Source organism: Pogoniulus pusillus, chromosome 6 (assembly GCF_015220805.1).
Source record: "Pogoniulus pusillus isolate bPogPus1 chromosome 6, bPogPus1.pri, whole genome shotgun sequence".
Taxonomy (NCBI): domain Eukaryota; kingdom Metazoa; phylum Chordata; class Aves; order Piciformes; family Lybiidae; genus Pogoniulus; species Pogoniulus pusillus.
In genome coordinates, this window is record NC_087269.1 from 9,805,638 (window position 1) to 9,949,816 (window position 144,179).

At 44.0% G+C, this 144,179-nt stretch overlaps 2 long non-coding RNA genes across 2 annotated transcripts; one reads left to right on the top strand and one right to left on the bottom strand.

Moving 5' to 3' along the window:
• The first annotated feature begins 17,390 nt into the window (after window positions 1–17,390).
• LOC135175929 (uncharacterized) lies at window positions 17,391–25,610 on the top strand. Its single transcript, XR_010302502.1, has 3 exons — window positions 17,391–17,539; window positions 18,778–18,872; window positions 25,581–25,610. It is a non-coding gene; the product is annotated as an uncharacterized LOC135175929 (long non-coding RNA).
• A 19,635-nt stretch (window positions 25,611–45,245) lies between these two features.
• Window positions 45,246–119,195, bottom strand: LOC135175932 (uncharacterized). The gene is made up of 5 exons (XR_010302505.1): window positions 118,703–119,195; window positions 118,068–118,143; window positions 110,798–110,931; window positions 109,698–109,869; window positions 45,246–45,448 (listed from the first exon to the last, which is right to left on the bottom strand). It is a non-coding gene; the product is annotated as an uncharacterized LOC135175932 (long non-coding RNA).
• Between the last annotated feature and the right edge of the window lie 24,984 nt (window positions 119,196–144,179).

A 144,179-nucleotide genomic window follows, 5' to 3' on the forward strand; every position in this document is an offset into this window, starting at 1 on the left:
TTCAGTTCTTATCATAGAAATTAGCATCAGAAGCTCCATCTTCTTTCTGATGAAAGTGTAGTTTCATGGAATCATACAATTGTCAGGGCTGGAAGGCACCTCAAGCTCCAAGCCCCTGCCATGGCCAGGGACATCTCACACTAGATCAAGCTGCTGAGAGCCACCCAGCCTGGCCTTAAAAAAATCCAGGAATGAGGCTTCCACCACCTCCCTGGGTAACTCTGGGTGTCTCATCACCCTCATGGTGAAAACCTTCTTCCTAACACACAATCTGAATCTACCCACTTCTAGTTTTTGCTCCATTGCCCCTAGTCCTGTCGCCACCTGACATCCTAAAAAGTCCCTCACCAGCTTTCCTATAGGCCCCCTTCAGATACTGGAAGGCCACAATAAGGTCTCCTCAGAGCCTTCTCTTCTCCAGACTGAATAGCCCCAACTCTGTCTGTCTGCACAGGAGAGGAACTCCAGCCCTCTGATCATCCTTATGGCCCTTCTCTGCTGATGTTCCAGCATGTCCATAGCCTTCTTGTAATAGGGGCTCCAGAGCTGGTTGTCTTTCTGATTCTGGGCTTTGTTCAGAGTTCCTTAGTAGGAATATATTCACCCAGCTCTTGAAGTTCACCAGCTTTCCTGTAGGTCCCCTTCAAATACTGGAAGGCCACAATAAGGTCTCCTTGGAGCCTTCTCTTCTCCAGACTCAACAGCCCCAACTCTCTCAGTCTGTCTTCACAGGAGAGAAAGCAATAAATACTCTGTAGAATATTCTATGGCCTGCCAAGTCATTTTCACTACAACACTTTCTATTTAAGAAAAAAAAAAAATGTGTTTACACATTTGAAATCCCAGAGCAAATCATCTCCAGTGCATATGGGAATCAGTCATAATGGACCAGCACAGGAATGAGGACCGGATTCTATCTTTCCTAACAAATGTTCTCTCCTTATTCCTGTCCCACTCCTCACCCAGTCCATTCACCACTCTGCTATTGACTGTGGCTCAGTCCAGAGGCTCTCATTTAGTGAAGCAAATGAGCCAGTAAATCTGACATGTCATAATCCCAAAGCCAAGCAAAAACCATGGGGCTGAATCTTCTGCCAGGCTCGATCTGCAGGGCCAGCATAAATCCTCTATTCAGTTCCAATTGATATCAACTGGAGACACAACCAAATTATTCTAGATTGCACCACCAAAGCTGTATTGTGGAATTTATATGGATTTTGTTGATGTGTGTTGACAGCTTAGAAGGGCTGGTTGTAGGGCACAATGAAACTGGGACCTCTTCACAATGACACACTCAAATAGGAGCCTCTGTGTGTCCTGTTGTCATGTTTTCTTCTCTGAGAGACACATCTTAGAATCAGTTTCAGTGCTGGGAGAATGAACCCACTGCTTTAGCCTTGTCCACAATTGAGTTAATTTGAATGAAAAGGGGTGTGGTTAGTAGATGAGAGAGGTTTTCCTTTGCCTCTACTCTGCCCTGATGAGATGCTTTTGGGGTACTAAGTCCAGTTCTGGGCTCCACAGTTCAAGAAGGACATAGAAATGCTTGAGAGAGTCCAGTGCAGAGTCACAAAGATGATTAAGGGAATGGGACATCACTCTTATGAGGAGAGACTGATGTGGGGAGGCCTGTGGATGTGGTCTATCTGGACTTCAGCAAGGCCTTTGACACTGTCCCCCACAGCAAACTGCTGGCTAAGCTGTCAGCCCGCGGCTTGGATGGTAACACTCTGTGCTGGGTTAGGAACTGGCTGGAGGGCCGGACCCAGAGAGTGGTGGTGAATGGTGCCACATCCAGCTGGCGGCTGTCACTAGTGGTGTCCCTCAGGGATCAGTGCTGGGCCCCATCCTCTTTAACATCTTCATAGATGATCTGGATGAGGGCATCGAGTCAGTCATCAGCAAGTTTGCAGATGACACTAAGCTGGGGGCAGATGTGACTGAGCTGGAGGGCAGAAGGGCTCTGCAGCGGGACCTTGACCGCCTGTACAGATGGGCAGAGGCCAATGGGATGGGGTTCAATAGCTCAAAGTGCAGGGTGCTGCACTTTGGCCACAACAACCCCATGCAGAGATACAGGCTGGGGTCGGAGTGGCTGGAGAGCAGCCAGACAGAGAGGGATCTGGGGGTACTGATTGATACCCACCTGAACATGAGCCAGCAGTGTGCCCAGGTGGCCAAGAGAGCCAGTGGCATCCTGGCCTGCATCAGGAGTGGTGTGGTCAGCAGGAGCAGGGAGGTCATTCTGCCCCTGTACTCTGCACTGGTCAGACCACACCTCGAGTACTGCGTTCAGTTCTGGGCCCCCCCAGTTTAGGAGGGACATTGAGATGCTTGAGCGTGTCCAGAGAAGGGCGACGAGGCTGGTGAGAGGCCTCGAGCACAGCCCTACGAGGAGAGGCTGAGGGAGCTGGGATTGGTTAGCCTGGAGAAGAGGAGGCTCAGGGGTGACCTTATTGCTGTCTACAACTACCTGAAGGGTGGTTGTGGCCAGGAGGAGGTTGCTCTCTTCTCTCAGGTGGCCAGCTCCAGAACAAGAGGACACAGCCTCAGGCTGCGCCAGGGGAAATTTCGGCTCGAGGTGAGGAGAAAGTTCTTCACTGAGAGAGTCATTGGGCACTGGAATGGGCTGCCTGGGGAGGTGGTGGAGTCGTCGTCCCTGGGGCAGTTCAAGGCAGGGTTGGATGTGGCACTTGGTGCCATGGTCTGGCCTTGGGCACTGTGGTAAAGGGTTGGAGTTGATGATCTGTGAGGTCTCTTCCAACCTTGGTGATACTGTGATACTGTGATACTGTAACTGGGACTCTGCAGCTTGGAAGGGACTGAGAGGTGACCTCATCAATGTGTATAAGTATGGAAAGGGTAAGTGCCAAGAGCACGGAGCCAGGCTCTTCTCTGTGATGCTCAATGACAGGACAAGGGGCAATGGGAGGAAGTTGAGGTGCAGGAAGTTCCATGGAAACATGAGGGAAAATTTCTTCGCTGTGAGGATGACAGAACGCTGGAACAGGCTGCTCAGGGGGTTGTGGAGTCTCCTTCTCTGCAGATAATCAAAACCTGCCTGGATGTGTTCCTGTATGAGCTGGTACAGGTGATCCTGCTCTGGGAGGGGGTTTGGACTGGATGAGCTTTTGAGGTCCCTTCCAGCCCCTAACATTCTGTGATTCTGTGTAACTGGAGGAGGAGGAAGAGTGGAATATCTGTCTTGAAAATTAACCTCCTTGTCTTGGGTAAGCAGGGAAGTTTTTTGGTTTTTTTTTGGATGAGGGTACCATATTCATTTCCAATGTCCTTGTCTCTGTCACTTGGACTTTGTTTCCCAAGACATTCCTTGCCCACTGACAGCTTCTTCACCTGAGAGCAGGAGAAATACAGCACCAGCCACTGCAGCTGGATGAGTGATTCCACAGACTTGTTCTGTCTACTCACAATCAAACTCTTTCCAAAGAATGTGAAAAAGACTGTAATAAATATCCAGCACAAGGTGGAAATACTATCTTCAAAAGACTTTTACCTCTGGTTAAGGTTGCAGAATCATGATCCTGTCCTCATTGCTATGATTTGGAAACTGCAAGTTCTTTGCATTCTGAAATGACATTGTCAGCACATCCAAATATACCAGTATTTTCTCTACAAGACTTTGCTGTAGTTGCTTCTCGCCTTCATGCCAGCTACTGTGTGCAATCAGGCTGCATTGAGGATGAAAGGTATTTCTAAAAAGGGACAACCTCAAAATCTATTGAAAATCTCTGCTAATCTCCTCCACACTTCTGTTACAGCTGTGCAATAATTTCCTGGACTCATTATTATGGAAGCATTTTGTGGCCATATTATGCAGTCCAGCAGTTACTAGTATTGAGTCTCATTGACTTGTAAATGATACATCTTCTCCATTTTCACATGCCTAAGAAAGTGATTCTATTAATACTGTTGCACTTCTGATGTTCCCTAACTAAGGCTGCCTGTCACAGCATCTGCACATCCCTGAAAGAAAAAATCACTGAGACTTGTTTTCCCCTTTTTTTCACTGATGTAATCTGCTTTAACTCCACTGACAGCGTTCAGGCTTCCAGGGGAGGTAATGTGGAGGAGAAGTCAGAAGATGAGTGCTGTAAAAGCACTTGTGCCTTCTTCAGACCAAGAGTAACTCTCATCAGCATCCTGCAGGTGTAGCTGGTAGCAGAAATCTAGGGAGGAAGCCAAAAGGACATCCATAGAGACATCTTTCCCCTGGTGCATTGTTTCAGTTTACAATGGAAACCTGGAGGTGTTATTCTGGAAGATCCATTTGGTTTATTGTGTTTGATAGCTTTTTCACTTGCTTTTTGTCTCTGTATCACAGCTAAAGGCTTGCTTTGTTCCTTGAGTACTAACTCTCAGTCATTAGTGCTGAATTTCAGCTTCCTTTCCAGACCATTTAGAAACATGGTGACCAGCAGCAAGACTCCCCTTGTGGCCTCTCCACTAGAAAGCAGGCAATTTATTCCTTCATTTGAGTTCTTATTTTTTCATAGTTAATTCAAATGAGGACATCCAGGCTCACTTCATGACAGCTTAGTTACAGTAAAAGCCTGGGAGACATGCATCATCAAAAAGTTTTGGTAACTGGAATTGGGCCAACATTAATGGGATGAGTTTCAACGAGGTCAAATGCCAGGTCCTGCACTTGGGTCACAACAACCTCAAGCAAAGCTACAGGCTTGGGGCAGTGTGGCTGGAGAGCTGCCTGGCAGAAGGGGATCTGGAGGCAGTAATAGATAGGAGTTGAATATGAGCCAGCAGTGTGCCCAGGTGGCCGAGAAGGCCAGTGGTATATTGGCTTGGATTAAAAATACTGTGGCCAGCAGGGGTAGGGAGCTGGTTGTTCCCTTGTACTCGGCTTTGGTGAGGCCAGACCTTGAGTGTTGTGTTCAGTTTTGGGACCTCATTACAAGAGAGATGTGGATGCGCTTGAGTGGGTCCAGAGGAGGGCAACAAAGCTGGTGAAGAGCCTTGAGAATAAATCTGATGAGGAGCAACTGAAGGAGCTTGGCATGGGTAGTTTCAAAAAGTGGAGTCTGAGGGGAGACCTCATTGCTGTCTACAGCTACCTGAAGAGACATTGTGGAGCTGCTGCTGGGCTCTTCTCACAGGTAACTGGAGACAGAACAAGGGGGAATGGCCTCAAGCTGAGACTGGAGAGGTTTAGGTTGGACATTAGGAAAATGTTTTTCACAGAGAGAGTGGCCAGGCACTGGCATGAGCTGCCAGGGAGTGGTGGAGTTGCTGAACCTGGGTATGTTTAAGGGTCATTTGGATGTGGCACTTAGGGATATGGTTTAAGGTGAATCTTGTAGAGTAGGGTTATAGGCTGGACTTGGTGATGCTGAGGGTCTTTTCCAACCTGGATGTTCTTTTGATTCTATGAAAAGGAGGCCTGTTTAGGGCCATCTTCATATTTAGGGCTTCCAAATGCCTATCCCATATTCTGTGAATGCTAATAACTGGGCCACTGCTATGTGTCTACTCATTGACTCCTGTCTGCAACTGATATCCCTCAGCAAAAAAAGCCTACTTTAGGTCATTCACATATACCTAAATTACCTATGCCTGTATAATTCCATTCCCTTTTTTTACAACTTCATCCAATTTCCTGCTACAAAGTGTGAATTACTTTTTCTAGCTTTCTACAACAGAAGCTCAGTCCTGTCTATTTTTTGTCAGTGACTTAAAATACTTCCTTTTTTAAAATTTATCTTGGGGTTTCTTTGTTGGTTTTTTTTTTTCCCCAAATTGTCTACCAAAAAAAAAAAAAGAAATTAAAAAGTAAAAAATATACATGTGAAGACATTTTTAATATAAAAAAAAATCATTGGATGATGGGAACGAAGTAGTACAGTCACAACACTTGATGAATGCACATAGGGTAAAATTAAATGTCTTTTTTGGGGCAGTTTTCTTTGTCCAGGAGGGAGTTTGGATTTCTGTATTATTTCTGATTTGTGTATAATTGTAAATACTTGTAAATATATTGTGTGTATATACTTATAAATTTAGCTTTGGAGCTGGGGTTGTTTAGCCTAGAGAAGAGGAGGCTCAGGGGTGATCTCATTGCTGTCTACAACTACTTGAAGGGACACTGTAGCCAGGTGGGGGTTGGTCTCTTCTGCCAGGCAACCAGCAACAGCACAAGGGGACACAGTCTCAAGTTGTGCTGGGGGAAGTCTAGGCTGGATGTTAGGAGGAAGTTCTTGCCAGAGAGAGTGATTGGCATTGGAATGGGCTGCCCAGGGAGGTGGTGGAGTCACCGTCCCTGGGGGTGTTCAAGAAAAGACTGGATGAGGCACTTAGTGCCATGGTCTAGTTGACTGGATAGGGCTGGGTGCTAGGTTGGACTGGATGATCTTGGAGGTCTCTTCCAACCTGGTTGATTCTATGATTCTGTGATCTCTTAGTACAAGTAACAGTGAGAAACTCATCTCTATGCCACTCAGTTTCATCAATATTTACTGCGGTGAAAGTCAGAGAAGGGAAATGAAATAAGAAAAAGGAAACATCAGCTCTGGTTTGGTTTGGTTTGTTGTTTTGGTTTTTTTTCCTTCTTAAAGGCTCCACTGCTAATCTATTTTCTGTCCCTGCATAAGAAATTCCCACAGTTTCAGAGAATGGGATGGCCACTGCAGAAATTGGAACAGCATGTTGTGATGTCCTTGAAATGTCAAATAAGCCAGACATTGGAAACTCTCTAGAAACTATCTTTAACAGCAAAATAAACAGAAACCTGAGACTTTGTGCTTAACTCCATGCTCTCAGCAAGTCAGCAAACTGAACAACAGCATCTCACAGGACTAGAGCAGAAGTCCCAAGCCACGATAACGCTAAGCTGTTGCATGATGCTACGTGCTAGGTCTTTCCACGTTGCAGCATCCATTGTCCCATGCTGTGCAAGCACTGGAGTTACATAGTGTTATGTCCTCTAGGCACCATCTGAGGCAACCACTTGGTTTTCATGATTCAGCTTGCAAAGTAGAGAGCAAAACTGGTTCAGGTGACAGCAAGGTGAACTTCAGTAGTGCTTTGCTTCAGGACTGTTTAGTTTCTTGCCTCTTTAAACTGTCTCTGAGGCCATTTTTTTCCCTCAGCCACAGCCTGAGTATCTCCTTCTGACTGTTTATTCCCTAAAGGTAAACTTCAAACCCTGCCCTCCTGTCCCTGTTCACCTCCCAGCCTTCCTGGCATTTGTTCTTTGGGGTTTTTTTTTGCTTAAATCTATACAAATATGAAACAATCCATTTATATATTCCTTTAGGTCTGGGTGCCCCTCAATTTCTCCATCTTTAAATGCTTCAAATGACTCCTCTTCTTTTCCTGGCTCTTTTTTGTTTTGCTGCTTCTAACCTCAAGGACTCTCTGGTCTTTTCTCCTTTCTTAACCCAGAGTCATAATTATATTTTTCCAGCCTGTCAATTATGCCAGTTTCAATGAATTGTTTGTTTGCTATACCAACAAACACCACCTGCTTTCTTCCCCGTGCCCTTTCTAAAACCTATAAAAACCACACAGACCTGACACTCAGCAGCCTCTGAAACCCCACAAACAGTGAAGTTTCAAATAGGCAATAATAGCTGGAGTTTCAAACATTATTCCTTATGATGATGTAGTCATGGGGGCTATGGGGTGACAAAAGCCAAACAGTTGGGAGTAAAGACAGAGACAGATTTACCAGGCTGTGAATGAGGTAATGAATGCCATATTTGACCTCCTTTCTCTACCAGTCATGCTGTCAGATCTGTATAACCTGTTTAATGCTGGACTGCACTCAGTTCACTCTTGCTTCCATGTTCCCAGGGGAGTTTTGGAGCGTCCTTCTCTGGAGACTTTCAAAACCCACCTGGATGCATTTCTGTTCAGACTACACTATGTGAAACTGCTTTTGGTGGGGGGTAGGGGTGTGTGGACTCAATGATCTCTGGAGGTCCCATCTAACATCTAACATTCTGTGATTCCCTGCAGCTCACACAGAATGCAGATCTTGGTGTGACACACACACAAACAAAGCTGGAGCTATCTGGAAATCATTTCCTGTGGCTCTAAGTTGTATCTGAAAATTTCTTATTGCAAGCATATGTCATTCAGGATGGATTGTGGTGACTGAAAACCCACAAAACTCTAATCTGTAAGATTGATTTTCGAATGGTCAAAAGTAGTGCAGAGAAGAGGGAAACAATCACTCGTGCAGTGGTTTTATCTACAATTACAAAACTGAGAAAGAAAGTCTGGATGGAGACTGGACCAAAGCTTTCATTGTCTGATGAGCTCTGGGGCAAGCTGTTAAATGACCATTGTGTTAACAGCTACTTTTCCTACAACCTGATTTATGATGAAGTTGAATTACTCTGATCCTCATCTAAGACTGCCCTCCATGCAGTCTCTAAAGACTTGGACCCCTAGAGACCTTAAATACAGGCAGCACAACTCCCCAGAGATCATCTCACAAAAAAACATTCTCTTAAATCTCCAAGGATTTTTTTTTCTTCCTTAGAGAAGGCAGCAGCGATAAAATCAACATTAATTCTGCATTGCTCTATTCCATTCTCAGGAGAGAAGTCCCAGTGAATTATAGTGTGAAGCCATTTCCATTTTATCATGTTTTAATATCTGTCAGAAAGTTGTAAAGGAAAAAAAAATTGCATTTCTTTCTCAGCTAGGAAAAAAGAGTTAATAATTTACCAGGATTTAAGGGTGACTGTTCTACCTGGCATATTAAATGAAAGGAGGAGAGGCATTCCAGCCATTTCAATATTATCCTAGCTTTAGTGCTCTCCAAGAGACTTAAACAATTTCTGGGAAGAGTGACACAGGACATTTCCTGAAACTGCTTTTTAAAATTTCAAACACTGCCATCCTGATCCCACAGTCAGAGACCTGTGTTGCCCCTCTTCTCCCTCTGGGCTCTGCAAAGAGACACTTGGTTGCACAGGTCAGACAGAGCAGTGCTGAAGCCATATAACTAATATATGGCAGCTCTGGTTGGATAGAAAGTCTTTTTTTTTCCCTGCCCCACAGCACTACTCAGCACAGAGAAGAGCATCTACCTCTATTCTCTCTGCTAGCCCCAAAAAATGCCCCCCAGAGCGGTGCAGCAGCTGTTCTGCACTTCTGCAGTGACTATTTTCACTGGGACTGACTCAGCAGGAAATTTTGTTATTGGGATTATTACAGCTAAGACTTAGCAAGCCTGGTAAATCCCTGGTAAAACAACACACAAAAGAGAGATGGTTCCTACTGTGCTGTGTCTTATTTATGTTTGGTGTCAAATGGAAATGGGTTGTTGGGCCCTTCCTCTGATTGGATGCCTAACTTGCACAGTCCATATCATGAACAGCTGTACTGACTATTTTCTCTTCCATAAACTGGCAATGGAGTTTTGAGGGATGCTGGACAGCCCCAAAGATGAGTATCATAGAATCAACCAGGCTGGAAGAGACCTCAAAGATCATCCAGTCCAACCTAGCACTCAGCCCTAGCCAGTCAACTAGACCATGGCACCAAGTGCCTCATCCAGTCTCAGAGTACAGAGCAGCCTGAAGGTTAAACAAGTTGCCCAATGTGATTTTTCAAAGACTGCTAGTTCTGTTTCCCTCCCACACCCTGCCACACCACAATGAAGTTGCTCCAAGACACTCCATGCCAAGAAAGAGACATTTAGCTGAAGAACAAAAAACATCTATAGTTGTCCTCCTGCAACACTCTGCCCAGTCTCAGGCACAGCTGCTAATAATAAACTCTGCAAAGCTAGTATCAGGGTTTGAAAGAGAAATTACAAGAAAGGGAATGAAAGGAATTGTGCCTTTGACAGTTATTTGCTCCCAGAGTGATTTGCATTTGTCTTCCGTGCTGGGAACAGGCAGTAAGATCCAGTAAAGTCACCAAATACATGGTAACCCCCATGTCGAGTTTCTGCAGAGAATATTAAGGTTCAGCTTTGTTTCTTCAGCCTCCTGGTGCTGGATGTTTACATCACTGCCTTCTCTTCATTGAGGCTGCAGTTTTTGGTTCTGATTCTCTAGATGACCTTTAATCGCTCACCAATTCCCCAAACAACAGCCATAATTATTGCAAAACACTGATTTCTCATCTGTCAGGTAGTACAAAACAAAGCTGAGTACATGGAGATCAGCACACTGACCAGCACACTGAATTCTGTTGAGGCTTCAATCTCAAAAACCTTAGTGAATAAACACTCACTATGTGACCCCACAGCTTTCAGAATCCTTGCAGCAAAAATCACAGCCTAGAGACAAAGAAACACAACATCTGTGGAGCAAAATGCACTTTCTTTCATACCTAAAACATGCTTGCAGCTGACCATTTTCCTTTAAAGGGATTTTGGAAGAGATGGAAATCTGAGTATTTTAGGATAAAAATCTAGTTAGGCTAGAAGAGAATAAAGACAATTTCCCCAGGGCAAGGTAGCACAGAGCAAAGAGGTACACAAATTCTCCAGCTCTTTCTGCTGGCCAGCTTGAAGACAGTCGAATAAGAAAGAAGCTGTCCCTTGTGTTCTCCTGGAATGACCTGCTGGCATATTCCATGTCACAAGGAACTTCCCTTAGGTGAAAGTGAGTCAGTTTTTAATCCCTTCCTATGTTTCAGTCTGTTGTGGCAGATTAAATGGAAAGCTTCAGCTTCTTCCTCTCAGCTCCCCGAAGGTGACTCCGGGGAGGCTCAGCCACGGGCTCTGCACGGCGCTCAAAAGGGGCTTTTCACGGTCCAAAGCCACCATTACTGTGTCTCACACTCAGAGCAATACCATTCAAGTTTTTAAGCCCAGAGGCTCCTAGCAGACAGAAGACTATATTGTGTGGGAAGGGCCCCAAACTGCAGCTAGGTATAGCCCAGTAGCTTCCACCTCAGTGGTGTCATGGCTCTTTGTGCTTGCCTGTGCCAGGTGCCAGAGAACGCCACCAACACATTAGAGATACTTGATACAGGCAGGCAAAACATGCTAAACAGGGGGAGAAAACCAAAATGGGAACCCTGCCACTCTGTCTCCTCTCCCTCTTACTCTTTTCTGGCCTGCTCATCTTTCAGGATGTTGCATTATAAAAGCAAATACCTAGAAGCTCAGCACAAAACATATCAACTTTCTGGTGTACATGATGGCTTGCACAGTCCCAGAGCTGGATGTTAAAACAGAACATTTCTCTGACAGGTCTCCTGTTTTATACTCCTTCTTTTGTTTTGTTTTGTTTCCAACAGAACAATAGCCCCATGCATTGGCTTTTAATTGTCCCCCATAAGAACACCACTGTTTCCTGCTATGGCCTTGGTCTTGCTGCTTTCAGGTTTTTAACTCCCTTAAGCTCCAAATGAGATCCACTGAGCACTGCAAAGTGTAACGGACTGCTGTTAGGCTTCATTCTAGAGATAAACAAAAAGGGAAACAAATGGGGAATATGCTAAAGGGAACGACCTTGAATTGTCTGAATTGACCACATTACCTAAAAGTAATTTTTAGGGAAGTCTGTCATTCAAGGTCTAGCAGAGTTCATGTACTGCAATTCACAGAACTTGTGTCATTAAATGAAAGAATTCCTGCTCTGCCTGCACTCAAGTGTGAGCTGGCAGATCGCCATCCTTGTGAGCTCCAAAGAGCAGGCTTCAAGCAACCACTTTGAGTGGTTTATTAGACTTTTACTTTAAAATAGAATAACCACGAACAAGAATTTACAGTTAAATTCACTGGGGATTTTTAATCACTGAAATGGATTCTCTGCTTTTGAGATTGGACATTAGGAAAACGTTTTTCTCAGAGAGAGTAGTCAGGTACTGGAATGAGCTGCCCAGGGAGGTGATAGAGTCACCAACCTTGGATGGGTCATTAGGATGTGGTGCTTAGGGATATGGTTTAAGATGGATCTTGTAGAGTAGGGTTATAGGTTGGACTTGATGATCCTGAGGGGCTTTTCCAACCTGGATGTTTCTGTGATTCTGTGATTCTATCTTGTACGTGATGAAATGCTGTTCCAAATCTTTTTGCAGTTCCTAACAGATGCTGACACTGGAGTTTAGTTTATTTAAAGAAAAAAAAAAGAGAAGACACTTCGGTATGTGACCCCTAGAAATACTACACAGAGATTTCTCTTCTAGCTTCTCTAGCTTCTCCAGCTTCTCTATGATTTTAAAATTCAGGGTGTTCATTTGTCACGCATAAATCTCTCCATGTGATTATTTTAGCTCCATCAAGCAAAACTGCAGTTTAGGAGGACACAGACAAAAGAAGTACAGAGAATTAATCCTAAAAAAATCCTTTTTTTCTCTCTATCAGAATACAGAGGGGGGGAAAAAATAGGAGAATAGTTTGATTTTTTTTCCCCCTTTTTTTATTTTTATTATAGCATTGAGTCATGATTTTGTAAAACTCCAATTCAGGAGAAAATTCAGGTTAGCTCTTCGAAGATGCGTGACGTGATTGAAAACAACTGCTCACTGAAGCTCAGTTTGCTGCCAAAGTGCTGCTGTATGACAAATGCAGCATCTTCTAAAACCATTAATCTGGCTTATATAAAAATATTCTATAACACTTCTTTACAGGCTCAAAAAGTAACTTCAGTGTTTTTTTGCAGGGAGAACATTTTGGAACTGCAAGGAAGCCATAAAATAAGGCAATCAAGACTCAGCTTCTTAAAGTTAGAAAAATGACAAAATTGTTTGCAAGACTTGAAAGCTTCTGAGGTAATGGAAGAAGTGCTGCAAAAAAATGCTCACAAAGCCAAAAGATGGACTAGAGAATAGAAGTTCCTTTGGCAAGCCTTTATTCACCCTCCTCAGTGTCCTGAAGGGGTGAGAACTGGATGGAGCCAAAAGGCAGGTCTGAATCAGTCAGTTCCTGCTGCAGAGAGGTGGCTGACAGTGGGGTGTCCTAGAAAAATCCAGTTTATGGTTCTTGCTGCTTCTGGGGAGAGGGGAGACCACTTTGTGTAGCCACAGAGCCAAAGAAACACCTCAGCCAAAGCAGATACAACCCATGCAAAGAGGGCACAGAGAATAGCTTGTCACCTCCTCCAGCTTCTCCCAGATTTTGTCAGTATGGGAATGTGCACACTCAAGTACTGCTACTTAACTTGCTCTACCCAAGCAACCTCCTCCTTCCCATTCCGACTCCATGTTCAGGTAGCAGCAAGTCTCTGCCAAATATCCCCTTTCCCAAAAGAGATGTTAGCTCTCATTTGCACTGTTGCAATGCAAGGAGGAGATGGTCTTACTCAGCCTACATTCTTTTCCTAAAAAAAGCTTTTAAGGAAATTCTAGTGAAGGTTTTATCTCCCTCCTATATCTTCAGGAGTGACACATCCTCCTTTGCTCTCAGAAGTTATTTATGGTGAAAGCAAAGACTCATACTTTCTTGAGTTCCCTCACCTCCCTCAGGAGGTGATTTGGCAGTCATTGTGACTCCCTAGCAGGCCACTGGAAAATTCCTGCAGGCAACTCTGTGGCTTTCAACGTAGAGGCCTCTCAGTTTAACATAATTACTGCCCAACACCTAAGTCATAATAATCATTTCACCATCCTAGGACATACAAGTTGGAAAATTACCATAAAATTTCCAGGAAATATTCTGCAGGTGCCTTTGTGGGATCCAGTATCAAGATTCCTCAGTTTAATAAGCCCAACGCTCGAGCCATAATAATGAACCATATTCCCTTTAAGGAGATAAGTAAGGAGTTAATAAGGGTATCAAGGCATGAAGCCTAAACCAATATATTTTACTTCCTATTTGCTGCTGAATTTTTCTACCACAGAATAGTAAGGTTGGAAGGGACCTCTGGAGATCATCTAATCCAACTCCTGTGCAAGAGCAGATTCACCTAGAGCAGGCTGCATGGGACAGCAACCAGGCAAGCTTTGAATTACTGCAGAGAATCTGGGAAGCCCCAGTGCTCCACTACCCTAAAAGTAAAAACATTCCTCTTCGTACTTAGATGAAACTTCCTATATTCAGTTTGTGCCCATTACCTATTGTCCTGTCACTGGGTACCACTGAAAAAAGACTGGCTCCATCCTCCTGATGCCCACCCTCTAAGTACTGTGCCCAGTTCTGGGCCCCACAGTTCAAGAGGGACATAGAACTGTCTGAGAGAGTCCAGCACAGAGCCACAAAGATGATTAAGGGAATGGAACATCTGTCTTATGAGGGAGCTGCGGCTGTACAGCTTGAAGAGGAGGAGACTGAGAGGTGACCTCTTCAATATTTGTCGATATGTGCAGGGTGAGTGCCAGGAGGCTGGTGCCAGGCTCTGCTTGGTGATACTCTATGACAGGACAAGGGGCAATGGGTGGAAGCTGAGGCAAAGGAAGTTTCATTTAAACATGAGGAGGATTTTTTTGCCTGTGAGGTTGGCAAAACACAAGAACAGGCTGCCCAGGGGGGTTGTGTAGTCTCCCTCTGGAATTATTCAAAACCCACCTGGACCCATTCCTGTGTAATCTGGTATAGGTGATCCTGCTTTGGCAGGGGGATTGGACTGGATGATCTTTCGAGGTCCCTTCCAGCCCCTGACATTCTGTGATTTGTAAGCATACCCCCTTCAGTCTTCTCCAGGACAAAAAGTCCCAAGTCCCTCAGCCTTTCTTTGTAAGATCTGCTAAAGGCAGTAACTGATTAAACCACAACCTGAGTCATGTATTTGAAGCATGGTGTGATTTGATCTTCTCAGTCCATAAGAGGATGTTAAATGGTGCCCACTGGAAAACTCATCATCCACAACCAGTAATCAGTCCACAGCATCTTCCTGTTCATGCATGGAAGCAATCCCTCCCATCCAGCACAGACTTTCAGGCATAGCTGATGTACAGCATATGGTTACCATGCTAGCAGTCCTGTCCCTGAAAGTAAACCGCCATGGAACAGGTGCCCCAAAGACATAGCAAGAAGAAGGTGGCCCTACGCTTCGCTCTGCTCTGTCTTGGTAAACGGCAAAGCTAGAGCAGATCAGATCTCACCTTGCAGACATACAAACAGCCCAGTGAGCTGCTTTGCAAATGACTTGGCTAGCTTGAGCAAGCCTGTTCCTAATGTCAAGAGGAAACCAATCACACACTCACTCATGCTACAGCTCGAGGCACGTGACTTCATGAACTGCATCTGCCAGATAAAACATTAGTGTTTGCTCTGAATCAGACACTCTCTGTGCATCAGTGCCAATAGTGGATTGCTCGTTTCATCTACCTCTGATTTCCCCACTACAGATAGCAACAGATCCCAGAAAATTAGGTGTGATTTAGCCAGTCAGCCAGACTTAGAAACTGTGGTTCTTCAACCATTTCAGCAACCAAGGCTTTTGGAACAGCTCGAGGTGTAATTAAGTGTTCAACACTCTTGCATTTTTTATGATATGTTAATACAGGAGTTTTTTTCATGTCCTTGTTACTTTGCCAATGAAACATGGCACTTAGAATTCATGTATTGTGCTGGGGACAAACTGTTTAGCAGACAGGAAACTATAGATTCAAATGTTTCCCAGACAAAAAAAAAACAGACATGAGAATTTCATGCAAAATGATCCTATAAGCTGTTGTCCTGAAGGGTACTTGTGAGAAAATAGGCTTGAATTTAACTGTGCCAAATCAGTTAAAGGGAAACAGTTTATTACTGCCTAATCTAGTGATTAAGGGCAATTTGCATATTTGAAAAGGGAACTTGACTCCCTATAAGCTCTGACTGTTGGAGTGGACCTCCAGCAACGGAACAGCAAATTGGTCGTTTCTTCTTGTACACAACCATCTGTCAGTACAAGTGGGTTTATTAAGACAAGCTTTTGTGCATTTCATCCTTTGTCTGCTCTTCAGGACAGTGCACCTCCAGTATAAGAACTTCAAGGCACTGCATAAAAGCTGCCTCATTTGCAGTACCCGTGGAGGGATCTAACAAGCATGTCAACAGCAGCTAAACATACCTAGGTCTGTGTCTGCCTGGTTGGTGTTTATATTTCCCCCTGGTTGTGAACGTCATCCAACGGTTCATCTTCTGTTTTATTTCCCAGGACAAAACCTGATTCTTGCTGCATGAACACTTAGTCAATGAGATGGTATTTTGGGGGAAGAAAGTATACTTGTACACGTAACAACCCCCCCCCCTGTTTGCAGCGATATTTCCCCAGTGCAGTACAATATGACTCACTATTCAATCAGCTGCCATTGGTTCTCCTTGGATATTTCCCAGAAACTTCTTCCCAGGCCTCAAACAGGCTCAGGGCTGAAGTTAATATTCTCCCACTTGTTTGACAAAGAGCAGTCACAAGTCATTGAACAAATCTTCTAGAACAGTTGGCTGAACTGAGGGAACCGAAAACAACCCATCCCTCATCCCCAGAGTTAAGTGGTTTTCCCAAGAGGATTTTCATTTTGGCCTTGAAAATGTAACAACAGGGTTTGGGCTTTCTTTTTCTTTTTCAGGAGGAAGATTTTTAATCCATCAAAAATAGATAAGGATCTAAAAAACAGTTAAGATCCTTAACAATCACATGAAGATATATGGCAAACTCGGCTCTTGATTAATGCCAAGTGAAACTCCCAGGCCAATAGCTAAGATCTCTGGGCAAAAGCAGAAAGTAGTCTGGAGTTGTTGCCAGCCTCGTTGCAAACACTAGGGGGAAAAGTGCCATTTTTCTGGATGAGGCTGCAGTATGTTTGCTGCTTGTGGAAGTGCTTGCAGATCATAGATGTTTATTTACATTGCCCTGTGACTAACTGCATTGTACTCACCTTGCAAGGACCAGACAGCAGCCCCACAACCAATCATCTCCAGAAAATCATACTGATCAAACCTGAAATGGCCTTTACTTTCTGTTTCTTTCTTTAAATTAAGTTTTTTGAAGTAAGAACAAAATACCAAGGGAGAGAAATGAAAAAGTAATGGTCTTGAGCCATGCACTTAGCCAGTTTACAGCAGCACAGAGTTGTAGCACACAGAGGAGAAAATACCATTTTGCATAGGCAAAATCATCTCGTTCTCCAAGGTTCACACAATTCAAGTGTTCCAGATCCACCAAAAGTCTAAAGGCTTTTGGCTGAAAATCCTCATGCAAAGACAAAAGTTCAAGATGGCCATTTCAGACTTTCTCAGTGCCCCTCTTGCCTTCTGCAAGGAGTTGGCAGCCGGATGCCTTTACAAAATGCTCCAACTTTGAGAAAGATTCAGAAAGAAAATGAGGGAAAAGAAAGTAGCTTTTTATTTATTTTATCAGGCTATTATTTACTTAGTCATTTTCAGCCCTATGACAGGGTCTTCTGATTTTGCTGGGACAGAATGGTCTGCAGGCCATTAAGACTTCTGAGTCACCAAGGGCAGCTGACTTGAGTTTGCCACAGGTGTATCCCACACCATAAACAGCACACTCATTATAAAGAGAGAGGTTTACTAAGGCTGAGGAATTCTCCGCTTGTGTTTCTCCTGACCTTGCTCCTTCTCCTGAGAACTGTTCTCCTGTTTATTGTGATGGCTGTGTGCTCACTGTGCTGTGTATAACTTCACACAGGATCACATGGAGTTGACCAGGTATGCATACTTTATACTGGTACTAGTTTACCTATTATCTTAAACGTGTTTTCATCTCAACATTGCTCCTTTTTCCAGTTCTCATTCTCTGCTGGGGAGGGGTCATCTCATGATAGATCAGCTGCTTTAGTTTAGCCCTGGATAGAGGTTAAATGTAGACACAGAGTTGTGGGAACATACAGGGGTCTGTGTGTGAATTACTTATTTGGGCTTTGTCCTAGAAGCCTTTTCCTTTTTGGACACAGGGTAATGAACCTCTTCCTGTTTTGCATTGCTTAGTAAGCCCCATCTGTCTTTAGAGCCCTGTTTTTGTCAACTCTTGTGGCAGGACTGTCACAAACTAGGGTCGTCTCACTCTCCAAGCACAATGAGAAGGCAGGCAGGTGACAAAGGGGCTTGCTGTACTTGCCACCACTCCTTGGAGCCAGGCAGACCCCAAGTGGGTTCCTGAGCCTGCTTTCCTCAAGCAAAACTAGTGCAGCACAATTCACAGAGCTGCCAGTAGCAAAAGCACCTAGCTCTTTCAGTTGATTCACAGCCTGGTGCCTCTGACCCCGGCTTGCAGACAGCATGGATGCTCTAGATAAGACATGAAACATTTTGTCAGAGTACTGGGAGAGATTGATGTGCTATTTCTTATGCTGAAAACCAGTAGCTAGCTCTGGCACAAATTAAAACTGGCTGTGTTCTGCTCGTGAGCTCTCTCGCAGATGTCCCAGCCCTTTTTTTCTGTGTTTGTGGTCTTTTTCCTCTTTCCCCTCCTGGGTAAAAAGGACACTGTTTCTTTGCACTAAACATTAATGATTCATGTCTCTAAGGGCTGAACTGGAAAATTTCCTAGATTATACACCTGCCTCCTCTAGGAGGACTAAATGTACCAGCAGTGGGTGGACTTACTCAGGCTCCTATTAAGCAACATCTGTGGGTGTTTTTTTTCAGTCCAGCTGTTCACATGTGACTTATTCTACAGTTTGATCAACTGTGTCAATGGAAACAGTAGGCTTCAAGCCTGCTACTGACTGGAACGATTATAATAACTGTTGTTACCATAAAATACCTTGCAAATGCCAGTGGATAGGCTCAGAATCCCACATGCCAGCTGAATAAATGAGATCTTGCTACTTGCAGGATGTGAGGTCAAACACAGTGAAGTGGCTTGGGCTAATTGTACATGGGCAGGAAATGCCTACCAAGATATTGGCCACGATCACACCAGCTACTTTCTGATTCTTCTGCAGACTGACACCTCTCTGAAGGAGCCACAAGTTGTGCATGTCACACAAGGAACCAGGAAAGTCACACTGCAGGTCTGGCAGCTGGCCTCTCCCATAAGGTACCTAATCTCTTTCCATTTTATCAGGCAAGTAGAATGCACAGATTAAGGAGTCCAGAGTTAATTTGTCACTGACAAAGCAGGTTGAGGGGATCTAAGGCAGTACTGAACTCCCTGACAAAAAGCAACGTGTTGGCAGCCCAGCCTTCTCACTGCTGAGCTTCTGGGTTTGATCTAAAAGGGAAAAGCAGATGAGCATGGTAACCTCTTACACTTCTGCATCTGGAATGCACAAAGTACATCTGAGAGAGCTGCAATATCAAGTGAAACTAAATATACTCTATCATCTCTAAAGGGGAATAAGAATAAACTGGCTAAATATGGTCACAAATTAGTTGAGGCTGAAATTCTAGAAGATCTGCAGTTAACTTGCAAAAGAAAGAAAAAGAAAAGAGCTGACAGCAAACTCACCAACCAGACTTAAAATTTGGTTGTACTTTAATCAATAGATGTTACTTATAATTCATCAATTAATCTAACTACAGAAGTTCTGTTTTATATAATCAGTTATCAATTAATTAATCTTTCATTATCTTACTTTTACTTCCTTCCTCTTTAATTCATTTGTACTTTGTTTGCCTCAGTAGTGTACTCCATGACCCAGGAGATCCTTTCTTATCTCCCTCCCGCCAGCCTCATCTTTCCTGCTCTGTTTTCCATTGACGTGACATTAAACTTGACATCTTTCCCTCCCCATCACCAGCTCCTCTTTCGTGCACATGGTAGACAGGGACACCATACTACCAGCACTGAGAGAACCCTCCTGTGACCCCAGGAATGTGCAAGGTGCATCAAAGGCAGGGAGCTAATTCATCAGCCCAAGCAGAAGGCTGAGGGGTTTTCCATACTCTCCACCAGCACAGAGCAGGCACAAGATGACTGTCAGAGGCTGGGGTTGTCTCTAGGGATGGGATCTCCATCTCCTCCCCTCTGACCCCATCTCAATTCCAGCTGTCCCAAACATGAGAGGGTAATCCCCTTGGCTGTTGTTGCAGCAAAAGGCTCTCTTAGGGAGTGACAAAACCACTGACAAAGGGCTCACACAAAAAAAAAAATAAAAAACCAGAAGCAGCACTTTTTGGGGTATGTGATGTACAAGGAGAATAGGAGAACAAGGAGGCAGCAGCGGAAGGATCCCATTTATCATAGAATCAACCAGGTTGGAAGAGACCTCCAAGATCATCCAGTCCAACCTAGCACCCAGCCCTATCCAGTCAACTAGACCATGGCACTAAGTGCCTCAGTCAGGCTTTTCTTGACTCCACCACCTCCCTGGGCAGCCCATTCCAATGGCAAATCACTCTCTCTGTGAAGAACTTCCTCCTAACATCCAGTGTATTTTACCTGCAAGATAGGAAGACACTGGGTGGTGATAATCCAGCAGTCTGGATTAGTTTACAGATAGCTAGACAGGCAATACTATGCGGAAGGCTACTCAGAAATGCTCTCAGACCTCTTACACATGCAGTCTAGAAGACCAACACTTGCACAGTCTAAGCAGCCCCTGTAAAAGCTCTTCTTGCCTCTGCTTTCTTTTAGCTTCTCCAGTTAAAAGCCCCCTGGCTCCCACCTGCTCGGAGCTGATGGCATGCTGCTTTCCTTCTGCTCATCAGCTAAAGTACTTAACTGCCGCTCAGGAGGCAGGTTCGGCTTTGAGAGAAGTTCTTTGTTATGCTCCTTTTTTTGCCTTTTCAAACCAAAGCATTGCACTTGACTATGAAGTCTGTGCTCTAATCGGGATGTTTCCTTCACTTCCCAGACTCCTGCCTAGTATGTGTAGGCTCACAGAGGGTAAGAGACACTAGAAATTTGATGAAGGTAGTAAGGATGCTCACGGTTTCTTCATTTCTGATGCTTTCTTAACAGCCATCTCAGTAAATGTAATGACACCCGCCCTGTGAACACACAAGTGCACTCTTGAGAGCCTTCCATTAATCATTTATGCTGTCAGGACTGCCATTGTAATCCTTTCTGCCCCTACAGAGCTGCCAGATTTACAAATCCCTTAATTTTTAAATTCTTTTTTAACACCACAGTTTAAATGCCTACTTAAAGCTAAAGGAAGGGTGATGGGTATAAACAAGTCATTTAGTGAAAAGAGCAGCACAAAAAGTCAACAAGAAGAAAAAGGAATTGGAAAGATTAATTTGCAAGGATGCAGTTCTGGGGATAAGTCCTTGAGATGTGGCATCTTGTTTTCAAGGATGCCTCAAGAAGTGCTGTGGCTCTAGGAATATTAAGTATTATTCCAACTGTACAGGAAAGAGCTTAGTGCTTAAAACAGGACCATAACATTCTGAAAGTCTCTTGTATAATGTGTTGGGGTTTTATTTACCTATCAGTGCACTCAGTTGAGAACATTCCAGTGTAGGGACAGTGGGGAACACCAAGCTGAATAAATATTTGTCAATGAAGTTGTTGAATTGTAATAATACCCTGAGCGGATACTCTTATTTAGAAGTAGAGTATTTGGATTTCTTTTCTAGTTCATGTAAAATGTTTTTTTATTGGTCAGAAAGTATCAAAAGGAAACTTTCCAGAGGAAATGCTCACTTCTCATTGCTAAAATTATTATTTTTTTTAATCTATGGAAAAAGTCATACAATCATAGAATTGTCAGGGCTGGAAGAGATCTCAAGGATTATCTAGTTCCAGCCCCCTGCCATGGGCAGGGACACCTCACACTAGATCAGGTTGCTCAGAACCTCACCCAGCCTGGCCTTAAAAAAAATCCAGGAATGAGGCTTCCACCACCTCCCTGGGTAACCCTGGGTGTCTCATCACCCACACGGTGAAAAACTTCTTCCTAACACATAATCTGAATCTACCCACTTCTAGTTTTGCTCCATTGCCCCTATTACCACCTGACATCTTAAAAAGTCCCTCACCAGCTTTCCTATAGGCCCCCTTCAGATACTGGAAGGCCACAATAAGGTCTCCTCAGAGCCTTCTCCTCTCCAGACTGAATAGCCCCAACTCTCTCTGTCTGCACAGGAGAGGAGCTCCAGCCCTCTGATCATCCTTATGGCCCTTCTCTTCTGATGTTCCAGCATGTCCATAGCCTTCTTGTAATAGGGGCTCCAGAGCTGGTTGTCCTTCTGATTCTGGGCTTTGTTCAGAGTTCATTAGTAGGAATATATTCATACAGCTCTTGAAGTTCACCTGCATGCTGATGATACTCAACACCATCCTTTGAACAAATTTTGTTACTCCATTTCAGACACTCCTCCACTGCATAGATTCTAGTTTGGTTTGGATTGAGAAATTCCTGATGGAAATTAAATGTGTGACAATACAGCCTTGTCATAGTTACTTTCTGATAACAATTATTCCTTCCAGAAGCACTAAGGAAAATTAAGTACTGCAGCAAATGAATGATGCAAAACTACTTTGCGACCACCAGGGATGCTATAAAGCATTTAGAACTATTTAAAATGATTTCTTGTGTGGCTATGATGACAAATGGGGCAGTTGCTCCATTCTGAAAACACCATTGTGGCTGTATTATTTATTGTTATTTAAAGATCTGAGGAGCATCTCTTGCTACAGTTTTTAGTTGCTTGTTTGTTCATTACAACTGATAAACAGCACACATTCAGAAATACCTAAGCACAGTGCAATTATAAACACTGTCGTTTCATCAAGTTGGATAGAAAGCCACAGCAAAACAACTAGTCAAAACCTAAACCCCAGCAACCTACCTACATGTTTACATCTTGATAGACTCAAACAGTGGCAGAGAACTTCAGAGTTCACGCTTGGGTGGCAGCTGTACTCAGCCTTACATGCTGACTCGGATGGCAGCCTTAGAGCCAATCGAACAGGGTCTGCATTGTGTCCCAAACAACATGAATGGGTTCAGCCAAAGAGACTTCTTTTTCTCACACTACAACCTGGTAGTAAATTCCACAGGCCCAGACCCCAACTGGTCTTAGTTTTACACAGAAAACCAGGTATCCTTCCATCTGAAGCTCACTGCAGAATGCAGTCTTTGTGCTGTAGAAGCTGGGTCATCCCATAGGACACCCTTAAATTCTGCTGTCTACAGCCCCAAAGGCCTTGGCAAGGGTACTGTAACCCTTCTGAGAACACCTTGAACTGTTTTAATCTCCAAAAATGTAAACTTGAGATACTAGATCAAACATAAAAGCCCTGAGGTTTATCTACGAGGCAAGTGAAGACTCTTTGAGAACCTCATAAAGATTAAGCTATATTCAAAGCTTTTGTGTATGGAAAACCAACTAAGCACCCCCATGATCAATATAGAATTGCCACGCAGCCAGGCAAGTCATGAATTTGGCCTCAAGCCACATAACCACTCTGGCAGGCAAGCTGTGCAGAGATGTTATCTCCTCTTCTCCTTTTGCACTTGTTCCACTAGGAAGGAATGCTCTTAAAGCTTCCTTAAGCTATACAGTGAGGAGAAGAGACAGGCTAGTGGCTAGAAAACACCTGGGAGTGAAAAATTCTGAGTAGCACATCGTGCTTTAAGGTCCTCAGAAGGTAAAGTGTTTTACAGAAGTCCTTAAACAACTCTGTCCAAGGCTACCTAGGGTCTATAGGTCTGCAAAAATAATCTGTTAATGTAAAACCTGTCAAAACATGATGATGAAAATGCACATTAAAGAATTCAACATGCATATTTTCCTGCTAATTAAAGATCATAATCAAAAGTGGTGATGATTTTTGCAGTCATGAATGTCTTGTTCTAAATCACCTGGAGGTGTTCAAATTCACCCCTGGGGAGGGGTCAAGACCACCTAGGGTCAGGTTCAAGGTAACTCTCCCTGGAGGGTTAACCCTGTCCATTGAGTTAAGTGCATGGAGGGGAAAAGAACCTGTAAAGAGTTTTTATTAGTTCTGTGGTGCAGAAATGAGGCTGAAAGAAATAGAATATAAACAAGTGTAAATTAGTCAGGTATGATGATAGCTCAGTATGTATGATTTCATCAGATTCCAGGCATTCCCTGTGCAAGACCTCCTTCATACAAAGGGTTCCCCCAGTAAATGTTGCCTCACTTGATGGTGTATAAGGATCTGATCATAAATGAAGATGTTCAAGGCAAATTATTTTTCCCCACAGCAATCCAGTTTATGAAGATAAATAAAAGATTGATTTGATTGTCTGAAGTTGGTATCTAGCCACAAAAGCTACATTACCCTACAAAGCAGCCTTGTAAAGGAAGGGTAAGGTCGCTGGAAGCCTGAAAAGAGAAGATAAGTCTCTCCTTATCTTTGGCAGGTTTTCTTCAGGGTAACTGTTCAGCACTGTGACCATGAAGAATACACAAGGGTAGTTAATAATCTCGGTCGCTCAGCCCTTGAATTCCTCCTAAGTTATAACATGGCAACATCTTGAGGAAATGTCTGTCAGTATCAGGAGTACCTGGCCAAACTATCTGTTCTGTGGAAGGAGGTAGACAATTCTCTCTTCCGTGGCTCTGTAAAGTAACCGGTCGTGACAGGCGCACTGCGGTTCACTGGAGAACATGTCAGGTGGATCTTGGTGCTCTTTATGGGTTATGATACTCTAGGCTTTAAAAATATGACTGGAAAGAGGTTTATCTATACATACCTCCACACTGCATGCAAGATGCTCATGAAGGAGAAAGAGAATGTTAGCACATATTTACAGGGGCAAACTAGAAGTCACCCAAGAAATTCAAATGCTTCTCTCTTCATGATTCCTTAATATACTCCTGTCTCATCTTGTCCTGAGGAGTTGTCCTTACTCCTTATCCATATAAATACTAACCACTGAGGCAACTGAGTTATCCAAAGCTCTTGTACCTGCAGGTGAGGTAGAACATAATCATCCAACTCAACCTTGGAGCTAACTCCAAACAAGTGATTTCAGCCACCTATGCTTCCTAACATCTTGTGCCTTCAGACCTGAGGGCATTAACTCCCTGTGTCCCTATACAATTCACCAGCCTTAGTAGTCAACAACAGAGTTCCATGGGCACACACAGAGATCCAAAGCCCTCAGTTAAGCTATTCCTGGGAAATCCATTCACATTACCTAATTCCACTCTGTATCAGTATCACCAAGGTTGGAAGAGACCTCACAGATCATCAAGTCCAACCCTTTACCACAGAGCCCAAGGCTAGACAATGGCACCAAGTGCCACGTCCAATCCTGCCTTGAACAGCCCCAGGGACGGCGACTCCACCACCTCCCCGGGCAGCCCATTCCAGTGTCCAATGACTCTCTCAGTGAAGAACTTTCTCCTCACCTCCAGCCTAAATCTCCCCTGGTGCAGCCTGAGGCTGTGTCCTCTCGTTCTGGTGTTGGCCACCTGAGAGAAGAGAGCAACCTCCTCCTGGCCACAACCACCCTTCAGGTAGTTGTAGACAGCAATAAGGTCACCCCTGAGCCTCCTCTTCTCCAGGCTAACCAATCCCAGCTCCCTCAGCCTCTCCTCGTAGGGCTGTGCTCGAGGCCTCTCCCCAGCCTCGTCGCCCTTCTCTGGACACGCTCAAGCATCTCAGTGTCCCTCCTAAACTGGGGGGCCCAGAACTGAACACAGTACTCAAGGTGTGGTCTAACCAGTGCAGAGTATAGGGGCAGAATGACCTCCCTGCTCCTGCTGACCACACCACTCCTGATGCAGGCCAGGATGCCACTGGCTCTCTTGGCCACCTGGGCACACTGCTGGCTCACGTTCATCTGACAGTTTGTCTTTGTGTCACTGATTCTATTTACAGAAACACTTTCTTATGAATTTGAAAAACTCTGGGGTCATGCCACTTACTCAGACATGACGGGATTATGACTTGATTCTAAATGAAGGTCCAAGATGGCAATATAAGACCCTGCAAACACAGAAGAAAAGTGCCACATAGAGGAGAAAAGCTGGTTGCCTTGTTCTGACTCACTGCTACTGTTTGTTACTGTTCTGTACACTAATTTTTTCCAACTTCTCACAAGAAGACACATTTTAAAGACTGCTTAAGGTCAGTGTGTAAGTGATTAACAAGTTATCAGACTGTATACAAATCCTTCATATTTTTCTTTTTTAATGTAAAATCTTCCAAAGAGCAAACCCAAAAATTCACCTTCTCAGAGAGGATATGGGTGAAAGAACAACAAAGATCTCCTCTTCCATTTTTTGCTAGGCTTGTGTTTCCTTAAGCTAAAAGAGTAAAAACTGTTTTACACTGAGGCAACGATGATTTATTCCTCTGCAAATGTATTTCCTCCTTAGTCATCCAAGATGAACTGCAATTGAAATGCTAAGAAAGGTGGAAAAAGAAAGAATTTGAATGGCCAGAACGAAAATAACATTGAGCTATAGGAAGAATGTTTTAGTGTCTGTTATAAGCTTACTCATCCATTTTTTAGAACCAAATATGAGGTTTTCCCACTAAGAATCTGCAAAGTAGGATGCATGATGTCAAAGTCAGATATTTTTCAGGTGCTTGGATATGTTGATCCCTAGAAGCTAAAAATTATCTGATTGCAATAGAGACTGACTTTGTTGATGCAAGAAGATGGTTTCTTTAATCACTTTATTGACAATGTGGAAGAGGGAGTTGAGTGCACCTTCAGTAAGTTCGCAGGTGACACTAAACATGGTGGGAATGTTGATCTGCTGGAGGGTAGGAAGGCTCTGCAAAGGGATCGGGACAGGTTGGATCAATGGGAAGAGGCCAGTTTATGAGGTTTAACAAGGTTGAGTGCCAGGTCCTCCCCTTGGGTCACAACAACCCCAGGCAGTGCTAGAGGCTTGGCTGGAAAGGTATCCATCAGAAAAGGACCTGGGAATGCTGGTTGGCAGCCAACTGACATAAGCCAGCAGTGTGCTAAGGCAACCAAGAAGGCCAACAGCACCCTGGGCTGTAACAGGAATAATGTGGCCAGTAGGAGTAGGGAACTGATTGTGTGGCACTGGTGATACTGCACCTTGATTGCTGTATTCAGATTTTGTCCCCTCACTACAAAAAAGACTCTGAGTTGCTGGATTATGCCCAGAGAAGGACAAGGAAGCTAATGGAGGGTCTAGAGAATAAGTCTGACAAGGAGTGGCTGAGGGAACTGGGATTGTTTAGTCTGGAGAAGAGGAAGATGCATTGAGGTGGGGGTTGGTCTCTTCTCTTTAGTATTAGGTGACAGAATGAGGGGAAATGGTCTGGAATTGTGCTGGGGAGATTTAGTTTGAGTATTAGGAAGTATTTCTTTATGGGAAGATTTCCTTATGGTCAGGTATCAGAATGGTTTGGCCAGGGAAGTGGCAGAGTCACCTCATCTGGAGGTGTTCAAGAAACATAAAGACATGGCTCTTCGAGAGAAGGTTAAATGGCCATGGTGGTCTTATGTGGATGGTTGGACTCAATAACCTTGGAGGTCATTTCCAACCAAAACAATACTGTGATTCTATGACTGTAATTTGCAATCAGGGAAAGGAATGAATGCAGTAAAATCTTACCACTTCCAGGATCTTTCCACGTGTTTAAATCTTAAGTGTCCTCAAGCATCTGGGACAACTAGGCTGTGATAGGATCTTCAGAAAGGTGTTTTGTTCCCCTATCTGGAAGTGGGCAGCTGTAGTGACATGCAGAAAGATGTGGAGCTGGCTTTCATGGCTTGAAAAGAGTTTATCTGAAATTATTTTTACTCTAATGAATAATGTTTTACTTAAGGTAGTTGTCCACTCCTTAATTACCTCTTTCATTACTTCCTAGGGAACTAACTGCAAGCCAAATCACATTCATTGAATTTAAATTGCTTGGATCTGAGAGGCTTTTTCTCTGGGCTATTTTGGAGGTTTGGTAGTTACTGTGGAAGTTAACCTTCTAAGAACAAAATGAGCATGCTTCTGAGGAACAGAACCTTCTGATTACAGCAGCTCCTTTCCATTTGATCATTAGACAAAGACAGCAGAAAGTAGATTTCTGCTTGACACTTGCTGGGTGTAAGCAAGATCTTCACCACTCAGTCTAGCCCACTGCATTTAAAGGGACATTGTCTTGAACTTTTGCATTCTTTTCTCAACTATAGTATTCATCTCAAATCACATAATGTGAGTATTTTCTTCTGAAGGGCGAGTGCCAAACATCAGTTTATGGATCGCAAGTTCAAATTCAACTGACTCCAAAAAGCAGAGAAAGATTTAGAGTCTCACCCTGTGTTCAAATCTGAGGACAGAATTTTGGAAGCAGCTCAGTCTCATGCTGTTGAAGTGCTGAAACCTCAAGGGTCTAGAAATCCATCATCCTTTCAACCCTTCTACAACCCCAGGTGTTTACATGTCACACTTGAAGTATGGCCACCTTCTTTTGTTTGGCTGAACATAACAGTTCAATCTAACCCCAGAGTTGAAGCTAATTAGCAGAAAACTCTACAATCACAGCTAGAAATATGTGTTTTCTCAGAAGCAGGTATTACTGCCCACTGCTATAGGCAATGCTTAACCAGCCAAAAATCCCAGGGAGGAGATGATTTAGGAGAATTACAGAATGCCAAGGGCTGAAAGGGAACTCAAAAGTTCACCCAGTCCAAACCCCCTGCAAAGCCAGATCCCCAAACCAGATTACACAGGAATGAGTCCAGCTGGGTTTTGAATATCTCCAGAGAGGGAGACTCTACAAGCCCCCTGGGCAGACTGTTCCAGTGCTCTGTCACCCTCACAGGGAAAAAATTCTTCTTCATGTCTACATGAAATTTCCTATGCTTCAGCTTCCACCCATTGCCCCTTGTCCTGCCGTTGGGTTACACTCCTTTGCACAGGAATAATTCCCCAGTAGCCAGACATTTATGTTGGCCATAAACATGCACACGCACAAAGAGCAGACAGATTTAACTCTTTACCTGCACAGATAGTGAAAATTATGTCTGGAAGGGATGGCTTGTGCTACCCTGATGTGACAGCAATGCAGGCCAAAGGAAGCAGCAGGAGGTGTCAGCTCCTCTTCGTAGAAGAAAGCGAAGCTGTGACTCTCAGAATCAGTGAGAAGACTCTTGATGATCTTACAACAGAAGCAGGTGAAGAATAAATAAGTAAAAGTGCTGGTATCTTGAAAGGCTCTCAGACAGCAGCTCCTGCTGCTTAGCCTCATGCTATGCCATTAATATGGAAAGCTTGCAACCCACCCTGTGGCACTCCACTAGCAGAAGGCAGCTTCTCAACAGCGGGCCTCGTGCAGCCGAGGAGCAGCTCTGTGATTTTGGTGAGCTATCAAACATCGCAGCCCAGCAGGAGATCCTTTTTGAAGGGAGGGAGAGCAGCAGGGGCTCCAGGCTGCAGCCAGGCTAATGTCAGAAGGCACATGCCACCAGCTGCTGGTATGTGATGTGTCTGTCAATGGGCCAAGATGTGAACGGTGTGGATTTCTGTACCGCACAGCCAGGGAAGCCAGTGGGGTTTAGAGCAGACCTGAGCTTCCTTTCATGAGGCATGCAGGTCACCTTTGGTTTGACTGAATTTTTTGAGGTATCCTATTTGCAAGCAAAATTTGAGTCTCAAATCCAGTTTGACTCCCAGCCACATGCAGTTCTTGCAGATTTTGAGCTGGTATTTCTGAGTTGAGGGGGGGAAAAAAAGCCTTGGGTTATGGAACAGTAACACAGTCCCCATTCAAGAGACTTGGCATGACCCTGCTTCACCAGCTCTGAAATGGGGCACTAGACATCTCTGTAAGCTGCTCCCTTCAATTAACCACAAAATGTGAGATCGTGGAGGCTAAAGTTAGCAATAGCTCCTGAAGGCGTCCTACAAGAAAGCTGGAGAGAGACTGTTTATAAAGCAATGGGACCAGGGACAGTGGCTTCACACTACAGAAGAGCAGATGTAGATTGGATGTTAGGAACAAGTTCTTTACAACGAGGGTGGTGGAACACTGGAACAGGTTGCCCAGATAGGTTGTTGGGGCCCCATCCCTATAGATATTCAAAGTGAGGCTCAACAGGGGTCTGGGCAACCTGATCTAGTTGAGGATGTCCCTGCTGACTGTAGAGGGATTTGGACTAGATGACCTTCATCGGTCCCTTCCAATCCAGATCATTCTCTGAATAGACTAAATCTTTCTTAGGTGTATAGGCTCAGATACACAAATATGCACTTATATTCCAGAGATTTCACTGGATCCAAGTGCTGCAGACCTGTAGGGTCACATTAGCATGTTTGTCGTGGATTCTTACATTGTTCCATGTGCAAACTGAAAAGCCATGATAGGGCAACAAAATGGCTAAAATATTAGCAAAGGAAAAGAAATTGGGTGACAGGCAATTGCCTTTCCAAATGATGACTGATTTGAAGCAGTATTTTGATGAAGAAGAGCTCCCTGTGTAGAAATCACAGGTCAGACCTTATTTAAATAAGCAAAATAGAGCTTGCTTTAAACTATGAGTCTAAAACACCTGTTTTTCCTGAAGCCTGAGAAAACACAACAAACTGACCTACAAACACTGGCCTAGTGCTTCCTTAAGCAAAGAGAGCTCTCAAAAGCTCAAGTTCTGTTGTCCAAAAGCATGGCATGGTTGTTCTACCTGAATGAAAGCCAAAAGAGACATTTAAATCACCGCTGAGAGCCTTTTCATGTTCTCAAGATACATGATGTGGAATGAAGAACAGAGCAGAAAACAAGCAGCACAGAAATTCCTATGTGCACAAAGCTACCAAAAGGAGAATGTTCAACTTCTGGACAGCATTCACTGTTCAACACCTGAGACAAAGGTGGAAGATACTATTTTACCTGTACAAAGTAGCAGAGGAAAGCTGTGGCATGAATCTGCCTCCCAGGTTAACTGCACACCTGCAAAACTGTAGGAGAGAAGAGTTGGTCTGTGTCTGATCAGAAGGTACAGATTGAGCATCACTTGGTTACTAGAGATAAGATGCAGGGCTTGTGAGTGTGTGTGGGTAGCAGGTGTGTAACAGATGGTGTGTAACAGATTCCAAAATAAAGGAGGACCTCCATTCTCCTTCGTTCAGCCTTCTGGGATGCCCTGGGCACCTGTCACAGGATTCTGAACCCTGTAGCTGGTTTGGAGCGGCACAAGTCTTACCACCATGATGGTGCGGTTCCCGGTGGGGACACCTACCTTAAGACGATACATGCCTGCCATCCTTGTGATCCACACATCTCAAGAGTTTTGCTGGTCAGTTGGATAGGGTGAGTATAACCTGCTCTTTGATCAGTAGAGTTACTCGGTACTCCTTGTCATATACCTTTCTCTCTGTGGTTTTAGTATTTGAGCTATAAGCATTGTAGTTTCCGGTCTACCTTTTTCTTCATGGGTGTAGTATTTGAGCTATAATAAAGTGTTGAAACTGTACCCAGAGGGGTACCCATGTGTGAGAGCCTTCTCTGGCCCCAGGGAACTCACTGGAACAAAAACCAACTTGGTAGGGCAGTTTCCAAACCGCTGAAACAACAAAGACTTATCCACAGAGGGCATCTATCTCTTTAATATTACATCCTTGGAGACTGCAAGGATTTTATTCTTTTATTTCTATCAATTCCTTTCAAGAGGAATATTGCCAAATCCTGTGCTTGCTGACATACTAAAGTTGTTGCTTTTTAGCCTCTTAAATATCAGAGAGACGGTTAAGAAAAAGGCCAATTTGTTTGTTTCCAGACATTTTTAACGTGATGGTGGACAGCAACCAGATTAAGTTCTTTCCTACCATGCTCAAAATTGGAATCAACTAGATATATCTCCAGGAAGGTAGGTAAGGTTTTCTAAAATTAGAACAGTATTCAATTCACAGAATATATCTGCTTGGAAGAGACCTTAAAGATCATTCCAGTGTTCGAGAACCCTTTCAGTTAAGAAGTATCTCCTGATATCTAGACTAAGCTTCCCCTGGTGCAGCTTGAAACCATTTCTTCTGGTTCTGTTGCTTGTCACCAAGGAAAAGAGGCTGGCCCCATCTGCTCTCCAGCCTCTCTTCAGGTAGCTGTATAGAGCAAGTAGGTCTCCCCTCAGCTTCCTCTTCTCTAGGCTGAGCACCCCCAGCTCCCTCAAATGATCCTTCTAGGTCCTTCATCAGACTTCTTGCCCTTCTCTGGACACACTCCAGCATCTCAATGTCCTCCTTTCAGTGAGGGGCCCAGAACTGGACATGGTACTTGAGGTGTGGCCTCATTAGTAATGAGTACAAGGGGGACAATCACCTCCCTGCTCCTGCTGGACATGGTGTTTCTAATGGAGACCAGTATGCCATTGGCTTTCTTGGCCACCTGGGCACACTGCTGACTCATGTCCAGTCAACTATCAACCCATTGGAATGGGCTGCCCAGGGACGTGGTGGAGTCACCATCCCTGGAGGTGTTCAAGAGAAGACTGGATGAGGCACTTAGTGCCATGGTCTAGTTGACTTGATGGGGCTGGGGGATAGGTTGGACTGAATGATCTTGGAGGTCTCTTCCAACCTGGTTGATTCTATGATTCAATACCCACAATTGCCACATCCAAGTCTACAGCTTGCCATAGAGTTATTGTGACCCAGGTGCAGGACCAGGCACTTGGCCTTGTTGAACTTCATACAATTAGCCTTGGCCAATATGTCTTACCTGTTCAGATCCCCCTTTAAATCTTCACTACCAGGACAGCATAGCCATCCAGCTTGGCGTCATCTGCAAACATACTGAGGCTGCCCTCAATCCTTTCATCCAGATCATTTCTGTATTGATTGTAATTTGTATGTAATTGTAAATATGTGCAAATATATTGTGCATATATATGCTTGTAAGTTTAGCTTTGCTGCAAATATAGCTTTATCCTACAGCAAGGAACCATTTCCCTGTGCTTTTGCAGTCTACACACACACAAAGACATGAATATGAATGCAAACATACTCTGCTATCTGTGTGCTCCTCATCTACATGCTGGAATCCAGCTTAGATAATTTAACTGGATAAACATTTCATCACCTACTCTGCTTAGGGGAGGGATGACCTGTCCTAGCTTCCAGAGAGGATAATGAAAGGTGACACTAATCTGAGCTATTCTATTCTCAAGAAGTTGGGGTGGAAGAAGAGCCTGGCAGATGGATTGAGAACCTCATTAACTTCTTCTTCAAAAAAGAAGATACTCCCTCTGAGCAACTTCCAGGGACAAAAACACCCTCAGAAGTTGCTTTTTAAGCCGCTTAAAAGACAAAGCTGCAAAGGAAAAGACTGAAAGTGCTGTATTATTCTGAAGGAATACTTGTTAGTTTTGGTTCATTAGTGCCTTTTATTTTGAAGAACTGCTAATCACTTCACAGGTTGAAGCACCGTCTGTGCACCAGGATCTTTTCCCCTGCCAACCAGATGCAGTAGCTTAATCACATTCATCTACTGCAAATGAGGCTTCAGGACTGAAAGCAGGGAAGAGTTGTAGGGCATGATGAAAACTGGAGAGATACAGGTTATACTGTCAGGGACAATTGTAGCCTTAGGAACTGAGTGGATCAATCAGTAGAGAAATCCTGCCAAGAGAAATCATATTAAATATTTGACAATTTTTTACATCCCTTAACTGACATAAACAGTGAAGCTCTGAAGGGCTGGGAACAGACAGGAATGCAGGTACATCTCCTGGATGCTGTTCTCTGTTGACTTCTGCTAAGCCTACACAGACTTCTCCACTAGATCAATGATGGCACTGACGGTGTCCTCTCTAACTTTTCCCCTATCATTTTCAAGGCTCACCACTTAATTTCTCACATTACAAAACTCAAGACTGATATAATAATTTCTATCCTTGATCTTGTCTTTTATTGGGAGCAAGAAGTCAGGAGGAGCCAGGAAGATCAGTTAGGTCAATGATTATCATGGATTATAGGACTTCTGGGAGCAGCTAGACATCTGCCTGTTTCAACTGTGCCAGTTTGAGGATAACTGGAATATTTTAATGAGAGAAATTAGATTATTTGCTGTGAAAAGAAAATATAGTGATGCCTATATTACCTATTTGTTCTGCTGAGCCATATGAAAACAAGGACATAAAGATGAATTCAGTCTTTGCCTGGCTGTCACCATGTTAACTCTTCTTCCTGAACCCTTCAGATTCCCAACTAATCATTCTGCTTCTAGCACCTCTTACTGACCGTTCCAGCTCACCCTGCATGTAAGAGAGATTCTGATATGAAGGAGGGGGTGGAAAGAAGGAGGAGGGTTTGGTTGGAAGTCCCTCTTAGGCAGTCTGGCTGCAAGGAGGGGTTTTGGTTTTCTGTATTACCTTTAACTTGTTTATTACTGTATGTAGTAGTAAATATCTCTTTTTCTGTATTACCTTTAACTTGTTTATTACTGTATATAGTTATAAATATCCATAATAGTTTGTATAAATATGCTTGTAAATTGTGCTAAGCTGTAAACATAAGGCTTCACTTCTTAACTTCCAGCTGGCTGAGTTAGTCTGGTTAATCTAGGGAGGTAGAACGTCAAAACCACTATGTCAGCTCTCTCTGGCAGGGCACATGATTTCCAAGCTGGAGTCCATGAACTTAGTCCTCGGTGTTGGTGACTTGTACAGCAAACCAAAGCCATGCAGGAGAAATAATTGTTCAGTGTCCCACTATTATAAAGGAACTGTAGGATCTTCCAGACAAAAAAAGAGTTGTAATTTGCTGAACCATAACAACTCAGTCTGTATAACTTGCATCCTGAATTCTTCTTGGAGACCTGCCAACATCTCTTTATATCACAGAGAAAAAAGATACTAGAGTATGATACACACAGTTCTTGCTTACACTACAATCTATGAATGTTTTGTAAGCAAGAGTGTTTCCTCATGACATTTGAATGTTTGAACTAAAAGAAGGAGCAGATGCAGTAGATATAAACATTATCTATTTTGGAGACAAAGACATCAGGAATTCACCCTGCCTCATACACTGCAGTCACTTTTCTTTTGCAACATCCTGTTCCAAGCCATGAGGAAGCTGGATGTTGATGTAGCAGTGACCAGCAGTTCAGTTCAGGTAGTAGATTGCTAGTTGCTTTGCAGATTGCACCATCCTTTCAAACAAAGTGGACCATGCAGTCCTTTCACTCTTCACCTGCACTATCCTTGTTGGCCTTAACCAGCAGCTCTTGAATTAGCTACCTCTAGGGAACTTTGAGCTATTCTTCTTATAGCAGGAGTCTGACATTGTTGTCATTCAACCTTCAGGGATAATATGTTTGTCCTGATACTTATAGTCATAGAATCATAGAATCAACCAGGTTGGAAGAGACCTCTGACATCATCCAGTCTAACCTAGCACCCAGCCCTATCCAGTCAACTAGACCATGGCACTAAGTGCCTCATCCAGGCTTTTCTTGAACACCTCCACGACAGTGCCTCCACCACCTCCCTGGGCAGCCCATTCCAACAGCAAATCACTCTCTCTGGGAAAAACTTCCTCCTAACACCCAGCCTATACTTCCCCCAGCACAACTTGAGACTCTGCCCCCTTGTTCTATTACTGGTTGTCTGGGAGAAGAGACCAACCCCCACTACATACATTTCACAGGTCTGGAAACAGCTGGGCATTCAAAACCCCTACCAAGTGCAAGAGGAATTCACAGCCCACACATCAGATTCCGTGAGAACTTAAATGAGAATGTTTATTCTAACAATCTGAGGGTTTAGATAACTTCATCACAGTGAGTACAGCTCATAGACAGGGACACAACAGACAGCCTTATAGTAATAATTGGCATAAACAGCAAGCATTCTCTCACAGTCTAAAAGATGGCTAGCCTTCCTCCACAAGGCCAAAACTGTTGAAAGGGGGCAGGTGTTAGAGCAGATGTTAGGAGGATGAGGAGTAAGTCCTCATTAATTGGGCATCAAAGCCTTTCTATTGCCTTGATTCACAGCTCACAAACTGTTCCTTGTTCTCCTTATCAGTGTCCCCTCCCAGTGCTGTCTCTAAAGAACAATGGCAGTGAAACTTTGTCTATATCAACTCCCACAACCAAGCACACTTGTCGATTTAGTTTATTTTCAAATGAAAGTGTAGCAAGAAAAGCAAAGTTATGGAAAGATACAAAATAAGGGCTCGCTGGATGCTTCTGCTTTCTCCCACCCACCACAATCAGGCAAGTTTTCTGTGTGGTGTTTTGCTAAGGACCAACTCAGGGATCACGTTGTCTTGTTGGTTACACCACGATTCACTGGCAATTCCACCTACACACAGAATGCAGAGCAACAGTCCCTGTCCTCAATTCCACATCCTCTGGGAGGACTTTTCAACCATAATTGTTGATGTCTATGGGAGCAGAGTGACCTTACCAAGTTTCCTATGCTCATCAGTCTCACCTCATCTAAAAGCCTCTTGTGAGCCTTTGCTCAAACTTTCCAAATAATTTTGCTTTCAAATGCAATCAATCCTAGGAAAAATTCTTTTCATAATGGGAAGTCTGGGAAAGCTGTATCTGTATGAGGGAAAAAAAATAACACCAAAACAAACCAACCAAACCAAAAAAAAAAAATCCCAACAAGGTGGTATAATGCAAGTGGCTATAAATCTTCACACTAGCATTTCTGTTAGCAACTGCATCAATGGTGAAAACCAAACCAGGGCACTCCTGGAAGGACGTGCCTGGAGAGACATCAGAAAGACATCACTTACACTTTTTTTTTGTGGCTTGCAATTTGAGCAGCAAGGAACATGTGTTTGTTAGACTACATGGGGAAACATTTTGACTGGGTGTGAGAAGCAGACATATGCACCTGCTCCTACTTGGCTGCCTGGGAACAGGAGGAAATGGAGTCAATGCCATGAGAGATTTTTGCCATTGCTGTGCATCTTGCTTGACTAGGCAGCTGTTAGCATGCCAGGGTACTTGCAATACTGTCAGTTAGAGGTGAGGTAAAATTAAGCCCCCACATTTGATCTCCATACACAAAGATGTTTAGGTTCTAGAGCTCACACTTTGTTGTCTCCAAGACTATTTATATTAGTCAGTCAGTGTTTCATCTCTACCTAGAGAAATATGATGGTTATTTGACAAGTCTTTTCTCATCTTATTTTGCTTTTCTTTAGGGAGAAGGACCTAATCCTGCTGCAGCATTCATTTAATGTAGCTCTTTTAAAGTGATTTCTTGCAGTTTTCAGGTTTGCTTGAGATTTTAAAATGGTAAAGAAAACACTAGAGAGGCTTCTGTTCTCTTTGTCAGCATGAGAAAATAGATTAAGAATTCTAAATGAGAAGGAGTATCAAGGACAAAACAGGCCACCAGTCTAAAGAAAAAATATGCTTACATTCTTGGAAGGACTGGGTGAAAAAAAAAAGGTAAAACTATTGCTCATACACAAATGTTTTAGGGAATTCTAGACAGATCTTTAAAAGTTTGGCTGAGTTGCATCCAGGCTTTCAAATTCCAACCTCAGCATTTCTTTGTTAATTACATTTAGAATCATAGAATCAGTCAGGGTTGGAAGGGGTCACAAGGATCATAGTTCCAACCCCTCTGTCGTGGGCAGGGGCACCCCACCCTAGATCAGGCTGCTCAGAGCCCCCTCCAGCCTGACTTTAAAGACCTCCAGGGATGGGACCTCAACCACATCCCTGGGCAACCTATTCCAGGTTCTCACCACTCTCAAGCTGAACTTCCTCCTCACATCCAGCCTGAATCTCCCCACCTCCAGCTTTGCTCCATTCCCCCCCTAGTCCTGTCACTACCTGATAGCCTAAAAAAATCTCTCCCCAGCTTTTTTTGCAGGCCCCCTTCAGATACTGGTAGGCTATAATAAGGTCACCTCGAAGCCTCCTCTTGTCCAGACTGAACAGCCCCAACTCTTTCAGTTTGTCCTCAGAGCAGAGCTGCTGCAGCCCTCTGATCATCCTCGTGGCCCTTCTCTGGACACGCTCCAGCATCTCCACATCCCTCTTGTAATAGGGGCTCCAGAACTGGTTGCAGTACTCCACGTGGGGTCTCAGCAGAGCAGAGTAGAGGGGGGCAATCACCTCCATCGACCTGCTGGCCACAGGATATAAAAGACAAAAAATCCTTACTTTCTTCTAAAGAAAAAAAAAAAAAAAACAAAACATTAGAAGTGTGCAATTGCAAATGCTTTTGACCCTGAAGGTCTTCAACATTTTAAAGAAAATCTGCCCAACACTCTTCTCCAAAAGTGATGCAATCCACCACTACAAGAATGTCAGGGCCTCCAGCAATAATGAAGTTTTGTAAATGGATTACTTTTTTGTATTACTCTTTTCTTACTAACTGACACTTTTCTTTCCACCAGGACCAAGGAGAGTGAAAGGAACTGAACTTTTATTCTGGCCTTGCAAGCTCTCTTTGCCTAGGTTCTCACAGATTCTAGAAGCAAACATGCACACTGACTGCAGACCACTGCAAATGCAAACAACCCTAGCAACCAGCTAGGATGCACTCTCAGCAGTCAGGATGGGATGTGGGTGATAAGCACAAACTTCTGCTCTCGCATTGCCAGTAAAAGCAGCATGACCCCACTTACAAGTTGTCAAGATAGGTCCTGAGTCATGCTCATCACAGGTGCCAACTTTTGCCTCTCAAAATAAGCAGCATAATACTTTGCCACGTTGCAGCAGTGTGTGGGAAGTCAATCATCCAAAGGTTAGAAACTGCCCGTTCAGCATCTCAACATTCCTGTGATGATTGCAATCTGCTCACAGCCTGCACACACCTTTCCAGAAGGAAAGGTTTAGGATGGGATTTCCTGGCCAGAGAAGCCACATCACCTGATTTTGATTGCCAACAGCTCTCTGTTGCTCCAGTCCTGTATCTCATCATAATGTCATAGTCAAAATGAAGTGCTCAGAGATGGGAAAAGGGAATGTGGTCTGAAGGAGATTTATTCTTTTTAATCTTAATCTGCTTGCAGCTTCTCATTGGCTATTCTTGATGGATGGACCTTGATTTGATTCAAAAGGAGAATTTATTTTAACACATGGCCTGCATCAGGAATGGTGTGGTCAGCAGGAGCAGGGAGGTCATTCTGCCCCTATACTCTGCACTGGTTAGACCACATCTTGAGTACTGTGTTCAGTTCTGGGCCCCCCAGTTTAGGAGGGACACTGAGATGCTTGAGCGTGTCCAGAGAAGGGCGACGAGGCTGGTGAGAGGCCTTGAGCACAGCCCTACGAAGAGAGGCTGAGGGAGCTGGGATTGGTTAGCCTGGAGAAGAGGAGGCTCAGAGGTGACCTTATTGCTGTCTACAACTACCTGAAGGGTGGTTGTGGCCAGGAGGAGGTTGCTCTCTTCTCTCAGGTGGCCAGCACCAGAACAAGAGGACACAGCCTCAGGCTGCGCCAGGGGAGATTTAGGCTGGAGGTGAGGAGAAAGTTCTTCACTGAGAGAGTCACTGGACACTGGAATGGGCTGCCCGGGGAGGTGGTGGAGTCGCTGTCCCTGGAGCTGTTCAAGGCAAGGTTGGACGTGGCACTTGGTGCCATGGTCTAGCCTTGAGCTCTGTGGTAAAGGGTTGGACTTGATGATCTGTGAGGTCTCTTCCAATCTTGTTGATATTGTGATAATCTGTCCCAAGTCCTACAGTGAACCTGTGGGAAACAGCTTGAACAATGCAAAGCCTTGACTGCTGTCTTGGTTTGTGCTGAGATAGAGTTAATTTTCTTCCTACTGGCTGGTACAGTGTTTTGGACTTAGCATGAGAACAATGTTGATAGCACAGTCATGTTGTAGTTGTTGCTAAGTAGCACTTATCCCAAGTTAAAGTTTATTTTTCAGTTTCCCATGCCCTACCAGTGAGTAGGTGCCCATGAAGCTGAGAGAGAACACAGCCAGAACAGCTGCCCCAAACAACCCAAAGGGTTATTCCATAACACAAAGTGTAAAGCTCTGTGTATAAACTGAGGGGACCTGGGCAGGAAGGGCAGATCACTGCTCGGGTATCAGTCAACAGGTGGTGAGCAAGTGCATTGTGCATCTCTTGCCTTTTCTGGAGTTTCAGTTCTCTCTCTTATTGTCATATTCCTTCTGATTACTACTATAATTATGGTTATTTGGTTTATTACTATTGTTATATTTTATTGTTATCATTATAGTTTAGTTATCATCTGTTCTTATCTCAGTTTTCCATTTTTCCCATTCTCCACACTATCTCATTGGGAGGGGGGAAGAGTGAATGAGAAGCTGCATACTGCTTAGTTGCTGGCTGGGGTTAAACCATGGCAAGCAGAAAACATACAAATTAAGCAGTATTGCTTCCAGTTTGCTGCAGAACTCAGAGGAGAGGCATTAACAGATGACTTTTCCCATGGAAGAAGCCAACTAATCCAAGGAATCATGGGACTCTATAGAGCACATTCCCAGAATGAACTGCAAACCAATTTGCCTTCTGGTTCAAACCCAGAAAGAACAGTGATTTTCATGGGGTTGTACCTGGATTCAATTAAAATATTTTCCCTGTTATCTGCATCTGAAATTGGCCCTTGCTTTGCCACATAGCAAGAGGCCCAATGAAATCCACTGGCCCTTAATTCCTTCTGGACCGTTTGCTCAGCTGGAGGCAAGGTTTAGCTGGAGAAATCCAAGGGAATAGATTTCATTACTTTTACTAGTATATTGCAAGCCCAGATGACCAAAAAAAAAATATATATATATATAAAATAAATAATTCTAGAGAAAAACCTCCTAACATTTGTTCTTTGATTTCAAAGGGATATCATTAGTTTTGAATTCTGATCATTATTGTTGTAGGACTTGGGATATTTGCTGAAATCTCAGAATACCATTGCTGACAGGCTTTTTACCACTCCCTTTGTAGCCTGTTTCTTAAAGCTTTAAAAAGTACTTTACCATTTGAAACGTCTTAAAACAAATTTCACCACCTTCTCCTACAAGACATACAAAAATGAAGCTTCCAGAGTTTAACAGTTACTTTACGTCATCCTTCTTGCATATTTGACTGTGTTGGTTTTATTTTGTAACACTAAAATAAAAAGTGGGTTTGTTAATGTAGAGGTATTTAGTTGCATGGCTGTAAAACTTAAAACCAACCAACCTGTTTGTTTGTTTGCCTGCTATTTTGTATGTGATAGTAACCAGCAGAAGATACTTGGTTAAAAGAAAATCAGACACTAGACATGCATAGTGATTCCCTTCGGCACCTCAATCCCAGAGTCTGGGTTGCAGCTCTCTGAGGGAATATTACACTAGAGACATGCCTGAATCTGTGCTTCATTCCTTTAGTGCCTGTTGGGAAAACTCTTCATTAATTAAATTCTCTGAAGGAATCAAAGAACCAAAGAGAAGGCAACATCCTTGGAGGGATTTTTCTCAGGTGCACAGCATAACTACATTATCATGCCAGGAGCCTGTATTTGGTAAGGTAATATCAGAAATGTCTTAGATATTAAACACAAGATACAGATACTATAAACAGTTTGTTCATAGAAAAACTACTCTCTCATGCTGTGTGTGTTTTTTAATAGGTCCAAGTTTTCTCCCTCTTGAGTGTCTCACATTAGGGAATATCCTTGTCCTGGAGTCCTGTACCCCTAAATTCCTCTCCTGCCCGGACTTCAGGGGGAAAGGGGAAAAGCCGCCTGGTTTCCCCCCCCCTCGCCTGCCCTGCAGCCGAGAAGGGGGCGGCGACTGCCCCGTGAGTTCCCGCGCTGGAGCCAGGCTGGGATTGGCCGTGCGCTTTCGCGCCTAAAGTGTGGTAACTCTGCCCTTTGTCTAGCAAGGTTATAAATATTGGGGATCTTCCCGCCTTTGGGGTTCCCGCTTTGGATTTTGCCTGTGCCTGGACGAGTTCGCTCACTCTCCTGTGCCTGGACTGCGGAGAGACCAAAGGACTTGCCTTGGTGTTAGGCACACCTTTGTCTGCCTAACGACCCTTAACGACCCTTAACGACTCCTGTAGCCGCTGGAGGAGGAAGACAGACCGCACGAGCCAGCCTGAGTGAGTTATTTGGCTTAGCTTAATTTAGTAAGAAAACCGCTATTAATTAATAGCTAAAGCCTTTTCCAAAAACTGACTTCCAAATATATATAGTCAGATTATTAATGGTATCCTCGTAGAATTCTCATGCAACTTAACCTGTTTATCAAACGAAATTAATCTTTGTATATATAGTTGTGGGGGCGGGTTTTGTAAAAATAAAAAATATCTATTTTTGATAAATTTTCGACTCGGCCACGAATTATTTCTGCCCTCCGCAACATTATGGCGCAGTGTATGCTGGGTAGTTCAATCATAGAATTTCTACAAGAAAAGGGATGCCTAATCACAGGGCTTGATTTAATTTGGGCTCAGAAAAATTGTAAAAATCCGGAGAAAATCCTGGAGAAATTAGCTGAGCGCTCAGACCCTGTGATTTCTGAGTCTCCAACGGAGCATTTCTCTGTTGTTCTGGGGTCAGTCGTGACCCAGACTCTGGCCGAATTTGAAAATTATGAAAAAAGAATTCAGGCCTTGGAAAAGGATTTATTAGCCGAAAAAGCTAAATGCCAAAGTATCTGGGAAAGCATGCTGGCGCAGACAAAGAGCCTGACCGCGGCACTGACTGCCCGGATGAAAGAAAGGCTTGTAACGCCTGCAGACACCACCTCTTCGGTCTCCGTGTCTGAATTTGAATGGAGTGATTCGCGGGAATCGGGGAGAAAGGCAGAGAATGCCCCGAGGGGCTCTTCGGGGGAGAGGAGTTCCCCGAAACCAGGCACAAAAGACTCTGCCAGAGACTCAGAGAATTCCTCTGCACATGCCTCTGCGCGGCAGAAAGCCTCAAAGCCGCGCAGAAAGCGCAGGTCCCGACCGGACTCTCCCGTAGCTAGCGATGAAGAGAGCTCCGGTGAGGAGGGCGCCGCGGTGCAGAGGCACGTGTTGCCTGTTATAAGGACTGAGTCCGTGAAGGGCAGAAAAGGCGGTGCAGGGACCACCGTGATCAAAAAACAGTTCACAGACGCACAGCTCAGTGACTTACAAGTCAAATATGCGAGAGATCCTGGGGACTCAGTCGCTGACTATGTGTATCGAGTGTCCCGAGCCGGTGGGGACCGGGTCCTTCTAGACTCGCAGGAAGCTGCTGGAGACTGGGGGGACGATGTGTTCCTGACACGGGAACCCGAGGGGACACACAGCCTCACCGCTCGGATAGCCTACTGGGCAAGCAGTGTCCGTCCAGCCTACCGGGGGGAGCCGACGGAACTAAAGGTCACCAGCTCCTCTGAGCTCATCACTGCTCTCCGCAGACTTGCCTGTGTCCAGGCTATCTATGATAAGGGACATTACGATTGCCCGTTTTATGCCCCTGTGGACCCGGAGAGACTGCACCCTATTATGAAGGGTTTGCCAGCAACTCTGCAAATCCAACTAATGAAGAATGTTGAGAAAATTGAACGTGTGCTTGGAGAAAATGCAGAGAACGATGGTGCTAAAGAGCACGTAATGACTTGGGCTGAACTGTTAACTGACTTGAATGCCCACGGGCTGCAGTTTGGGTTTGGGTCTCCTGAAGGAAAAGGGGCTGGGGAGAGACAGTCTCGTGCTTCTCCCCCAGAAAATCCCAGGACTCTGCGCAGGCAGGTCCGGCCAGTGCAGGACTGCCCCCCCAGGGGGACCGGTCCTTCAGGCTTCTCCCCGAGGGGAAGGGGCAGAGACCAACAGAGTGACTGGAGACCCAGAGGAAAGAACAGTTGGTATAGACAAGCCCTGACTTTAGGGGTACCAAAAACTGTTTTAAGGCAGCTGGCAGACTGGCAGCTGAAGGATCTAGTGCGGTGCCTTCAGAAATCGGCTGCAAAACCCAGAGGCAGCCGAGAGAAACTCAGGGCCAGTGACAGCGGCACGCCCAGCGGTGGCTCCCAGAGCGGCTCGCCCAGACGCGGCAGCCCCCCCGCTGGGAACTGCAGCTCGTCCCCAGACAGAAAGGTTAACCCTTTCTCGTCTCCCACACGGGAGGCAAAACACTGAATTACTGTAATAGTGGCTCGGCAGCTTTTAATGGTCAGCAGTCACGGGGAGAGCTACAGAAGCCCCCAGAATAAAGACCTGCTGCCTAGGTGAGCCACGTGGTCACTGACCACCTGCCCCAGTACAAAAGGCCACCGGATCAGTGCACGGTGGATCGTCCCCAACTATTAATTGCTAAGCCTGGCCTTCATAGGCCGAGGCAGGTTTTGTCTCCTTACAGGTTAAGGCCGAGGCAGAGGACCAGTTCCTGACCACCTGACCAGCACCTGGGAAAGGGAGAACCAGCTACACAAGGGATGGAGTCATATCACCGGGGTGGCCAGTGGATGATGGCATCCGGACCCACGGACTGTGACCTCCAGCCATGGACTCAGAGCATCTAAGGCTCTGCCATGAACTTGGTTGCTCTACCAGGAACAGAGCAATCTTCAAATTGACTGTGTAGCTTTATTTAATACTGTTTGGGCTATTGTTAAGCCTTGTTAAGTATTGTTAAATATTGTTGGGGCGATTAATGTATTACCTATTGTTAATGTTGGAAAAGGCTAAGCCATATATATATATTAATAGGTTCCTAAATTGAAGGGGGATCACTTCTCACTCAAGTTCTAGACAAAGATGCTCATTACCACCGGGGTGGGATGTCCTGGAGTCCTGTACCCCTAAATTCCTCTCCTGCCCGGACTTCAGGGGGAAAGGGGAAAAGCCGCCTGGTTTCCCCCCCCCTCGCCTGCCCTGCAGCCGAGAAGGGGGGCGGCGACTGCCCCGTGAGTTCCCGCGCTGGAGCCAGGCTGGGATTGGCCGTGCGCTTTCGCGCCTAAAGTGTGGTAACTCTGCCCTTTGTCTAGCAAGGTTATAAATATTGGGGATCTTCCCGCCTTTGGGGTTCCCGCTTTGGATTTTGCCTGTGCCTGGACGAGTTCGCTCACTCTCCTGTGCCTGGACTGCGGAGAGACCAAAGGACTTGCCTTGGTGTTAGGCACACCTTTGTCTGCCTAACGACCCTTAACGACCCTTAACGACTCCTGTAGCCGCTGGAGGAGGAAGACAGACCGCACGAGCCAGCCTGAGTGAGTTATTTGGCTTAGCTTAATTTAGTAAGAAAACCGCTATTAATTAATAGCTAAAGCCTTTTCCAAAAACTGACTTCCAAATATATATAGTCAGATTATTAATGGTATCCTCGTAGAATTCTCATGCAACTTAACCTGTTTATCAAACGAAATTAATCTTTGTATATATAGTTGTGGGGGCGGGTTTTGTAAAAATAAAAAATATCTATTTTTGATAAATTTTCGACTCGGCCACGAATTATTTCTGCCCTCCGCAACAATCCTAAATCATATTTATTCAGAAGGAAGCACTGAATGTGTGCATAACATCTATACAGATGTACAGCTAACCTGGTTAATCAAGATAGAAACAGAATCAGCCAGGTTGGAAATGACCTCCAAGATCATCCAGTCCAACCTATCACTCAGCTCTGCCCAATCAACTAGACCATGGCACTAAGTGCCTCATCCAGTCTTTTCTTGAACACCTCCAGGAACAGTGACTCCACCACCTCCCTGGGAATACCAATGATAAACTTCAGAGTTCATCAGTGATATATCAGGGGGTGTTGAGACTTCCATGATTCCACTTACAACTTTTTTATAGAAAGCATCATCTGCTTAACACAGGGATTCTGCCCCAGCTTCATGAAGATTGTGATGTCATTGTTTCTTTTATCTGAAAGAAAATGAAGGTGTTCTTGGATTACAAGCAAAATCGATTTTTTTCTGAAGCATAAAATACAAATTGAAGTAGAAAGGTTTCAAAACTTTCAATGTTTCAAAAGTACTACTGAAGAAGCAAGGCACATATAGTATGTAGAAGTTCTAAGCCAAACTAATAACCAATCAGTCAATTCTAAATAGAGAAATGGTTGCTTTTAAGGTGAAATATAAGAAGGATTACTCTGGTACTACTTCAATATGTAATAGCCAATCTATATTTATGGATGGACAAATTAAGGCACTGAGGGACAGTGTCTGACATTAAATAGAAAATACAAAAGTAAATTAAGGACAATGCCTGGGTAAGGTATGTTGAATAATTAAGTGGCTTGAGACTGATGCAAAATCCTTCTTATTTTGTCAGCATTTCTATTACTTTCAGTGCATCCCATTCAAAATGTGCTAAACCCAAGCGTGAAGTCTTCTGCGAGGAACTGCGACTGGTCCGTTTCAGGATGGGCTGAGCCTATCCATGGAGCTGTCATCATGAGGACCCTAGGTGACTCCATAAATACTGGCGTGACTTTAGGTCTTCAGTACTTTGTGAGCCACCTCTGGAAGAACAGCAATCCAGACACAGACATAAACCCTGCACATGCAGGTAACAGGCATGGTAAATGTGAGGAAAGGAGATGAGCAGCTCTGAATAGTTTACAAATGTGAGGAAGTTATTTTTCTGGGGAAGTGCAGGTCCACTTTACAGTCCTTTATTTTCATGTAGTGCATATACACAACACCGGGGGCACTATCTCATTGCATTGGTGAAATTAATACATTTTAGACCAGCTGCTGAACAATGTAACACCTAAGTCTAGACACACAGAGAAACGTAAGCACTCACGTCCCCCAATACATCTCTAAGATGCTGCCTCACCCCTGTATTTTCTCATCCCTATTTGTTCAACGTCTTCAGAAATTAAGTGCTGTAGCTTCTCTGAGTGCTGGTGCACTGCATGTGAGCTGCTGAATAGGATCAACAGAACCAGAACATTCCTGTCTAGGCATCTTTCAGGACCGAGGGAGTAGGACTCCCACTTTGGGCACTGCATCCAAGGTGTCCCACTCCTTGCAGCTCTCACCAAGGACTGGACTCAAACTGTAGCTATAATTAGAGCAGGCAAGGTGAGATGTTATATATGAACCCAGATGGGTTTGCATTCCTGAATACAGATATAGGATGAGAAGAACTCTGCCACATTCACTGCATTTCACCTGTGAAAACAGCTTCAGTTCAGACAACTCCCTGCACGCTGAGCACAGTGTGGGTTTCTTAGCCACACACAGACATCTGAGATGCTGGTAGATAACACTGAGCCCACATTTGTCTGCTCAGTGTCTATACCAGTACATAACAGATGCCCAATTTGTAACTAATTTTTCACTAACACATTTTGTGAACAATTAGGTGCCTAATCCAGGCAGATAAAAGCACAAGAGTAAGGCTAAATGAAATAATTTATGGGGATTTACCTACAGCCCCTTCACTGATGTGCCACCTGAAATGTTCTAGAAGCACCAGAAACAGCCTGTCTGGGCTGACTCTAGGGCAGGAGCTCTGGAGTTCATCCACAAACTCTGACTGTAATCACAGCACTTCTCCATCCTGATCCTGCACTCATTACTGGAATTTATATTCTAAAAAAATAAACTCTGTGCTTGACAAGGTCCACCAGCTCTGACTTTGTAAAGCCAAGATTCTTGCAAAAGACCTGCTCATCGAGAGGTCAAACAGTGTCCTCAGAAAGAATCACAATATTTTGAGTTCTTTAATTCCTCCCTCATAAAACTGCACTGTGAAAAAGAACTGCCTGTCCAAGAAAGTCCTCTGTTTTGATTTGCCCTTTGAAAAAAAGGGCTTAATGAGAAAACCAAGTATCTCCTCAGTGGAATTACATTTGAAAATGGAAGCACAGCAAGGCAATCTGCCTCAGTAACTAATTTCTAATTTCTGCAGCTTGGAAGCATCAATACTTTAGCAGCCACTGCTTTGGATAATTGGAAATAAGGGTGATTCTTTCACAGCAACTGATGTGAAGGCTGACTCAGCCTGGATTTCTACTCTGTGGGTTCATTTTCAGTGTCAAACTGAAAAAAGAAAGCAAAAGTTGAGGAAGTATTCCTTACCCATGAATCAGAGGAAACAATTCATTATTGAGTTCAGACCAGGATTAAAAAAAAAAAAACAAAACCAAACCAAAATGACCTATTGGAAAGTAAGAAAATTTAGAGAACTGTATTTAATTTGAGCAAAAGGTTACACAAAGTTTATTTTAAAAATAAAAGCTTGAACAGTTCCACTATTTAAAGTTTATTAGTGTTGCCAAGGTAGACTGAAAACTTAAAGGTGCACAGTGTCTTAATTTGGATATGTCTGTACACTTCTGGCTAGCTGAGTTATCTCTTAGTGACTTGCTCCATTGTCATTTATTACCCACTGAGTGGAAAACATTACACAAGCTGGCAATGTGTGAAGTAGTTTTGAGTCTCAGAGTGTTGTTTTTCAGAGCATGAATGAGCATACATTAACTTACATTTTAGCACATGGAAGTTCAAATCATTATGCTTCTGTAGGACTTGGGGAGATTGAAGCTGAGAAAACTCACAAACCATAGACTATTTGTGTTTATTTTTCCTTCTTAAAGCATAGGGAATTCCCAGAGCAGAATAAGTCATTAATATTAAACTGGAGGTAATCAGCAGCACAACCACTAAGAAAACCACATTGACAGATTTGGGTAACACAAAGTAGTCTAAATCTGACAGAATTCCTGCTCTTACAACCTAGCCTTTTTGAAGCAGCAGAGCAGAAGCAGGCACACAAGGTGAGTTATTCCTATTCCAACCCTGAATGTTCCCAAGAGGAGAAAACTTTTCTTCCTGCTGGTAGTTTTCTTTCCTGCAGGCTTGTGATACAAGAAAGGTATGGGCGCTCTGGAACATGGCCCTCATGGAAGGGTCATGAGGATGATCAGAGAGCTGGAGCTCCTCTCCTATGAAGAGTGATTGAGTGAGTTGGGGCTGTTCAGTCTGGAGAAGAGAAGGCTCTGAAGAGAGCTTCCAATATCTGAAAGGGGCCTACAAGAAAGCTGGTGAGGGATTTTCTAGGATGTCAGGTAGTGACAGGGCTGGAGGGAACGGAACAGATGTGGGAAGATTCAGAGTGGATGTTAGGAAGAAGTTCTTCACCATGAGGGTGGTGAGACACTGGAACAGGTTGTCCAGGGAGTTGGTAGAAGCTCCATCCCTGGAGGTCTTTAAGACCAGGCTGGGTGGGGCTCTGAGCAACCTGATCTAGTGTGAAGGGAAGCTGGAACTAGAGGATCCTTGGGGGTCTCTTTCAATTCTATGATTGTGACTGTGTCACAGAGGGAAGTCTAGAATCCAGCTGCAGAGTATTCCCTTTTTTCAAAGGTGAGCTCTGTGTTGCTAAACATTTCAGTGGGCACTTGGAGCAGCCTCATCAGGAAGTAATGGGAATGATCCATCAGTACTGTTCCCTCTGTTCTCCTTTTCATTTTTTAATTCACCACGATCAGCAGTTCAGCCTAGATCCTAGGCAATGCAAGGTCATGAATTTTGTACCTTGACAGTTTGCATCTTTGGAGCACTGAGGCTTGTAATTCACAAACACAGATTTACCCAGCAGCAAAAGGCAGACAGAGTCTCCTCCAAGATAGCACTCCTTGAGGCACCATGTGCCTGAAGTCACACCAGAGGGAAGGGGCTCTGCTGATGAATAATGGTTCTTATCACTAATGAAGTGCCCCCCACTCTAATCCAGATGTCCCCATACATATAGAATCATGAAATCATAGAATCCTCAAGGCTGGAAGGCACCTCAAGGATCATCTAGGTCCCACCCCCTTGCCCTAGGCAGGGACACCTCACACTAGATCAGGTTGCTCAAAGCCCCACCCAGCCTGTTGTGCTGGTTTGAGGCTAACTGGAATATTTTAATGAGAGAAATTAGATCATTGGCAGTGAAAGGAAAATAATGATAAGGTCTATGTCATTCATTGGTTTGCTGAGAGGGATAAAAAGCCAAAATGTCAATAATTTGTCCCACTCTGGTCTACAACACTGCACCCTTTTTCTTCTCCTTTGATCTGTTCTAATATCTCTCCTCTAATCTTGGCTAAGACAACATAAACTTTGCTGGTTGCTTTGTTTGCTTGTCGGGGAAAGTAGAGGGAGAAAGAGAGAGTAGCTTTGAGCCCTTCTGGGCAGCTTTTCTTTGTCTAGCAGGGAGTTTGGATTTCTGTATTATTTCTGATTTGTATATAATTGTAAATACTTCTAAATATACTGTGTGTATATGCCTGTAAATTTGCTTTGCTGTAAATATAGCTTCATCTTACTTTCAAGCTGTCTGAGTTAGTCTGGTAAATTTGGATAGTGTGGGTGGGGAGAAATTCCTAACCCACCACACCTGCCCTTAAAAACTTCCATCTTTCCCTGGCATTAAAAATTGTCAGGTGCTAGAGCAAAAAAAAATACCATCTCAACACAAACCTGCATGGTCCAGTCTTAGGATGAACCCAGCCTCTCTGGTTTTCATTTTGCTGACATTTCACTGAAGGCACCTTGGCTATCATTGCCATTTCAAGTGTAAAATGAATGGTGGTGTAAAAGACTCATAATAAATCATCTTTAAAATACAAGTGACATAAAATTGAATAACTCATGGCTGAAGAGTAAGCCGCATCAAAAACAATTCTCTGCTCTTTATTTTGTGAGCATTATCTTCATGAATGTCTGTAGATACATATATAAAGCCAATAGTAATTAATGATTTGTCATTCACTTACAGAGCACTGTGTTTTATGTCTTCAGTGAGGAGCTAATGTGTTTTCCTCTTAACTATATCATGTCCAAGAAAGATTCAAGAGTCTGTAAGAGAATCTGCTTAATAGTCATAGGTTTGACTGCAGCAATTTTTCAGTCTGTCTGTCTCTGAGTAATTGTAAAATGTAAACCATGGTTGGCTCTAAACTCAGTTAATGTTTTTTCTGCTCTTTTTTTCGTCTTAAAACCACTTCACATTAAAGAATGAAAAAAATACCACCAGAAGCACTCTTCCTTTAACACTTTTTTTATCTTCCTGTGATCCCTGTGATTTTTCTAGCTGCCGCATAAGAAATACCTCCAGAGAAGCTGAGGTAGAAGAAACAAGCCAAAAGGTTCCAACAAGAATAATGTGTGGAGAGCAAATGTTACCACCAATCCACAGAGCAGATACCCTTTGTAGAAAAAAATGTAGCACCAGAGATGGCTGCAGGGCTCTGCTTTGGAGAGGTGTTTGCTGTAGTGAATGCTGATAACGTGTACGGAAAGTGCTAGGAAAAAGCAACTTTAATACTGGGTGATCTCCACTACATCAATGTAGGGTTCTGAGCCTCACTGCAGTGAGCACTGCATCCAACAAAGGGCCTGGACTACTGCAGAGAGCACACAATACAGCCTGACTGATGGCTCCCATGTGACCAGGTGAGCTGTCTTCAGTGGGTCTGGGCTGCTTTGCTGACCCATCTCACAGGAGTAGACTTGTCTCCATGCACTGCTATCTATCTGCAGTGCCCTCCTGAAATCCAGCTTCTCTGACCGTTTTGGCAAAGCTTAGCATGTAACTTCTTTTTCCAGAACAAAGAAAGATGAGGGTGGTGAGATCATGGAACGGATTGCCCAGGGGAGTGGTCGAAGCCCCATCCCTGGAGGTGTTTAAGGCCAGGCTGGATAAGGCTCTAGACAATCTGATCTAGTGTGAGGTGTCCCTGCCCATGGCAGGGGGGTTGGAACTAGATGATCCTTGTGGTCCCTTCCAACCCTGACTGATTCTATGATTCTGTAAATCATACAGCCCTAGGATCCCACACTTCCTGTTCCTTCACTCTAAGCCGTAAGGAAGAATTGTTTTTTAGTGAGAGTGGGATAACATGGCAAAGGGCTGCCCAGAGAAGTGGTAGATTCCCTATCCCTGGAAATATTCAAGATTAGGTTGGACAAAGCTCTGAGCAACCTAAACGTGCCTCATGTCCCTGGTCCTTGCAGGGGTGTTGGAATAGGTGACTGCTAAAAGGTCCCTTAGAATGAATCATAGACTGGTTTAAGTTGAAAGAGACCTCAAGGACCATCCAGTTCCAACTCTCCTGCCATAGGCAGGGACACCTCCCACTACAACAGGTTTGCTCAAGTCCTCCTCTAACCTAACTTTGAACATCTCTGGGAAGGAGCATCCACAACCTCCCTGGGCAACCTGTTTCAGTGTCTCACCACCCTCACTGTAAAGAACTTCTTCCTAACATCTAGTTTAAATCTCCCCTCTGCCAGTTTAAACCCATTACTCCTCATCCTGTCATTACAAGACCTTGTAAATAGTCCCTCCCCAGCCCTCCTGTAGGCCCCCTTCAGACACTGGAAGGCCTCCTACAAGGTCTCCTTGAAGCCTTTTCCTCTCCAGGCTGAAGAGCCCCACCTCTCGTAGCCTTCCCAGCCAAAGTATTCTATGATGTTACAGTGTGCTCTATCCAGCATCCCAAGGATACTAGAGGTACAAAGTTATGCTGAAAGGATTCATATCAATGGACCATTCAAGACTTGCAAAAGCAAGACTCACCTTTTCATTTTGCAAGGAGATACCCAAGAAAATCACACTTTTTGGATGAAAGTTTATATCAGGTGCATTATTGTTGCATCTCTAAAGAACAGCTTTCATTAAGCAAAAACACAAATAGGCAGCCTGCCTAATAATAGCTTGATTTGAAGTATAAAGTGGGTTGAAGTACTCAGCATGACATCTTCTAATCAGGAATGAACATTTTAATGCAAGGCTTCCTGATAATCACAATTTTGCAGTGCTTATATAAATTACTCTGTAGCTCTGTGTGTGTGTTTTTAATTTACTGAGTGGGTAAAGGAATGCATTTCCTGGTGGTACAAAATAGGATCTGACTACAAACACAGTAAGAGCTATCTGTAAAAACTGTTAGACAACCACATCAGAAAGTCTCCCCCTGCCCCATTTACACTCTGCACTTCCTAGCACTCTGGAAAGTATTTGTCCCACCAAAACCACAGCTGAAGATCTGTTTCCTTGAAAGATGTCTGTGTATGTACCAAGACATTATTCCAACTGCTTGCACCCTAAAGGTCCATTCACCTTGAACACTTAGGAACAGCTCATGTGAAAGGTTCTCGTTCAAAGACAGACTCAATCCTTGGGAGATGTGATGTGACGAGACCTTTAAACATGCCTTTTTTTCCCCCCCTCTCCCTCTCAGTATTGGAAAGTATCTAGAAAGCTGTTGCAGAGCCCATAGCTGAAACAAGAAGTGATGTGTGGTTCTTCCCTTAGCCACACTTAGCTGCAGTTTCAGGTGTCTAAAACACCCTGCACATTATGTCTAAAACACTACACTTCACTACATTTGTGCTAACAGAACAACCAATAAGGATGGGACAAATGGGACAGATGTGGCTCCCCAAAGTATTTTCAAGTTCTGTTTCTACTGGGTCAATCCAAGCCCCATCCAGAAGCCCTGCCAGGTCTGCTTGATACTCTGGAAGCCCTTTAATGATAAAAGGAACAAGGTACATGTTATATGGCCATGTCGTTAAAGGAATGCAAGAAAAATCAGTGACAACTCCACAATGTTTCTCCTGGTTAATGATTAACCTGACTGCAGGGCCTTTGATCCATGAACATATCTATAGTAATTGGGGTCATGGTACTTCCTGTAGCTAGTGCATTTTCAAAGGCCAAAGTCACTAACCTCTGAGTAATTGGGGCTGTTACAGAGCAAATGACATGTTTTGAAGCAATGACATTATATCCATTATGTGGGGTGAATTCTAGAAGTCAAAGTTTGTAGGAACAAATCAGAGCTAGAAGTAAAACTTGGGATAAACCTTTACAGATTAGGTCCAAAGTCACAGATTTGCTCAGTTCACCAGTAACTTGTGCTCTGAAAGGGTCATCTAGAGAAGTAGTTTCTGATACCCCAAGCCATGAAGTGATGTGGCAGAAATGGCATCATTTCTGCCAGCTGGAATGAGGAAAGACAGTGCTGCTAACCCAAATCACTCCTAGTGAGATGAAAGGCTGTTTTTAGTGAAGCCTGGGAGAAAGGAGTGGGAAAAGAGTCATGGCTGCACCAAGTGAATGGTAAAGACAAGGTGTAATGGGGTAGAAGTTGCTACTGGGTAGATTTGGACTGGATGCCAGAAAAAAATCTTTTACCATTCAAACTGTTAGACATTGGAATAAGCTCCCGAGGTGAATGACAGATTCCCCTACATTAGGTGGTTTCAAGGCCCAGCTTGACAGCATGTTGGGTCATCTCATTTAAACTATATACTTCCCCTCAAAGGTTGGACTAGATGGTCCTTGAGGTCTCTTGCAATCTGGCATGCTATGGATCTATGAAAGCCCTGACAGGCCAGGATCCCCACACTGCCTGCACTGTTTCACTTCAACCACTCAGAGCAATCACCAGAGCAACCAGGACAGCATCAGGGGTTTACCTTCAGTTGCCTGCTAGAAGGCATACTGTGTACCAGAGGAAGGAAACAATCCAGGCTTTAAAAACAACCCTCCAAAAGAACAATCATGTCCCCAAGAACATAGCAGTATAATGAAAATAGTCATGAACCTCCATTAAGAAATTTAATCAAACCAGCCCAACAATATGAAACATTCAAGGGGACACAGTCTCAAGTTGTGCCAGGGTAGGTATAGGCTGGATATTAGGAAGAAGTTCTTCACAGAGAGAGTGATTTCCCATTGGAATGGGCTGCCCAGGGAGGTGGTAGAGTCACTGTGCCTGGAGGTGCTCAAGAAAAGACTGGATGAGGCACTTAGTGCCATGGTCTAGTTGATTGGATAGGGCTGGGTGATAGGTTGGACTGGATGATCTTGGAGGTCTCTTCCAATCTGGTTGATTCTATGATTCTATGATTCCCATCCCTGGATCCTGTTTTCCTGTATTTTTGCAGAGTAATGAGATGGTGCCAGAGCTACTCTGATAGATGACCAAAAAAAATAATCTAGAGCAACTTTTTTTCAAGGATTAACTATTTACTACAGTAGGGAAAAAATGTTTTATTCTCCCAAGTCTTATTCATACTGAAAATAATATTGTATGGAAATCGAACTTCACAGAATCACAGGAACTTAGAGGTTGGAGGGGATGTCCAGAGATCAAGTTCAATCCCCTTGCCATGGCAGGTTCCCCTAGGATAGTTCACACAGGAATTAATCCAACTGGGTTTTGAAAGTCTCCAGAGAAGGAGACTCTACAACCTCTCTGGGCAAACTTTTCCAGTGCTCTGTCACCCTCCCTGTAAAGATGCTTCTCCTCATTTTGAGGGGAAACTTTCTGTATTCCAATTTGTAGCTGTTGCTCCAGACCCCCAAAAAGAGATTGGCCCCATCCACTTGACACCCACCTCTAAGATATTTGTACACATTGATGGGATGTCCTCTCAGTCTTCTGTTCTCCAGGCTAAACAGCCCCAGGTTTCTCAATCTCTCTCCATAGGGGAGATGCTCAAGTACCTCAGTCATCATCATGGCTCTCCACTGGGCACAGTATCACAGTATTATCAGGGTTGGAAGAGACCTCACAGATCATCAACTCCAACCCTTTACCACAGAGCTCAAGGCTAGACCATGGCACCAAGTGCCACGTCCAACCTTGCCTTGAACTGCCCCAGGGACGGCGACTCCACCACCTCCCCGGGCAGCCCATTCCAGTGCCCAATGACTCTCTCAGTGAAGAACTTTCTCCTCACCTCCAGCCTAAATCTCCCCTGGCGCAGCCTGAGGCTGTGTCCTCTCGTTCTGGTGCTGGCCACCTGAGAGAAGAGAGCAACCTCCTCCTGGCCACAACCACCCTTCAGGTAGTTGTAGACAGCAATAAGGTCACCCCTGAGCCTCCTCTTCTCCAGGCTAACCAATCCCAGCTCCCTCAGCCTCTCCTCGTAGGGCTGTGCTCAAGGCCTCTCCCCAGCCTCGTCGCCCTTCTCTGGACACGCTCAAGCATCAAAATGTCCCTCCTAAACTGGGGGGCCCAGAACTGAACACAGTACTCAAGGTGTGGTCTAACCAGTGCAGAGTATAGGGGCAGAATGACCTCCCTGCTCCTGCTGACCACACCATTCCTGATGCAGGCCAGGATGCCACTGGCTCTCTTGGCCACCTGGGCACACTGCTGGCTCATGTTCAGGCGAGTATCAATCAGCACCCCCAGATCCCTCTCTGTCTGGCTGCTCTCCAGCAGGTCCCTCTTTCTCTTGAACTGGGGAGCTCAAAACTGGACACAGTAATTACAAAGTATATAATGATAGATATGTACAGAATAGTCCAATATTGGCTTGGATGACATTCACCCATGAAGCAGCCAGCGGAAGACCCCACTCATGCTACAGATGCCCCCCATATCTTCTCCCTTTTTCAGCTCCTGGGTTTTTCCATCAAGGCTGACAAAATACCAGCAATATCTGCTTTTACACACAGGACTGACTAGAGCAAGTCACCGTTTCCCCACTTTTCCTCAACAGAAGTAGGTTGAAGGTAGTTAAAAAAAAGCATGGCTGATTACTTAATATTCATAAGAAGTTTAGTCTTCTTTCAGCAACCTTGAATAAATGATAGAGAACGTGATAGCACTGTAGTGGCAGCTTATTGAACTGATCAAAGCAGCCCATCATCGGGGAATTAATGTTCTACCTAAGCAACAGAAATTGTTAATCCCTAAAGAAATTTGTTAGATAGAAGGAAAAATCCCTTAAAAATCATCCCATTAACTCTGTAAAAAGAAAGAAGGTGCTTTATACTGTATCACAGACATCCATAAAGTCCTGCAGTATATTCAGCTGCAACAGCTTGAGTGAAAACTGGGAATAAACCTTAGTTTCTGCAGTCTGAACATTATTGATGCATTGTCCCAAGCGTACAACGCAGTACGCAGTACACCCTGTTCACAGCATTTTACAAGCTTCTTTCCTCCAAAATGACACATAAGCTGGAAAAAGAACTGACCCTTGGTTTAATTTACATAGCAGCTTGATCAATTTTCTCCATCCCAAAGCCTTTGTTTTTTGACCTACCAACCCAAACACATCCTTCTTACATTAATCAACCCTGATATCTCGCCTCCAGCTCCCAAGTGAAGTCACTCCTCATCTTTCTGAGGGCAGCAAGCTCTGCAGACTCCTCTCATTCTGACAAATCCTTTAAGCTCCACTCTCAACAAAGAATTTTGAATCTCATCATTCCAGAAAATCTTCTTGTCCAAACAGTGACCTCCCCAAATGCATACACTGTCCTCAGCCTCCAAATCCCCTCTAAATAGCCAGCACCTTACACTGTTTCAGCCATAAAGCCTTGAAGCTCGTCTATTCATTGCTATTTTTGCCTATTCAAGAGTGGCAACTGCTTTGGAAACGTCCCGTTCCTTTATTCATGACCATGCCTGCAGCATCTGTCATCAGAGTTATTTCTCCTCATGTCACACCTAGATTTCTGTTTTCTGTAGTGAGGCAACACACAGGTGTTTGGTTTTGGTTTTGCTTTTCTCTGATAGGCCACATATTTTGAAGCAGAAGACTCTACCACCAGAAAGAAGGACAGAAGAATAATGTCCTGTGCAGATTTCTGATCACTTGCAAAATAAAAACCAAAGAAAACCAAACCAATCAATCAAAACAAAGGAAAAAAAACCCAACAAACAAAAAAAAAAGCCAGTTCTGCATTTTTAGTCCCCCTTATTTATTGGGATTGAAATGAATCCAAGTAATGCTAGGCAAACTACAAAACAATCTGCAGAAGAGAAATACTTAAAACTCTCTGAATGTAGTTGTAGTCAGTGGTTGTTTTTTTAATTAGCAAGTGGATGGGTGGATAACATCATGCTAAAAAGCTATCAACTTCTGAAAAGCCACCTAAACAACAACCACAAAAGAGACAGATTTATCTCTGCCCTGATAGCTTTCTAATCCATATTTCACACAGCAGAAGTCCCAATTAAAACCATCCAGAAGTTGTTCTTTTGCTCTTGGTATGTAGAGCATACATAACACAACGTGACCCAGTGCTACCAAAGGACAACATGAAATTATTCATGGCAGGCTGTGCAGAATTTCCATAGTACAGAAGACACAATGCATGATTCTCCAATGCTCTTTTGCTAACCTAAAGCAAGCAGCTGCCATGCTATTAATTTGACCTTACATGGTATCTCCCAGTTGATTTTTATTATGCTTATTTCTCCTGATGGTGATCTAACCTCCACTGTGTTTCTCTGCTAAGGAAATATGGCAAGAGAGGAACTGATACCAAGGAGAACAAAGATAAATTACTGAGAATAAATTATCCAGCTTCATGTATCAAAGCTTATTGGAAATAATAGGGAGAAGATTTATCAAAAAGTCTGGAGAACGTGATCCTTGATTCTCAGTCTCTATTCATTTAAAGTAGATTTATCATTCTCAAGGGGATTAATACACTTTTATGGGCACTTGACTGGCTAGCAATTTATCACTGTGTGTTTTTTAGACCCTAGCTAACCCAGAAATTTTAAAAGTAATAATTAAAAACTTTCAAATTACAGGTCTTGATTCATAGGGGCACCTGGGGACATGCCATGGTTTGTTGATTTAAATAGGTTTGTTATCTATCTGATTGAAGTTAATCACCTTTCTGAAAATCAGCTGTATCTTTCCATTTCATCACATAAAAGCAAGCTGGGTCCAAAGACACAGTGAATACACTGGTTCCTATTTGCTAACTTTAATTGACTCTCTGATGAGTACAGCAAGTGGTGTGGCCACTCGCCTCACATACTGTGTAGCAGCCCTAGAAAATGAGCAGAAAAGACATAGAGGGATGGATGATTTCTATATGTGGGAAGGATGAACGCCCCAGGGTCTCTCTAGCTTGAGAAAGAAGTAATAACAAACCTTGACCTGCGTCAGTCACCATAGGCACTATTGTTACAAGGATGCTTAGAATCATAGAATCAACCAGGTTGGAAGAGACCTCCAAGATCATCCAGTCCAACTTATCACCCAGCCCTAGCCAGTCAACTAGACCATGGCACCAAGTGCCTCAGCCAGTCTTTTCTTGAACACCTCCAGGGACGGTGCCTCCACCACCTCCCTGGGCAGCCCATTCCAATGCCAATCACTCTCTCTGGCAAGAACTTCCTCCCAACATCCAGCCTATATTTCCCCCAACACCACTTGAGACTGTGTCCCCTTGTTCTGTTGCTGGCTGTATCTTGACCTGGCACTGATCAGAAAGAAGCTATGGAGCAAGGTGGACTTCAGTCTTTCATTGCTCATGCAGAAATCTCCAGGTCTGATTCTGAACTAACCCAGAATCTTTCTTCTTGACAAGAAGATTCATGATTGATTTGCAATAAATTTCAAAGAGTGATGGGAAAAGATGCTGTGGATTTGGGTTTTTCGGTTTGGTTTGGGTTTTCTTTTTTGGAGGGGTTGTTTTCTGCATTATTTGTCTGTCTTTGCATGTCTTCAGAATGTAAGTCGTGTTCCTGCCAATGTAGGACTCCATTCTGTCATTAGCTTCCCCAATGCTCATCCCAATTAAACAGAACTCAAACTTAGCACAAACATGTTATAATTTATAAACACTGTTTTAAAAAATTAAAGGAGGTTGCTCAGGTGATAGATGTGAATGAAAGGTCCTTGGTCTCTACTGTAATTCGTTTGCAGGGTAGAAAGGATGCAAAAATTAGCAAAAATTACAACAGAGGAGCTCAGAAATGAATGAGCAGACACAGTATAGAACAATGCTTAGATGCCAAAAATCCTTGCTGGAAGGACTTTTTTGGGGTAGAAAGAAGAGAAATTGTGCACTCCTGTGTTTTGTCTAGGGATGGTGGCTAAAAGTCAATCCATTTGTTCTTTCTCATTCTTAGTAGTAGGTGAGGAGAACAGCATAAGCTTCACTGGAGTCCACTTATATTGGAAGATACTGCTAAGAAGCTCTGCATCCAACTAACATTAAACCTGACTTTAGGTTTTCTACAAACAGTTGTTTCATGCCAAATTTAATTCTGGGTCAAGCAATGGATTTCAACTTTGAACAAGTAATCATCTTCATTATTTTCCATCTTAATTGCTCTATTTGATTGCAATTGCAACACATAGACCACTTCATAGCCTTGCTGGCATTATGAAGATTTCACTCTTTGGGTTGCTTTTTTTTTTTGATGAATCACATTTGTGTGCCACACATCTGAAGCCAGCTACAGATTTTCTATAGAAACACATCTTCCCATCAGAAAGGCTGCCAGATTAAATTCATTTTCATGGGAACAGAGTGAGTTCAGTAAAACTGAGCACCAGCAATGGAAAGAGAGATTGGCAGATCATGTAGCACAGTAAATCAGATTATGTAAAACATATATTTAGAGAATATTGGGAAAGCTGAAATCCAAAGTAATAGTTCTTTGTTTGGTTGTTTGTTTTTTAGCTTTTGATGTTAGTTTCAGGACAAAAATATGTGAAAATTTCAGAGTTCCTCATGAAGCAGATATCCATTCAATTTAGCTCTCTTGAGTGTATGGTTTATAAAGACTCAAATCCTACATCATTACCATCCTCACCCTCATTCTGCTTGGAGTCATTGGATAAGCAAAGGCACAGCAAATAAAACATACTACACTGGAATGAGTCACACAAATACACTGGAAATCATTCAGCTTCAATTCAGAAACAAGAGGAAAAGCTTAAATTCATAGAATCACAGAATCAACCAGGTTGGAAGAGACCTCCAACATCATCCAGTCCAACCTAGTACCCAGTCCTATCCAGTCAACTAGACCATAGCACTAAGTGCCTCATCCAGGCTTTGCTTGAACACCTCCAGGCACGGTGACTCCACCACCTCCCTGGGCAGCCCATTCCAATGCCAATCACTCTCTCTGGCAACAACTTCCTCCTAATATCCAGCCTATACTTTCCCCAGCACAACTTGAGACTGTGTCCCCTTGTTTTATGAGTGGTTGCCTGGGAGAAGAGACCAACCCCCACCTGGCTATAGCCTCCCTTCAGGTAGTTGTAGACAGCAATGAGGTCCCCCCGAGCCTCCTCTTCTCCAGGCTAAACACCCCCAGCTCCCTCAGCCTCTCCTCATAGGGTTTGTGCTCCAGGCCCCTCACCAGCTTTGTTGCCCTTCTCTGGACACGTTCCAGAACCTCAACATCTCTCTTGAATTGAGGGGCCCAGAACTGGACACAGTACTCAAGGTGTGGCCTGACCAGTGCTGAGTACAGGGGAAGAGTAACCTCCCTTGTCCTACTGGCCACACTGTTCCTGATGCAGGCCAGGATGCCATAAGTGTTCAAGCATGTGCTTTACTTAAAGCACAAGTAATAGGGGGTGAGCATGCATTTGTGGGCTCAGTGAGCAATGGCAAATCTATTCTAGAAAGTCTTGGCAAAGACAGTGTTTTCCAATATAATTCTAAAAATCCTGGAACACTAAGTTCCCATCTCAGAGGGAAAAAGAAGGGGCTACAGGTGACACAAGTACAGTTTGCTCAAAGAATCTCTCCATTAAGATTTTTTTCCTAACCCCTTAACTTTACTTTGTGAGGAGAAAAATGCAGAGGCTGTTTTCTGTGTCTTCAGAGTTTGTGTTTTTCTTGCAGATTCTGTGTTTGTCACTACCCTTGGATTAGACAGAAAATACTTATCCCAGGTCCTCACTGTGACAGCCTTACTGCTTAAGTTCTGTTTCTGCAGACAGTCTCTCCGTGCTAAGCTTCTGACAGCTACAAGGAAGGAAAAGGCTCAGATTTGCAAAAGCCAGTGACTTGAAATTCTTTACATTCCCTTTCACATAACTCTATTAAACTGCTGCCAATTTTCACCAAACTTTACTATAGTTTCTTTCCAAACAAATGTAATTTTCAAGGAGCATATCCAAGTGGCAAAAGTGGCAAGTTAAATACACTGTCCAAAGAACAAGCAGTGTATAAGCTTCGTATATTCGCATCACTTAGCAGTGTGCCACGAGTCAGTGACCAAACCTCCCCGGATCTGAGTGAACCTTTAGGAGCTTTTCCACTCCCAAGTTCCTGAAAAGAGAGTCAGACAACATATTTTCCACTGGTGCTAGGTTCTTCTGGAAGCTGGGCAGAACTTTCTCCACATGTAAACAGAGCACTGCTCACCTTCCAAAACACTCACCAGACAGGCAGTGAGGTCTTAAAGTCTAATCCTTATAGACGCTGATCTTAGAAGCATTTCTGCAGTTAAAAGCAGCCTTTTTGGGGGAGAGAGCACTTGGTAGCTTTCATGAGTCAGTCACTCTGCCATACAACTGCACTGGAACTGAATTCACAAGGCACAACATTGGAACACCTCACTGCTTGTTTCTACACTCTTTGAGTCAGCCAGATCCTGTATCTCTGATAACTCAAAACATTTGGCAGTTCTCTCCCACAGGATGCTTAACAACAAGACTGCAATGGTGTTTAATCACCCTGCTGTGAGCTTGGTTTGACCACAAAGCAGTTCTACTTCCAAGCTGAAAAAGAAATTTTAAAAGTAATGGGGAAAAAAAAAAGTAGCTGAGAAATGAAACTGTAACCAATACTTCTCCAGCTCATAAGTTATCCTCTTGGCTAGAGTGATGATGATACTTTTTGCTGCTTTTGTCTACTACATACATTATGATTCCAGGATACTTATTTTCTGAGCAAATATAATTCTATACTTTCTGCCTCTTTTGCTTTAGTAATAAGATCCACACAGTACTTTCTGCTATACCAAATCCGACAGCTTTTTCCACACAGAAATAAATCAGTCTTTCATATGTTAAGGAGAAGCAGGAGCTGCCATTCATGGTGTAGCAGTCTGTGCAACAACTATCATAGAATCATAGAATCAGCCAGGTTGGAAGAGACCTCCAAGATCATCCAGTCCAACCTATCACCCAGCCCTAGCCAGTCAACTAGACCATGGCACTAAGTGCCTCAGACAGTCTGTTCTTGAACACCTCCAGGACAGTGACTCCACCATTCAAGTTACTTCTTTTACTTAAAGCTATGGATGCATGGAAAAGTTCCCATTTTCTACTTATAGCTGATGGGCTGCTGTGATATTCTCACATTGCTAAAAGTGCTCATTACATACTGCCTCCTGTGCAGGAAAATATCATGGTGCTTTTAGCACAAACACATACAGGCTGTAAGTGCACAGAATTACAAAAGGTCCATTAGCCACTCTGATCTGTCCCCAAGGCACTGAGGATTATCCTAGGAGTAACCTTCTTCACTGGAGGATAAGCTAAGGGTGCTGGACCCTGGTAAAGCGAAGCCAATATGTTGGCTTGTATTTCCTGCCAGAAGCTGTGCTCTTGGTCTCTCCCACTGGTACATATCTAACCTTATGGCAAGTCAGTTTGAGAGCAAAGCCAGCATAAAACCAAACATACTGAGAGTCACAGAATTACTGAGGCTGGATTAGACCTCTGAGATCATCAACTCCAGCCTGTGACCTAACACCATCACATCAACCAGACCATGTCACCAAGTGCCACATCTAATCTTTCACAGAATCACAGAATGTCAGGAGCTGGAAGGGACCTTGAAAGATCATCCAGTCCAACCTCCCTGCAGAGCAAGATCACCTATACCAGGACATAGAGATACACATCCAGGCAGGTTCTGAATATCTCCAGAGAGAGAGAGACTCCACACCCACCCTGGGCAGCCTGTTCCAGTGTTCTGTCACCCTCACAATGGAAGAATTCCTCCTTGTGTTTCCACTAAACTTCCTATGCCTCAACTTCCACCCATTGATGCTTGTCCTTAAACATCTTCAGGGATAGCAACTCCACCACCTCCCTGGGCAGTCCACTCACATAATCACAGAATCACTGAGGCTGGAAAAAGACCTCTGAGATCGTCAAGTCCAGCCTATAACCTAACACCACATCAGCTAAACCATGTCACCCAGTGCCACATCCAAACATTTTTTGAAGACCTCTGGAGATGTCACAAGTTGTGCTGGGGGAAGTATAGCCTGGATGTAGGAGGAAGTTCTTGCCAGAGAGAGTGATTGGCATTGGAATGGGCTGCCCAGGGAGGTGGTGGAGTCACTGTCCCTGGAGGTGTTCAAGAAAAGACTGGATGAGGCACTTAGTGCCATGGTCTAGTTGACTGGATAGGGCAGTGGGGGATAGGTTGGACTGGATGATCTTTGAGGTCTCTTCCAACCTGGTTGATTCTATGATTCTATGATGACTCCACCACCTCCCTGAGCCTCCATTCCAGTGCCTATTTACCCTTTCCATGTGGAAGTGCTTCCTAACAACCAACCTAAACCTCCTCTGGCACAACTTCAGACCATACCCTCTTGTCTTTTCACAAGTTGCCTGGGAGAAGCAGCAATCCAGATATTATGTGACATGCCATAGAATTTTATAGCTACGGCTGATATGCCACAGACCAAAGTAACCTCCAAGAAAGTTTTAATATCAGATATTCTTAGTTGTCTCTTCTGAGATGAATGGCACTTCTTAAAAGCAGCATAAAAGACCCCTGTAATGTTCCTCCTCCAAGCAATAAAGTTTCACCCCTTCCTGTTGAGTTCATGAGAAGCGTGGAGCTTAGAAAAGAAATTGGAGAATTCAAATGCAGTGCCAAGGTTTCTCTGCAAACAGGTTCTCCCTTACAACAATGACATTACAGCACGCAAACACCTTGAGGAAACACAGGGGCATTAGCTATCACAGTACACAGCAGATATTAGCTTACATTAGCTGGTATTTGCTAAGTCATCTCCCAGAGGGGATCTGCCTTTCCCCGATTTAGATGAGGAAAGGAACAGGAAGAGATAGGTGAGATTCAAGTAGTCTTAACCCTTTCTTTTCTCTCTCTAGGATTGATTCTTCAGCCAGCCAGAATCTGAGACAGAAAGAGGGGTCTGCAGAGCTGCTGTAGATTTTGCAACTTTTCCCAAAATTGAGGAAATACTTTAAGCAAGTATCTGTACTGTGGAGTCAGGGGGCAGTAGAGCACAGGATGGGAAGGCAATATGAGGCAGACAAGGTTTCTGAAGGAAGCTGCCTTTTGTTTGTTCATTGTTTGCATGTTCTGACTGTTTTGGGAATAATAAACTGAAAAGTGCTTGTCCAGGTTGCCAGCCAGAACTGACTTGGCCAAGAACTGTAACCACCACAGACTGATTCTCATTTTTTTGGTCCTTCCCCAGAGATTTTCCTGCTCTGGATTTATCGATCAGAAGGGCAGAGTGCTTAATTCTGTGGTTTCTGTGGGCCATGTATGCTTGAGGGACAGAATATGAGCAACACTCAGGCAGTGCTGACATGGAAGTTATAAACTAGAGGTCAGGGCACCTCAGTTTGCTGTGGTAGCTGCAGTCTGAGCAGTTAAGAGAAGGAGCCTTCAAACTCTCACTTTGGAAGTTCACCTCAGATAAAAATGCAGTAAGCAGCTGAGCTGACACATGTGAGTTGGTGAGCTAACTTCTCATCGTTCCTTTGGAAATAGACCACATAAGTCTGCAAACAATTGCCTTGGAGTATAAGCAAATGCAGTCAGCCAACAGGGTGAGCACAAGCTTTTCCCTCTGGGCTTTGAGGTATGACCTCCAGAGGCTCTTGACTTCTCTATGTAAATGACCAGACCCGAGCTGTTGAGTTGTGGTTCTGGTTCCACTTGTGTTACTCATGAGGAGATGGTGTGAAGGAGCTGTTCTTGGTTGTTTCTGAAACCATCTGTCAGAAGGTTTGGGCACATCTAAACCTGCTTTAGGGGTGTGGGAGAACACACTCGAGAGCTCTCAAGATTCTTTCAGCTGACCAGTCCTCACTACAGCTATGCTTTGACAGCTACACTGTCCAAGTCAGCTTAAGCCATCTGACAGAACCTTTCCTACCATCATGTTTCCCCTTCTGTTGAGCCAGAACAGACAATTGGTTATAGAATCCCAGAATCACTTATGTTGCAAATGGCCATTAACATCAAGTCCAGCCATTAATGTAACACTACCAAATCCACGTCCCTAAGTGTCACATATATCCATCTTTCAAATACCTCCAAGGATAATGACTTAACCACATCCCTGGCAAGTCTCTCCAAGTGCTTCAAAATCCTCTCAGTGAAGAGTTTTTTCCTAATGTTCAATCTAAATCTCTCTTGGCAGAGTTTGGCTTTGTTGCCTTTTATCTTACAACATATTAACTGGAAGAAGAGACGGACACCTCACTACAATCTCCTTTTATATCAATATGTGGAGAACCACATCAAGAAGATTATTTGTGCAAAAAAAAAATAGAATCATAGAATCATAGAATCAACCAGGTTGGAAGACACCTCCAAGATCATCCAGTCCAACCTATCACCCAGCCCTAGCCAGGCAACTAGACCATGGCACTAAGTGCCTCATCCAGTCTTTTCTTGAAGACCCCCAGGGACAGTGCCTCCACCACCTCCCTGGGCAGCCCATTCCAATGGGAAATCACTCTCTCTGTGAAGAACTTCTTCCTAATATCCAGCCTATACCTACCCTGGCACAACTTGAGACTGTGTCCCCTTGTTCTATTGCTGGTTGCCTGGGAGAAGAGGACACCCCCCACCTGGCTACAATGCCCCTTCAGGTAGTTGTAGACAGTAATAAGATCACCCCTGAGCCTCCTCTTCTCTAGGCTAAACAACCCCAGCTCCCTCAACCTCTCCTCATAGGATTTGTGCTTCAGGCCCCTCACCAGCCTTGTTGCCCTTCTCTGGACATGCTCCAGCACCTCAATAATCCAAGAACATAAAATATCCCTGCTAACATAACAGAGACACAGTCCAGGGACAGACAGACAGACAGGCTTTCCTCTGCAGTTCCTGTCTGCAGGAGGTGACTTGAGATCCGTGCTAAGTTCCTTAGCCTTGCCAGTGCCTTTCCCGTGTTAACAGTATCATTGCAGATCAGCCTATCCAGTGTAAGATGATCTTAATGTTTCATCAAATATCCCTGGGGTAATTGCCATTTTGTGCCCTCTCTACCAAATCTGCTCAATCATTTACACACAATAGCTCTGATTGCAAAGCAAAACCTTATACACATGGCTTAGCCACCAGAGACAGCTATTCTGAGTTTGTTTCGCCCATACGTGTGCTTTTCTGTACTGAAAACTACAATCCTTGGCCAAGTCAGTTCACCAAATACCTTAAGGACCTGACCCAGCCCTTGCTGAATGGTGGCAGAGCTCCCACTGGCACCATGAAAACAGGATCAAGCACTTAATCTTTTACACAAAGCATGAATGCATTTTTTAAGCTTCTAAACTGTAAACGTTGCCCAGGTCACTGCATTTTTCTGCTGCTTGCTGTTTAATATTTGCCCAGTGTTCAGTTTGCTGCTGCTTGTATTTAAATCCTTTTCTTGGAAAGAATGGGGAGAGGAGGAGATGGAGGTGCAGTGTGCCTGGCTTTTTTAACAGTGAGAAAAATCCTGAGTTCATCCTCACACAAATTACAAATACTGGAGAAATGATGACCAAAGAGGATTTAGTTGTTCTGCAAAAGAAATTTGGAGGCCAGCATAAGAAATACCATGGAAATAAAGCAGGACAAGGTAGTGCTGAAGAGAAAAATAGGCCAGATCAGGTCTAAAGCAAATTAACCCAAGTCCAACTAACTTCAGTGAAGTTATTACACTTTACCTCAGTTTTGGACCATCTATTAATTGCTAAACTCACAAATAGGAATGGCAGTTGAGTGTATTATGCTTCAATGATGTTGTTTACACAAATACTGGCTGGATTTTGAAAGCTAATAATAGTTTGAATTCATACCTACCTTATTGACACTGATGGCAGTTTAGCATAAATACTAAATTCTGCTTGGAAACAGAGAGGGGGAAAGAGATTAAAATATTTACATCTTTTTAAAAGTCTCTTGGAATGGCACATAGCAAATAGATTTTAAAAGAAAAAAGGAACTGAGGCAGGACTGTGAACTCAGCTATTAATCTGAAGTAATATCAGTAAAACTCTTTTAGATTTTCAGGGAAAAAATCCTTTCTCTGGACTTTCCAATACAATAAAAGCAAAGTTGCTAGGTTCTTTTAGACCTTGAGAAATTGATATGATAAGATATAAAAGAAGCTGACTTTTTGTATTGAAAGTAGTACATTGTATCATAACTGCTGTTCAAGTTCCCCATCAAACAGATCATGACTTCCTTTGCTGAGTTTTGTTCTGAATTTTCTGTTTAACTGAACAAGCACCAACTAACATTTCCTGGCAAAAGGCAGAAACATTGACAGCATATAAGCAACCCATCCCAATGCCCTGAAGCTGCTCTACAGCATATGGACCCATTTTGTAACAGTTGACAGTCCTATCACATCTATAGCTCTGGAGAAAGTGACAGACACCCAAAGAAGCTGAACTTGCCAGTTTAGTAACTTCAAAACTTTGTTTGTTAGAGAACAATTGGAAGGGAAGCACAAAGACAGGCAAATACCTACCAGGTGGCTGCAGCTGACAGCATGCTGAGATTGCCCAACTATCTCACGTACTGCATCACTGCACCATACTGCAGTGGAGCAGGAGCTTCACTCCCTTTGACATTCAAGCTATGGGGGTTTATTCCTGCCCTCTGTAAAACATTCCTGCTCTCTGTCTTCATCCCACTTTATAGCATGCCTCTGATTTTCAGCATAAAAGCTCATAGTTCCTGCCTAAAATGCTAGCACTGTTGCACAGGGGATGGTGTAAGACCTATTTGTTGTTACTATGCATGAAGCACTCCATAAGGTCTTTTTTGTTTGTTTGTTTGTTGGTTGGTCTTTTTTGTTTTAGAATCAACCAGGTTGGAAGAGACCTCCAAGATCATCCAAGTCCAACCTATCCCCCAGCCCTAGCCAATCAACTAGACCATGGCACCAAGTGCCTCATCCAGGCTTTTCTTGAACACCTCCAGGCATGGTGACTCCACCACCTCCCTGGGCAGCCCATTCCAATGCCAATCACTCTCTCTGGGAAGAACTTCTTCCTAACATCCAGCCTGAACCCCACCCCTGGCGCAACTTGAGATTGTGTCCCCTTGCTCTCTTGTCGGTTGCCTGGTAGAAGAGACCAACCCCCACCTGACTACAACCTCCTTCCAGGTAGTTGTAGACAGCAATGAAGTCACCTCTGACCCTCCTCTTCTCCAGGCTAAACAACCCCAGCTCCCTCAGCCTCTCCTCACAGGGCTGTGTCACAGGCTTCTCACTAGCTTGGTCATCCTTCTCTGGATGTATCTCAACATCTCTCTGGAATTGAAGGGCCCAGAACTGGACACAGGACTCAAGGTGTGGCCTGACCAGTGTTGAGTACAGGGGCAGAATAACCTCCCTTGTCCTACTGGCCACACTATTCTTGATACAGGCCAGGATGCCATTGGCTCTCTTGGCCATCTGGGCACACTGCTGGCTCATCTTCAGCTTACTATCCACCAGTACCTTGAGGTCCCTTTCTGCTTGCCTGTTCTCTATCCACTCAGTCCCCAGCCTGTAGCGCTGCTTGGGGTTGTTGAGGCCAGTGTTTAGAACCCTTCATTTGGCCTTGTTAAATCTCATGCCACTGGCCTTTGCCCACCCATCCAGCCTGTGTAGGTCCCTCTGCAGAGCTCGCCTACTCTCCAACAGATCAACACCTGCTCCTAGCTTGGTGACATCTGCAAACTTACTGATGCTGGACTCAATCCCCTCATCCAAATCATCAATAAAGATACTGAATAGGATTGGGCCCAGCATTGATCCTTGGGGGACACCACTAGTGACAGCTGCCAACTGGATGTTGCACCATTCACCACCACTTTCTGGGCCTGGCCCTCCAGCCAGTTCTTGACCCATATCAGAGTGAATCTGGCCAAGCCATGAGCTTTGGCTAGGAGCTTGTTGTGGCAGACAGTGTCAAAGGCTTTGCTGAAGTCCAGGTAGACTACACCCACAGCCTTCCCCACATTCACCAGGCAGGTAACCTGATCATAAAAGGAGATCAGGTTGGTCAGGCAGGACCTGTCCGTCCTAAACCCCTGCTGGCTGGGCCTGATCCCTTGGCCGTCTTGTAGGTGCCTTGTGATGGCACTCAAGATGACCTGTTCCATGCCCTTGCCTGGCACTGAGGTCAGGCTGACAGGTCTCTAATTTCCCAGTTCCTCCCTCCAGCCCTTCTTGTGGATGGGCATCACACTGACCAGCTTCCAGTCTCTGGGGACCTCTCCAGTGAGCCAGGACTGTTGATCAATGATGGAGGGTGGCTTGGCCAGCTCATCTGCCAGCTCTCTCAGCACTCTAGGATGGATCCCATCTGGTCTTGGCACCATGAGCATTGCTACCTCAAAAAGTCTATCTGTGGAAATCTTATGCAACTGTCATAAGCTTATTTCATCAGCCAGAAAGAAATCTGACCCCAGGTAGCCCAGGCAAGTCTTTCATCACTCTCTGAGAAGGGCTGAAAGCTCATGTCAAATGCCACTGAGTATCTCTGTGCAATTGTTCCCGGGTTCTCTAAAGTCCTAGGAGTGGGACACAGTCAGTGTCTCTGATGGTTCTGCTATCCACCTGACTTCTCCAGAGTAGCTGTTCCAATAAGCTTGCAGAAGCCATTGCACCAGGACATTTTCCTGGCAGAAAGAGAAAAGAAAGTCACTCCTTTGTGTCCTTGCTTCTCTCTTTCGTTCTACTTTGTGGGTGGGTCAGGACCCTTCTCTGGCTTTGGAAATGCCAGCTGCTGGGGTTTTGTTCAAGAATTTGTCTCTTTTCAAAATAAAAATCATAAAAGCAGTTCTTGGACATCTCTGGTGCCTCTTGAAGTTAAATCCTTCAGTCTATGAGTGCTTTTCCAAGGCTTATTGGAATTCAGATGGAAGTGAGCTTCCCTGGGCAGGCTGTGGATACACAGTGAAACTCGGGGCACGTTTGTGTCACGGCTAGTCACAAATGTCAGCACTGTGACAACTCATTACTGGAATGAAAGTAACAGAAAATACAAACCCAGTCCTAAAACACAGCTGTAGTTATTCTTCATAGAGCATCTTACATCAGTACTTTTCTCTTGCATGTCTGAATTGTCACCATTAGTGTAGGATTCTGTGATGACACCAGGAAATTCCCTAAAGTCACTGATAATATCTTGGAATAAAATCGCAAGGAGAGCGAAGGAGGGCTGCAGTATGCATTGAAAAGAAAGGAAAGCACAGCTTTGTTTTCAGCTGAGCTGGTATAATAATTAACCCCAGCTCAGAAAACACCTCCCACACTTGGTTAGATAAAAAACAGAGGACTTAGCTTGTGTAGGATTTGCACCTGTTCAGCTGTAGAGACAGCAGATTTGGTAGCGCTCAGTCCAGCTGAGCAAGAGTCCTTGACCTCCTCCTCCTCCTCCTGGGGCGTTCCCAAAATGTCACAGGAACTAGAAGTCTCCTGAGGACCCCAACACGAAGGCACTAGAAGCACATGGCTGGCTTTGACAAGACAGCAAAGTTTAGTTCTTTCCTTGTTTGTGTTAGGCAGGCTGTTTCCAAAGCCTTGCACTCAGCGTTGAGAGCCAATGTCCTTAGGGCATTTTCTTACTGTAAGGGGAAGTTTATGTGTATTTGGGGGAAATGTGTTTTGATTTAGTTTGCTTGTTGTCCCTCCTTCAGACTCTGTTTTTCCCAAGTGCTAGAAAAATAAAATGCTGGGTTTCAAAGGATCCTGCAACTGTATCAAACGTGATCCAGATGCCAGAAACGTGCAAACATACACTGTGAGAAGCAGTGAGTTTTGCTTCACCCTGCCTCAGCAGCCACCCCTGGAGTTCACTTTGTCCTCTGCAGCACATGACCAAAACGCCTGTGGGAAACGACTTGCTGATAAGGTTACAGCGCTTCCTTCCAAAATATGCTTCCCAACAAAGAAAGCCACTTTGACCGCTGTATCCAGGCTGTTTCTTGCATTAAATAAAGGAGGGAGTGGGGACTTGTGAGAAGAAACTGGCACAGCAAAGTACGCATCCCAAGCAGAAAGCAGCAACTACAGTGAAGCACATTCTATGGACCATTACCCTGACACTATTCTGAGGACCCTACCCCAGTGTTCCTCTGTACAGTGATTAAAGAGAAGCAAGTGAAAGCTATTGGCATTGACCACCCTTAGACACAACCAGAAGCAGTATATGACAGGCAGAGTGCTGGGGGGGACGATAGGACAAGTCACATCCCTGTGCCAGGCTGCTCAGCAACTAATTGTGTGCTCTTCCACCTAAAAATGTCCCAGGGTTGTTTGATTTCATCCCAAACTTCTGAACGCCTTGAAACTGCGTACCATGCACTCCAATCATTTTACAGGGCTGGATGAAAAGTGGAGTTCACTGTTTACAGCTTTCTCTGACTGGCTGTGCAGCTTTCCACCTCCAGCTGCAAGCTCAGCAACACTAAGTCTTCAAGCACGGCGAAGTGCTGTGCTGCAGCTGTGCCCAGCAACACAGAAAGCTCTTCCTCTAACTTTTCCTGTCAGTCTCAGCACTTAATGTTGCTATTGCTTTCCTCCCCAGGAGAGCAGAGCTCCCACTAAACCATACGAGAGCCACCTGCTTACCCCTCAGCAAGCTGCCCATCTTCTGTCATGCATTGTCCTTATAGACCAGATTTGATTTCCCAGCTCTTGCTCACCCAAGTTGGTTTTCACTGTTAGGAGCATGAGCTCCATTTCAAGAGGACCTTCACTCCAGATGGATCTGAAGCATTTGGCAAAACGTTACTTAATTAAGCAAACCAAACTCAGCTGGGAAATCTCTCCTTAACGCTGCGCAACAGATCCATTTCAGATGTTGGGAAGCAGATGTTTTACCACCAACCCAGCATAAGAAATGAGAGCTATTAGTAAGGGAAATCTGAGTGGGGAACAAATAGAAGCGTATCACAGGTACCAAGTCAGAGGATTTACAATTTCATCTAAACAATAAGCAGTGTAAAAGGGAGGCTGGTCCTTTCCCTCCACTGCTGCCAGGGAAGAGATGCTTGAGCGTGTCCAGAGAAGGGCGACGAGGCTGGGGAGAGGCCTCGAGCACAGCCCTACGAGGAGAGGCTGAAGGAGCTGGGATTGGTTAGCCTGGAGAAGAGGAGGCTCAGGGGTGACCTTATTGCTGTCTACAACTACCTGAGGGGTGGTTGTGGCCAGGAGGAGGTTGCTCTCTTCTCTCAGGTGGCCAGCACCAGAACGAGAGGACACAGCCTCAGGCTGCGCCAGGGGAGATTTAGGCTGGAGGTGAGGAGAAAGTTCTTCACTGAGAGAGTCATTGGACACTGGAATGGGCTGCCCGGGGAGGTGGTGGAGTCACCATCCCTGGGGCACTTCAAGGCAAGGTTGGACGTGGCACTTGGTGCCATGGTCTAGCCTTGAGCTCTGTGGTAAAGGGTTGGACTTGATGATCTGTGAGGTCTCTTCCAACCCTGATAATACTGTGATACTGTGATACAGTTTCTCTCTTATCTCCTGCAGAAAAAAAAAGTCCAGGTTCTTGCTTCCATGCTTTGAGACAGAGCAGTTGGTGGGGAATAAGTTAAAATAAGTTACTACAAAGTTGGTGGTTTTTTTTTTCCTGTTTTGCTTTGTTTTATACTCTTTTTATGCTCCCCAGGATGTTAAAACTAGATTCTTAAAAGCACTTAGACTTTGAGTGGTGATGTTGGTCAGAACTCCTGAAGCCTCCACGAGATTTTTGAGATTGCAGTACTGGAAAAAGAAAAGCATCAGCAGAAGTGTGTGTGGGGTGGAACCAAAACAAAAAAAAACATGCATGTATAAAACATGCATAAACATGTGTAAAACACTCCTGTTCCACTGGCTCTGGTTATGGCATGTGAGTTATACAAGTTCAGGACATGTCCTCAGATTCTCTCCTATTTCTTTGTCTTTGCTGCTCTTGAAAACAGCCCTTGCTTACTGAATACTGTGCTATTACCTAAGTTATCACATTGACAAAGCCTGCCTGGATGCATGCCCCCATTCAGGAAAGCCATGGGATCCACCACGTGGGAAAACTGGAGGACAGCAGAGGCCAGAATGTCCACCCCCCTCTTGCATGGCCGTGTCTCCCACTGCTCCCCATGGCATTAACACAGGAAAATGCTGGCTAAGAGTTCTGAATTGGGGTCCCTGCTGCAGCATGAAATGCATGCAAGAGTACCATAAAGCAGAGTACAGAGATTAGCTGCATTGTAGCAGCCAAACTGTCCCTGCCCCACAAGCCTAGTGTAGAGGTTGGTCAAGAAGAGCAATGGGATCCAACCAGCCACCAGAGGCCAACTATGAAAATAACCACAGAGTTTTTAGCTGTGCTGTGAGGCCAAGGACAAGTAAAGGTTGCTTCAACTTCCTTGCCTAGGACAAGTCACCAGACTGACAGTGCTGAAGTGAAACAAGGCTCCTTTCATGCCAAGATGGGGCTTTACCAATCATGCTTGTATCTAATTGTGTTCCACTTCACCTTTTCCAGGCACACTAAAAATCTGTGACTAAATTAGGCAACTTCAGTGTGGAAATTTCCATTTTAAACTATCATCCTCCCCCCACTCAAAAACCCAAAAAAAGAAAAAAACCCAACCAATTTTGGAAAACAGACAGCTGCCCAAAGGCTATCCTATTTGCATAATGAGAGCTCCCCATCAAACAGAAAAATTAAAGCCCTTTGAGTGCAGATTTAACATTAGCTACATTCTTGAAAACTGCCCCAGGGTGCAGAATATGCATAAGTGTTTCTACTCTGGTGCCAGAAGTGATTGTACCTTCAGGAAATGCTTTTTAAAACCAGTTTCTGACTCTCACTCAAACTCCTTAAATACCTTCCTGCAGTTCCCATGCTGAGTTTTGTTACAGATTCCATCACAAATGCTGAATCCCAAACACCTCTTAAACTACCCCCTTTGAACGACATAGGAAGTCACACAGGGATAAGGGAACTCGTTTCCAATAGGATCTGCCACACGCCACAGACCCCCCTCTACATCTGATGGCTTTCTAAAGTCCTCTCATTCGAATAATAATGGCATCGATCTGCAAAGTTTTTTGATGCCTGGGAGGCTGGAAGAATGGTTAGAACTCCTGTTTGGGAAGTTGTTTTAAGTTTCTCCTTTTTTTCTACTGTTAAGGTTTGTATAAATGCAAGGTAAGAAAATTGTTCTTCGTGTTTCATTATTGAGAATGCAGCCACCACTGAGAAGCCACAATAAGACTTTCTCTCTCTTCAGGAGCCAGCCCACTAGACAAATGTAAGTACATTATGCCTACAGAGTTCCCATTCACAGGGAATATTTTCAAACAGTCTCATAAACAGTAAATTTTAGAACAAGACATTATAAAATATGAGAGGGGGAAATGTCACTCCTGTCTTAATTTCCCTGAAGTATTGAATTTAGTTTCAAAGCGAGGAGGGGGGGGAATGACAAAGCATGAACAGAGAGAAAGACATCACTCTGGTTTTTACAAGGATTGAAAAGAAAAATCAATCAGATAAAAGCTAGTGGTTTGTCTTGCCACTAACTCAGAATTTTCTAAATTCAAAGCATACCAAGTACACAGAGACACACACAGAGAGAGAGAGAGAATGCTTTCCTTTGAAATGCGATGAAAAGCACATGGTCTTCTTGCATCCCACTCTGAAATGTCTCAGAAGAATCTTAGAACATGGTAATCACTTCCACCCTTTGCACAATTAGCTACAAGAAAACCTAACTGAAAAGAGAACTTTGCTTTGGAACAGTGATATACTCCTCATCTCCCTAAGAAATATCAGCTGAAGTAAGAAAAACCTCTCTTCCTTGCTGAAAAGAAGGGAGGTTGCTTTTTACAAGGTACAAATTTTTCCCCCTAGTGGTTCTCTGTTGTCTCATTGTGTAAAATGTACAAAATTAGTTAGCAATAAGGGTGACCTGAGATAAGAACAATCAGCAAAGGGAATTGGTCACTGTCAGCCCCTTAGTGTCCTCTGGTTAAGACAGGGGCAGCTCTGCTTTAACGAAGATATGGTCCACTGGACCCTGAACAGGGGTAATCAGAAGAAATACTGTGATGGATGTAATAAAGATCTTAAAGACCCATTTTGATCTTAAAACTCCATTTTGATGGCAAAAATCTCACTTGACACACATTTTGCTAGCTTGCAACTTGATGCTTGAGTTTAGGTCCTAGACCTTTGATTCAAGCTGTGGCTCTATTCTGAAATCTGTCAAGTGTCTCACCTGAAGCTCACCCAGACAGATGAAAGGAATTGGCTTGAACTGAATTTGATCCCCAGTCAGAGTATATGGACAGTACAGAGGATTCAGGTATTGTGTTGAAGACCATAGCTTAAGAAACCCAACCCATCAGGCAGAACACTGTTTGCAGGAAATCACAGTGCCTGCACCTTACAGTCTGCTCTGCTAAATAAACACATCACCTCTAAACTGACAGTATTGCTAATTGCTGCTCCTTCTCTTCCATATTAACCATTTCTGTCACTTGACTGAGAAGCAGATTTACTATCGCTGTGGACTAGCTGTCCAGTCATATCCCACAAGTAGCAACTGAGAAATGGCACAGTTTAAGAGTGGCCACTAGTTTGTGTTTGTTTCTAGAAGGTTATTATATTATCATGTGCAGCAAGTAGACATGGAAAATAACAGCAGCCTGAGCATGGAGACTTTCTGTACCAACAAAATGATTGCATTTACAAAGTGTATTATTACTGACACCTAATTTAGCCTGTCAGAGTGCCACTACAAGGGACTAACTAAAGCAAAAGCAGAACAAATTCTTGCTCTCAAGAAAAACACCAGAGAAAACAGAGAATGATTTTACTAGTCTGTGTGTAGATCATGGGGACACAGTCTCAAGTTGTGCCAGGGGAAGTATAGGCTGGATGTCAGGAAGAAGTTCTTCCCAGAGAGAGTGGTTTCCCATTGGAATGGGCTGCCCAGGGAGGTGGTGGAGTCACCGTCCCTGGAGGTGTTCAAGAAAAGACTGGATAAGGCACTTGGTGCCATGGTCTAGTTGACTGGATAGAGCTGGGTGCTAGGTTGGACTGGATGATGTTGGAGGTCTCTTCCAACCTGGCTGATTCTATGTTTCTATGCCTGCCAGTGTGAAGTGTTTCTGCAGTAGTACGTTTTGCCCGCTTTAAAGTAGGTTCTGTTACACTAAGGTAGTTATCAGTTTCTAAAGAGCAGATATCTGGTACTAACTAATTGCTCAGACTTGCTTCTTTGATCAAGCTTAAGATTTTTAATTTTGAGCCTCCAGTCACATTTTTAAAGTTTCCTTCTGCTTTTCATGCTCCCAAAAAGCTATATCCTAAACAACATAAACACATATCCTAAATAAAACCTATATCCTACATTACATAAATGTATAAAAACATAAAAGCTACCTCCTAAATAAGATAAATCTAGAAATCTTCCATGTCAAGAAGGAAAAAAACAAACCACGCAAGCCAACAAAAACAAGTCTAAGGAAAAAAATACCAAAAACAACTAAACAAAAAACTCTACCAAAAAAAAAATCAAAACTCAATACCAGCTATCAAACAATAAAACCCCAAACCCAAACAACAGGTGAGATGAGGAGAAGAGGAGGAGGAGCAGGAAGAGAGATAGCATAGCATTGCCAGCACAACTGCTGGACCAACTCAGTCCAGTGTGTATGAAGTCAACCTAAAAACTACCACAGTACATTGTGGGGCACTGGATGCATTTTAATGTAGGACTGAGACAAAGAGAGAAATGATACTGTCTGTATTACCAGTATGAATTCCTTTTGTAGACATACTTCATAGCATCTGTCTTGTCCTTATCCACACACCACACAGCTTCCATCTCTCAGTTAAGGTGCAGACAGTATCCAGCAAAGAGCACATCTGTGAGACTTCTCATTGCTGAGCACTGGGTAAAAACTCAGTAGCCTCTTCCTTTGCAGCACTCTTCTATGCAAGCAAGAGAACGCAAGAATTTGAGTATAAAATCATTCAAGAAGCCAAAATTCATTTTTTTTAATGCACTTTTGAGCCCTCTCCAAATTATTTTTATCCTTTGCAGAACAAACATGTGGGTCTTGAATGCATCAGTCAGGTCTTGTTGATAGGCACATAATGCAGAAAGCCACTCCTGCTGCACATCAAGCAGGGACACTTCTGGGTTGCTGAGGCTGTTAGAGCTAAGCGCTGGGTATTACAGCAAATGAGGATCTTTCTTGCCAGAGACCATTATTTTGAGGATGCTGTGAAAAGACTTGGTTTAAAATTCATTGAAGCTACAGGACTTTGAGACTGATAGTTACAGAGTTCAGCTAGTGACTGGGTATTTATCCACAAACGTGTTTCTGGTCATTGTCATGCCTGTCTTCATCTTCTGTGGCTGGAGCCAGGTACTCCTGAATAACTGTTTAGTGTTTGCAGGACATATGCAGAGAATAGGAATTTGCAATTACTCATTTTCAGTGCCTAAAATTACCTCACTTTTTATATGAGCAGTTGGGATATGGACCACACAAGGTCTCAAAGAAGACAGTGTGTTCCTGCTTTGTGCTTCTAAAGTTGGGCCAGTCAGCAAGCCTGGGAGAGAGGACACAAAACTGGCATCCCAAAACCTATCCTTTTGCCACATCAGCCAGCTGTGTGACACACAGGGGCAGTTTCCAGGATAGACTTTGGACACAGAGCAGTGCAGCAATGGTGATAGCTCCAGGTGAGAAGAGCTGCTGGACTAAGCTCCAGGAGGGATGGCTCCATCCTCTCCTGTGGGCAAACCACTCAAATGGCAGAAAACAGGTCTTGTGGTTTTGTTCAATTTAGGGCAGTGACAAAGGGGCTTAGTGTTTGCACAGGAAGGCTTTCAGAAGCAAGGTGTGAGAGATACCTTTTAAGACAGACAGCTAGGATCCTAAAGCAGATGGTTGGCCCAATGCTAGCTTTCTTTCTCAGCTCAGCTGCAGAATATTTTTCCAAGTCCATCCCTTTAAAATGGTTCCTGCAGGCCCATGTGTTTCCTTCCTCAGGGCAAAGCTGGTCCCTTCTACTTTTTATATTCACAGAGTAGTTCAGAATAATGTTATTCCCTGCAGAGTTACTGTATTACATTCTACTGTCTTGCTCCATGCTGGAGACACTCCTAGCAACCTCTTTGGATGACTCAATCCGCTGCTTAGACTCCATCAACGTTGCAGGAGTTGTTCTAATGACATTATCCTCTTCGCTCAGAAAGGCAAGTCAGTGAAAACAGCCAGATCTCCTGGTAGCCAGTGGTCTTGGAAAGGCACTGCAGCCACTCTACTGCTCCTCAGCCACATGGGTTTGGAAGACCTGGCCATGCTTTCCAAGTGCAATCCCCTCAGAGCACTACGTTTGCCCCCAAATGATTCCTCACACCTCTGCCTCAAAGTCCTTTCTAAAGTGGAGAAGAAAATGAGTTCTAAAGCTGGGGAAAACATACCAGGCTGAAGCGAACATACATATTTTGCCACTGCTTCTGGCACCCTGGGGACTTTTGATCCCCTGTGCCTTTCATTTGCGAGGTGAGGTGTTGTTGAAGTGTAACAATGTGGCAAATGCCTCGAGAGGTGGAAGAGGTCCCTGGAGGTCGGTACTAGAGATGGGTATATGAGGTATGCATCCAGGCAACATGCCTTTGCTTTCTACAATAGCAGTCTGAAGAGGCAGTGGCTGTCTGCAGAGCAGTCCAGCTTTTATTCATCTTGAGGTGATTTTCAGAGAGACAGGAGCTGAGCTGTCTTAGAAGAATAGTCAGAGGCTGGCATACAATTACATTGTATTACCCTCGGTCAGATAAATCACTTTTGGGGGAAGAGGTTCATAACAATTCCAGACATGCCTAATAGTTCCACTGTGAGTCTCTGGATGAAGTCCGGGACTGGAAACAAAATGAAATCATTACATAAAATTATTTGTGCTACTATAGCACTTGAGAGCCCCAGCTGAAATGAGACCTTGCTTTCCAGCAGCTGTTCTGCAGAGTCAGCGCTTGCTTCCTGAAGTGTTTGCCATCTCAACAGAAAGGAAGAGGGCAAGGGGGGGAACTTGCTCCTTACTTTCCCATAGACATGGAGCTGGAAGAGGTCTAGGACCAGCCAAAGCTGGTGTGCATGACAGCAGAGGCTTTGCAACACTGCAGAAACCAGGTAGTTTGCTGAGCTTTGGTTTTTTTTATGCTTGCTATAATTAAAAACATTGCCAGGGCCTTCTCAAGCAGTGTAAACAAGATGATTTCCTCGAGCTATGGTCCAAGAGGCATACTATAACCCCCCACCCCCCACCCCCCCCCAAATCAAATTACTGAATTAAGTAAAGGATGCTTATTATTTCTGCTTGCGTTTTTTAAGGCTCATGGATGCCATTGTAAATGTTTTCATAACACAGATCAATAAGTACAATTAAAACTGGCCCTGCCTGCCTCAGGGAAAAGGCATTAAGAGTAGCTGGGAAACAGCTTTTTCAAGAGATCTTTCTGACCACCAAAGAAAGGAAATTCACTCTAAACTCTCACCTTCTCAGGAAAAGTCCTGTTTGCAGCTCAGTTTTTGAACTGGTTTTGAAACTGGAGATGATGAAAGCTTTTGACTGGAAGGGCTTTCCAAAAACTGCCACATCTTAAAGCATTTTAAATTAAGCCACGTTTAAAAGCGCCTCAACCCCATCTGCACTGGCAAATTTCACATGTCACTTGGATGCAAACAGAGATCTGCTAGGTACTCCACAAAGATCGTGCAGCATGTGTCCACTTCACTGGTTGACAATATAAAACAGGGAAGATATCAAAGGCAAATAACACAAAGGAGAAAAAAACATCATTTCTGGCTGTGCTGAATAAATCTTTGAGCGTGTTTGTTATTTGCTCCATGATTAAATATGCCCTGTTACTTATGCAGCAAACTAGCATATTTCTGAAGACATAAATAAAAATATCAGGGTGAAATGCTGAGAAGTTTATTAGCTTAGTTATTAAGAGTTCTTTACATTTAACAACCTAAAGCACACACAGAGCAATTTGCAGTCAGCACTTTTTAACCTCTAAATAATCTATTCCTTAAGCAAGCTTTCCTGCTTCCTTGAAAACATCTTTCATGTCTTCAAACCCTCACTGAAGAAAGCCAAATTCATTAAAGCAACTTCTCAGCTATGTTTTCCTCTCTCCCCCTCATTCCATCATCTCTCCCATTATCAACTGTGTTAATTAATTTGTAATCAGAGTTACAGAGCCTCCTGCCAGGGCACGGCTCAGCCCTGGGAGAACATCCCACGTGGATAGGATCCAACTGTGTAAGGAACCAGCAAAATCCAGGGGTGTCACCCCTGGCAAAGCTCTTAACAGGAGCCTGAGATACTTGTTCACCCTTTCCTGGTCACATCTCCTCTAAGGACAGATCTCCTCCCTCCACAGGCATTTCCTCTGCCATGCACGCTGCATTGCTCTGTTCTATGATACACAAACTCCCATGTTCTCCCACCTCCTTCAGCAATTCCAGTCATTGCAGTACTTGAGTACCTTCTCTTCCTTCACTAGACAGATTTTCTTTCCTCTTCCTTTTTTCCACTTTTCATTGTTGGCTTTCAGCATAATCTACCTTGAAAAAAACAACTTCTGCTGCTAACTAGATATGCTGTGCTTATTCAAGCCTTGTAGGCACATTACCCAGTTTAGGTTAATATATTCTCTTAATCACGTTGCTGAATGGCTGCAATACATCATCTTGAGCCAAACCAGTAATCTGCAGTGCACCTAGAGATCTCTCACAGAGAGTAAATGAACCAACAGTTATTGCAATGACCACACAAGTGAGACACCTTCTGGCAAGGGTAACATGGAACAGACAAGGACAGTTTACAAACAACACTCTGTTTAGGTAATCTATGAAAACATGCCCGAGGCAGAGAAGCAAAACTCATATTCAGACAACAATCCTGGAAATCTGTGCCATTTCTAGAGGCTGACATCACATCTGAGAATCACAGCACAGACACTTTGGCTTCTCTCGCCAAGTGTTCTTTTGAATAACGTTTCTCTCTCTCTGGGCTGCAAGGCTTTAGAGATCATCTCATAGCAGTTCCTTCAAAAGGTGAATATACAATTGTCTGTAACACTCACTTGATATTTTGCAGCATGGCTGCAACACCGTCTGGCACAACGAGATGCTCTGTGACCACTCCTATAGGCTTTGCATTTGCTTGCTCTTAGTGTTGTTACTGCAAATCTCAAGTGAACAACATTGGACTGAGAGCACATGGTGAACCCGAGAATCTAATACAGATAGCTAATTCAATTACAGTCAGTAGGAGAAGGGATAGCTTTGCAAGAAGACAGTGAAAGGGAGAATCAATAGAAAGGTAAAATATTAACTGTATTTGCCGTGGGCCAAGCTAAGGATCTGTCTCCTACCAAAAAAAGCCTAACTAGAGCTAAACTAGAGAATGTTCTGGGTAGCACTTTGTTTGTCTTGGCACAATGCAACACCAAAGAGTCATGCTGCACCACACAGCTATTTGAATGTTTTCCAAAGCTACATAATTTCCAGTCTTTTGTGAACACACATTCTGAGGATGGGGAAGAAAGACACCCAGGAGCTCTGTTCTGAAATAATGTGATGTTACCCAAATCTGCAAGGAGTAAAAGTGTTTTCATGAACTAACAAATTTAGAAGGGAAGATCTTACATTTTAAAAAGAATAAATAAATAAATAATTCGTTCCAATCTAAATATTTTGGTAAGATGCTAAGGCAAGATGCTTAGGTTGAAAGCACCATCAATGAAAACTAAAAGGACTGCTAAAACAGGTCCTCATTCTTACATTGTTGTTGCCAATGCTGAGATCAAATAGAATTATGTTGGCAGCAATTTAGAGAGAAATAAATTCTTATCGAAAACCCAAACCTAAGCAGCCAAAATAGAGGATACATTATTCAAATAGAAGCTGGCAAATACATAGCAGCAGCAGAAGAAGAATGATTTTATTTCATTTGACAACATCTTGAATTATTAGGCAAAGGTAGTTTGGTGAATAGGAAATGCCAAAACAACATCAGCTTCCTAACCGCTTATAATCTCCTACTAAGCTCATGAACAAATTAGATATATACAAGAAGAGTTTGTTCAAAAGATTGTAAATAGGTAAAAAACAGATTCTGCCACACAACTCTGTTTGCTGTTTATGGACATGACCAAAACCAAGACCTCTCTTGCACTGTATTTGGCTGATTGAGCAGTACAATCCTTGTTTGTATTCTCAGGGTCTTGGAGACCCTGATTTGAATGCAGGAACTATTTTCCTCCCTGCTCATATTCGTTGCAATTTAGAGCAGTAGAGGGAAGGACATATTTAACTTTTTCTGCAGCATGGGTCATAACTTCATCAGCATTTCCACCCCTTTTTTCCTCCTATAGCAAACTTAAAGCATTCTTAGCTTTGATTGAGTCTTTTTTTTTTTAATTATTCCCTTGCTGGTGGTATCTGTTGGAGATGAATGCCTGGATAATAGAAAGACTTTGCCAAAAAATCATCAGGAAGAAAATTTAAATGACTGAATAGTCCTTCCTGGCTTTACATTTTTTTGCAACCATTAAAAACAGAGACAAGCATACCTCTTGTAAAAACAAAAGAATAAGAAAATCCCATACTACTTCAGTGTGGTTTCTGGGTACCTGTTCAATGATGTATGACTGCCAGAGGAAGATAGTATTGTCTCTCCAGGGACTCTGCTGGAGCTGAGCTCTGTGATACTCATCACCCTTCACTGAACAAAGCCCTTGTGCCTAACCTAAGGTGACTTCCTTTAAAGGGAAACTGCAATGAAGTAAGGTATTTGCAAGCCTTAAACCTGGCCAGAGACTTAGGTGCTTTGCAGGGGCTGGGGGAAAGCAGAGAGCACTGCTGAAAGGAGTGAGAATATAACTCCTATTTTATAAGAGAAAAAAGTAGCTGGTAAAACCTTCTGTCTTTTCTTTGCTACTCATTTTGATTTTTGCAGGAATGATCATGCAGGTCAGAATAATTTATTTTGAAGTGGGGTGGAATAGCCCATCTTGGCTTTAATATTGCCCAAAGGAAGAGTGCCTGAACTTCTAGCCCTCAAGGATCTGACAGTTCAGCCAAAGGCTGTTTTTTCTCTTTAACTTTTTTTTGGGGGGTGGGGGGGAAGGAAGTACCTATTTTCCTCAGGAAAAAAATACATAAATGGGATTTTTTCCTAAGAAAATCAGTTTTTAATACATTTCTTTTGGCTGAAACAGTAAGTTCTTGGGGCTTGGGCTTCTGCAAGAAACCACAGTATTAGCTGGAAAAACAAACAATTAGTAACAGGTAGTACCATGGGAACAGCTCCATATAAATCCCTCCTTCTGGTGCACGGCTCTTGTTGTGCAGGCTATATATCCTCCTCCCTTAGACAAGGGAACCTGGATAATTTAATTCCTCACGTTCTTGCCTTCTAGAAACACCCAAAAGCTGAAAACATCTAAGGGCTGGGGGGAAAAAATCCTTTGGTTTGAAAAGACTGCTCCTAAGGCTGGTCTGCAGCCCAACAGACAACACAAGAGGGCTCTGTGGCTGCACACCACATGCCACTCCACTCAGCAACGGATTTTTTCTTTCCTAATCCTGAACTAACCACGCTGCTGATCACTGGCTGAAGGCAGTGCCTCTCCATAGGCCCAGCATAACAGCAAGATCTCCCTTCCCTTGCCTCCAGCTGTCTCCACCTCTTTTCATCCAATTTGGCTTGAGCACTTGGGATGCCTGTCTGCAGCATTACCTGGAGAAGTGACCTGGTGATGGGCAGCAGAGCAGATAGCAGACATGCCCTTGGGGGTGATGCACTTCACAGACATGCTGGTAACGTTTCCCCTCCTTTTTTAAGTCATGTTTACCTTCTATTAAAGAATCCCAGCACAAACAAAGGCCTTGGTTTCATTTTAGCTCTTTTTCTTCTGACATCATTAAAAACTTCAGCTGCAGGTAATGCTGGCCATGTGGTAGGTGCCTGCAGTTTACTCTCCAGCCTGATCCCCATCCCCACTACAATCTCCCTTCTTGGTGTTTCTCCCAGACGCTGCAGTCGCTGCTCTTGCCACAGGAGCCGTAGCCTCCCCTTTTTCTACCATGGCTCAGCTACTTTTTCTCAGGAGTTCCTTCCAGAAAACATTTCTTGCTGTCTCACAAGTCTGTGGGACTTGTTCCAGTGAGAATGACCTCTCCTTCTCACTGACAAGCTCTGACATTCAATGAGGTGTCCTTGCTCACCCCCAAAACATAAAAGTACCTGCTTTGCCTCATCACAGCTTCGGCACTTATGGCTTTCTCCCTGAGCCTACAAAAGTGTCACAGATACCCAACATCCTTGCTTTGAACTCCCTCCTCAGAAAATCCCCCCCAGACTTCACAGGCATGGCTCTTGCCTTGCTGGCTGCCAACCACAATGTGTTCAGAATTCATATATGGCACTCTTTTTCCAGACTCTCTCATTTGCTCTTTTGAAGCTGACCCCAAAGAGAATTCCAGCTTAGGGGAACAACAACAACAACAGCATAACCAAACAGAAGCCACAAGTCCCTGGAGTTGCCCCTTAGAGCATGAAGAATGCTTTTACAGTAACTGTCACAGTTTGTCAAACCTTCCTGATTCCCAACAGGAGCATTTCAACTGTCTTCTGTCATTGACAGGGTAACCTGACTACATGCAACATCACTTTGATTCAGACCATGTGCAGACATTCATCCACATGTGGAAGAGCAGCAGGAGCCTGCAATTAAGAGCTTTAAAGCCTCACATTGCCTTTGCTCAAAGGACAAATAGTCTCTAACCTGCATTTCTGTGCAGGGCACTAGTGCTTACCCAGAGGCTCCCTGAGTGTGTAGCTGAGGCCCGGCTGTCAGAATTCCCTTTGCCTTCATCAGGTCTCATCTGCACACAACATACACAAAGGAAGTCCTAAGCACTTCCTCTGCAACAGGTTCTCCAAGGTCAAAAGCTACTTAAGTAAAAATGCTCCATCATCACCTTTTTCCCCTGGACAAAGGGCAGTACAGTAACTGTGAATGCATCCAGCTGGAAGTTACTAAAAGTCATAGTTGGGGTAAGGAAGGAGATCAGAGCAGACCAGAGCCCTGCCTGCCCACTGCCCCATCCTACCCATGTCCAAGCCATTTTCCTGGTTTGCTTCTACAAGGACAACTGGATCTCTGCACTACAGGTTTTGCAAGAGGATCACTGTAGCCTGCTGCACTGCTAGGACTTGTGCATCCTCTTTGCAATCCATAATCCACTATCAGTGTCAACCAGATCCCAAAGGATTGGGTCAGGAGGTAGGTTTGACCCCTGCCAACAGAGTGACAAGTGCAGAGACAGACACAGGCAGCAGGAGCAAAGGTCTGGCCTGTTTGCAGACACATATTCCCCATGGCCCAAATCTCCAGGTATCAGATCAGTGAAGGCAGCTGCTCTGATATAAATTAGACCTGTTTTCTCTCTCTTGCACACAAATACAAGCTACAGATGAAAGAAATCATCCTGGAAGCTGCTATTTATGAGGAGAAGTTTAACACAGATGATTCACAGAACAAATAGAAACTAAGACCAAATAACAGAGGTAAGGGGAGAGTCAGTGATTTCTAGACATAGATCTCAATGCATGATGATGAGAAAAATGCAGTGGCCAGCTCAGGGTTCCCAGGAGTAAAGGTAATATCGAAGTGTCTGCCTTCATGGCTCAAAATAATCTTCTGGGGAGGCAGCAAAGGGAATGACTAGGAGTGATAAGGAGGGGGAGGGGTCTCCTGTGGTGAACCTGCCACCAAAAGGGCAAACACTTTGCCAGTGTTTCCAGCCTAGCCAAGAAACCTCACAAATATTTCCAGACTGTAAGGACAAAAATGGAGTCCTTAAACCTGGGGGAAAGAGTCTGGGGAAAAGTGGAGATTTGTTCAAGTCAGAGAGGCAAAGCAAAGCAAAAAGACATTGTCCTCATGAACCAAGCCACTGCTCTGTGCCTATGAGCTGCGCAGTGCCCAAGCCCTGCCACCCAAACACCCAGCAGGGCTGCTCAGGCATGGAAGGGTTTGAAGAATAAAACACGTTTGGAGAATAGCCATAAAGTTCCCTTTCCAGAGTGAGAGCACATGCAAAATCCCTGTCTGAACTAGTCCAGAGCCTCCCACAACCTGCCTTCTGCACAGGCACAGCCTCATCCTCTCCCAACCCCTCTCACTCACACTGTTTCATGGCGGTGACCAAGCTCTGCCTGCAAGAGACAATTCCATTTCAGTGCAACAGATTCAAACTCTAATTGAGTTTTCCAATTTAAATCAAGGCAGGAACAGCTCTGCCAGCCTGCAGTCATGAGAGCTATTTTGAAGTGAATTGTCAAACCAGCCAGGAAGTCAAACATGACATTTTTAAACCACTTTCAAGGGTATGTGTGCACATGTGTGTACATTCCCTTCTGTAAGCAAGAACCAATTGTTCTCTGCACATGAGAGGAGCTCAGACTGCTTTGATTGCGTGGCTGATGAGATGGCTTCTTTGTGGCAGTTGACAGGGTAAAGAAGAACTCGTCAATTTGTGTGCCTTCCTGATTTATGTGCCTTCCTGCAATGGAAAAAAAATATACTGCTTCTTTTCTTCTTTTAGACTCATCTCATCCCAGACACCTGCTATCATCATGCAACTCCACGCTGCTCACACAGTGGTGCTCACTCTTTTATGCTACTCAATCCAAGTGCATAGTTCAGAGGTTATTCAGAACAAGGCTTATCCTCCTCTCTGTATAGCACAGGCAAAGACCATTTTGTGATGAAGACACCCGATTAGAACTCACATCCAGATGTCATAGTCAGTACTGCTTCAACCTCCCACAGTAACTCAGTTATTCACCTTCAATTAGGCAGAAGCACAATAAAACTTTGCTTTTCATCCTGTTCTCTCTCCAGGCAAAATCCAAGGCTTTTTCTCTTAAGCAGGATTTAGTGTAATGAACATCCATTACACTTCCACCACCTGTATTTTCCATCATTTTCTTCTAAGTGCTGTATGCTTTCACAGAGTTAAGTGAAGTCCTTGCTAGATGCTTTGATCTCTATTTGAATAGGTCTTTACAGTTAAATCAGTGTTAGGAAGGAGGAAAAAAAAGTCAATGCATGCATACTGAGGTAGTTTCAATTTCATTGATTTTTTGGTAAGGACATAATCATCAGAGTGATTTGCAGGTTTTACTATCTCACAGAAAGGATGTTTTGAATATTCAAATACTTACATGAAGATGTTTTTCCTATGATAAAAATCGTTTTGGTGGAGAACAATTAATTATGATGTACCACCATAATTACATGCTATAAACACATACACTTTACAGCGAAGTTCTGAATTTCAAAGTAGTAAAAAGGACTTATCAGTTGCTTCTGGCTTGGATGATCCTCAACACCACACAAAATATTGTTTTCTTCAACACAACCTGCAAAAATCTTTTGTGACCTTCAATCAAAATATCACAGACTGGGTGACATGGGCAGGCACCTCTGGAGATTGGCCAGATCTCCCTGCTCAAAGTAGGGTCAACTGCAGCAGGTTTCACAGGGCTGTGGCTCACTGGGCTTTGAGCAGCTTAAGGGTGGAGTCTCCAGCCTCTGGGCAGCTTGTGTTAGTGTTCAACCATCCTCAGAGTAAAAGTTTTTTGTTGTTGTTTTTAGGTGGAATTTTCTGTTTTTCAGTTTCTGCCTTTTGATCTCATCCTGTCAATGGACATCAGTGAGAAGTTCATCTTCTTTACTCCTCCCAACAGGTGTTTATACACATAGACATGATCCTTTTGAGTCTTCTCACCTCCAAGCTGAACAACACCAGGTCTTTCAACTTCTCCTCACATGACAGATGGTCCAGTCTCCTAATCATCCTCATGGAACTTTGCTGGAGGCAGTATGTACATTTCTCTCTTGAACTGGGGAGTCCAGAACTGAGCCTAACATTCCACATGTGTCTCAGCACTGAATAAAGACAAAGGATCACCTCCCTTCACCTGCTGGGAATGCTTTTTCCTATACAACCCAGGGTGCCATTGGTGGTGTTTGCCTCAAAAGTACATTTCTGGCTCACATGAACCTTGGCATCAACCAGGACCACCATGGCCTTTCTGCAGAGCTGATTTCCAGTTGGTCATCCCCCAGCCTGTGCCCCACATGTGGTTATTCGTCTCTGAGGGAAAGACTTTGCCTTTTCTTTCATGTGAGAGCTCTTGGTCCATTTGTCCAATCTTTTTCAATCCCTCTGAATGTCAGCACACTCATGTGATGCATTCAGTCCCACCAGTTGTGTGTCATCTGCAAAGTTGCTGAGGCTAAACTTTGTCCTATCATCTAGGAAACTAATATAGGATCCAGTATCAACACCTAGAGTGCACTATTAGTGCTGACCCCCATCTGGACTTTGTACTGTTGATCTTATTCTTCTAGGTCCAGCCATTCAATCTGTTTCACCCCATGCCATTTTCATTTATTGGCCTTATTCTTCATCATGTCTCTGAGGATCTCATGCAGATCACTGTTGAAAGTCAGTTCCTAAAGTTAAGATAAACAACATCCACTGCCCTCTACTCATCCACTAAGTCAGTTATCTAAGCCACAAGTCTGAGCTGCACCAAAAGAAGCATGGCCAGCAGGCTAAGGGACTCTTATGAGTGATACTTCTACTCTGCTCTCATGACACTACACCTATTGTGTTCAGTTCTGGAGCCCCCAGAACAAGAAGGACATGGAACTGCTAAATGGGTCCAGAGGAGGGCTACAAAGATGAGGCTAGAGCATCTCTCCTACAATGATGAGCTGAGAGAGTTGGGGTTGTTCAACCTGGAGAAGGCTGCAGAGCAGAATTCCAGTATTTGAAGGAGGTCTACAGCATAATCAGAAAGGGACTTTTTACAAAGGCCTATAGTGATAGGATGAGGCACAAGGGCTTCAAACTGGCAGAAGCTAGATTTGGATTCAGCATTAAGAAGAAATTCTTCACCATGATGGTGATGAGGCACAGGAACAGGTTGCCCATAGAAGCTGTGGAGGTTACAACCTTGGAAGTGTTCAAAGCCAGGTCGATGGAGACTTGAGCAACTTGGTCTAGAAGGTGGCATCTCTGCCCATGGCAGGGGGTTGGAACTAGGTGATCTTTAAGGTCTCTTCCTATCCAAACCATTCTATGATTCTGTCTAGTCTTAAAGGCTATCACTGTTATGTGCAGTGAGGAAGACTGTCTTAAAGCTAAAGTCATGGCACTGAAAGGCCACTTCTGTTATCCTACTGCTTGGAACTGTTATTCCCAAGATGAGTCAGTTCTGGCATGGGGAAGGTATATGCAATTTCTTCATTTCTGTTTTACATTAGTAGATCTTGTTTACCCTGGATTTCAGATATTTAAATGCCTTGTAATATTCTGGGGTTTAAATTGTGCTATGACCTTTAGAAAAGAAAAGGATCCTGAGGCTAAAATATTAGTTGTGCCATTGCAAAGACAGCTCATTTCCCCATGCAGAGCTTTTTGTGTTGCTAACAAGGAGCCTGGGTTTTATGCTGTTCTCCATGAAAACAGAAGCTCAGCCTTGGAGTCATCTCTTCTTCAGGTAGCTGAGATCTGAAACTGGCCCACGTATTATGCCAAACACAGTCAATAGATTAGTTTAAATTTGGATTTTCTTTAAAACAGAAAGCAAAGCAGACAAAAGTCAATGGAAATATTCTTTTTGGCATCTCTGGGCCTCAGAGCAGCTCTTTGAAAATGGGCTTTCATAAGGAGAGATGTATTGCTGAACTGGGTCCTGAAATTACTTCCCTAGTATAAACTCTTAAATATTTTACAGACACATTAAAGAGGAAGACAACCCATGCCACATTTAACCCTCAAAGTCACTTCTCTGCAGAGATGTGAAAGAGGAAATATCTATACAGATGCATTCAGAGATCTGCAAAAAGAAAGATTCTGGATCTGGCCAACATTGCTCAGAGCTCAGCCCTACCCAGGTGCATCAGTTTAGCTGCAGTACAAGTCCACACTGGCAGTTGTGTGTATATGTCATATCCAAGATGTAGCACACTTTGCTGACATCCTGGGTAGGGCTCAGCTGAGGGCCATGGGTTGGAGCCTGGAGCACACACTGCATGTGCAGAGGCCAAAAACACAGAGGATGTTCAATCTGGGGATGAGAATCTTAAGTTGGAATTTAGTTGCTGTGCTCCCCTACCTGAAAGGAGATTAGGAGAAAAAGAACCAGGATTCTCTTATAGAAGCTGAAAGAAAGAATAAGGAAGAACTGTCACGAGGAAATTAACTTTAAAACTCTTCCCTCTGAAAGACATTAACCACCAAAACACAGGAGCAGTGTGTCTGGATTCTCCATCTTCAGCACAAAGCCCTGAGCAAACTGATCTGCCCCTAATTCGGACTGGAGGTTGGGCTGAACAACCTCCAGAGATCCCTTCCAGTCTGAACCATTCCTTGAATCAGTGACTCACAAAAGAGCATAATTCGACATTATTTTGGACTAAGGTCTGGTATCTAAACCCTCACTGAGGTTTAGAGATGCAGAAGAACATAATAAGGTCAACAGGAGACCTGCCAGCATCAAAAAAAAGAAGACACTACAAACTTTGGCTAAAGATTCTTTCAGCAGGCATCAAAGTTCCAGTGACTTTCTTACATTACTTCAGAGCTATCCTACATGAACATTCAGATTCTATAAGCATTTTCAAAGCAGAAAATGGCAAAAACTCTATGTCTGCTGCTAACTTAGTTTCTCTGATAGTTGGGCTTCCTAAATCTGCACAACTTTCTTCACTGATCTTGGTACACCATGTGAGAGACTACAAATCTTGTCTCTCTTGCACCTGGAAATCAACAAAGATAAAAATCACCTTTGCTTCCCTCTTGATCACCCTCTCCTCCACCCTAGACAACAGCTGCTCAAGTGGTTTGCCTGAATGCCCAGGGATGTGTACTGAAGCAAGGGGTGAAAGCTCACTGTGGTGCCAGACCCCTTCAGACACAAAGACTCCTGAAATGTGCAAGGGTCAGCTCTGCACACTGCTAGAACACCTACCAGTCACTTAGGCACCAGCATGCCCAGGGGAAGCTGTGGAAAAACTGAATAAAAGACACTGGGTCTATACCAGCTTTACTGAATGAGATTGTAGGTGGGAGAAGACATCACCATGGATGTCCAACCTGGAAACAGCAGCCCAGGAACCCTCTCTCCACCACCACCAACCACGCTGTGCCCTAAGTTTTTTTTCTTCTGTAAGAAAAAAGAGAAGAACTCCTGCAGAAGAACAACTCCACTGGAGACATCACTCACTGGAAACATTCCTGGGCAACACAAACTGAAAAGGACTTGGACTTTGGAAACCCTTTCTCTCCCCTTCTCTGGCCAATGGTAATATAAACCCTTTCCAGCTCTTCTCTTCTCTTTCTCTGTTTTTCGCTCTCTCTCTTCTCTTCTCCCTTTTTCTCTGATCTATTCACTTTATCCTTTAATAAAGACTCTCATTTTTATATTTGGTCTTGCTTGCACCTCAATTCCACAACACAGAAATATATAAGAACAATTCTCTCTCTTCTGGACCAAGATATGTTTAGTCTCTCTCCTCTGGACCAAGACAATCAATATATTTTTTTTCCCTGGGAGAGACTTTTAACAGATGTGCAGACTGATTATGGATACACTTTGAAAGGAAATGGTATAATTTTGCAGCAGTTTCTGGTATGACAGGAAGAATCAAATGCTAGGCAAGCATTGATTTATTTCTGATAACTGAATATTGAAAGTATATTCATCTGTTGATATTGCAAAGATATCTGCTTGAAAAGCCTCTCTGACACAGAGCACTCTGCCTTTGCATCTGCTGCTGCTTTGTCAATAATTTATCTGTAATTAATTATTGAGATACTTTTTTTTTTTAAATAAGTAAAATCTTGACAGCACAAAACACAGAATTTTGTGTTGAACCACTCAGGCAGAGACTGAATAGAAAGGAAGAAGAATTCTTAATAGCTCATAAATAGCTGAGATAATGGAAAAGGGAATACGCTGCTCAGGAAGCAGATTTACAAATGGTATTTTTCAAGTGTTCTACAGGATGGAAGTCCCCATTTATTAACACCATTTTAAAATGTCATTAGGGCCCTAATCACTTAATGTGCCACATGTGAGTGGCTGCTGTCCAGGTGCTGAGTGAGGCCAGGGAGGAGGAGGTGGGCTACATGAGAAGTGGGAATTCTTCAGCTGAGCATCGTATTGTCTTACAGGCTTACAGAGCCTCCCTGCACCAACCCCCAGAGAAAACAGAGAAGATTTTTAACGAAGTGCAACATGAGGAATTTAATAAATAAATAAATAGATTGAATGGGGGAAAGGCATCTGAAGTGCATTCCTTTCAGCAATAGAATCACAGAATGTTAAGGGTTGGAAGAGACCTATAGGGATCATCTAGTCCAACCTCCCTGCCAAAGCAGGATCACCTAGGGCAGGCTGCACAGGAAGGCATCCAGGCAGATTTTGAAAGTCTCCAGAGAAGGAGACTCTACAACCCAGATTTCTGACATTTCTGCATCACTGGTCACAGGTCCCAAGCAATCAACAACCATTTTTTTATATCAATATATATTGAATGTGTACTGGTACTAATACATATTTAAAGAACTTACCTACCCTTAGCTGTACTGCAGAAACTGGAAGCTACTCTGCTTCCAGCATCTTGCAAAATAAAAAGGATGATCTTAAACAACCTTTTCTTGAAATGTTTTGCAAAATGTATGTGAGAAGTTGCTTTCTCTCACCTGGGAGATGATCATTTCATTGCTTGCAACTATTTGACCATAATTTGAAGGAATTTGTTGTGGACCTTAAAGGAAAGCTTGCACGGCACTTTTAAGCCAAGGCAGTGGATAGAATTTGAACAGGAAAAAATCCTTATTAAAATACTCATTAAAAGAGAAGAGCTGCAAATTTCACCTGATATCTTACATCCTTGGCCCACTCTGATCAGTGGGACCAATATGTTCATCTCAAGAAACTGTGTACATCTGCAGAAAAGTGCTAAGCACTTTTGTCTCAGTTCTAACTTAAATTTCCCAGAGACTCAAATATAGTTGATAGAATCAACAACAATTTATAGGATGCCCTTCCCTCTTCCCCCTTCTTCCCCAAAGAAAAAGGAATTAGATGGAGAGAGGGGAAAGCTACGCAGACCCAAATAAATAATCTCACTGCGATGTGGAAATTAAAAGAAGACAAGTTTAACAATAAATAAAAAGGTATATGAGGTAGGGAAGTTACAAAGACATAGAGAGGAGAAAACAAGATATAAAATATGTAAATATACAACCAGATTTGATGGCAATGGGTTTTGTCCACCTCATGAGTGATGGCCTCCTGGTGAAACAAAGAGCAGCTGGAAACAGGAATGGCAATTGCTGGTGAGCAGGAAGGCAGGCAAGAGAGAGCAAACCGCTTTTATGGATCTTAGGAAGGGGGAGTGGGCTAACCACCACACCTGGTAGTGTTCAGACCCACCCCTGGGGAGGGGTCAAGACCACCTGGGGTTAGGTTCAAGATCACACCTCCAGGAGGGTTAACCCTGTAGAACTTTCCAGGACGTTATTTGTCTCCACGTACAGACTAAACACTTTAAGTCAAGCCATTGAAGTCATAATGGGGTTCAGCAAGCTTGGGTTTGGGCATAGAAAGGTTAAATTACAGCTACTGCTCTCCATGGGGTTTTTTTTTGGGGAGGGGAGGGTGTGTAAGGAAAAAAAAATCCACAAGTATACTTCAAGGACCTAAGCTCTTTATACCCTTTGAAGCAGCAAATTTTTGATGATACTTAGAGTTCTGGAAGACAAACAGCTGCACTAGTACAAGTTATGATCAGTTAAAGTATCAGATTCCAGCTGACACAAAGTCAATTCAAGTAGATAACACAACCTTCCAAGAGAAGCCATATGCATATAGAGTTCATCCTGAGAGTCATGTGAGTAATTCACTCATGAACCTCCTGATGGTGTGATAATGACCTCTTCCCAAATAAAAGACATTTGTAATGTGATGTTCCTTGCTCAGATTTTGATCAGAAGATTAAAAGAAATTTGGGACTAACAGAAGGCTCAACAAAGTAAATATCAGATGTCACTGACCAACTCATTTACAATTGCTCCATATGTTTGATCTACTGGGTAAAGTACAAGAAGTCCCAGGAGTCCTGTGGTTTTCTCACAAACATCTTCATTGCAGTTACTCAGGGACCTTAACCTAGATTTCTATGTACCAGCATTTGAAATTTTTGGTGCTACTTTTCATGTCAATGCCACTTTTCAGTTTGTATCAAGAAATGAAACATGGTCTAAATAGATAAAATTACCTGCGTGACAAAGGCAATGAAGGTAGAAACATGAAGCTGGGAACCTGAGGAGCCCATAAAGTTCCTTCTGTGTTGCTGGACAATATGGCAATATCCAAAGGCATCTCTCTTTTTGCTAGATCAGTGCCATTCCTGCTACAATTCCTACCTTTTTGTTGAATTATTTCTTGAGTCATATGTCCCTACAGGAGAAAAAATTTGAAGTGTGGGTGCTTCAGTCTTCTGTACTCTCCCTGTTGTCAACAGGGAGATATCTCCATGTACCTGTCCATGGCAGTCTGGAGGTAAACAGGCAAGAGAATACTGAAATAATCAATTTTAGAGGAGAGGAGAGGAGAGGAGAGGAGAGGAGAGGAGAGGAGAGGAGAGGAGAGGAGAGGAGAGGAGAGGAGAGGAGAGGAGAGGAGAGGAGAGGAGAGGAGAGGAGAGGAGAGGAGAGGAGAGGAGAGGAGAGGAGAGGAGAGGAGAGGAGAGGAGAGGAGAGGAGAGGAGAGGAGAGGAGAGGAGAGGAGAGGAGAGGAGAGGAGAGGAGAGGAGAGGAGAGGAGAGGAGAGGAGAGGAGAGGAGAGGAGAGGAGAGGAGAGGAGAGGAGAGGAGAGGAGAGGAGAGGAGAGGAGAGGAGAGGAGAGGAGAGGAGAGGAGAGGAGAGGAGAGGAGAGGAGAGGAGAGGAGAGGAGAGGAGAGGAGAGGAGAGGAGAGGAGAGGAGAGGAGAGGAGAGGAGAGGAGAGGAGAGGAGAGGAGAGGAGAGGAGAGGAGAGGAGAGGAGAGGAGAGGAGAGGAGAGGAGAGGAGAGGAGAGGAGAGGAGAGGAGAGGAGAGGAGAGGAGAGGAGAGGAGAGGAGAGGAGAGGAGAGGAGAGGAGAGGAGAGGAGAGGAGAGGAGAGGAGAGGAGAGGAGAAATAAAGAAATGAAGAAAGACAAAAGGAGTTCAGAGGAAGAACTTTTGAGTCTGAGTCACTCTTTTAATAAAACTTTGTGTAAAGTTCAAAAATCCAACTGCATTTTATCTGCGAGCCTGAAAAGATGAAAGGAGCAAGGAGCAGGAGTTTGTAACTTTCATGTTTATACACAAATACTTTGAAAGAACCTGCCTATGCCTAACACCTTGGTTCAGTACTTAGAAGTGCAAACACAATTTAAGCAAAGGCTTTGAAGTCTTCAGCTATGCAGGAGCTCCAGCAGAACTAGGAGTTGCGAGCTAAGGCAGAGAGAGAAAGGTGTCTTCAATGTTAGATAAGGAGTATGAGTGGAAGGAGGCATAGACAGAAGAGATGTGTATTTTAGTCCCCTGGGTTTTGCTTGTGCCAGGAGTCACATTGCACCCATAGCAGGATTTTGGCTTGAAACACCACAAAGGTTCCTGTCCTGGCTTGGCAGCATTGTCAGAAGCCTCTCTGTCAGACACTGTTGGGCTTCATGGGCTCACACCAAGCCTACTTGTTGAAAACATGCTTACCAGGGCTGGAAGGCTGGGGGTGGGTGCATCAGGAAGGTTGACACCAAGCAGGAGAAGCTCTGCTTGGTGTTCTTGTGTGGCTGAAATAGAAATACTAGAGATATCCTTGCTCCTGCTGAAGTTATCAGACACCCTGCATGCCAGCCCTTTGCTGAGCAAGGCTCCAGGGGCCTAGTAACCCTGAACCTTCAGCAGCAGGGCCACTCCAGAGTGTCCCAAGAGAGTCCTCCAAGCAACAAAGATCAAAATATGTGGAATTCAAGGCACTGTATTCAGCCTGAACAGTTTCAACAGCTCACCTCCTTCCTACCCTCACTTCAGCACTTCTGGACCATATAAATCTGTTATCTTTGATTAGACAACTCAACTCAGCAGATACACTACAACACCACTTCAGTCATAGAATCATAGAATCATAGAATCAACCAGGTTGGAAGACACCTCCAAGATCATCCAGTCCAACCTAGCACCCAGCCCTAACCAATCAACTAGACCATGGCACTAAGTGCCTCATCCAGGCTTTTCTGGAAGACCCCCAGGGACGGTGCCTCCACCACCTCCCTGGGCAGCCAATTCCAATGCCAATCACTCTCTCTGTGAAGAACTTCCTCCTAGTATTCAGCCTATACCTACCCTGGCACAACTTGAGACTGTGTCCCCTTGTTCTATTGCTGGTTGCCTGGGAGAAGAGGACAACCCCCACCTGGCTACAGCCTCTTTTCAGGTAGTTGTAGACAGTAATAAGATCACCCCTGAGCCTCCTCTTCTGCAGGCTAAACAGGCCCAGCTCCCTCAGCCTCTCCTCATAGGATTTGTGCTCCAGGCCCCTCACCAGCTTTGTTGCCCTTCTCTGGACACCTTCCAGCACCTCAACATCTCTCTTGAATTGAGGGGCCCAGAACTGGACACAGCACTCAAGGTGTGGCCTGACCAGTGCTGAGTACAGGGGAAGAATAACCTCCCTTGTCCTACTGGCCACACTGTTCCTGATGCAGGCCAGGATGCCATTGGCTCTCTTGGCCACCTGGGCACACTGCTGGCTCATCTTCAGCCTACTATCTACCAGTACCCCCAGGTCCCTTTCCTCCTGACTGCTCTCCAGCCACTCAGTCCCCGGCCTGTAGTGCTGCTTGGGGTTGTTGTGGCCAAAGTGCAGAACCCTGCACTTGGCCTTGTTAAATCTCATCCCGTTGGCCTTTGCCCACCCATCCAGCCTGTCCAGGTCCCTCTGCAGGGCTCTCCTACCTTCCAACAGATCAACACCTGCTCCTAGCTTGGTGTCATCTGCAAACTTACTGATGCTGGACTCAATCCCCTCATCCAGATCATCAATAAATATACTGAACAGGACTGGGCCCAGCACTGATCCTTGGGGAACACCACTAGTGACAGCTGCCAACTGGATGTGGCACCATTCACCACCACTCTCTGGGCTCTGCCATCCAGCCAGTTCTTGATCCAGCACAGAGTGAATCTGCCCAAACCATGAGCTGCCAGCTTGGCTAGGAGCTTCTTGTGGCAGACAGAGTCAAAGGCTTTGCTGAAGTCCAAGTAGACTACATCCACAGCCTTCCCCACACTCACCAGGCAGGTAACCTGATCATAAAAGGAGATCAGGTTGGTGAGGCAGGACCTGCCCTTCCTAAACCCATGCTGGATGTCCTTCACTACCTAGACTTTGCCAAGAAATAGCACACTGAGCTTTCAATACAACAAGCAAATCAGGGAGAGGAGAAATAATTAACCTCTAATGAGTGGAAACATGCTATAAATACCCAAGTTGGTAGAAAACACTGAAGATAGTCACATTCCAGTAGTGCTGCTGTGCCTGCAAGAATCAAACACTGTGGTCCAAATGAAAAGCTAGAACAAAAACCTGCAGAAAGTGAGTTCTTGTACTTGGGTTTTGGAGCCTGAGGGCTCTTAATTTTGTATACAGAAAATAAATATTGACTTTGGCAGCACAGTGTACACCCTGCAGGGCTCTGAGTCTCTTCCCTTTGCCCCCTGCATTCTTCTCCCATAAATTCCTCTTAGGAATGAAGGAACTTTAATTAGCAGAAAGGAAAAAAAAAGAATCTGCTTAATGAGATTTCTCATGTATGGCCAAGTGCATGAAGCAAACATTTAACCTCTGACCTCAGAGCTAACTTACAGCCAAGTGATGAGGGGCCACTGCCTACTGTTTGCTTTAAGAAGAGTAACCACATCACCATTTTCAGAGAGTAATTTACCTCCCCCACCGTGTTCAGCACTGATGTGTTTTTTCTTAGTGAATCAAATAGTTTGGGTAGGGTTTTTTAACTCAAGTTTGCAAAGTACCTCTGTAAATGCAAATCTTCAAATTCCTGCTGAGCATGCAGATGTTGCTGTTAAAATACATGATCATATATATAGATATAATAGCTTATATATTTATATCTATAAATGTGCATTATGCAATCCATATTCATATAAAAGTATATCAATATAGACTCATAGAATGTTTTGGGTTGGAAGGGTCATTTAAAGATCATGTAGTCTTAACTTCCTGTACTAAACAGGGATACCTTCATCTAGATCAGGTTGCTCAGAAGCCTGTTCAACTTGACCTTGAATTCCAGGAACAGAGTTTCTATCACCTCTCTGGACAAGCTGCACCAGTGCTTCACCAGCCTCAATGTAAAAAAAACACTTCTTCATTATACCTACTCTAAATCTACCCTCCTTTAGTTTAAAACCACTACCTCTTATCCTGTTGCAACAGACCCTGCTAAAAACCCTATCTTTCTTACAGTTTCCCTTTAAGCATTAAAAGGCTCTCTAAGGTCTTCCTGGAGCCTTCTCTTCTCCAGGCTGAACAACCACAATCATCCCAGTCTTGATTTTTGGGAGAGGTGATTCAGACTTCTGGTTATTTTTGTGGCCCTCCTCTGGACCCACTCCAGCAGATTCGAGTCCTTTCTGCACTGAAGACTCCAAAGCTGGATGCAGTACTCCAGGTAAGCAGAGTCAAGGGACAGAAACACATCCCTCAACCTGCTGGCCACACTTCATTGAGGAAGCCCAGGCTATGGCTGGCCTTCTGGGTTGCAAGTAGGCTTTGCTGGCTCATGTCCAGCTTTTCATCCACCAGTATGGCAAAGCACTTCTCCACATGGCTGCTCACAGTACCTCAATCCCATCATGTCCTAGCTTGTAGTGATAGTGTGGATTGACCCAGCTCAGTTGTAGGACCTTGCATTTGTCCTTGTTGAACCTCATGAGATTCACAGGAGCCTGCTTATTTTGTCCAGGTCCTTCCAGCATCACATCCCTCTGACATATCAACCACACTAGTCAGTTTGGTTTCATCTGCAAACTTACTCAGGGTGCACTCAATCCCATTTCTATGTCACTGATAAGGATAGTAAACAGCACTGGTGCCAGTATGGAGCCCCAAGGCACGTTGCTTTTCACTGATCCCCATCTGTATAACCACCACCCTCTGCATGCAAGTATCCAGCCAATTCCTTATCCAGTAAACAATCTATCCATTAAATCCACATCTCTACAATTGTTGTATTGGAGGACCAAATCAAAAGCCTTACAGAAATCCAGAGAGATGGTGTTCATAGGTCTTCCCTTGTATACTCTCTCACTGAAGTCTAGTCAGGCAGGACTTGCCCTTGGTTAAACCATGCTGTCTGTCTCAAATCATCTCTGTCATCCATGTGCCGGGGGAAGCACAGGCTGAATGTTAGGAGAAAGTTCTTCACAGAGAGAGTGATTTGCCATTGGAATGGCTGCCCAGGGAGGTGTGGAGTCGCCATCCCTGGGAGTGTTCAAGAGAAGACTGGATGAGGCACTTAGTGCCATGGTCTAGTTGACTGGTTAGGGCTGGGTGCTAGGTTGGACTGGATGATCTTGGAGGTCTCTTCCAGCCTGGTTGATTCTATGATTCTATGATTCTTACCTCCCTCTGAACTCAACAAGAATTTCTTTTGCAGCATAGTGATTGATTCAGAGTTTTTTTCTATTGGTTCTCCTTCATCTTGCACCCAAAAGATTAGTAATGACCCATCAGGAAGTTCCAAAATGGTAGCAGATCAAGTGGTGGATATTGCCACTCAAACTAGAATTCAGCTGTGCAAGAGCCCTAAGGCTGAAGGAATAAGGCTAAACTAATACGTAAGGTATGAATTAAACAAGCAATCCCCCCTCAGCTTTTTTCACCTAAGACCAGCACAAAGTGTAGATAGGAAAAGTTTTATTAAATCACCTTGTGATCTCTTTAGGTTCAGGAAAAGTCTTTACTAAATGCAGAACCCCTAACACACGCTTTAAAGGTTATTCTGTTACTTTTTCATTCTTTCTAAGCAATAAATAAAGCTTAGGGTTTACAAACAATTAATTCAATTGCCCTCATTGACTCTTTTGAGTAAAGGATTTGCAGTTGCAGCAAAAGAGGTTCCACCTCAACACAAGAGGCAAATTCTTCACTGTAAGGGTCACAGAACACTGGAACAGGCTTCCCAGAGAGGTTGTGGAGTCACCTTCCATGGAGACTTTCAAGGCCTGTCTGGATGTGTTCCTCTGATCTGTGTTAGATAGTATTGTCCTGCTCTGGCAAGGGGATTGGACTTGATGACCTCCTTGGGTCCCTTCCAACCCCTAACATCCTGTGAGCCTGCCTCAGCACAGCTCCCAGGAGGACCTGTTCCATAATTTCCCCAGATAGAGAGGTAAGGCTAACAAGTGCTCTTAAGGTGGATATCTTCTAAAGATACATATCCCTAGAGTATATGAACAATTGAGCACCATGTTTATCCAGTTCCTAAGGTCCCAGAAGTCTTTATTTCTCTGTTTTTCTTTTTGAGACCTGCTGTGAAAAGCTCATTCTTTCACTGTTAGTAGTTCAATAAGGTTTAGACAGGAACACTAAGCACGATGACAAAAGTTAAACACTCCTACAGCAAACAATTTCATGAAAGATTTTCCTCTCTAAAGTAGAATTCCTCTACTGCTTTGCTTAGAATGACAGATTCTGCAAACATAGATTTTATAAAGTTTTTCTTCCACTCAGTGTGGAGCTTTTGGTCCTCACAGCTGTCACTAGGTCAAAATTAGATGAAAGAGAAAACTTTTCTAAGCTTGGCATGAGAAATGTTGTGTCCCGAGTTACGGAGAAATATTAATGAGTGCACTAATGGATAGAAGAAGGAGCTTTAATGACTTAGATCCAGCTGGCTGGAGCCTTACAATCTATGAAGGACTGAAGGAAGGTTCCCAGAGGGTCTCATGATGTGCAGATTCTCAAATAAAACCTTGGATGGGTTTCCTGGGAGTGCTCACAGACTTAGTAGTTTCAGGCACCGATTCAAGAAAATTGTCTTATTCGCTCTTGGTCGTTGTAAGATACTCAAGGGTCTTCAGCACCCAGCAACTAAACCAAGGGAAAACTCCCAGTTCCCAACAATTTTGTAATGTGCTCACCTTCAAGCCTAGGTTTTAAACCCTTGGATTAGATCATACTTTTAACTGCTTCCCACAGCATGCTTGACCATTTTGTGAAATGGGTTACATGTTTAAAAATCTGGTATATTATGCTACATACCCAAGTAAAACCCAGGCTCTTGCTGTTTCATCTAGGAAGAGATGCTAGGTTGATTAGAGATCCATAAGGAGCTTGATCATATTGACTTGTGTCTGCTTAAAGCCAGTTTCAGTTTTAGATGCTTTGTAGACCTCAAATAAGATCAACAGTTGTCATTACTTGCTATGGCCATCTTTAATTTTACTACTCTGGCAGTAAATGCATCTGCTTAGCCACAACACAAAAGAAAGTTGCCAGAAGTTTTTTCAAAGCCCCAAGAACTTAAACATCTCCAAAAGTGATCGACTCCAGTGCACAGAAGGCAGTATTACAGAATCACAGAATGTTAGGGGCTGGAAGGGACCTTGAAAGAGCATCCAGTCCAACTCCCCTGCCAGAGCAGGATCTCCTATACCAGATCACACAGGAACGTGTCCAGGTGGGTCTTGATAATTCCCAGAGAGGGAGACTCCACAACCTCCCTGGGCAGCCTGTTCCAGCGCTCTGTCACACTCACAGTGAAGAAATTTTTCCTCATCCTTCATGAAACTTTCTATGCCTCAACTTCCACCCATTGCCCCTTGTCCTGTCCTTGGGCATCACCAAGCAGAGCCTGGCTCCATCTTCTTGGCACTCACCCATTACATGTTTATAAACACTAATAAGGTCTCCCCTCAAGCTCCTTTTCTCCAAGATAAAGAGCCCCTCAGCCTTTCCTCATAAGGAAGATGTTCCACTCCCTTAATCATCTTTGTGGCTCTGCACTGGACTCTCTCAAGCAGTTCTATGTCCTTCTTGAACTGAAGGATCCAGAACTGGGCACAATACTCCAGATGTGGCCTTCACCAGGGCAGAGGAGAGAGAGAGAACCTCTCTCAACCTACTAACTGCAGCCCTTCTAATACATCCCAGGACAGCATTTGCCTTCTTGGCCACAGGACCATATTGCTGGCTCATGGTCAACCTTCCATCCACTAGGACTCCCAGGTCCTTTTTCTCTTCACTGCTCTTCATAAGGTCAGTCCCCAACCTATACTGATACCTGGGGTTGCTCTTTCCTGCTAAAAAGACAATTGTGTTCATACTATGAGGTGATAACAGCTATCACTGTCTTTTTATAAACAGTGCTGTATGAAGACCCAAAGGTTCACCCCAAATGAGTCATGATGTTACTACGGATCTGCTATTGCATTTTGCATGCAAAACACACTTTAATTATTTTTAGTTGTAATACTCTGCCAGACAATACCAGATGACATTTCGTGGAGTCTCCTAGGTTCTTAATACTGGATGAAGATAACCAGTACAGATACATTTTTTTTCTAGGCTCTCATCATAACTAGCTCAGTTTTCCACCAAGAGGAGCAGCAGCAAGCTGCAGAAAACACAGAATCACATAATCAATCAGGCTGGAAAAGACCTTCAAGATCATCAAGTCCAACCTATCACCAACATAATCTAATGAACTAAACCATAGCACCAAGTGCCACATTCAGTCTTTTTAAACATCTCCAGGAATGGTGACTCCACCACCTCCCCAGGCAGCCCATTCCAATGCCAATTCAGACAGAAAGAGCCTCCCAGAGATGACTGACATGTAAGGTTTAGTGCTAAAAAGCAGGCAATTAACCATGGGATTATACTGACACAAGGTGAACTGAACAAGGAACCTCATGACCACACATGAGGTTGGAAAAGGCATAAAATCTCAAAAGTGACAGCAAAGTTTGAAGGTTCCCCACCCATCGAGGCCTTCAGGATCTACAAATGTCACTGCATCCATGGTGATGACTATCTCCTTGCTTTTGCTCTTTTTTGCTTATCCTCCTTTTTTTTCTATTTCTAACGTTTCCTCTTGCACATGTTAGCAAAATAAATTTCAACCAGCTACTCAGTCCCCTCTCTTTCATTCAGAGAATCCATACAAGAACCTTCTCTTCCACAGAAGTGGGTTGAGACAGAATGGCGTGTCCTTGCTGAGCTGAGATTACCCTGAGCATTGTTGCAGCCACCTATGCTGCAGGACTATTGTTCACATTTCTATTTCCAAGGCATACCTCATAGCAGTGGTTGACAGTGGCTTTCAGAGCATGACATCAGCTTAGGACAACATCACAATGATGGGAGAATGCCTCCCAAAGTTTACCATTCTCTGGAACTTTCTCATGTACTAGATGTGAAGGACCAGAATCACAGAGCCTTAGAGGTTGGAAGGGACCTCCAGAGATCATGGAGTCCAAACACACACACACACACACACACACCCCCCGCCAAGGCAGGATCACTTAGGGTAGTTTGCACAGGAATGCATCCAGATGGGTTTCAAAAGTCTCCAGAGAATGAGACACCACAACTCACATTATCACAGTATCACAGTATCATCAGGGTTGGACTGTTCCAGTGCTCTGTCACCCTCACTGTAAAGAAGTTTCTCCTCATGTTGAGGTGAAACCTTCTATATTCCAGCTCATAGCTGTTGCTCCTTGTCTTATTGCTGCTGACCAGCAGCCCTGCTGCAATTTCCCAGAAAGCTCCAGCAAAGAAATATGTGTGCCCTTGAGGGCCACTGATTCCCAGGCTACCTAGATGCCTTAATGTTTCTCTGTCCTTATCTCTAAAAACAGTAGGTAACATCAATCCTTGGCTTCCCAAGGATATATTAAAGACTGCAAAGGGTTCCACTATCACTGTGTTATGGAGACATGGATCTTCCTTATAGTAAGAGACATAGCCCTGTATTTTTTAGATATGGAGCAGGATACAGCATCACAGTAGAGGAGAAGGACTCACATTTTACATTTTTGAGATTTTCATGTCTCATCTTAGCTATTTGAACCCCTGTTGTTCCCCACCACAAAAAAAACAAATCATAGATTCACAGAATGGTTTGGGTTGGAAGCAACCTTGAAGGTCATCTAGATCCAGCTCCCCTGCCACTGGCAGAAACATCTTTCACCAGACCAGGAACACTCTGCCAGCTGCCTCTGGAGCAGAGGAGTTAGCTCAGCAGTGCATCACTTCACAGGATCATAGGAAGGGACCCAGAGCGGGACCATACAATCTAGCACAGATCACAGAGGAATGCATCTAGATAGGCACTGAAAGTCTCCAGAGAAGGAGACTCCACAACCTCTCTGGGGAGCCCGATCCAGTGCTCTGTCACCCTTACAGTAAAGAAGTTTCCCCTTGTGTTGAGGTGGAACCTCCTGTGCTGCAGCTTATATCCATCACTCCTTGTCCTATCCCAGAGAACAAGTGAGCAGAGCCTGTCTTCCCCCTCCTGACACCCTGCCCTCAGGTATTTATAAACATTTATTAAATCTCTTCTCAGTCTTCTCCAGGCTAAAAATCTCCAGGTCCCTCAGCCTCTCCTTACAGGGCATGTGCTCCAGTCCCCTAATCATCCTCCTAGGCCTTCGCTGGACTCTCTCGAGCTGTGGATGCATGAGGGATGTACGGTGGCCAAGCAGTGCTGAGTTAATGGCTGAACCCACTGATCTTAAAGGTCTCCTCCAACCAAATTCTGTAATTCTATTACAAAGACAATGGAAGCACCTGGAGGACCAAATCCTGCAGGCTGAAGCCCAGATTCCCTTAGGTCCCCATGCACTCTGGTCACACTCTACTGGCCAGCACAGACTCTGCCCAGAGACACTGTGCTAGTTTGAAGCAGGGTAGAATGTTTTGGTGAGAAGAACTAGATCATAGGCTGTGAGAGGAAAACAAGGGTGATGTCTACTCCCCTCAGAGTCTTGCTGAAGAAGAAATTAAAACATTAGATAACACTCTCACCATTTTTGTCACACACTCTGGCTGGGTTCTGACTGAGCTGCATCTCCCTAACCTCACCTTCCTTTTGGACTAACCCACCTTTGCTTCATAACCTCTTGGCTGAACCTCTATTCTTCTTTAGGACTGGGTTAAGGTCGAGAGGGGCAGGGAGAAGGTGCAGGGGTGGTTGAGAGCCCCTCCTGGGGACTCAGGTTTCTGGAAGGGGAGTTGTGCTTCTGTATTACTTTTAACTTGTATATTTCTGTATATACTGTAAATATCTGCTTGTATATTGTGCTAGCTGTAAATAAATAGCTTCATTTATATTCCCAGAGCCTGACTGAGTCTAGTCTGGGTGATTTCTAAGGAGGGGGTGGGGGAAACACCCAAACTATCAGAGACCCCAAAACTCTCAAATTTCTATTAAAAAGTAAGCCTGATAGAATACACAAATGTAGGGGTCCAGGTATGTGTTCTTGCAGGGAGTGGCAAGAAACAAACTATGTAGCTGAAAGGAAACCAAGATAATCTTTACGTGGTTCTAAGGATCATAAGTCTATCACCGACTACCAGCGAACAGCTCAATCATTGGCACCATTGGCCTATGGAAATGGAGAGATGCTATCCATACTGCTGCATAATGATAACAGACTGGCTGACAGCTGGATTTGTCATCACTTGTGGTTTCTAATACTGACAAGAATAAGAGATGCCTCAACATTTTCAGCAGCTGCATTCCAGGTCTTGGCAGACCACAACTCAGCTAATTATGAGGAACATCTAGGAAGAGAAAACAAACGACAATAGGCCACTCCCAGCATGCCACCATTTGTCTCAATTAGAATTTCTTGTGCCATGAAATAGGAGGAAGAAGCAAATTTTGCTCCCCTTGTGTCTGTTGGATAGCCTGAGCTTACAGCTCTGTTAGAAGTTCAAGCTAGCCTTCAGTCACACTCCACAGCTTTCTAAAGCATGTTCTGTAGCAAAATAAAGACATCATTCACTATGGGAAGCTGCCAGCACGCAGCCATTATTGCAGGTTTGCTCCAATTTCAGCACCTAGCTTGCTTTGCAATTCCTAAAGCTCAGAGTTTCACAGCCTCTGGGCAGGTCAGTGGAAAGCTCAACACCAGGATTTCTCCTATTCCTTCTCCATAGCTACAGGGAGGCAAGATAAGGCTCCCCCAGCTTCAGCCTCTGGTTTGCTTCTAATCCCATGACTCCTCTGAAATTCACCTTTGGTGGAGAAGGAGCTCTCAGGTATTTTTTTCCATCTCTCAGAGTGTTTCTCCAAGTACTGAGGCATCTGATACAATTCACCAACAAAGAATCAATTCTGAAAGCTTTTACTGAGGTTAGAATCTCTCTGAATTATTCTCTCTCACTCAGAGTAGTATCCTTTTCTCCCTGGACACAGTAAAGATGAAGAAATAGTGACATGTAGAAAGAAAGCAAAAACACAGCTGAATATACTTGCCTTCATGAGGTAGAATCTGGTGTTTCAGATCAGTACAGTGTAAAATGTTTGGATCACCAACCATGACTGAGCTCCTACAAGCACAGGCTATACAAATAATAGCAACTGCAGAAAGGCTGGACCTGCTCATTGACCAACACATCTCCCTGACTGCAATTTAAGGACTGAGGATATGACTCACCCTGCTTAGGCTGTGCTCCATTTCATTTTACTGTTGCAGAGTGGGTTTTTCTCTATCTGCACAATTTCTGATGTTACAGATACGTCTCCAGGAGAGACAATTCTCCTGATTTACTCCATGTTTGTGATATTTTACCAGGCAGAAAGCAGACAATGTAGACATGCTGGGATTCAAGTCATCTCATGAGTAGAATTGCTACACCATTGAAGCACTCTAAAGTGACTTTTACCCATACCAGAAAGCTAAAATGGCTCAAAGCCTCCGGCATATCAGCTTAAAAGCATTTCCTGTGGTCTCCTCATTTCTTTTGAGAATATCCTGTAAGTGATGTACAACTGAGGAACAAATACAATTTCTCAGAGTGCTTAGTTTTCTCTTTGGCACAATCTGTAGTTGCTATGTTCCAAAATCCTCCTGGGAATTGAATTATCCCAAGTGCTGCTGTCCTGGACCCCTCCATCTGATTTAGCTGAAATTAGCTAAAACATCAGAAGTGTAAGACATACATATGTGCAGATACACAGAACAAGATGGTACAAACTATACTGAACCAAGCTGCTGCAAGATTTTTAGTCTAATCATGCACACCAATATTTACATTGGCATGAATTCCCAGTCCTACCTGAGACAGTGTTCTGCTGTGTCTTCTGCACTGATTGTCTCTCAGCCATAGGCTTCAACCCTCTTGATTTTCTGTTTTGTTGTAATTGGGGATTTTGTGTTGTTTGTTTTTTGGGTTTTGTTTTTTTTTAATGTGACTGGTCTGTGTCTTCCTGGGATTCTGGGATTCCTTTTAGTGGCTTAGATTGTTATTGCCAAGGGCCAATCAAAAATGCTAGGAAAGTCTCTTCTAGAAAACCAGCATCTTTCTCTGTGCTTCCTAAGTGATGATCAGCGCTTGCCACAGCCATCCCATCTGTGAACTGTCCTGATGTCCTGACTGATGTGGGAATGGGTAAGCATGTCCTGTGATCAAGGTATAATACAGGCTGGTTAAAGTCTGTTACAGAATCACAGAATCAGTCAGGGTTGGAAGGGGTCACAAGGATCATAGTTCCAACCCTCCTGCCATGGGCACAGACACCCTACCCTAGAGCAGGCTGCCCACAGCCTCATCCAGCCTGGCCTTAAACACCTCCAGGGACAGCGCCTCAACCACCTCACTGGGCAACCCATTTCAGGGTCTCACCACTCTCATGTCCAATCTGAATCTGCCCACCTCCAGCTTTGCTCCATTCCCCCTAGTCCTGTCACTCCCTGACAGCCTAAAAAGTCCCTCCCCAGCTTTTTTGTAGGCCCCCTTCAGATCCTCAATAAGGTCATCTTGGAGCCTCCTCTTCTCCAGACTGAACAGCCCCAACTCTTTCAGTCTGTCCTCATAGGAAAGGTGCTCCAGCCCTCTGAGCATCCTCGTGGCCCTTCTCTGGACAGGCTCCATGCAGTACCCCAGGTGGGGTCTCACTAGAACAGAGCAGAGGGGGAGAATCACCTCTCTCGACCTGCTGGCCACACTTCTCCTGATGCAGCCCAGGATCTGGTTGGCCCTCTGGGCTGCAAGTGCACACTGCTGGCTCATGTTTTGCTTCTCATCCACCAGCACTCCCAAGTCCCTCTCCTCAGAGCTGCTCTCCAGCCACTCACTGCCCAGCCTGTATTTGTGCTTGGGATTGCCTCAGCCCAGATTAGCATGAACCATCTGCATCCCTCTCAACCCTTGTCAAACTTTCACTTTCTGCTGAAAGGTTCCTGTCTGACACCACCATGGCACCGCCATGACGTATGACAGCACACAACAAAAATGGAATAACCTTCTGAAAGCTTCTGTTGAGTGTGGCAAATGTTTGGGTTTGGGACTGTGAATCAGCACTGGAAAAATCTCTGCCAATAATCCTTTCCAGCTTTCCAAGGCAGTCTGTCTTTGGTAATCAGCCACATATTGAAAACAAAATGTCTCCACCAGCACTTGTTCAACTGACACCTTAGTGATTTATTTTTAAGAACTGGACTATCTAAACTTCTTTAGTACTCATTCAGTTAGGCAAATCCCACTATGGCACTAGAAACCAAATTGAGTCTCATACTTCATATGTTCACAGTTCCCAGAAAGAGATCAAGTGAGAGAAAACACAATTTGATAAAGCAAAACTTCTCAACCTCCTTGCCCAACAAGCACTTTTCCCTAGGAGCTAATAGAAGAAGTTCTATCTGGTCCTTCATAATTGCACAGAATTGACCTAGATTACCATAAAGCCTGAACTCTAGAGGAAACTGAGTTTCTGACAAAGCAGTCTGGATTTTAATTCAAATAATAAATACCTGGGGGTACCCTTTGGACTCCATTTAAATGCCATTATCAGCCTTCATGAACTGAAGAATTAAAGGCGTTAAGTTGCCTTTAAACAGCGCTGAATGTGTAGGGAAGTGTGGGAGTTTAAATGATAGATGCTTTTGGTAAGAAGTACATCATCATCATCATTCAGTTCATCAGCTGCAGGAAAGAAGAAGAAAAATTTCACAGAAACCCAACAGAGATGATAGTTTAATGGTCTAATAGGATGTGTACTACAAGAGACTGAAAACATAAGGATTATTTAAGCACAGAATGATGAATACGACCTTATCTTACCCAGGAAGACTCAGTACAGCTGCATCCTGATGCCAAATGTAGATAAATCAAAGCAAGTTATGCAGTGAACTATTCAGATTTGTTTCTCTGAATGCAGCAGTGGAAAGCAAAGCACAGCAGAGACTTCAGACAGCGAGGACTCTCTGATCCTTTCTCCAACTCTTTCCACAGAATTACAGAATGTTAAGGGCTGGAAGGGACTTTGAAAGCTCATCCAGTCCAACCTCCCTGCAAGAGCAGGATCACCTACACCAGATCACACAGGAACACATCCTGGTGGGTCTTGCATATCTCCAGGGAGGGAGACTCCACAACTCCCCTTGGTTTTATTTTCATGGCAGACATGGCTGCACAAATATCAATAGCCAGTTTTGTGTCCTTCTCTTCCTACTGTTTCCTTTCAATAGTGTGGCATTTTTGACAAATATGGCTATTGCTAAAGTAACAGCAAATATTTATCACAGGAAAAGATGTTTCTTTTTTTTGTTGTTGTTAATCTCCTCTTACTCCCTATACTATAGATGTCCACAGAGTTGTGTTTGTTAGCTACACACTGGGGCAGGGGTTTGTTTAGGTGATTTCAGCTATTAAAATCAACATGTTGCAACTTTAAGATGCAGTTAGCAATTAGAATCAATATGATACAATATCTCATTTAAAAAAATAAGAGGAAAAATATTCAAAACTCAGCTCAGTTACCTATCTCTCCTATATCTGTGACACAAATACAACAAAGCACAAAGAAGTTTACATTTCAAAGAAACTTAAGAAATATGCTAGAGATACTTACAGGGCAAGAAAACTTCAAAGCTTTATTTAATGTTTCATCATCCACAGGAGGGTATAACTGAGAGGTAGATCCACGGTCGAAAGCAGCATTAGCATCTCCACTCACTGGACAGCTCCATTAGCAGGCAAAATACTCTAGAGAGGGAGAAGAATGGGATTTGAATGAGGAAAACAAAACACTTAAGATTGAGAATTGTTTGTGATTTCTGCATGGACAGAAATAAACAAATTGCTTGGATTCTGTCTCTCACTTCCCCATTCTCTCTCATGGTAATCTTTGTCATGGTAGAGCATAAGGATCAGGTTCATCTTGGATGAATCCATTCTTATTAGTACTTGAAAACAACCTGCAAGTTCATAGCTACCTGAAACCATCCAGGGGATTTCAAGGGGCATGTTATCTGTGTCACAGAGTGCAACAGGGTGATTAGATATATATAAATCTTTCCCCACAAACCTCTCAAGGGTGGTTGAGAACCACATGGATAAAGATCAGCTTTATCTGATAGGACATACCACCAATGAACCATGTAGGATGTAGACAGGGAGAAGTACATCCACTGATTGGCCTCCCTCATTACTTAAAATCAGAGAATTAAGATCTGGCTTTAAGTGTCCTGACCTGGAAGAGAACTCCCTCAAGAGCAAGGACTTCCCACAATGGCTTCTCTAATAATTTCTTTCCCCATCACAACAACAATTATATATCCCCTGCTTTTCACTTATTATTTTTTATGAAAGAGTGAACTGAAAAGCAGGAAGGGCAGTGAAGGCAGATTCAAATTCATGAGAAATATAATGAGAGCAATGAGAATGTGAATCTTTTTAGGAAGAAGGAAAGCAGAATAAGATAACTTAGATGAATCTGAACATCTAACTCTAAGGGGAGAAAAAAAATCAGAAGGTTCATTAAGAAATATTCTCAGGTATCAAGCAACAGACAATTTCTTGGAAGTCTAATGCCTGGACACCAACTCAGCAGGGTTTTGAGAGATCTCTGAATTAGACAAGACATAATAATTGTCATTTGATAGACAAGTGTTCTAAAGAGCCTTGAATAGAAGAAATTGAGATACTGACAGGAGAGGCACACAGAAATCCTGCCACCAACAACAGCTCCAAGACAGGGATATTTCCTAATCAAAATGTTCAAAATAATGCCATAAGATACATGAAGTAACAGCTTGATAGGCAGCACTGAGGTGAAGATTAATGATCAGTCTCTAACCACCTAATTGCAGCTGAATACCTGAGTGCAGCAAATCACACCAAATATAGTGAATATAATCAAATGTACTTCCTGGATCTTGATGTTCAGAGAAAATACTTTCCCACTGCTCCTGTACATGCTTCGTTCCCAGATGACTTAAAGTCAAATAGCCACTTCATACTGCTCTCACTGGGGACCCAATCCAAGATGCTGCCTGTGTGAGGGTAATTATTCACAGGACTGCAAAGCCCATTCACCTGAAACGCTCCCACGCTAGGGGTTAGTTGTGCTGTTGCTGCCATAGCTGATTCCTGGCAGAGGTCCCTGGCTGTATCACAGTATCACAGTGTCATGCAGGATCATGGGCCACAATGTTGGCTCTTTAAGCATATTTCCTGACATGCCTCTGCATTGTTTTCTCCAGCAATCCGATCGCTACCATGAATCCACCATCTGTGCCACCAAAGCTCAAGAAATGAATGGTCCTGGAAATAACCCAACCTCTATAAATGCTGCCCCTTATGTGAGAGAAGTAAACAGCAGCATTAACCTTGCTCAGGGGAAAAAACAAAGGTCACACACCCTGACTGCTAAGCCATACACACGGTAGCAAATTAAACTTGACATGGGCTCCTCTAAGCCCAGCCTGCCATTCTGAGCTCAGGGCATCTATCTGGACAATGGAAGAACTGGATCCAGAGTTCTTCAGCAATATGTGGCTTTCTGGGGATCTGGTAGTCCTCCTGGAGATGGTGGAAGGCAGAGTAGGTGCTGTACAGTCAAGCGCACATGTATATTCCCATTCCTTGGAGTCAATCTAGAAGTGTTACACACATGCTCCTTGTCCTGTGAAAGGTCTATGACTACATGAGTACAAATATCTGTTATGGACTGAAGGAAGAATGTGTCAATTCCACAGTCTTTGGTCAAAAGAGAAAATATTGTGGCATGGGGTGGGGTACAATGAGATAGGGTAGGATGGAATGGTTGCTGTCATCCTCTCACCAAAAAGAACTAATTGCACAATTCAAAGTGTATCAGCAGGGTCACAGGCAGCTTTATCTACAGGGCAGCCATTTGCTTTGGGAACAAAACTGCCCAGAAGACATAATTTTATTGCCACAGTTTGCAGCGCAGTGGTGAATGCTAAATGATAAATCTTCACACTCAGGTTCTGAGAAAGAGCTTTAGATACAGTACCTGTCTGCTCCTTTCCATGGATCTGAGAAAAATAGATGTATTTGCAGCTACTTCCTCTACTGCATATATTCTCATTTGTGTTTCCCTGACCTTCAAATTCATGCAAAGGTTAGATTTAGTCTAGAGGTATTCTATCTAGATCGAGTAGACTCCTTAGGTGTCTCAACACAGTCAGTCTCAGACCTAGATCTTCAACTAAGGCTCACCACATCCTGTATGGTCCAGGGAATCACCGAATCACAGAATGTCAGCGACTGAAAGGGACCTCAAAAGATCATCCAGTTCAAACCCTCTGCAGAGCAGGATCACCTATACCAGATCACACATCCAGGTGGGTCTTGAATATCTCCAGAGAGGAAGACTCCACAACCCCTCTGGGCAGCCTGTTCCAGTGTTCTGTCACCCTCACAGGGGAAAAAAATCTCCACATGTTTACATGGAACTTCCTATGCCTCAGCATCCACCTTTGCCCCTTGTCCTATCACTGAGCAGAGCCTGGCTCCATGCTTTTGGCACTCACCCTTTACATATTTATAAACACTGATGAAGCCACCTCTCAGTCTCCTCCAAACTAAGGATCCCCAGCTCCCTCAGTCTATCCTCATAAGAGAGATGCTCCATTATATAGTATAGAATGTTAAATTCTAGTTCACAATGAACATATAAGGAGATCATTTGCAATAGCCATTGCTCTGATCTGCATGCATCTACAAGGTAGCCCTAATTATTGAAGAACAGCTCCTCTCTTATAAATTGCAAGAAATATTTAATTCCTCCCAGTTCCTCCCAATTCACTGTTGTCAGTGTTTTAGACCACCCTCAGAAAAGTTACTGCAAGACTAATATATACAGAGGCAGTGATTTTATTTGCTGCTGCACTATTTTATGAGTGTGTACCGCAGAGCCTAACTTCGTGGCAAGAAGATTTATGGTGTAATTACTTTAGTATATTATTGTACAATTTGCAACTAATGGAAAAGAAATTTACTGGCTACACTTCAGCTGTCAGAAAGTCTGTCTGCAGAGTGTTATGAGAGTGGAAAGAATATGTGTTTCTCTTCATGAGTGGGAAAGTTAGCTGGCAGGCATCACTTAACCTGATCAAACATTTTAAACTTGATCAGCTACCCATATCATAATAACTAAAGTTTCCTGCAAAGAAAATTAATTATGCCTTATAAAGGAAAGAGAAGTATTTGATCTTAAGAAGAAAATAGGCTTACGAAGCACACCCACTCCCAGGAGAGTCAGGCCCATCTAGCCTGATTTTTACACTTTCCAGCCAAGTGTAAAAATTAAGAATTCCACGTCCTCTTTTAATTGCTTTAACTGGTAGTGTTTCCCAATGGACTTCCATGTTTCACTTGGCCTTTTTCCCCCAAGCTGAAAAAAATGCATCTGATTAATAATCATGTAATTGGATTTCCAGTTCAATGATTAATGTCTAACATCCAGTACTGCAGAAGAGCAAAAGCAGAGACTTGTCTTCACTTTTGACACAAGACCTTTTTGAAGAAGAAAACTTCATTTATATCAAATGTTTTGCTCTTAAATTTCTCAGCAACTTGCCTAGATGATGCCTAGTAGTAACCACCTGTTTGATCAGAAGCACAGAAATTAGAAGCATGACACTAAGTGAAGGCAGATGGAAGAGTTCAGTAACAATTTTCAGAGGCCCTGATAGTCAAACAACTTAATATAGCAAAAGACCAAACTCGTATCCCTTGGAAATCAAATGAAAGTTTCCTGTTGCAGTGGTGATGAAAAATCTACTCCAACCTGATGTGCATCTAAGCCTGAAGTGAAGTTAGCCTGTAACAAATCACAATGAATGTGGGGTTTTTTTATATCTTTATGTTTAGAAGGGACTGGAGTAGAGCAGGACCAATGACTGTACCTGTTCCTTTGTCCAGTTTCTACCCTTTGCTCACTGTGTTCGGACAACCCTAGAAATTAGCTCTGGACTCCTACCAGACTGTTGTTACATGAATCATGCTAAAACTTGTCCACATCATGAAGCTTCCCCTCACAGGAACAAAATTAGATCTATTTTTAAAGAAATAGGTTTAAAATCACACATTAAAAATAGACAAGTACCTTTGCTCTGTATTGAAAATGCAATGAAACCAACGCAAACTTGGAATCATGATAAGTCAGGCTCTCATCCAGGATCGTGGATGGTGGGCAGGCCTCCATATCCTCTACTTCAATCTACTTTCTGGCCAGTTTAAAGTAAATGAGAGCGTAACAGACAAACCTTGAAATAAGGCAGACTATGGCACCTCAAAACCATACTCATATCAGAAGGAAATAGTTACAAAATGCTCAGTCTCAGATCTTTCAAGAGAAAAAACAAACCTTGAACTCACTTCAGATGGTCACCTATCATCTCACCACATGTTCTACTAGTGGGAGCTGAGAAGAAACACCACCATATTTTGAAGTATAACGGTGACAATTTGCTCTTTAGTCAAGTCTTCACCCTACACAATAACACTCACATTGTCTCCAGCTGGTGTTCAGTAAGGACCCTTCAAAAGGCAGTGAAGTGTTATCTTGGCTTCTTTTTGCTTGCTTATCACCCTCCAAGCTTCTGATCTCTTCACATTTGAAGCCTGCCAAACAGCAACCCTCTACCCATATGTTGATCTGATGGAAACACCTTCACAGGAACAGAGGCAGCTCAAAAATACTCACTGAGGAATTCAGCCAAAATATTCCTAGGTGAAATAAATTAATATCAGGTAATAACCATAACAACAGCAGTAAAAACTATAATAATTACAATTATAGCAGCAACAATATCACAGTATCACAGTATTATCAGGGTTGGAAGAGACCTCACAGATCATCAAGTCCAACCCTTCACCACAGAGCTCAAGGCTAGACCATGGCACCAAGTGCCACATCCAACCTTGCCTTGAGCAGCCCCAGGGACGGCGACTCCACCACCTCCCCGGGCAGCCCATTCCAGTGTCCAATGACTCTCTCAGTGAAGAACTTTCTCTCTGAGCACAGATTTGTGTATTCCCTTAGCATATCTCATAGATATATTTCTCTGGGATATGGACAGGTGACTCTACTTCTACGACTTCTTGTCTCCTACTCCTGTAAGTGAACTCAATTTCACAGCATTTTTCTAGAAGAGGATCATAACTCATATGGATGAAATCAAGACACTGCAAAGCTACATAACCCTTCAATCTGAGATGTGTGGACATCTAAGCATATGCTAGCATGCACAGCACTCTGCAGGCATGCATGTGCCATGTAAGTAGAGGACAACCTGCTGCCTCATGCTTGATTCTGTTCCTCTGCTGCTAGGTACTCTGGAGTACGCAGAACATTGGCTTCTAAGTGTACATCTGCCAGCAGACACCTCTCATCACTACTCTAACAGAAACAATAACAGATCACTTAACTTCTTCCTTGTCTGATTTTCCTTTGCATAAAAAAGGCAATGGCATTTGCATCACTTCCAGAATGATGAAACATCCTCCATTCAGTTGGTTATGCAAAACAAGCACTGTGCAAATGCAGGCAATATGTGTCGGTGGCATATTGACCTGAACACCAAATACCTGAGCCTTTTGTGTTAACAAGCTGATGAGTACTATTGTGGTAATTATGTTGAATAAATCAAAGGTGACTTTGAAGGTCTGCTTACAAAACAAGAGCCTGAAACATAATAACTAATGAAGCCTGCTGCTGTGCTGAAGCTTATTCTGTATTAAACCCTGGCATCACCTCCTGGTGGTATGGCTTGTAGATATATATCTCCAATGCCAAAAAGCTCTGCCTCTTCCAAAATGCAGAGCACTCTAGCCCTAGCATGGGGCAGCTTCGGCTGTAGAAACAGGAAGGAAAGCAAAAGGGAAGCTTTGTCCTTGGTTGTGGTCTTCATGCTGATGTGGCTTCTGACCCAAATTTCAGGGGTATACCATGGTCTCTCCACTGCCCACACCTATAATCAGTAGCTCTCCTGTCCCAGTTTGAGGCCACGAGCTACCCAGGGCTGGAGGACAGGAGCGACTCTTACTTCGTTTGAAGAGTGAGAATGAAGATTCTCTGCAGACTGATTGGAAGTTTAGAGAGAGGTTCTGTTTACTGGTACATATATAGTCTATAGGATTAAAACCATCTAGAAACCTTCTACCCCTTACATCCTTAGCAGGCCTGAGAGCAGGCCAGGACTGCCCTCCCCATCTTAGGCCTACAAGGTCTCAGCAGGCTGCACAAGGCAGCTCAAAAGTCCCTGCCAGCCAGGAGCCATCTCACACACAGAGACCATGAGATAAGTAAGGACACTGCTCTGCCCGGAGAAAAGTGACGAGTGGAAAGGCAGGGAAGGAAAGGGACTGATAACAGCCAGGCACTGGCTTACAAAGCAGAATAGTATAACAATATTACAGCATCCTGGGACAACCAGGTCCATCCCCTGGGATGGGTCTTGGTCTCAGTAGTTTTCTTAAGGGAACCTTGGACCCCCTCAAGCTACCACACTCTCTACATCTACACAGTGAAGAGCTCCACAAAGCTTTGTCATATTGCTGCCTCCTGGCTTAATCTAGGCTGTAAGACACAGAGAAGGCATTTTCTGTATCACGAGAGAAAATAATTGCCCTGTCTTCTTCAGTTCCTTCATGAGCAGGCAGCCTGGAAAGCCAGCACAACTCTCACATAAGTGCCATGAGATGAAGGCTGGAAAGATGAAGAGACAGCATATCTCTTGACCAGAGTGGTTGTATCTCTTTTGGTTAGCTACACCCATCACATGTGCTTCAGGAAGAGCAGCTTTTTCTGTCCCACCCCTGAACCAGGCTGACTTACCAGGTAAGGAATAGATCTGATTCACACGTACCAGTGAGGGATGAAGACAAAGCTTCCCTCAGAAGCATGGTGGTGGCACTGAAGTAATTCACACACAAAAACTGGAGCTGCCAGAGAGAGTCCATGCACTTTATCATTCTACATGCACTTTTATTTTCATTTCCCCATCAATTATTTAATCAAGTGACTACAGGGCAGCATATATATGCTATCCAGGAAATTCAGTTTCCCCATCAGACGACTGCAGCTTTATAAACAAAGTCTGTCAACTAAAAATTATCACTTTAATCCCTTTTTTTATTATTATTTTGTTTTCCAAATTGCAATACTCAAATCCCTGCTGTTTCCTTTCTGTTTTATCTGTCCAGAGTGAGTCTGATTCATTGCAGATAGCCTTTCTCCCTCATCTCGCTTATGTTAAGCAGACGCCAGTAAGTAGCAAAGGAAATTCTTGCTCTGGACAAATGTAATCCAGATCTGACTGGCTGCCTTCCATGAAGTTCCCCAGGAAAATTTTTTCTCCATACCAGCTTGATAACAGGTGGATAACCTATGTCTCAGGGCACTGGGTATCTGCCAGTAGCTACAGGGGCAGTGTAATCTGAAAGGAAATTTGTTTCTTCCAGTGTGCGGACCTGTGAGGTCAAATTCCTTATTAAAACAGACCTGTTAGACTTTTTCATGGCCTTTTCTTTCATCAGGGTTCTTTTCTTGTTCTTCCCTGCTCTTTCCTCTGCTGAACATACCCCGTGTTGTCAAACAGCTGCCTGGTGGTAAAAAAAAACATTGCTAACTACACTATGTTGAAGACAATATCCTCAAGTTGATCCTCATGGCATGATAAACGGAGAGATTCCAATTATTCAAAGGGAAGCTCTCAAGCAATGCTTTTACACTTCCTTAGGGCTAAGGTAAATAACCAAGAAAATCAATGCATTTATGTTTTTTAAGTAGATTAATAAAATCACATTAGCAACTTGTATGAACATTTTTCACAGAATCACAGCATTTCTTAGATTGGAAAAGACCTTTGAGATCATTGAGTCCAATCATTAGCTTCACACTGGCAAGTCCTTGACTAAACCAAATCCCTCAGTACAACATCTAACCACTATGAATTGAACTTTTGTTCAGAATCAATAAACTTTTCACACTCTGAACTTTTTGAGAGAGGGAAGGGAAGGGAAGGGAAGGGAAGGGAAGGGAAGGGAAGGGAAGGGAAGGGAAGGGAAGGGAAGGGAAGGGAAGGGAAGGGAAGGGAAGGGAAGGGAAGGGAAGGGAAGGGAAGGGAAGGGAAGGGAAGGGAAGGGAAGGGAAGGGAAGGGAAGGGAAGGGAAGGGAAGGGAAGGGAAGGGAAGGGAAGGGAAGGGAAGGGAAGGGAAGGGAAGGGAAGGGAAGGGAAGGGAAGGGAAGGGAAGGGAAGGGAAGGGAAGGGAAGGGAAGGGAAGGGAAGGGAAGGGAAGGGAAGGGAAGGGAAGGGAAGGGAAGGGAAGGGAAGGGAAGGGAAGGGAAGGGAAGGGAAGGGAAGGGAAGGGAAGGGAAGGGCATAACTGAAATGAAATTCAGATCTGTGCAGTTCTATATTTTACTCAATTTGCATCTGCAGTCCTTTGTTTCTTCCATAGATCAAGCTCTGGATTTCCCTTCAGATTATTCTGCTGCTGTCCAAGAGACATTGTTTTCTGCATTACCTGCACACAAGAGAACATGATACACAGAAATGTAATTTAAAATCAGGCAGGAGGAATTCTTGATAGATTCTTCATCCCCCCTCTTTCGCATGCACACTGCTTCAGCTGCAAGACTATATACTGATAAGTGTTACAAGGATCCTTGCAGATTTCTATTAAACATTTCACTGGCAGATTTAATTGGGGCAGGGGGAATACATATATATATATATATATATATATATATATATATATATATATAAATGCAGGGTTCCACTTTAAGTTGTAGTCCACTAAGTACTTTGGGAAAGCAAGGGATGTGACTATATTCCCCAATAACTCAGCAAGACCCCATGATCTGCAACTTTCTCCTCTGCTTCCCTTTCAGAAATCTCTCAACATTCACAAAGAAAAGTGTTGTGCTCCCTTGTGACAGCATATGCCATATGAAGGGCTTGATTATATGTGACTAGTTTATCATTACAATTCTTTTTTTGTCTGTTGGGTTTTTTTTTAACCCTGGCATTCCCTCCCCTTTTCTCAGTGCTAAGAGTGGTCAATATTACCACCAATGCCCAGTGAACCCAGAATGATCTGAGATTGCAATTTCATTCACACACAGACCCACACAAAGTCTTGCTTCTTTCCTATATCAAAACCACTACCAGCCACCAGCCCATCCTCCCACAAACATCCCCAAATCTCTCAGCTCCCTCAAAACTAAGGAGTGTTGGAGAGGGGAAATTAATTGATGTGAGATGATATTTTCCAAAGTTAATATTGCTTATTAATTTTGCTATTCAGAACTCTCACCACCCCTGGCCACTACTTTTAATAATATTTTGGTTCTTACACAGTCATGGAAACATTCTATGGATAATATCTAGATCTAGTAATAACCAGCAAAATATATATAAACATTAATTGAACTGGAAGAGACTATTCCCACAGTCAAATGCCACTTGCCCAGTAGATGGGCTCAAGCTCTTTCTGCTCTATGGCAGAAGGCCATAGAGAATTATAAAGAGGCATTGAGCATCTACTCACAGATTATTATTATTATTATTATTATTATTACCCTTGCCAGGGCTAGCCACAGTCCAGACAGTGCCCAAATGCTTTCAGGGGACTCTGTCTTGTTGGATGTTGAGGCTTGAATCTTCCCAGCTCCTGGGGAAAGGACACAGACAATCTCTGACCTCGTTCTCCTGGCTTCTTCTGGACGACCTGTGTATGTGTCCAGGAATTCTAGGCAGGACCTTCAGGTGCAGAAGGCAGATGTTGTGCAGTCTCAGCACAGTGTCACGCTGGCCACACAGGCTGATCATGTGCAGGCATCCAGGGTCTGCTTCTGGTAACTCACAGCAGTGGAGTTTAGCAGGCAAGCAATAAGGCAGTGTGCAATAGCAGCAGGGCTAGGCACAGCAGAGAGAGCACAGCAAAGAGCAGGGAAGCAAACCAAAAGCAGGTTGTTCACCTGCATATCTCCTTTTATCCTTTTAATTGCCCTTTGGACACAAGAATAGCGAATGAGGATGGCTGTTAGTCAAACCATAGCAGATTAGGAAAAGCAACAGGCTCATTTTTCCCTAATTTGGGAAAAGCACAGGCCTCGCACTAGGCAGGCACAAGCTAAGTGTGTGTACCTTAAACCACAGGACCCTGGGCAGGCCAGACTCTCTGGGTCCAGGTTTTGTGTCCGTTTCGATGAGGCTGGTGAGAGGCCTTGAGCACAGCCCTACGAGGAGAGGCTGAGGGAGCTGGGATTGTTTAGCCTGGAGAAGAGGAGGCTCAGGGGTGACCTTATTGCTGTCTACAACTACCTGAGGGGTGGTTGTGGCCAGGGGGAGGTTGCTCTCTTCTCTCAGGTGGCCAGCACCAGAACAAGAGGACACAGCCTCAGGCTGCACCAGGGGAGATTTAGGCTCGAGGTGAGGAGAAAGTTCTTCCCTGAGAGAGTCATTGGACACTGGAATGGGCTGCCCGGGGAGGTGGTGGAGTCGCCGTCCCTGGGGCTGTTCAAGGCAGGATTGGATGTGGCACTTGGTGCCATGGTCTAGCCTTGAGCTCTGTGGTGAAGGGTTGGACTTGATGATCTGTGAGGTCTCTTCCAATCCTAATAATACTGTGATACTGTGAAATTATGCCTAGGCAAGGCAAGACATATATAAGCCTATTTTGGGCCTATGAGACCTACCACAACAAGGAGAAATGACAACTTCTAATAAGGTGAATGCTCTTAGTTTCAACATGGTAAAAAAAAACAAGCTCTAAGTTATCATCTGTTGCACAGCACCTTTCCCTACATTCCACTAAACCCTTCCTTCAAGTCATAAAGTATCCATTCTAACACCCGCAGAAGACGACACTCAGAAACGAGTTGAATCTTCAAGATCACGTGCTCAGCTGGTTCCTTCCCTCTCAGTGCTTTCCAAATAAATCTCTAAAGCTCGGTTGAAGTAACCTGTAACAATTTTCTAGGAGGCAGCTGACAAAGGGAAGAACAGACATGAAGGGACAGAAGCTTGTCCCAGGGAAATAAAAATACCACAGAACTGGCAGAAAGGGATTAAATGGATTTTCCCAACGAAAACAAGGGCTCCATGACAAGTTAGCTGAAGCTGTGTGTCACGGAAGATAGTTTGGGGGGATCAGGGAAAATACGCGAAGGCTCACTTGTAAATTTCAAGTGATTTATTGCTCAGACACGGAGATCCCCCTCCCGAACTAACTTCCCCACGCGAATTCTTTTGATCTGAGGTTGTAGAATAACATTTCAGAAAGTAGCAAATGAAAGAGAGTCTGTGATTTCTTTAGAGTTCCTTTGAGTCTTTAAAGTTACTCAGTCTTTAGGTAGAAGAGCCTTTTCTTTGGTTTACTCACTGTTCCGCAGTTCAGTTCAGCTAGATTGGAAGGTTTGGGCGGTGTCCCTTTGTTTGTCAGGATCGGGGCTGAGCGGGCTTTAGGTCTTTGCGGCCCCTTCGTCGGGCAGGGCCGATCAGGAGCGAAGCAGGCAGCGAGCAGGCATAGAGCCGAGAGCAGAGAGCTCCCGATCCAGGCTGGCACACCATTTTATAATGTTTTCCAAGAGGTGTTGTGCTAGTTTGAAGCAAGCTAGAATGTTCTGGTAAAAGAACTAGATAACGGGCAGTGGAATGAAAACAATTGTGTCAACTTCTCTCACAGTCTCGCTATTACTAGAGGAAATAGGTATATCCTCTGGTATGTATCGATACCAGAGGTCTAAAAGCAATTCTCACCTTGAGTACTGTGTTCAGTTTTGGGCTCCCCAGTTTAAGAGGGACAGGGATCTGCTGGAGAGGGTCCAGCAGAGGCCTACAAGGATGATTAGGGGACAGGAGGGTATGGCTTATGAGGAGAGGCTGAGGGACCTGGGGCTTTTTAGTCTGGAGAAAAGAAGACTTAGAGGGGATTTGATTAATGTTTATAAGTATCTGAAGGCTGCCAGGAGGGGGGAACAGGCTCTGCTCACTGCTCCTTGGGATAGGACAAGGAGCAATGAGTGTAAGTTGCAATAAAAGAGGTTCTGCCTCAACACAAAGGGGAACTTCTTTACTGTATGGGTCACAGAACACTGGAACAGGCTTCCCAGAGAGGCCATGGAGTCTCCTTCTCTGGAGACTTTCAAGGTCTGTCTGGATGTGTTCCTCTGTGATCTGTATTAGATAGTATTGTTCTGCTCTGGCAGGGGGGTTGGACTCGAACTCCTTGGGTCCCTTCCAACCCATCCTATGATGCTGTGAAAAGGGACTTCAAGGCACTGGGAAAAGTAGCTGAGGGATTGGAGACAAATGTAATCTTTTCATCTATACCCTTAGTCACAGGTTGGAATGCTGAGAGGAATAGGAAATCATACCTGGTTAACAAGTGGCTCAAAGGCTGGTGCCACCAATAAAATTTTGGATTCTTTGATCTTGGGGAACTTTATATGGCCCCAGATCTGCTAGCAACAGATGGGGGTACAATTGACTCAGAGCAGGAGAAAGATCCTGGCACATGAGCTGGCAGGGCTTGTTGAAAGGGCTTTAAATTAGACTGGAAGGGGGAGGAGGTTAAACTAGAGACAAGCCAAAGGAGGCTAAGGGTGGTAGGCCAGAGGTAGGGGTAAAACCAGCAGCCCAGCTGAAGTGTATGTACACTAATGCACACAGTATGGGTAACAACAAGAGGAGCTGGAAGCCTTGGTGCAAGAAGAAAACTACGATGTTGTCGCCATCACAGAAACATGGTGGGATGAGTCACATAATTGGAGTGCTGTAATCAATGGCTACAGAGGCTTCAGAAGAGACAGGCAAGGGCAAAGGAGTGGAGGAGTGGCTCTATATATTAGGGATGCTCTGGATGTCATAAAAGTAGAGATTAAGAATGATCAGGTTGAGTCCCCATGGGTGCGAATTAAGGGGAAGGCCAACAAGGCTGAAATCCTGGTTGGAGTCTGTTATAGACCACCCAACCAGGAAGAAGAGGCTGATTTATGATTCTATATGTATGGGGGCATCTGTATTAGGAGAGGCTGAGGGAGCTGGGGTTGTTTAGCCTAGAGGAGGCTCAGGGGTGACCTCATTGCTGTCTACAACTACCTGAAGGGACATTGTAGCCAGGTGGGGGTTGGTCTCTTCTCCCAGATAATCAGCAAGAGAATAAGGGGACACAGTCTCAAGTTGTGCCAGGGGAAGTATAGGCTGGATGTTAGGAGGAAGTTCTTCCCAGAGAGAGTGATTTGCCATTGGAATGGGCTGCCCAGGGAGGTGGTGGAGTCACCATTCCTGGAGGGGTTCAAGCAAAGACTAGATGAGGCACTTAGTGCCATGGTCTAGTTGACTGGATAGAGCCGGGGGGTAGGTTGGACTGGATGATCTTGGAGGTCTCTTCCAACCTGGTTGATTCTATGATTCTAGGGTTATAGGTTGGACTTGGTGCTCCTGAGTGTCTTTTCCAACCTGTATGTTTCTGTGATTTTCTGTTACACACTCACCAGAAAATAGAAAAGATCATTTGTCCAACACCTCTCTGCTCCAGCCTTGTTCAGTTCTTATTGCTCTCTCTGAGTTCTTCATTACCTTCCCATGCTACATCCTAACTGAAATTAAATTGTGGCTCCTTCAAGACAAAAAGTGGCCTTGTTTCTGTACTAACTCTACTTAGTACTACTATATTCTTATTGAAGACAGCTCCAAGAAAAGAGTCTTCTTCACACTGCAGTGCCAATAGTGCCTATTAACCAAAGTTCTGCCAGCACTGGATGCCTCAGAAAAAGTTACAGGGCTTCCATCATCATGCAATAATTCCTGGCAGGGAAGTCTGTTCCTAGTGGCAAGATGCTAGTGGTCATCTAAGGCATTCAAATACAGAGCTATCAAGGACCATTCAAAATGTTTAGGAGGCAGCAGGCAATACAGTGAAGAGGGAATCTATCAGATGCTCTACAAAGCATCTTGGACCACAGACATGTTTTCTTGTTTTTAAGCATTCATCCCATTTCTTTCAATAAGTCATGCAAAGGGGATCAGAGTCCTCAGAATTTCCACACCCAGAGGGGAGGGGAGTTGTAGTATGTACAGTCCAAGTATCACAAGTCAAGTATACATATTTTAGGTACTTACATCCCTGCAAAAGACCAGGCTTTTCCTATACTGAATGTAGAACTTTCCTGAAGAATGATTTTCATATTGCCAGCCTGAGTTTAACCAGATCCTCTTCTTGGGAAAGTCCTTAGCCAGGTTAGGACCACCCACTCGGTAGTCTGGACAATCCTGGTGTGTTCAGGCAAAACAGAAGACATCCAGACAGATGGATCCTTCTTAAATCACCAATACTTGATGAAATGGAGCCATAGAACTATATTTTTTGGCATATGGTGGAGGCTTGTCAACAAGCCCTCAAAATACTCTAGGTTAGTATGAGACCTCTTCAACTATGATATTACAAATGCATATCAAACCTGCCATGTCATGTGTGTTGGCAACCAGGACACTGCACAGAACAGAAGCACAGTCAAACTAGGGTGGACAGACAGTCCATCTAAAAGTAGGCTGTGACCAACAGCAGCCATGATATTTCCTGCACACACTTTCACAGCCACCATCAGTTTGCATCCTGGATGCACACAAATTTTCATCCCCAACAACAACTTACATCAGGGAGTCCAAGAGCCAAAACTTACCTGAACTCCCTCACCTTTGCTTAAGGTGATGATATGTAACCAAGCCAAGACTTTCAAGGGAAATTTGAAAGGCTGAAATTACAAACCATAAAATGAGTAATATGCACTTATGCACTTTAATGGGATTGCCAGTGGCCAATTTGGTGCACTTTAGACCCTTATTAATAGCCAGGCTCCACAGGCAGTTGAATTAAACACATCTCCCTGAAGTGATATAACAGTAAGGGAGGACTGACTGGGGATGAATCCTGCTCATCCAAGTTGCTCAGTAACGTGGAACTACTCTGCAAACATAACAGTTGTTGTTGCTTCAGCAGTTCCTCCTGAGTTTATCTGTTGCACAAGATTTAAAGCATATTGACTAGGTGCTGGCTTTTGTGACATGTTTACTTTATTAGTACATGTCCTTGAACTAACGCTGCACATCATACACACATGCTAGATAAGTGACTGAAAGAATTGGTGTCTGAGATGGAGGAGCAAGGAGAAGAGGGAAATAGGTGTTTGATCTGAAATTATCATATGCAAAAGGCAGGAGCAGAAGTATCTCACCTTATAAAGGACATATTTGCACACATTTTGTTCTTCAAAACTGATCCTGAAGCATCCAAGCTGGAGCCAGGCCCCCTTTCAACATTTCCCTGGTTTTCCCAGTAATGGCGCCATCTGCCTTAGCCTTGGGACACTAAAGGTTAGGTGAGGAAATCTGGAATAAAAAGGCATACTGAGCCACCTGCCAACAGCCCACCTCTACTCTGAGGCACACAGGTGGGTAAACCTGAGGGTTTTCTGTCTGTGAACTGTCATTGAAGGTACTAACCTCAGGCTGGCTCCTTTGGGCTGGTGGGTTGGTCCCAGTGTGCCCTGATGGCTGTAATCATACTGTGGGCATTTCCAAACACATCCTGGTTTGCAGATGCCCAAAGGGTTTGCAGACTGCATGCACTGCCTTAGATGGACCCACTGCTTCCAGAGAAGCAGCAAGCCTTGGGCAGATCTGGAGTCAGGCATATGTCTAGACAAGCTTAAAGATGAAAGTTAGTCTAGCCCAGTAAAGAGTTCATTGCGTTCTCAGCTGTCAAGCTGAAAAGTTACTAAAGAGAAACAGAGGCATGGTAAAAAGCACATGTTCAGCATTGGCTTTTCTGTCCTGTGGTCCCTCTTTTGGGGTCTCTGAAGCACGTCTCAGCTGTCAATCTGCCAGAGGAATTCAGTATTCTCCAGAAGCTGAGTAAACTTCAGGCTCATCCCAGCAGCCAAGGGATCAGCCCCACTCCAAGGACTTGTGGGTCGCCCTTGAAGTCAGCACCTTCTTCGACCTCTTGCTAAATACAAACTGCTTCTCTTTTACTCCTGACTTCTGATGGATCTTTGTTCCCTCAGCAGTGCAGCTTCAGCAACCCCATATGGCAATAATGACTGCAGCTCCCCATTTCTCTTTTCCCTGCATATGTGCTGCAAATGGAAGCATAGCAAGGAAAACCTTGTGTGATCCACACAGGCATCTCCGAACTCGGATGTTCCAGAACCAGGAAATGCCTTTTACTTTGAATAGCCTTTTCACTAGACACATATTTTAAGGTCACTGCAATACTTCATAGCTTTTCACTATTCTCTTTGCATGTGCACAGAGTTAGCAGCAAGAGTGATTCTCTCCATCCTATCACTACACTTGCCCACAGCTAGTGGTCTCACCCACATTCACTCCCATCTCTATTAGTCTGAGGGCTTGGTTTCAGAACTTTCCAAGTAGAAATTAAAACAGAGCTGGGGGAGAGCACTTCAGCTGGGAACCTCACAACTTCTGGTCTGGGGACAGCTTGCTTCTGTTAGAAGATGGATACAGAGATGACCAGTTTGTTTGCCATCTATCACTAAATATCTCAGCAGGAAAATAACAGTCTCTAACAAATTCTACAGAACATCTTCTCAGCTCACCCAAATGCAGTTGGGGACCAACTTTAATGCTTATTAACACACATCCATCAAGTCCATCATCCTGTGACATCAATAACTTCACAGCTCTTCTCTGGCCTTTTTGTCTTTTTTTCCCTCCTCCTGTCCATGTACAACACTTGGTGTTCCTTCCACTTATTCAAGCCTTTAAAAGTCTCACGTGTTTTGCATTTCTGCCTACTTTATTTTTCTTTGTGTGGGATTTGCCCTTCTTCTCTCAATTCTTATGGCAAATCTCTGTCTTCTTCATGTGAGGCAGTAAACTCCTGACAGCTCCACTTCCCATCTTGTGTTTTGCCATCATGGTAATTTTTTTTGTGTGCATGCATGTGTGTGTGAGATAGAAAACCAGCTAGCACAGCAACATGGCTTGAATCTCACTCTAACTGGAGGCAGAGTGAAACAATCCATCTCTCAATGCAGCTCCCCTGAGAATCAGTGGCCCTAGCACATGGCAAAGACCAAGCCCAGGGAATGCCTCAGAGAGCCCAGATTTCTGTGCTTTGGCATGCACATTTACCACTGGATTTGTTGAGGCTGTACAGCTGCACTTCTCCCTGCACAGTTCTGCTGTTGATCTGTGCTGGGTTTTAACTTTTATAGCAGGCAGCTGTGCTCCATGATGAGACTGGGCAGGATTTAATCAATAAATGTTCAAAAGTTGTTCATTTTTTTTTCTTTCTCCAGACTCACAGCACATCTTTTTCCCCTACGTGCTCTGGGTGGGTTTTCTGCCTCTCTTTCTTGCCCTAAGACCTGCAGCAACAGTTGTACAGCTCTGCTAGTGCTGTGCCAGGAACAGATAATCTCCTATATTGACCAGAAATTGTAACTGACAGCAGCCTTGGAGAAGCAAGAATCACTGCTGATATAAATCACTGGTGGGTTTTAATAAAAATTAAGACTGAATCCTACAAACTCTACCCATAATCCATTACCTCTAATATATCCTCCTCTCTCTTTATGACTCAGCATCTGGTAGAGAGCTGAATCCAAACCTCTACAGCATGACATTAAACCCTTCTCCAGAAAGATTTCTTCTTGCATTTTCTAGAACCGTACAAAACCACAAGAGCAGTTGATTAAAAAATGCAATAATTCACAGTCTCTTAGCAACAATGGTAAAATATGTGCTTCCTGCTTATTCATTTTGATTAAGAAAATTATTCATAAGGCATCAGATGTTTGGAAAGAAATCCATCTTGTGGTTTATTAATCAGAAGAACAATATACTCCAGACTATCAAGAGAGGTAGCTATCAAGGCTGAAAGGCCACTGACAGTTGTTTTCTGAGAAGCTGATAAGACCCCACACATATCTGTTAGGCTGATACTTGATGCTGCCTACCAGTTAACATTCCCATCCCAAAAGTGCTTAAGCATATACTTATTTTTTAGCATATGAGGAGTACTTTTGACTATCAAGTTTAGTCCATTTATACTTTTGATATTTGAATTGATGTGCTGGGACACAGCTCAGAGAAGCAGAAATCTGTTTACAAGCTTAACAACAGAAAAAGGTTCAGTGCCTCTTCTGTCCACATCACCTCCTTGCTCTGCATCCCACCCAGTCCACTCCTGGGACTACCAACATTCCCTCCTCCCTCAGACTCCTACCACCCACTCTGCAGTACTTCTCAAGATCTTACCTTCTTGTAGCACTGTGTCATTGGGCTTGCTCCAAGTACTGCTTCCTAAATATCAGACACAGGATGTGTAAAGACCAAGTGAAAATGTCCACATTATCTCTTTATGCTCCCCTTGCACCTCTAGATCAACACTGCACACACATCTTACCCAACAGTAAATGTACTGAGCACAAACCTGGGTGTAAAATGGAAGAGGATCCAGTCAACTGCCTCTCAGAGGCATAGAGAGCCACAGGCTTACTGACCACAAAGCTGGTGGATGTCACCTGGAGTCAACTAGAACCCAAATTGGATGAGTTTTTTGATAACCCTTGAAAAAGCATGGTAGTCACCATGCTTCAGAAACCTGTCTGGGAAGTTTTGTATTGGCCTTTGCTTTGCAAAACAAGGCATCCAAGGATAAGATGTGGGCCTAGATGCATGGTAAACAGATTAGATCTTTCTTGTTCGTGAGTTCTGCTTCCAGCCTCTGGGACACAGTATCACCAGAAGGACACATGTTTTAGAAATAAGGAATGACAGAAAAAGCTCAATTGAATTAGATCCCCAAAGCTTTACAAAAATAGATGATCCTTGAAACTACAGCTAGGATATTAAATGTAGTGAACATATAATTCTTAATTTCTAGGCATCAGTGAGAATAATTACCATCCTTTGGGGAGTATTGTAGTGACTGTAGCTGGTAGATCTCTAAATGAGACAATATTTCCTTTTGATATTGCATTATTAAGATAACTGATTCCTATATCCAGCCAAATGTTTCATATAACTTTTTGCTCCCTTTCCTTAATGTGTGCAATTGTGAAAGAGCAGCACTGTAGGGACTTAGTGGTTGTATCTCTTCATGAGTCTGAACAGTGACATGGAGGACTCAGTAAGTTTATTGATTTTAATTTCTTATATTTGGGATTTATCTTCTCAGCTTTTGCTTAACACCTGAGAATACTCAGTGTATATATAGAAGGTTTGCTACCCAAGGGCAAATTTCAGATCCTCATTTCTTCACCTATGCATTTATTCGTTTATTTCTGGATGGCTATCAGCTGCCAGGCTTTGATCAAGAGTGGCTAAAGGATTCACTCAGAGAAACTACTCCTCAGCCTCTAAAGCCAGAGCTGAGAGTAGCAAAGGCTCTAAGTACATTTCCATGAGTACCAGAGGGAAAGATCAGGCATTTCCTTTTACGACCCTTTGTTATTGAAATCTAGATTCTGATCCCTGATTTAGTCTGAAAACCCTGAACCACAAGGCACAGTGTAGGGTCTTCTAAGGAGTAAAGAGATCTGAAATAAGTTGTTGTCTATGGGTGGCAGGACTTGTTTTCCCAGGAAGACAGATGGAATAGCCTCTGAAGAAAAGGGAGAGAAAATCCCCTTTTCAGGCCATTATATAAGTACCACCACCCTGCTTTCAGTAGCAAAACCTTAGAGAATCATTAGTTTAAACCAGACTTGGCAATTTGGGGCCATTTCAGTACAGAAAGGATTGTTCCACCAGGTTGATTTCCTTTCTGGAGCATTTAAGGACTAAACTAATAAAGTGCTTTATGACTGAGAATTCCTGTGGCAACATAGGGAAGATGAAGAGCTATGAAACTATAGATGGAAACTATCTGTCATCCTTGGAAGAGGTGTTTTCTCCTGTGCATGTGCCACTGAACTTTGATGCCAGGAGGAGCAATTTCTGTCCATGATTGTTTGTTCACCTTGCTAGCTTAACTGCTCTTTTCCCTATAGCACTGTTTTTATCTTCTTCAACTTCCTTAACAGCTAAGAGGCAAGTATTTATATCTTATTGTGTCTCTACCTTCCAGCACACAGAGCCCCAGCCCCAGGCTGGACATCGCTGCAAACTTAGGTGTTGCTGCCAGGGAGAATAAATAGCCATAGGTTGATAGGGGTAATGAGCTGTAATCATGACCTTGTACTGTGCTCATGACTTTCTCACTTAACTGTCTTGGTTCACTAACACATAAATTGACAGATTTCTGTCTTCAAAGAGTGTTCTCCTTATGTCCTTCCATCCTCCCTTCCTTTCCCTTCTTCCTCCCTGTACTGCCAAACCTGGAAGGTTGTTAACCATTTTCTTCATCTTCTATTTTGAGACAGGACCAACAGAGGCATGCTGCAAGGTAGGCTATGTCTGACACCCTGTGTAAAGGGCCAGCATGCATTCATGCCCGTTATAGGTGCTACAGTGGACTCACTCATGGACTCACTTCTTTCTACTGTGAGATTCCCTTGTCCCAGTGTGGTGTTTTCCTTGGCACAATGAGTAAGACAAGAAGGAATCTCTACATGGAAATCTCTCCAGCCATGGGAAACGTTTCCCCCATGTACATGTCCTAGCAGGAGATCTACTGCCTCCATAATTACACTTAGCACTTGGAATGTGGTGACGTCTCCGTTTTTCATGACCAAACATAGTCTGCCATTGCTCAAGGGTGGAATAGGCTCTAACAGCATTAACCTATGGTCCCTTATCTGCTGCTTTCGTCATGCTGCCCATTTGTATCTATTTGGAGAAAAGTTGTGCTGTCTGCTGCTCACGATGCCAAGCTGCCTGGCAAAGGAGACTTCTTGTGTTTGTGGTATTTATGCTCCTCCCCTTTCAGCTGCTTAGGAAGCAGTGAGTCAGTCTTTTGCTTTGTGATTCTTTCCTTCCCAACCCTTCTGGACTTGTACCAGCTCTTTCTAAAACCCACGAATGCTCAAGTCAAGCTGATCTATAAGATTCTCAGTGCTTCAGCTTTGCTTTCTCCCATGGACTATTTATATGAGGACAAGCCTTTCCTAAAATCCATCAATGCTCAGTTCAAGCTGATCCATAAGATGCTCAGCACTCAAGCTTTGCTTTCTCCCACTGACCATTTAAATGAGGACAAGCCACTGTTTTACCTGATGAAGGGAAAATGCACAGGACTGCAGTTCCACCATGTTGTACTTCAGCCCAGAGACCAGTGTCACAGCAATCATGTTGACAGACATGCCAGAACTCACACTTTGTACAGTAGCTTCAGATAAATCCTGGTACTTGTGAGTATCAAAAACAACCACATCATGTTTTAATCAAGGAAAGGGCAAACAGTTCTCTCTTAGACTGAGAGAGGGAATTATGAGGATGATTTCACCCCTCCATATCTAATGAAGATTATGACAGATGGAGGAACCATGGGAAGTACTAATACAATGGGATAGGAAGAGAACAGAGACATCACTGCAGGGAATGCCTAACCACTTTGCTGTCCTTCACCCCAGGTACCTCTCAGGCTGCTGAATAGGAGGTGCCTGCCTTTGCAGTCAGGAACACATAGAGTTTCTCCCACAATGTGGTCGTGCACTGACTCCAGTCCATCTCAGTACTTCTCAGACACATACACTTTTCCTTAAGAAAAGCTGCTTCAGGCACCCCCTCCTCTAAAAGCGAGATCCCTGTTTCAAATACTTGACTAGCTTTATTACATCTGTGTGCCCACAGTGAATAACATCTGCTGATTAAACAGATGAAAAGTATCTCTTTTAGCATTGGAATCAATAGAAGTGAAACATTAAAACACAAGTCTTCTCTTCATTCTGGTTTTTCCCTGCTCTATGGATTTACTCAGAATTGGCTTCTTCCAGAAAGTGTAGCTCAGTTTGAATTCTGGATTCACAACTTAATTACACGTACTAGATTAAGATTTGTCTTTGCTAAGCTTCTCCTAGAGGGGGTAAATTAGCCTTTTAGGAACCCCATGATAAACTAAACTAAACTGCTTACTGTGATGGTTAAATGATATTTACAGTTATTTTGATAGCCTTCTATTACATTGTGCAATATAGGTATCATGAAAGACAATGGAGCATCATTAGATAAACTGTACTAGACTTTGCTAAACAAAAACTGCTAAACTGTGCTAAACTAAACCAAACTCCTTACTGTGCTGGTTAAATAATATCTACAGCCATTTTGATAGCCTTCTACTACATTGTGCAATATAGATCATAGAATCATAGAATCAACCAGGTTGGAAGAGACCTCCAACATCATCCAGTCCAGCCTAGCACCCAGCCCCATCCAGTCAACCAGACCATGGCACTAAGTGCCTCATCCAGTCTTTTCTTTAAGACCTCAAGGGACAGTGCCTCCACCACCTCCCTGGGCAGCCCATTCCAATGGCAAATCACTCTCTCTGTGAAGAACTTCCTCCTAACATCCAGCCTATACCTACCCCGACACAACTTGAGACTGTGTCCCCTTGTTCTGTTGCTGGTTGCCTGGGAGAAGAGGCCACCCCCCACCTCACTACAGTGTCCATTCAGGTAGTTGTAGACAGCAATGAGGTCAGCCCTGATCCTCCTCTTCTCTAGGCTAAACAACCCCTGACCAGTGCTGAGTACAGGGGAAGAATAACCTCCCTTGTCCTACTGGCCACACTGTTCCTGATGCAGGCCAGGATGCCATTGGCTCTCTTGGCCACCTGGGCACACTGCTGGCTCATCTTCAGCCTACTATCCACCAGTACCCCCAGGTCCCTTTCCTCCTGGCTGCTTTCCAGCCACTCAGTCCCCAGCCTGTAAGACAATGGAGCATCATTAGCCTCTAATGATTGCACTTGAATCAGGTTGTAGGTGAATCAGGTGGGTTCATGGGCTGTGGTCCAAGAGAAGCAGTTAGCTCCAGGCATCTCTGCAGAGAGATGGAGGCTGGATGTGGGAAAAGGGGCATGTAATTCTAGCTACTTTTTCAGAGTGGCTTCAGGCAGGAGGAAGATAAAGTTTTGATAGCAGAGAAAGGGAACTGCTGAGGTCTGAGCAAACCTCAGCTTCTAGTATCAAGCATCAGTCCCTTCTACCATGCTCTCAGGACACTTCCGAGAGAAGTAGTGCTAGCTGTGCACTGACAGATCTATTTTCCTGCTTGGGTCCTGTTTGAGCACACTAAGCCCTGCCCCCTCCCCACAGCAGCTAAGCCCTACAACAAGGCTGGGGCAGTACAGAGAGTGGAGCAGAGAATCTGCCTTACAGGGAAGGCTTTTCCCGGCACCACCAGACCAGACCAGCACTCGCACAGGAGGCATATTTCAAATATTGTACATTGACAAGTAATTGCTTAAAGTAAAAATTAACAAAGCAGCTTTGGGAGATACAAATCTAAGGGAAAGGGAAAAATAACTGGTGCCCAGCATAACAGACAGTCAATGCCCTGCTATCAGATACACACAAAAAGTATCTCTTTATTTAACCACTGTATTGCCCTTCTCGACACTTACTGCACTGTGCATCTCTTCCAATTTCCAAGCAGCTTGCATCCCTGAAGCTCATCTCCACCTGCTGCTAGGGAGGGAAATTTCTCTAACTCCACCTGTAGCAACAAAAAAAACCTTTCCAGGCAGAGGAGGCAAAATACACAACATTCATTTTGACAGTTACCCACCTGTGTCAAAAAGGAAATCTAGAAAATAATGATGCAGGAGATGAGGTAAAAATGGAGATTAAAATTAGCCCTATCCCGCTGGGGAAGGAGATTTCCAGCTCACCTATGCAAACAGTCACAATGAGTTCAAGTCATTGACTCAGGACAACAAGAGAAAAAAAATAACACCAACACTTTGTCCTTGTTTTCCTGCCACATTAGTGGGCTGAATCAGCATAGAGAGAGTCCTACAGGTGTCAGTGCTTGCACAGATAAATGACAGAATGAAAAGAAAAGAAGCTTAGTGAGTAGTAATGAGCCAGGAGATGATCTTTACCCCATCTTATGGTACTCAGCCCATAAAACTGGCAAGACAGAGATTGTACTTCAGCACTTTTGTACACTTCTTGATCTGAGGAAGGTAGATTTAGATTGGACATTAGAAAGAAATTGTTTACAGTGAGGGTGATGAGGCACTGGCACAGCTTGCCCGGGGATCTCATGGGTGCTCCCTCTCTGGAGATGTTCAAGACTAGGCTGGATGAGGCTTTGAGCAACCTGGTCTAGTGGAAGGTGTCCCCAACCATGAGATTGAAACTAAAAAATCTTTAAGGTCCCTCCTAACCCAAACTACTCTATAGATCCATGAATCTGTAGAAAATACCACTTAGAACATATCCAGAATAAAACATAATCTATACAACAGTCTCTGCATGGAAGTATAATATAAGCTCCACAATATATCAAGGAGCAGGGTGTGGGGGTGTATGGGGGAAAAGTAGTCACCAAAGGTGTGCACTGGAGTTCCTGGTTCCTGCAGGACCAGGGGTCCTCATTGTGGAGTGCGCATGAGTGCTCCCAGAAAACTGTTTAACACCTGGTGGACTGTCCCCAGATGAAGTATAAGCTATTACTGTTTTCTGCCCCTTTGGTTGCAGTAAAATCTGCTGGTCATGGAATTCCTCCAGCCTCGCAGAGAACACCTGGCCCCTCTGGGACCTGCTCAGCTCCTGGCAGGATTGTGTCAAGCTTGGTCTCCTGCCTGCCAAGGCAGAAGAGTCCACTGCAAACATTCTCCTGTACTTACTGTACTTACTGCCAGTGGGAGAGAGAGCTGCTTGAAGGAGAACAGCCTGGCTCTTCAAAACCTTCTCAGCATGCTTGCACTGCCAAGTAGGCTCTCTGGCAGCACCAGGCTGGCCTGAAGTGAATGCCGCAGCCACGTGGCTGGTCCCATCATGAAACTCAGCCAGCAGCATCCTCAGGGCCACTGAGCCCTGCTTGTTCAGGAATGACTCACAGCACTGACCATGGCTTTCCCCTGCTCCAGAGAGCCCCAGCATGGACATTGGTCACTTGCTGACCATCTGCTTGGAAATCTTTTGTTTTTTCACATGACAGTGAAGCATATGGCACATCCCTGCCCAATTAGCTAACAGCTTCCTGGTGTCTGTGGGAATTACTGCACCCAATGCTTTTAGAGCAGGTATTTCCACTGCGTTTACTAGCCACTCTCCACATTGAGCAGTTCCTGCTTTCAGGATTTTCACTTCCACCAGCTTGCAACTATCCTCTTACTTTAAACCCACTCTGTCTCCTGGATACAGGTCAGCAGAGGTATGGGTTGAGTTTTCTCTGACTATATATTAAAAGATTAATTATAATGACTCTGCTTAAAATGGCATGTTGCAGTGAGACAACTTTCAAGTCCCTTCATTTAAAGTATTTAGGGCTATTCTTCCAATTTGTGGCCTGTGTTTGTATTATTCAGAATCTCTTCCTTAAGCAGTTTTTCCACCTGGTGAAGTCAGGGTAAGAGCCCTAGAGCCTGCATGCCCACATCTGCAGAGCACATCTCCCTCAACCAAGGAGATCCTTAGGATGGGCAGCTGCCAAAGCATGCAGCCCCTTCAAAGAAAGCGAGTTGCTTCTACCAGCTCCAGGACTGGCTCCTAACTCTTCCAGCAGTGCCAGGTCTGGGCAAAGATACATGGGCAATTCAATGCAGGCAGGGCAATTCAAAATGACCCTTCTGGCAGGCAAAAAAAAATATAAATGACAAAGAATCCTTTCTCAAATAGAAGAGTGAAGAATACTTTTGTATAATCCTGTCTGGTACTGAAATAATACAATATATACTTTTATACTGCACTTAATTAAGCTATTTCAGTGAGGCTTCAATGTTTGGAAACAAAACTTAATGGAAAGAGACTAGTTTTCTAGTACTTTCCAATGAGGCACATTCTTGCCCCCTACAAGGTCCCCCACACCTAGTGTCCTAAGACTTGATCAAAATGGATAGTGATTTTACACCAAAGCTCCTGCTTCTAAGACTGGAATGTATAAGCTTCTGTTCAGTTTTTTGATAAAAAAATAGTAACAATTTGAAAGTCACCTAAGAACAGCCACTGTTGCTTGGCCACTTGCCATTTTAAACAGAAAGCTGTTCAGAAGGGAAGACCTTGAGCACTGCAGTCACACTAAGAAGAGATATTTGCCCAAGGTGTAGATCTCCCCGAAGACAACAGTAATACATCACTGATAGATTTAATCTGCTGCATCACTAGTTTGGCACTCCCATCAGCCAGGGGTAGAGAGTTCCCAAGGACTCAGCACTGACCCAATTCTTCTCCTGTCCATAGCAGTGGCAGCATGCAAATCAAGGATGAAGTGGGAAAGAAAGTTTTGGGAAATAGCATCACGTTGACAGAAAACAACATAAAAATTCTAGCTTGGGTTCATTCCAGAAGTTGTCCCACAATTTAGTGTCAGCAACTTTTCAACTTCTGATGAAAGGCCAAAAAAAAAAAGTGTTCCTAGCTGATGAGGGCAAAAAATTGTATACATAAACCTCAAGAGCTACAGATGTACAGTAGCTTCTGAGTCATTTACCATCAATAATGTGAGTGTTGTTGACTGCAGAGTACCCAGGATATGTTATTTTATTTGTTGGTATCAAAGAAAAAAGAATTATCCAACAAATGGGGAGCATGGTGCAGAGAGAAACTTCCTGGGTCATGAAGTCTAGACTTCTAGTATCCCAGGCACCACATAATTGACTCTTTTTCATCTGAGTTATCTCTGGTCCTCTAGATTGATGGGGGGGAGGGGGAAGAGAGAGAAGTAAAACAAGAGAAGCAACAACAGCACTCAGAAAACAAAAAATGGCATCTTTTCTTTTGCATCATGATCAAAGCCACATTACCAGTGAGAGCAGCTACAAACAAAGCAATCTGTAAGGTTCCAACAGAGAAGGCAAAGCCCAAAGTGTAGCGAAAGGTCTGACCAATTTTGTAATAGATGTGTTGCCATTGCAATACACCTGCAGCACAGGAGTGGTGCAAGATCTCCTAAAGGAGAGAGCCACGGGCTGGAGGGCTGTTTGGTGCCTCACTCCTGCTGTGCTCTGAGTTTTCTCCCATTCCTGCCCCATGGGATGTGGACGCTCTGCTCACACAGGAGTGATGTCAGCTTCAGTCCATGGTGATGAAATGCTAAGCTTAATGCAAACAGTTGCATCAGTACAGATGGGAAGACAGCTGTAACTGCCTGTAATCATGTCTCCTGGCAGAAGAAATTCAGAGCTGCTCATCCGCTGTTTTTATCAAGTGATTTAATGTCCATTGTAGCAGGCATCAGCAGCTATTCTCTCTTCTTTGTCCTGCAGTGTCCAGAGTTGTGTTTCCATTCATTTTTCTCGCTTAGAATCACAGAATCACTGAGGGCTGGAAGGGACCACAAGGATCATCTAGTTCCAACCCCCCTGACATGCGCAGGGCCACCTCACACTAGATCAGGCTGTCTAGAGCCTCATCCAGCCTGGCCTTAAACACCTCCAGGGATGGGGCTTCCACCACCTCCCTAAGCAACCTGTTCCAGGGTCTCACCACCCTCATGGCCTCCATCATCTTTAATTATTCTGCAGAAACTGACATTTGGGATCTTAACTCTCCTTAGAAATAGAAATCAAAATCTGGTCTCTCCCTTAATAATGAATTATTGGGAGCAACAGGGGCACTGATTACGTTGTGGCATGGGAAGAAAAGTCCAGTATCCTCCATGAGAAGAAGGTCCACACCTCTGAAACTCAGTGGAAAAGAGTTTCCAAAATAGAGAAGGCAGATGGATTCTATACTTCACCCTTTGTCATGCTTACAATAGCCTGGGGAAGTTCCTGGGGAGTTTCTCAATATTAGGTGCCCGATATTCATTATATGTTAAGTTAACTTTAAACAGCACTTAGGCAATGAGGTATTTACAAATGAAGGGCTGCAAAACACTTAAATGTTGCAGGTCAGTGGTGAAGGCAAAGAGCAGGTCTCTTAGGATTAACTCCCAGATCACACTGTCACTCAAGAAGCACCAAGAAAAGTCTAATTTTTCAAACAAGAGCACCTGGAGCTTTTTGTGAATTCCCTACTCAACAGCAAAGAGGACTTGCTGCAATAAAACATATAAAAGTGTGTCTGGCAATACGTTGTTGATAAGCCCTGCCTACGCTCGAGGTCTCTCCTTCCCACTAACAGCTGCAGAGGTGCAGGGGCAGTGTCTGGGACCATGTGCTTGTCCATGGCCATGCCAGAAAGATCAGTACTGGTTCTCTGATCTTGCAAAAGAGTGGCAGACTCTTCATGCTTGGTCACTGGTGTCTTGAATGATGGCTTTGAGTTCCCAAAGAGACCTGATAACGCTAACACCAGCCTGTGCACCTGGGGATTTGTCTTGGATATCGTTTGACTTGTAAAGCCAGAAAACAAAAAAGCTGATGAGTATACTAATAACTTTGATCTCTTCACTGGGAGAGGGAGAAGTTCATGTGAAGCTCTCTGCCTCCAAGTTTTTCCAAACCTAAGCTCAGGAAAAGAGAAAAGGCTATTTTAAAACCTGTCATACTCTTACAGAGGCACCTGGCTAGGAGAGACTGAGCTTTGAACACCTCTGTTTCATTATAGCCTAGCAGATAAAGCATCTTTTTAGGCTCTGTGAAAACTAGAGTCCAGTCTATCTGCAACAAACTCTGCACTGCTTGAGGCTTTTCTGGAGAATTCATTTCCATAAGCTGTTCCTGTTAAACTGGTGGGTCCACGTGGGAGCTGGCAGTGTCTCCTTTTCAGCCCACAGGGGAGATGAGAATCAGCCCCATGTCTCTTACAGGAAGAGAAGGGAGAAGCAGTAGCAAACTACATGAGGCAGAGGGAATTGATTACAACCAGCCAGATATAATTACATTGTGGAGGACATTTAATATTTCATCTTGATATTTGCCGTATCAGAAGAGTAAAGAAAATTACCATATGAGGGAGAGAGAGGCTGCAACTTCTCTTGATTTGAATTGTAAATCCCCACAACCAAAACCCTGAGTTACTTTCAGACAATCTGTACTGCTGTTGCCTGAATGTATGTGACCCAGACTGTAGGGAGAACCAGAAAGCCACTCCACCTGCTTGGAGACAACAGTGGCACTAAGCCACTGTGGCAGGTGCCCAGCACAGAAGGTATTTAATCCAATTGTACTAATGAATTTCTCTCCTCCTTTCACTCCTGGGTATCTACAGACATGCTGGCACAGGGTTCTCTGGTTAACCACTGGAAGAAGGAAAGAGATTTACATCCCGGAATCCTAAATTTACATCCCTAAATCCTAAAAGTCCAGACCTTTTAAACAGCACAGTATGGGTTTCAGTTATGGTGTAAGTGATGCCCACAAAGAGGAGAAAAGGCATTCACTGCTCAAAAACTTCATAGTGCTGAATGGAAAAGACAAGAAGGTAAACAGAAGCTCCGGACCAAAGTCAAACACAAAAACAAGAGGTAGACTAGAACAAAGATGCCTTCTACAGTAAGGATATATATACACAGGGTAGTCCATCCCATGTAGACTCTTCAAGAAAGCAAACCAAATCCCAGTAAATCCACTCAGCCTCCACTGTCTCCTTTGGGTATCTGGTACCCAAAAAATGAGACACATACCTCTTGTGATAGGAGAAAACCAGAACCAGTGTCTAGTAGGAACTTGAAGAAGGAAAAGGAGGACAAGACATTACTGAGCATCACTACACATTGAAACGTCTCCTTCTAACTTGACTGGACCAACATATGTTTAGCAGTTTGGCCACCTACCACTGAAATGCAGCTGCCTGAGGTGGACCAGAGCTGGTTGATATCAGTGCCCATATCAGGGATGGAATAACTGCCCCATGTGCCTATCCTTTCTGCAGCCTAAAGCTGCCAAATACCTCTCCATTGGTCTTCATCACTTCCATACTCACTCAGCTGACTGCAATCCAGCTCTACATAACAATTACCATAAAAAAAGGGGAAGATACATTCACTGCTCCAGATGATTAATCAGCTAGTCAGGCATAACACCACCCATGCTATTGTAATTGCAGTCAAACAATCATGTTATAGGCACTGCAATCACAGCTGTCATCAAACACTAGAGTCTGGTAGTAGAAGCAATGTTGTCTCTTCACAGTCTCCACAGCCCAAAACAATCTACAATCTGGAATAAATTCTTAAAGACAGCTCATAAGATTAATGTCTCAGTACAGAGGAAAACTGGGAAAAGACCAGTTGACAGCGTTCAAAACAGATCACAGAATCACAGAACTCTGAGGGGCTCAAAGCTACCCTCTCTTTCTCCCTCTGCTTTCCCAGACAGGCAAACAAAACCAGCAAGTTTTGCATTGTTTTTTGTAGTGAGAGATATTAGAGCAGAGTGAAGGAGAAGCAAAAAGAAGCAGTGTCCCAGAATGAAGTGGGACAAATAATTTGCTGTTTGTCCCTTTCAGCAAACCAATGAATGATAGAGACTTTATCATTATTTTCCTTTCATAACCAGTGATCTAATTTCTCTCATTATAATACTCCAATTAGCCTCAAATCAGCACAGTATCCATCTTTATAGCTCCTCCTGGTTAGCTGTGCATGTACACTAACCACTAGATATCCTTCTTGGTAATTCTCCATGCACTGGCCCTCTTATCTCACTACCTAATATGTCTCTGCTAATTTTTCAGTAGCCTTTCTCAGATCTCAAAACAAACAAACAAAAAATCAAAAAGATAACTACTTACTCCCAAATCTCCAGCAGCTACAACATGCATATTTTCCCCCATTCTCCATTTCATACAAGAGCAATTTCTCCTCCAACTTTCTCAACTAGTAAACCTCTAACAAGAGATTGCAGGAAGGACCAATTTTCACTAGCTATAAATTCATATGAAGTATGCATTTACTGAAGAAACTGAGGGACATCAACCCCAAGCCAGGTCCTGCATAAACACAGTGACCAATAGCGCTGTCCCCACTTCTATACACACATGTAGTAGGCAAAGGCACTGCCTCCTCCACCCACCAGCCTCAAAAATCACAGAACCTTAGAAGTTGGAAGTGACCTCCAGAGATCATCAAGTCCAACCCCCCTGCCAGGCAGGATCCCCTAGGGCAGTTCGCACAGGAACACATCCAGGTGGGTTTTGAGAGTCTCCAGAGGAGACTCCACAACCTCTCTGGGCAGCCTGTTTCATCCTCACTGTAAAGAAGTTTCTACTCATGTTGAGGTGAAACCTTCTATGTTCCAGTTTGCAGCCATTGCTCTTTGTCTTACTGCTGCTGACCACCAAAAAGAGATTGGCCCCCTCCACTTGACACCATCTCTCAGATATTTGTACACATTGATGAGATCTCCTCTCAGTTTTCTCTTCTCCAGACCAAACAGACCCAAGTTTCCCAGTCTCCCTTTGCAGGGAAGATGCTCAAGTCCCCCAGACATTCTTGTGGATCCCCACTGGACTCTTTCCAGCAGATTTCTGTCTCTCTTGAACTGCAGAGCCAAAAATTTGGACACAGTATTCCAGGTGTGGTCTCACTAGGGCAGAGTAAAGGGAGAGAAAAACCTCCCTAGACCTCTTGGACACACTTTTCCTAAAATACTCCAGGATGCCATTGGCTCTCTTGGCCATAAGGGCACATTGCTGTCTCGTGGAGGACTTGCTGTCCACCAGGACTCCAAGGTCTTTGTCCACACCTCAACCCTTCTTAGACACCAAAGGTGCTATAAAAGGGATGTTGAGGTGCTGGATCATGTCCAGAGAAGGGCAACAAGGATGGTGAAAGGCCTGGAACACAAACCCTATGAGGAAAGGCTGAGGGAGCTGGGGTTGTTTAGCCTGAAGAAGAGAGGCTCAGGGGGGACCTCACTGCTGTCTACAACTACCTGAAGGGAGGTTGTAGCCAGGTGGGGGTTGGTCTCTTCTCCCAGGCAACCACCCATAGAACAAGGGGACACAGTCTCAAGTTGTGCCAGAGGAGGTACAGGCTGGATGTTAGGAGGAAGTTCTTCCCAGAGAAAGTTATTTGCCATTGGAATGGGCTGCCCAGGGAGGTGGTGGAGTTACTGTCCCTGCAGGTGTTCAGGAAAAGACTGGATGAGGCACTTAGTGCCATGGTCTAGTTGACTGGATGGGGCTGGGGGATAGGTTGGACTGGATGATCTTGGAGGTCTCTTCCAACCTGGTTGATTCTATGATTCTATGAACCTGCATAAAATTCTTAAACTGACCAGAAGTTTGGGCTGTAGAGCTGAGTTTCATCCCACCACTCAAGAGAGGCTAGACAAAGAATGCTTGGCTATCGGTCAGCCTTGCAGTTCTGAATGTCACATCCTGGCATTGAAACAAAAAAAGCTTAATGATGTAGCCAGAGCCCAGATTTAACATAGAAGCAGCATGAGAACTAACAGTCATTAGAACAGCTATACAGAAAAAATGTCTTTTGTGTTGGTTTCTGTTCCCAGTACCTATCTGCCCAAGGCTAGTGGTTAGCAGCTCTTTGGCTGTCTGCGGGAAGCTGATTGGTCTTCTCAGTGGGGCAGTTTTAGTTCAGAAGGGATAATTGAAGAGAAAGGCCATCAGTCCGTTGTCTAGCTTAGGAAAAGTGGTTGAGCCTGCTCGGGGGCTGCCCTCCAGTGGAATGAGCAGCTGCTTGACAGAGGGATCTTTTCTCAGCTAAGTAATGAGCTGTATTGATTTTCCTCAAAAAGAAAATTGAACTTTTTGCAAAGAACGCAACAAGCTGCTTGAGTCAGGATGCTGCTGAAGCAATCTTGTGACCACTGCAGGCTCTTGTGCTTATCATGGAAGGGAAAAAGTCAGAGGGTTTATCCTGCAGAGGCAAGTTACAACAATATAAAAAAACCAAAAACCAACAAGTCTCCTTTCAAATACATTGGGCAAGTACCAGACTAACATGCCCTGCAGGGACAGTTGACATTCAATCGTTTGAAAA